Source organism: Aedes albopictus, chromosome 1 (assembly GCF_035046485.1).
Source record: "Aedes albopictus strain Foshan chromosome 1, AalbF5, whole genome shotgun sequence".
In the NCBI taxonomy this organism is placed as follows: domain Eukaryota; kingdom Metazoa; phylum Arthropoda; class Insecta; order Diptera; family Culicidae; genus Aedes; species Aedes albopictus.
In genome coordinates, this window is record NC_085136.1 from 336,096,739 (window position 1) to 336,240,917 (window position 144,179).

Consider the following 144,179-nt stretch of genomic DNA (forward strand, 5'->3'; position numbering starts at 1 on the left):
AAGACTTCGTCGTAGTCAGTGCCATACTTCTGGGTAAAGCCCTGCGCTACGATTCTCGCCTTGTGCCTGACGACGGCTCCTTTCTCGTCGACCTTCGTTTTGAAAAGCCATTTACATCCAATAGCTTTCTTGTTCGGAGGAAGTTGGACCAGCTCCCACGTCTCGTTGTCCATCAACGCGCGAAATTCCTCATCCATGGCGGCCTGCCACCTATTCGCGTCGGGACCTCGCATCGCTTCCGCTGGTGTCCTGGGATCATCAGATCGTCTAGGCGAACGCCTGCTCGCTTGCAGACCTTGCCGCGAGCCACTGGGACCGGGTTGGTCCACTGGATTGGTGGGAACCGATGTATCTGTGGGATGTTGGTACGGAAAGTGTTTGCTCGGAAGGATATAATCTTTGTACTTGCCTGGTATCGCGCGCTCCCGGCCGCTGCGCCTCAATACCTCGCGTGACACGGGTGGATTTGAAGATTGTCGCGGGGGGAGCGCAATGATCGTCACGTCACCTGTCTCGCCAGACGAATCTTGATTGGAATCTTCGCCACCGCTGGTTTCAACTTGCGAAAAATACTCCATATCGGAATCCGATCCGCCTTCAGCTCCGCCTTCGGCTTCGGAATCGACTTCTTCATCATCGACGACTTCTTGGACAGGGACTGCTTCATCCGGATATGGCCGCTCTTCTGCAGCAGCGACCTCCGGATCATACTCCAGGCTTACGTAGGTCTTCACTCGTTGCTGCTTGTGGCTGGTCACTTGCAGCGGTTTCTCGGCTTGCTCGGATACTTCAGAGATAAAAACGACATCACGGCTTTTAAAAATGGTCCTCTTCGCGGGATCGTACAGTCGGTATGCCTTGGTGTTCTCCTCGAAACCGACCAGGATTGCTTCCTTCGACTTGGCGTCCCACTTCTTCCGAGTCTGCTTCGGGACATGGGCCATTGCCTTCGTACCGAAAATCCTCACGTGTTACAAATCTGGTTTGCGGCCGCTCCATGCTTCTTCCGGCGTCAGATTATGTCCTTTGGTAGGGGAACGATTGATGAGGTACGTCGCAGTTGCTACCGCCTCCGCCCACAATGACTTTGGCAGCTTCGCTTCGTGCAGCATACAACGGGCTCGTTCGACCACGGTGCGATTGACCCGTTCGGCCAACCCGTTTTGCTGCGGCGTGTACTCGGTCGACGTCTGATGTTGGATCCCGAGCTCTCTCAAGCGCTTCTGTAACGATTTGTTAATAAATTCCTTACCGTTGTCGCTGCGAATGGTTTTCAGCTTGCGCCCCGTTTGCCTCTCCGCGAGGCTGTGGAACTGCTTGAATGCGTCCAACAGCTCTGTTTCAGACTTCTGCTCGAGAAAGTAGATGGATCCCTCCTCGTCTTGTCATCGGTGAATGACACGTAGTATCTGCTTCCACCTAGTGACGCTTCCTCCATGGGGCCACAGACGTCCGTGTGGACTAGTTCCAGGACCTCGTTCGCTCGCCGACCCGTCTTGGGAAAAGGTAGACGAAACTGCTTTCCTTTAGCACAATTTACGCAGTTTCCCATAGACGACTCCTTGAAGTGCACCCCGGAGACCAGGCCATTCTTCAATTTGCTGAGACTATGCACGTTGAGGTGGCCCATCCGCCTATGCCAGACATCCAGATTTTCGGGTGGGGACGCGAGTGACAGCGCTCTGCAGTCTTTGTGCCCCTGGAACACGAACAATCCGTTCTTCACGTCGTGGCTTCCGGTCGCGATTACCTCTCCTTCCGGGTCTGTTACCGTCACGCCTTGATTGGTGAACTTCACTTCGTGGCCGCGTCGTACAATCTGACTTACCGATAGCAAATTGTGGGATATCGTAGGGATGAGCTTCACGTTGTGGACAGTGATGGGATTTTCAGGCCAACACTTCGGCTTCAAACGCGCGGAACCGGTAGCTACGATGTTCATCGCTCCTTTGTCGGCCGCCATTACCACACCGCTCGCCACCCGATCATCGATCAGTAGGTTCCGATCCTTCGTGAAATGATCCGAAGCGCCCGAATCAAAAATCCAGCTGTCGCCGGTCACACCCCCATCCGTCGCTAGAATGCATCGCTTGCATACCGGTCCCTTCGGCTGTTCAGCTGACCTTTCCTCGGTTACGCCGTTTCTCTGCCTTGGGGGGAACGGTTTCCGTCCTACGAAAGCGGTACTGCCCGCCGTCGATCCGACTTCTTGAAGCGCTTGAGCTTGATATGGGGCTTGATGCTGCTGACCTTTTGGAACTGCTAGACGATCCGCTGATCCATTTTCGGTGGACATCTTCACTCTTCTTTTGAAAAAATCTTGAAAAAAGAACAATTTTTCTTGCTGGGCTCACAACCTTTTAGATGTAGCCGTAAATCAAACTACATACTCTGTTTAACGGTTGTTAGGGAAGTGAAAATTTTATTTACAATAAGAAACCTAAGACTACTACGATTGATAATGCGCCGGACTGAACGCATGGCTCCTACTCATTCCGACAGATTGCTGTAAAGCAGAAGTCAACATGGCCACACCCGAAACACTATATCTGCCAAAGCCGTCTGGGAAAATCTCAAGAAGCAGCATATGAAGAAATCCTAAACATCAAAAGTACATATTCTGAAGCGGATTTGTGATTTGAAGTATCTTGAAGGGGACGATATTGAAGAGCATCTGATTTACCTGATGTAATTTGAAGATTTGTTTGAGAAGCTCTCGAATGCGGGTACGAAGTTGGACGACGATTTGCAAGTGATCCCGGTGTCCACAAGTTTCTTTGACGCTCTTACAACAACGACCTTGGAGAACCGATCTGAAGACGAACTTATTGTGGATTTAGCACCAAATAGGTGTCGGAAGTAACTTCATTGACTTCCGCTGCCTTTCCTATGCGTTAAACATAACGTCGGAAGTAGTGCGCTGTATAGTAAATCTGATGCTCTATACAGCGCACTACTTCCGACGTTATGTTTAACGCATAGGAAAGGCAACGGAAGTCAATGAAGTTTCTTCCGACATCAATTTAGTGCTAAATCCACAATACTTACGCTAAAAATCGTGAAGACAAAAATCAACAACGAGGTTCAGAAGCGAAGTGAATTGACATCGGCGGAATCAACGGTGTTGAAGGCTGACGGGAATCACTATTGCCAAAAAGGTTGGACACTTCAAAAGGAACTGCAAGCTATGGCTGAAGGAAAATGACTCAAGCGATGAAAGTCACAAGCAGAATCTTACCGCAGGATGTGAGAGGAAGATCAAACAACAAAGGCGAAAGTTGTTTCCGGAGAAAGAATCCTGGAAGGCAGCAGTGGAGGACGAACTGCACTGAAGCAAAACGGTGTTTGGGAGCTTTCGACGTTACCCGCTGGAAAGAAAGTCATTGGTTCGCGATGGATCTTCAAGAAGAAAGAGGACCAGTCTGGGAGAGTCATCCGATACAAGGCCCGCTTGGTAGCTCAGAGCTTTACTCATCGATCAGGTTTGGATTATGATGAGGTTTTTGCGCCGGCAGCTTAGCAGGCTACGTTCAGAGTGCTGTTAACCATAGCTGCGAAGAGAAAGATACTGGTAAGACACGTGGACGTAAAGACTGCCTACCTCCATGGAGAACTTGAAGAAACAGTATACATGAAGCTTCCCTCAGGAGATCACGGCAAAGAAGGTTAAGTCTGTATGGATTGAAACAGCCGGCGAGAATGTGGAATCGAAAGCTAAACGAAGTTCTCATGCAGAGTGGTTTCTGTACTGTTCGAACAAGTGATCAGAACCCCGATCTGTGAGATACACACACACTGACGTTTTTATAGCAAAGCCAAATATAATGAGGTGAAACCGAAATAAAGCTGAGACTGGAGCTCTGTCGATTGTAGACTGTTCGCAAGTAAAGACGAATCTTTTAAAGTTTAAAGTGAATCCGAAAATCTTAAATAATTATTCTAAAAACTCCTTGCGTCGCCAGGAAAAGGATTTAAAAAACTATTGTAGCTTCAAAGAGTGTTTTTTTTTTATATTTTATCTCAGCAGCGGTGCAAGGAAGCGTGCAACATTAGTAGCCCTGTGAGAGATCATCCAGAATTTTAGTGCTTGGTGCGATTTGCATAGCGTGGTCACTGAGCTAAGGTCTCCGTTTTATTAAATTGTGCAATTCAATCCGCCATATTACAATCCGCCGATGAAGTTTTAACAAAGCGGCATTATTTCTTTTAAAAGCAACAATTGGCTTTTGTGTGGAGTGAATAGGTTCAACATCGAGAGCAGTTTCAGTAGCGGTTGGGGAGTCAGTGAGCGAAGTGTGAGGAAGGTAGTACAGTGAGGCACCGACGGCACGAGAGTGAGACGTGCGATTCGTTGGGGTGAGCCGCCGAAAAGTAAAAGTGTGACAAGTGAGCGAAGATATCCGAAAGCGAGGATCAGTTAGCGAAAAGAGGAGCATCTGCGAGTTAAGCATCAGTGAGCGAAGATAATCCATCGGTGAGCGATCAGTGGGCATCAGAAGCGGAAAGGTTGTGAGCGAAGAAAGTACAGATCAGTTAACAAAGGTATTGAGCATCAGGAAGCGAAGAGATTGAGTGCCAGTAAGCGGAAAGTGTAACCGTGTAACTGTCAGAGAGCGAAGCTTGGTAAATGAGAGTATATCAGCGAGTGAAGAATATATCCGAAGGTGTGAGTACGGTGAGCGCGGAATAATCGTGTTAGTAACGGCGGTGAATTTCAAGGTCTGTTAGAGGAGAGCGGATGCCGGTAAGCAGGTCTGGAGACGTAGCTGTATTGGAGCTGGCTTATCAACACTAGTGCGTCGCTGGATAAGGCACTGTTAACGCTGTCAGCCGGGGCACGTACCAACACACAGAAAAGCTATAGTGTTGCAATCATGTCGTCTTTGATCGGCACTGTGGACCATTACGTACGTGGCTCCAGTTTTAATGATTATATGGAGCGGATGGAAATCTTATATTCTTTAAACAACATTCCAGAAGCTAGTAAGGAAAACCTTTTTATTACTTTGAGTGGCCCTGTAATTTTCGAAGAAGTGAAGATAATATTTCCGGGTTCTCCCTTTGCATCCATTGAATATCAACAAATGATACTTAAATTGAAAGAACGGTTGGATAAGGTAAAGCCTAACATGCTATACAGACACAAATTCAATGCTCGCACACAAGGTGTTGATGAACCGGCTGAAAACTATGTGTTGGCATTGAAATTGTTAGCGAGTCAGTGTGGTTTTGGTGCATACAAAGATAAGGCGGTTAAGGACAAGATTATTTTCGGTTTACGGGATGAAGAATTGAAGCACACACTGTTAATGAAAGATAATATGAAGCTGGAGGAGGTTGAAGAGCTTGTAGTACGTACTGAATTGGCAAAGCTAAGGGCAAAGGAGTGCAAAGAAAGAGATGATATCGTTAGAAGTGTGAATTCGTTAAAGTATCGGTTGGGCAATAGAAACGAATATGATGATATGAGTAGGGATGGTAGGCCGCTGCGCTCGTTTAGTAATCGGTATCGTAGTCGTAGTAGAAGCAAGAGTAGAGAGCGAGATCAGACAAACAATAACAACAGATATGAACGCAGAAATTATCGTGACGTAGAGCCTAAAAGGTTTCAAGAACGCCGCAGTTACGGAGACGACAATCCACATGCTAATGTCATATGCAACTATTGCAAAAAGCGAGGACACGTGAAACGAAATTGCTTTAAGCTCAAGAATAGAAAAACTGTGAATTTTGTAGGAGAACAACAAATAGAGAGCTATGATTTCAAGAGATTGAGTGTTAGGGATTCGGAAGATGAAGAAATGGAATACCCGTGTATGATGATATCGGCTAAACAAAGATTCAGCGAACCTTGTCTAGTTAGCGCTTTTGTAGAAAAAGTCCACCTAAAGATGGAAATCGATTGTGGTGCGGCAGTATCGGTGATCAGTTTAACGACATACAAAAAGCATTTTGTTCATATCAGGGCACATAATTGCAGCAGTCGTTTAGTCGTCGTGAAGGGGCAACAACTGAGTATATATGGGAAAATTGAAGTTGATGTAACTGCAAATAGCATTCAACACCGTGTCTCCCTAATTATTTTAGACGGTCAAATCAATTTTGTTCCTCTGTTAGGTAGAAACTGGTTAGACATTTTCTATCCTAACTGGAGAGACAATTTTGGAAGTAACCTCAAGGTCAACAATTTGAATGAGAACCAGCAGATACCAGCATTGGGTAATATTGAATCAGATTTAAAAACACGGTTTCCGAAAATTTTTGATGGCGACTTTTCACATCCTATAATAGGGTATGAAGCGGATCTCGTACTTAAAGAGGAAAGACCGGTATTTCGGAAGGCGTATGAGGTGCCCTTCAAACTGAAGGACAAGGTCATTGAACATTTGGATTCATTGGAGAAGCAGAACGTTATAACTCCGATTAAGGTTAGTGAATGGGCATCTCCGGTAATCGTGGTGATGAAAAAGGATAAGGATATTAGAATGGTTATTGATTGTCGTGTGTCCATTAACAAAGCTACCCGGATAAAAACTAACCATAGAATGTATAGTGAAAACCATTCCTGCACCATACAGTGTACCAGCTACAATAAAGTGTATTGTAATGATATGGTTCGCTATACTATACATTTACATTGGATTTTTATGTAACAATATATTATACTGTTTTTCTTACGTTTGAACCATTCGCTTTTCCGAAACATTATTTTTCCGTGAATTTGTAATTATTTCTGGTGTTCGATTTGAATAGGTCGTATGTTTGCTGTGATTCCTATATGCAGATTCGACCTATTCAAATCAAACACCAGATTTATTCAGTTTAAGTTTTTTTCCGTGCTTTGTTTTGTTGATGTTTGTGACTTTTTTGATGCAAAGGAAAGCAAAGAGAAAAAAGTGAATAAGTTGAATCATCAATTTGAAGTCAATAGCATGTTTAAATCAGTGGTAAACCAGATATCCTAAGAACTGCAGGTCCAAGCAGGGGTCCAAGAGATATGGCAGGCTAGGTGTGTAGAGTGCGACGAGAGAAATACGAATGTAGACCAACCCGGAAAGATGCAGGTCAGATTACCGTAAATCAGTGGATGAAGTCAACACTATTCTTGCTGTATTTGCATTTAGGGGAGTTTTCTCCTCTTCTCTCATGTGAACTTGCCTTCGACCACAATCGAATCAAATGCGATTGACAAACTTTATCTTTGACGTAGAGCCATCTTTAACATATGGACTGGACTGAACACTGAAATGACTTTTAATATAGGTTCCTCTGCGGGTTCGCTTTTCAACCTAACTTATATTTGAATCGAACTTGACAGTTATCTCATGAGTTGTTATGTATTTCAAACTTTAGTCAAACTGGTGCCTCAATATTGCAATAACAGTTAAGCACGCTGTAATGATACTTATGTACCTCGTCACCCACTTCATGCAACTACATTAGTGGTCTAATAACACTTAGCGCGCTCGGCATAGTTCCATCATGCCGCTCAAAGTGTTGCCACAAATAATGCTAAGTTTGCAAAACCCGGTTATCTGGCTGGTGGGGCATGGGAGCCTAAGCTTCAACTGTTAATGCAATCAGAGACTACTCAGACTTAGACGTGGGCGATCCTATATATGAAGGGTTATCCAAAACGCTCTGTAGAATTCCCAAAGCGCATTCTAATAAATCTAATAAGCCTAAGATGCCATTAACAGGAGGAAAATGGCAAGATAATATTACAATATATGGTTTATGTAATGTAAAACAATACAACATAACAAAAGAAAACCATTCCAAAACCATTTAATTAAATGTATAACCAGTAGTGAAATTACAATTAAAAACAATTTATTTACGGTACATTTTATTGTTTGAAACCATTCATGTACCATACAATGTACGGTATATTTAAACCCACGTATCAGTATTTTGAACAATTCATTAACAATAAAATGTATGGTTTTGCAAAAAAATATATATGGAGAAAAATATTTTTTTATATTGTTACGATACTTAACAACCTGTATAATACAGGGTGTTAGGTTCCTGAGTGCAAACTTTTTAAAGGGTAATAGAGGACCATAAATGGAGAAAAAAATTGTTCTACGTATATGGTCAAATCTCAACCGTTACGTAGTTATTGAACTTCCCATGTTTATGACTCTTAATGCCTTAACTGGAAATAACTTGAAAATGGTCAAACTTATCGAAGTTTTTTTACCCTTATTAGAAAGATTTTTGAATTTTCTAACAAATGGCATCTTTGAATCGATTGGTTAAGTTAAATAACTAAGTTTTCTAGAGCAAAATAGCTAAAAATAGTGTATTTTTATTGGTTTTTGTCAATTATCTTTGAAACATGCGTAATAAATTAAAATTCTTTCTTGGGCAAAGTTGTGGCCCCTGTTACACTCTACAATTCGTTCTTTGACACCAAACTTCTAGCTCTTATCGTTAACTTGCAATTTTGATTTAAATGTGCGGCACAATGCGCAAAAAAGTGCTTTCCATGACAGTTGCAAATTTATGATCTGAAATGCGATGTTAAAATCAAAATTGCAACAAAACGATAGGAGATAAAAGTTTGGTGTCAAAGAACGGATTGTAGAGTTGAACAGGGGCCACAACTTTGCCCAAGAAAGAATTTTAATTTATTACGCATGTTTCAAAGATAACTGACAAAAACCAATAAAAATACACTATTTTTAGCTATTTTGCTCTAGAAAACTTAGTTATTTAACTAAACCAATCGATTCAAAGATGCGATGTGTTAGAAAATTCAATAATCTTTCGAACAAGGTTAAAAAAACTTCGATAAGTTTGACCATTTTCAAGTTATTGCCAGTTAAGGCAATAAGAGTCATAAACATGGGAAGCTCAATAACTACGTAACGGTTGAGATTTGACCATATGCGTAGAACAATTTTTGTCTCCATTTATGGTCCTCTATCACCCTCTAAAAAGTTTGCACTCAGGAACCTAACACCCTGTATATTGTAAAAATCTTATTTTCAATTCACGGTATGGTGTTTTACATTACATCTAATTGTTTTTGTATTTTTTATTTTTACAGTGTTGTCTATTGTAAAAATATGGTTCTAAATAGTACTGTTACAATACAACGTTTGGTTTTTCTACTGTATTTTTTATTCGGGTATCATTCCCGATACGTATCCCCTCCCAACAGCCCAGGATATTTTTGCCTCTCTGTCTGGTTGCAAATGGTTTTGTTGTCTGGATTTAGCAGGAGCATACACGCAGCTTCAATTGTCGAAAAGATCAAGGAAATTTGTAGTTGTAAACACAGTGAAAGGCCTTTACTCATACAACCGTTTGCCCCAAGGAGCGACTTCCAGTGCTTCTATATTTCAAAAGGTCATGGATCAGGTACTGGTTGGCATAAAACATGTGCGATGTTATTTAGACGACGTACTTATTGCAGGTAAAACAAAAGAGGAGTGTGAGAAAAATCTTTACCTGGTTCTATCTAGACTTCAAAAAGCTAATATCAAGGTGAATTTAAAAAAATGTAAATTTTTCGTTCAATCGCTGATCTATTTGGGCCATTTAGTAACAGAGGATGGACTTCTTCCATCACCAGATAAACTACTAACCATAAAGGAAGCTAAAGTACCAAGAGATGTCACGGAGTTAAAAGCCTTTTTAGGGCTAATTAACTATTATGGGAAGTTTGTTCCAAATTTGTCCTCGAAGTTGAGATGTTTATACAATTTGCTGAGAAAGGATACAAAATTCATTTTGGATGAAAAATGTCACAAAACTTTTGAAGAAAGCAAAACTGCATTGCTCAATGCCAACATTCTTGAATTTTACGACCCAAATAAACCCATCGTAGTTATATCTGATGCTTGCAGCTGCGGACTCGGTGGAGTTTTAGCTCACGTAGTTGATGGCCAAGAGAAACCTGTAAGTTGTGTTTCATTCTCGCTCAACTCCGCACAGAAATCGTACCCAATCTTGCACCTAGAAGCTTTAGCTTTAATATGTACTGTAAAAAAATTCCATAAATATTTATTTGGGCAGAAGTTTACTATATATACGGACCACAAACCACTTTTAGGGATATTTGGAAAGGATGGTAAAAATCAAATATGTGTGACAAGATTACAAAGATATGCTATGGAATTGTCAATTTATGAATTTGACATATGTTATCGACCATCATCTTAAATGGCCAACGCGGATTTTTGTTCCAGATTTCCTTTGGAACAAGAAGTACCAAGGAAATTAGATAGTGGGGGCATTGAAACCATAATTTTTTTGTCTGATTTTCCTTTGGATTATTCATTAATAGCAAAAGAAACGAAATCTGACCCTTTTCTTCAAAAACTTTCAAGTTTCATAATGGATGGATGGCCAAGAAAAATAGAAGAAGCCTGGCAAGCTATATATTCCTTACGTTTCGACTTAGAAATAACAGAAAATTGTATTCAATACAATGATAGAGTTTTTATTCCATTATCGCTTCGTGCAGCAGTTTTGAAATTACTCCATTCAAACCATATTGGCATAGTCAAGATGAAACAGACGGCACGACGTTGTTTATTTTGGCTTGGCTTAAATAACGATATAGAGAACTTTGTAAAACAATGTCAAACTTGCATGAAAACTGCTGTGGTGCCAAAGCCGGTTTGCAATAGTTCATGGATACCAACAACGCGTCCATTCAGTCGTATTCATGCCGATTTGTTTTTCCTGCACTGAGGATACTGTTCGTATGTTTTTCATAGTTCACATCTTATGAATGAGGTATTTTTATTTTTTTCATCATTTCATAGTTCTCGTATGCTTCTCATACTTCGAAAAGCGAAATCCATAAGATTATCGTATGAAAAATCTCATAAGAAGCTTCGTATGAAAATCATAAGATGTGTTATGAAACACCATTGCTAAAAAACAACAAAACCTCTTATTGGCTTTCAACCACTTCAACTTCCGAAGCGTCGATGGGCGGATGAGTAAAGCACGCACTCGCCAACTTTACGTTCCTGGTTCGATTCCAGGTTGCGATTTTTTTATATTTGTGCAAAATATTTCATAAAAATATGTATGATAGTCATAAGACATAGTTTCAATTTTTATACGTTATCGGTATGATTTTCATACGTGAGTGTTATGAAATTTATACAGTATCAGTATGACAATAATAGTTGGCGCTTTGAATCCAAAATCATTGTTCGTAACTATGATTTTCGCAAGAAATTCTTGTGGCAAAAAATCATAGTTGATTCGTATGATTTTCAGAGTTGCAGTATCCTCAGTGTGGAATCCAAAACTTATTTGCTAGTGGTGGATAGTTACATTAAATGGTTAGAAGTAGAGATTATGAAGTACGGAACGGATGCTCATAAAGTGATAAAGAAATTTACGGCGATTTTTGCCAGATTCGGACTTCGAGACGTTTTAGTAACTGATGGGGGGCCGCCATTCAACTCTACGCATTTCTGTTTATTCATGGAACGTCAAGGAATAAAGGTCATGAAAAGCCCGCCATACAATCCCAGTAGTAATGGGCAGGCGGAGAGAATGGTGAGGGTAGTTAAGGAAGTTTTAAAAAAAATTATGTTAGACCCGATGACGAGATCCCTTGATATTGAAGATCGATTAACTTTATTTTTAGCTAATTATAGAAATACTTGTTCCTCTGACGAACGATTCGAATGTTTAGTTTTAAACCTAAAATTTTAATTGATCTTCTGCATCCAAAAAATCAGTATAAGGAACATCTTGAAACTCGTCCTGAAAGGGGAGATGCTTTGGTAGATGATAACAGCATGCCTAACACAGATCCATTTCTCCAGCTGGCTTTAGGGGACAAAGTACTATATAAGAATCATGAGAAACATGCAATTGAGAAATGGATAGAAGCCCAATTTGTCAAAAGAGTATCGCTAAACGTTTTTGAAATCTCTTTTGGCAGGAATACATGCAAAGCTCATCGGAATCAATTACGGATAATTCCACCTCGACCAACAAGTACTACGATACGCATACCTATCCAGAGAGACAAACGACGCCGCAGTGAGAGTGACTCAGAAGAAGAATTTTACGGATTCCCAGACGAACCAGACATCCCGGATGTACCAGTTGTACCACACGATGCTCAGACGGAAAATTTGGGTAAACGAGTCAAGTATACAAGACGCAGTCCTATCGCTACTCGCAGCTCGACCCGATCAAAACGTGACCATGTCTAGACAACGACTAACAGACAGTGTTTTCAGTAGCAGTGCAGTACATTCAGTATGTTCACTGAGTCCTGTAAACCGCCTGAAAAAGAAAAAATGTCTTAAAAGTGTCGAAATGAAAGATAAATTAGAATGATTTGTTAAAGTTAAGGTTGATAAGTAATAAGGTTACAAGTGTTTATGAAGTTCAATTGAATTATCGAAATCAAAGCACAAACTAAAAGTTATTGTTCTTAAAACATTTCTGAATTGTTTCATGTAAAGCATGAGTTCGATTAAACAGTTGTCTTAACTAAGATGTCTGATTTCTGTTATGTATAGTAAATACTTTAGGGGGAAGAATTGTACTGTTCGAACAAGTGATCAGAACCCCGATCTGTGAGATACACACACACTGACGTTTTTATAGCAAAGCCAAATGTAATGAGGTGAAACCGAAATAAAGCTGAGACTGGAGCTCTGTCGATTGTAGACTGTTCGCAAGTAAAGACGAATCTTTTAAAGTTTAAAGTGAATCCGAAAATCTTAAATAATTATTCTAAAAACTCAAAAGTTTCCAACCAGCTGAATCCCTTGCTTGTATATACGAATACAGAAGAATCAAGAAACGTAACTTCTAGTATACGTAGATGCTACTGGTCACAATGATTGAACAAGAATATCGTCACATTATGCGGAAGCTAAGATCGGAGTTTCAACTGACGGAACTAGGCGATGTGAAGCATTCCCTTGGAATACAAGTTATCCGGACTACCCGCGGTTATTGCTTATGCCAACAAGCCTACATAAATAGAGAGATGCTTGTGGGTAGTTTTGGTTTGACGGACGCAAAAGGATCGAAAATACCAATGGATCCCGGAGAAGAGGTCTTTTTTTTAAATCTATGCTGACGACCTACTGACAACTGGACGTAGGTAGTTTGAAATAGACTCTGAAGCTGGAAAAGGAGCGTTCTGCCGTGATCTATTGAGACCAGACTACAACTACCTAACTCGAAATTCAACTTTCTAACAACCACGAGGATGGAACATTCACACTTTCACAAGATGCTCAAGTAATCAAAATTCTACAACAATTTAGTATGGTGAAAATGAAATGCAACTTTTACAAAACTCCAATAGAGAAAGGAGTTCAATACGGTTGAAGAATCCATACATATTTGTTACCCGATGAGCAGCATGGGAAAATACTCAAATGATTTGCCGGCGATTGAGAGGGGATCGCAAAACAGAAAGCGTAATGTCTTTGGAGCTACTGCAACAAATAAGAAGCATCTTATGAAAAAATACATAAATAAACAAACGATTCCTTCAAGAGACTGAAGTACAAAAACCTTGAGAGAAATTTCTATCACTGTAAATTCGGTGTTTGTTACTTTCCGGTAATATGCAATGACAAACTCGGATGTCATGCCTCGAGCATGTGAACCTGTCAACGACGGCTCCAGTTTGATGGGCAGCCGTCTAACCCAAAGGTTGGGCCCATAACCTTCTGGAACCGATGCCAATTTACTATTGAGTGAGGATAGGGTGAGCTTAAAACTTTTCAAGACTACGATCTGCACCTGAACAGAATGTAACTGCTGAAACAGGGCTGTGATATCGATCACAATCCAATCCGAAAGATCCACTTGTTGTAACTTTCAAAGTTCTCAGCAGCAGTTTATATTGTGTTGTAACACACGATTAAACCTAGATTGCTATAGACATTCCTTCGAGGAACCTAACAATAGCGTTGGATTTGTGTAATTTTGTTTGAAGTAGAGATTTTTACCTTACCGGCTAACTTACACTGGCTAAAAACAGAGATGCTTAAACAATCGAAAACAAATTCGGACTAATTTCTCTCTTTCTCTCGTTTGCGCCCTTTCTGGTCGGGGATCAGGCTATCGAGAAATTTTCATCTTTTTCGATTTGGGGGGCAAAAGTTCTAAAACTAAAACCAACTAATCAGAAAAATAAATAATACTTAACTCTGCGTTGTCGAAGTGGGCGGGGAACACGGGAATAGCAGCGGCGTGCGGGAGTCACTCTTAGCTATTGCCGATGCAGCTAAGGCTCCCGCTGAGCTGATTGTAGTGCAACCGGTAGATCCGCCGGCATCCGGTCGAGTAGGCCAACAACAGGTTGTTCGCTGTATTGCTTGAGGATGAGGAGGAGGGGTTGGAAGCCGAGCCCGTCCCAGCGCCTGTGGAACTGCTCGTCTTCTGAGTATGATGATTGGAGGCGGTGGGGCCATTGTTGGTAGCACTGCTGGTCGCTGTGCTGTGCGGACTGCTCATTGAGTTCTGATGATTGGCGGCGGCGGAGGAACCGCTGGAAAATGACGTTGAAGAGGACGACGATGAGAACGTGACCATTTTCACGGCATCCCAGATTCGAATCGTTCCGTCGGAACCGGCCGACACAAAGTGACGACTGTCGGAGCTCCACGTGACGCAGGATACCCCGGAGGTGTGATCCCGCAGTTCGGTCAGCTGGGAACCAGCGGCGAGATCGAAGATCCGGACACGGTTTTCTTCACCTGAAAAGAAAGGGAAGTCAGTATGACTACAAGTTGATTCGGCTACAATCCAGTGAAGGTCTTACCAGCTGCAGCGAGATACTTCCCGTCCGGACTGAAGCTCACCCGGTGGATCGGTTGCCGACAGTCGGTGAATATCCGGAACAGCTTCCCGCTGGTAACGCACCACAGTCGGACGGTCAAATCCGTTGAACCCGTGGCCAGGTAGTTCCCGTTGGGATGGAACGCCACCGTGTCCACGTCCTGAGTGTGTCCAACGTAGATCTGCAGGGGAAACTCCCGGTCCGTGGACCAAAGCCGTGCCGTCGTATCCCGAGATCCGGTTGCCAGGTACAGACCGGTGGGACTTTCCGCCACACTCCAGACGGGGTGATTGTGGCCACGGTAGACTGCTCGGCAGGTGTAATCGGTGGCATGCCAAGCACGCATCGTGAGATCCCGCGAGACGCTCATCAACAGGGGACTGTGCCGGGAGAACAGGAGATCCGTAACGGCGTTTGAGTGACCCCTCAAGGTGACACCACCCGTTTCACTACTGTTGAAAACAAATAAGGTTAATCTTTTGATTCCTAAAGCAAGACATCCTATCATACTTACAACACATTCTCGCTGCACTTCCGGCTCATAAACTGCTTCCATCGTTCCCGTTTGCTCAGTCGCCTGCTGTAGACCGGAAGTAGCTTGTTCAACCGGGACACCTCCGCCTGTGACTTGCACCGGAACAAATTTCTCAACCCGGAACACTCCCCGGGATCATCGTGCTCTCGTCCCCCTCCCCCGCCCTGATCCTGTCCAGCTTCCTCATCCTCTTCTTCCTCCTCCTCTTCACCCTCGCTAAAACTACTATCACAGCAAGTCACGTTCCAGGCGCACCTCCTCTCCCGCAGACCGGTGTACGGTTTCCGTCCGATCTGGGTACTCCGATTGACTGACCAGAGGACCACGGAAGCGTCCTCAAACCCACTGGCCAGATGGCAGCTGTCCTCATCGATGGCCACCGACGTCAGCCGATCGTCCACGTTTTCCACCTGGTAGATGCACAGCGGGGTCTGGAAGCGGTTCAGCTTCTCCGTGCACTCCCGCAGCTTCCGCAGCCGTTCGGCGGAAGTGATCCGCCGGAACATTCCAGATATGTCGTCCTGGAACTGCTGCTGATGCGGATCCGCTCCGTCGGTGAACACTTCCGGCTTGACGCTGGTCACTGCTGGTGGTGGTGGTATCTCTTCCAGGGCGGGGAGGTACGCCGAATCGTCTTCATCGTCATCATCGTCCAGATCCATGGTGGTTCCACTTCCGTCCAAACCTCCTCCATTGAGCTCACGAACCTTGAACTGAATGTACTGGCCGCTGAAGCCGTTCCGCAGCAGGAACTTCGTGTTCTCAGCTTCAGTGTGCTCACCAAAATCATACTCCGGTTCCGGGTGCAGTGCATCCAGCGATTCCACCTCCATCGGGAGACCATTCAGAACATCCAACCCGTTGGAAGCCGCCGAGACCAGTCGAGGCTTTTTAGCCACCTTACCCGACACCATATCCGGGCTGTAATCCGTGAAGTCCTTGTCGTCGCTCGTCTCGAAGTAGAACCAATTCCGGAGGATCTGCAGGATCAACGAATGACCGTGTTTGGACAGATACCGCCGGAGGGCTGCTACCGACGCAGTTCCGAGCCTTACCTCGTACTGACAGGACCGAAACCGGAGCGTTTGCTGCTCATTCTCCAGATCCTGGATACGAGCGATTTGCGACAGCTTGTGGATCAACTGCCGGAACGTTTCCACCTTGGCGCTGGAAGCCGGTTCCGGCGAAAACACTATGACAGAGTTTTGAACTGCCGTGGCGGAGATTCCGGATGCCTGCTGCTCCTCGACGGTGCCGTTGATTTTCTGGTTCATTATCAACGGCGAGCTGCTGGGCGGGGCGGGGCAGGGTTCGATCCGTCCCAGCAATGTGGCATGCTTGCGCAGGAAGAGGATCGCCGGTCGCCAATCGCGGCCCTTCAGCATCTCGATGTACAGGTGGCAGAGCAGCGGGTTCACCAGCTCGGACAGCTCCTCCCGGACCGCTTCCGGTTGGCATTTGATGAAGTTGCATAGTCTAGAGGGGTAGGAAACATCAGTGGGTCAAACAGGAAAGTGATCGCAGACGATATCTGAACCGGTAGTGTTCCGGAAAAAGTTCCGGGTGTCCCGCCGGAAGTGGTCAAATATAAAAGTGAACCAAACCCGCGACATACCAAATCGCATCAAGAAAATAGGCTCATACCACATTAGAAACTACCAGTAGTGTTCCGGAAGCGGTTCCGGGTGTACCGCCGGAAGTGGCCATAAATAAAAATGGACAAACCCATGCATGCGACACATCAAATCGCGACTCTTCAGGTAACCTGACGAACGATTAGCAATAAAATAGTTTTATTAGATCATACTTGGTACAACCCGTAATATTCAGGAACCGGTTCCGGGTGTCCCACCGAGAGTGGTCAAATGTAAAAGGAAACCAAACCCATGAATGCGACACATCCAATGGCTTTTCAGGTAACCTGAGGAATGGTTATTAAGAAAAAAAAATCTCAGATCATATTTGAGAAAACCAGTAGGCCAGTAGTATCCTGAAACCAGTTCCAGGTGTCCCGCCGGAGGGACACAAGGGAACCAAACCCCATGCACGCGGCACTCAAAATAGCGGCTTTTTCGATAACCTTGAGAAAGGTCAGCAAGAAAATAGTCTCAGACCACATCTTAGACTACAGGTAGTGTCCCAGAACCGGTTTAGTGTATCCAGCCGGAAGTGGCCAAATGTAAATGTGAATCAAATCCATACATGCGACACATCAAATAGCGCCTTTTTAGATGACTAGATGAACGGTTTGTTAGAAAATAGCCTCAGATCCGGTAGTGTTCCAGAACCACTTCCGGGTGTCTCGCGACACATCGATTCGCGGCTTTTTAGGAAACCTGATGACCAGTTAGCGAGCAACTAGTCTCAGATCATATTTAGGATAATCGGTACTGTCCCGAAACCGGTTGAGCCACCATTTTGGATTTTATACCACTATCTTGGATATTTTGGTCGTCATTTCTGCACTCAAGACATCTTCCCCATACCAAATGTACCCATTTACATGGTTTTAGGGCCTAAAACACCATTAAACAGCCGCCACCTTGAAGTTGGAGTAGCCATCTTGGATTTTAGATCGTCATCTTGGATATTCTGGTCACCGTTTTTGGACTCCGGACATCTTCCCTATACCAAATACACCCATATTGCATGGTTTTGGAGCCTAAAACACCATTAAACAGCTGCCGTATTGAATTTGGAGCCGCCATCTTGAATATTAGGCTGCCATCTTGAATTTTGGGCCGACATCGTGGAATTTCTGGTCTCCAGTGTTGATTTTCACACAAAGTTCATCAACCATGCTAAAGCCTACAAAAATCTCCGCAGTTTGATGTGTCGGCCATGATAAGGCTTGGTTCAGTTTTATATACGGCCAGCAGGCTTGACATTACTCCTCGAAATCAAAAGAGTCTTGCAATATGCTCTAGAGCGGTGTTTTGCTTCTACCTCGTCGCGAGGGAGCGAACGAACCCCAAACAGAGAGCCAATAAAAACTGAGTGAGGAAGAGGAGAACAAAAAAAGAGCCGATGATTATTTTGGGTTTTTGAGTGCGATTTTGCCTCGAGAGTCTTTATTTGTATGAGAGTGGAACTCCCGAGTGCTTTTTGAGTGTGAGTGGACATGAGAATCACAACAAGCAATTATGAGTGTTGGACGAACTCCTCGCTGAGTTTTATTTTCACTCCTCAGAAAATCGCTGAAATCACTTCCTCATTTTCTCGCAAGGGAGTTTCTGTCAAGCCTGACGGCCAGTACAACCGGTGCTGGTTCGGATCACTGAAATGGCCATAACTCCGGAATGCCTTGATCGATCCGGACCATTTTTAATAGCAAACGATGCGGTAAAATTCCGGTTCGATTCGAGCTATAATCCGAAAAATCGGCCAATGGGAAGTGCCTTAAAAGTAAGTGGACTTATTTTGCGCACAGACATACATACATACACACATACATACAGACATCATCTCAATTCGTCGAACTGAGTTGATTGGTATATGTGACTTGACCCTCCGAGCCTTCTATCACTTTGGTGTACGAGAAAGGCAGAAATACTATAAAACAGCAGTCATCCTGGTTTTGTTCCGCCGTATTGAATTTTGGTCAGCCATTTTGGATTTGGGTTCACCATCTTGCATTTTCTGGTCACCATATCTGGATTCCGGACATCTTCCCCATACAAAATATACATATTGCATGGTTTTAGAGCCAAAAATTTAATAAAACAGCCACCATCTTGGATTTTCTGGTCAATGGTTTTGGACTCCAAACAATATTCTATAAGCAGAGGTAAGGTTACAAAAATCGGTGTAATTTGATGTGTCGCACGATAGCGTTTTGTTCAATTTCATATAATGGCCACTTCTGCCGGTGTAGGTCCGGATCACTAAAATGGCCATAACTCCGGAACGCCCGGACCGATTCAAACTATTTTCAATGGGAAACAATGGAACAATATTCCGCGTCAATTGAAACCAAAAGCGTTGAAATCGGATGATATTTACTATCCAAAAGTGAGATGACATTTTTGTACACATACACACATACACACACAGACATTATCTCAACTCGTCGCGCTGAGTCGATTGGTATATAAGACTTGGCCCTTCGGAGGTTCTATCAATATTTCATGGGCGCATTCGGTAACGCTTCTTATTTGTCTATAGGGTCAGCAATGTTGAGGAGAAAATTCGTTACCTGGGTACATGCCATACTAGCTAATCGAAAAATCTCTTCTGAGCTTAGCGGTTCATCCCTTATCCCTTATCTGTAGAGCCTTTGAAACCACTGCTTCCATTGTGTAGGAATATTGTGTTTGCTTTATAGTGCTTATCAAATATCCTGACACAATTGAGATGCGATGGACATTGGTTGATGTAGCACTTGATCCCAACTAGGCTCAACTCGTTTTATGAAGTCGATTACCCTGTTCGGATTAAATTGCCAAATTTCCAAGGGCTCTAATAACCCTTTCCCTAATATTGACGACCTTAAATTATATAATACTCCACATTTGTATAGAATATGTTCAGCAGTTTCGTTTTCCGTTAGATAAAAACGACATTCAGAAGATTGGATTTTACCAATTATATTTAAGTGATATCTGCTTGGGCAGTGCCCAGTCATCGGACCGGTTAGTACCCTGAGATCTTTTTGTTCAGATTTAATATGGCCTTGGCTTTTGCTGCACTGGGTCTTATAAATCTTTTAGCTTGTCTACAGGTATCCGTGGCATTCCAATTAGATTCGACCATAGACATTTCCCTGGTTTTAAGTTTCATTCTAAGAGTACACTCCGGAATTCCACAAAATGGTTCAGGACCAACAAAACACGATGCTGCACCCTGTCTTGCTAAGTTATCGGCTTTTTCATTTCCTTGAATTCCACAATGACCTGGAACCCAATATAATATAACTTCGTTCTTAATGGCCAATTGCTCCAGAGAAAGAATGCATCCCCACACCAGCTTAGATTGGCACGTGAATGCCTTTAGCGCATTCAGAGCAGCTTGACTATCTGAGAAGATAAAGATTTTGGCAAACCTGTTGTTTCTCTTGGTAGCGTAACGCTTTACTTTAGCGTTCGGAAGAAGGTGTACCTCCCTTTAGTTATACGGGCAAATGGCCGATCGATTAATTGTATGTTAGAAAGGATTCTGAAATAAACCCAGCAGCAGAACTTTCTGTGATCTGGTAACAGCAGCACGTATTCGTTCGTTTCAACTACGTCTAAAACCCCAAGAAAGAAACTTCTTTAAAAAGTACTTTTAAGAAATAGTGAAGAGGTCTTAAAAACTAAAGTGAATACATTACACTCCTGAGGCATGTATAAGCACATTCCGAAATTGCATGAATTTCTGCTTGAAACACAGTGGGACTGTATCCCATTGGTATAGCTTTATTGATGCCAGGGCCCACAATTCCAGCCCCTGCATTTTCACCCATTTTGGAACCGTCACTATAAAATACAATAGAACCTGGACGTAAACTTGGCCCACCAGAATCCCAAACATAGCGGCTTGGTTTCACCACTTTAAAGGGAACATCATAGTTGGTCTTCGTAATCATCCAATCTTCCACTGTTTTTATACTTGAGTTCAGATCGAAGTCTCTAATGATCTTTAGATGACCCACAAGATCCCCGTCCATTATTTTGTTGAAACAAATGAATTGCAGGGCACTTTTTGCCGCTTGCATTTGCACAAATTGATGCAGTGGTACTATATTGAGAAGGGCATCTAAAGCAGCTGATGGTGTAATTTTCATTGCTCCTGTTATTGATATGCAAGCAAGCCTTTGAAGCTTGCTTGATTTCCTTTAAGTGGTTACCTCATTTGTTTTGGGCCACAAGACAAGTGAAGCATATGTTGTTTTCGGCCGGACTATTGCTGAATAAACCCAGTATACCATATTTGGTCGAAGTCCCCAGGTTTTACCTACGGCTTTACTGCAAACCCAAAGAGCATTAGTACCCTTTGTAATAACCTTGTTCAGATGAGAATTCCAGTTCAGTTTCTTGTCCAAAGTAACGCCAAGTTGTTTGACTTCTTTTGAAAAAGTGAATTCGAACTCCGTCTAAATAAGGCTGCATAAGACTCAATTTCTTCCTTCTAGTGAAAGGAATTATAGTAGTTTTTGAGGAGTTTACGTTTAAGCCCTCTTTCCTACACCATTCTAGCGTAATATTGAGCGCAAATTGTACCCGATTAGAGATCGTGTCATCGAATTTCCCACGTACAATAATGGCCACATCATCTGCATATCCAATGATCTCAAAACCTTGATCAGGTAGCTTTTTAAGGAGTTCGTCTACTACCAAAGACTCCGCCTTGAGCCCTTCATAGATCTAACAGGAGGTGCCCAACTCCAAGATCAGCAGAAATCTCCCGATCTTTCAGCATAGCCATTATCCATTCTATTATGCATTTATCCAAGCCTCTAGCTTCCAATGCTGAACGCATTGAGCTGTAGGATGCATTATCGAATGCTCCTTCGATATCGAGAAAGGCTGCCACGGCAATTACCTTGGCTTGAAGCGATCGAGTCTGGATCCCAGGACATACGGGTCTAGAGGGAAACGAGATAGCTGATGAGCTAACCAGGAATGGATCTAATGAAAGGTTCATTGGCCCTGAGCCCTTCTGCGGGATCTCAGACTACTCTGTAAAAATGGAACTGAACAAATATATGGCCAGTCAAACCACATCAAATTGGAATGCATTTCCCCATACGAGCCAATCCAAAAGATGGATGGGATTTAGACGGAAATGTTTTGAGCACTTTATTTAAAAGATACTTCTTATGTTATTATACAAGACAACTTAACTAAGCTATGCTTCTGTAAGGTCGAATGTGAATAGTTGCACTTATTCTACACAAAATCAATGTAACATAAAAAAGACGTTAGGTCTTAAGTTACTGTAGGGATTGAGAGCGATACAGAGAAAGCGAGAAACAGGGCATATAGCTTTAGCAGCGGTGATGCGCCATCGGAAAAACAAAGCAAACGATCATGATGAAATGAAACGTCAGTCTTGTAAAGTATTTTGCACGAGTAGGTTGCATCATTTGCATCCTTCCTCGTAATAAAGAATTTCAGCCGGCAGAATCGGTTGAACTGAATTGCCACCGTGTCCGTCTGGACACGACAGTTACTTATTTGAATAAATAAAATGAAATGAAATGAAAAGGCTCGTAACGATGAACCCCAAGAAAACCCAACATCTATTAGGTCTCAACAAAAGGGATCTCAACATCTACACCGGTCTAATAACTGGACACTGCCCCTGCAGATACCATCTACAATAGATCGGAGCAACCCAACCCCAAACCACAGACAGTCTGTGCCCAAACGTAGGTTCAAAATTCTCAGCAAGCCCTTCTTAGGGCCTGCTGACATATGGATCTTATCCATCAACGACGTGGTTGGCTTTATAAAGCTAGTCTCGCCAGAATGGGGGAATCACATACTGTAACTAAGGATCTCTATCAATTATGGATGGTCTTGAGCTCAGTCGATACTATGGTATCTCAGTGACAAACATGTTACTGAGATAACTTGACTTATGTATCTCACAGCAAAAGGGTATATCACAATAGTTCTAAAATCTGGACGCAGTGATCTTCACCCGACAAACGAGTAAAGCCGCACGTTTGCGAAGGGTGCATGATTCGGCATCTGTTTTCCTCCTGTAGGATCGACATTGTACGTTTCTTATGCCACCCAACAAATGCAGCATCATCGTTCGCTGGGCCTTCAACAGCAGCATCTGTATGACCTCCCGAAGATCTCCGCTGAAACCGGCCACCAGTCGGTGGCTACCTCAAGAACTTCTGATAGAGCTGCTGTCCCCGTTGCCATATAGATGCCGTTGTGGGAAATGCACCACTCGAGTGCATCTTTGGCACGATTGAAATGCGTTTTGAATTCCTCCCAAAAGTTGTGCAGTTTAAAGTTTATTATGACAGGATACCCCGTGTTCATAAAGTACATATATCGGATACTACCTAAATAGCCAACAGGAAAAAACTGATTCGTCTACCCTAAAAACACTCCCCACAACTCACTTGACAAAATGCTGATCCACCTGGGCCGGATTGTTGTTCAGGCAGAAGATGTTCGAGAACAGGAAACTGTTCGCCTTGGAGATCTCGTTCTCGATGGCAGTGTTCATGGCGATTTGCTCCGTGGATTGCGTCAGGATGAGATCCGACTTCCGATACCGATCGTTTACCTGCAAGCGGAAATGGGATTAGCATTAAAGAATACAAACACTAAGAACAAGATTCCCGATGAAAACAAACGATTCAGACTTGAGTTTTTTGTTTCCATTCGACCCTCCTTTGGTTCAACCTCATCCCGGAATTGAAAGCGATCGTGAATTTTATTTAAGAACCCATGTCGCAAACACTCATCCCTTCGTAATCCGCAGTCCCTTTTCCCGAAATCAACCGCACTCACTTTCTAGGTTATCCCCCTACTTACGATATAGTTCCGCTGCTTCAGATAGCTGCCGACGGCGCTGCGAATCAGATCATTTTTCGACTTCCGGCTGGATTTGCTACTGCTGCTGGTTCCGGTGGTGCTTCCGCTGTTGTTCGAGGACGACGTCGTTGTCGATCGTTGCTTCGAATCGGACATTTTTCGCTGCGGTCAGCCCCGTTCGTGCTCCGCGATGCAACCCGATGCGAAAGTAAACTTTACATTACTGCGCTGCTGCTGCTGCCTGTCATTTTTGCTGCTGGTGCTTGCAGTCTGCGATGTCTCACCAACACATCTTTGTCGGTTAATGTACACAAAATTATACCAGTGTGTCAAAGGCTGACTGTCAAGGATGAACAATTCTACATCTGAAAAGGGCCTATCACCAGAACGAGAACATTAGACCGATGCAAATTTTGAAATTTTTACTCCCCTACACGGAGAAACTCAAGTACCTAAATTTTAGAGTGGCTTTAACTTAGAGTGGCGTCAATGTCAAAATTGGAACAGCGGTCATCTGTCAAATCCATACAAATTCCTGTTCCAAACGAGCAGGAGACCTGTCAAAATGGGAACGTGACGCCACTCTCCCTTCCAGTCACTCTACTAAATTTGAGTTTTTTTAAACTCACTTTTGAGTTTTTTTTAAACTCACTTTCGAGCTCGCTTTCGAGTTCTTTATTGTCCGTCGGGACAAGTTCTGAACTGTATGTGCACTATCTCGCAAATTGTTCTCAACAATTCACTACAATAGGAAGCAATCAGTGAAGTACTAGATTGAAAGTAGTGAGCTGGATTTTTGTATGGTGAGATGATCAGTTCTCCATTTCTGCGATGAAATGGTGCAAACAGCGTGGGTTATATGGTTTCCTTGGGGCAAGACACTGTGCTGGAGAGTGCATTTTCCTTCACAGAGTTGCTCAGAATTTCTCCGGATTACTCCCGTTTTTGCTTTGGTGTTGCCTGATTTATCGCAAAATCAAAACAATATTGCCCGATATCTCGCTTTTCTTGCAGTTTTAGGGGTGTTTTTCGACAAATTTCGTCGATCATTGGTGAAAAGAGTTACTCAGAATTCCTCAGAGTTACTCTCGTTTGCACAGTGTCCTGCCCCTAGATGGTTTCTTACCTAATTTGATACTGTTTGAGCCTAGGGGCAGGACACTGTGCAAACGAGAGTAACTCTGAGGAATTCTGAGTAACTCTTTTCACCAATGATCGACGAAATTTGTCGAAAAACACCCCTAAAACTGCAAGAAAAGCGAGATATCGGGCAATATTGTTTTGATTTTGCGATAAATCAGGCAACACCAAAGCAAAAACGGGAGTAATCCGGAGAAATTCTGAGCAACTCTGTGAAGGAAAATGCACTCTCCAGCACAGTGTCTTGCCCCAAGGTTTGAGCAAAGCTTTGGGTAACTGTGTTGTTAAACTTGCTAGAAATAAATAATAGAACAACACAGTTACTCAAACTTTTGCTCAAATAGCATCAAATTAGTCAAAAAATCATATAACCCACGCTGTTTGTACCATTTCATTACAGAAATGGAGAACTGATCATCTCACCATACAAAAATTCAGCTCACTACTTTCAATCTAGTACTTCACTGATTGCTTCCTATTCCTGTACAATATCATATGTAATTCATCATCACATGGCAGTGTGAGCATATTGTTGTAGTAACCCATTTGGCATATTGTAATGGGCCAAATCACAATATGGCGAATAGCGAGGGGCTGACACTCGCGGGGATGAAATTTTCCTGGCTTGGAATGAACGTGTATGACAAAGGATGATGAGAATTATTTGAGAGTGACAAGAATGAGTAGGATGGCAAAGGATCACGAGAATCATGAGAAGATGAAAAAAAATTAGATTGGAATGAAACGGAATGAAATTTTTTACGAGTGATGAGAACTGTCAAAAGTTGTTTTGTTTGGGCTGCGCAGCGCCAAAATTCGGGCCTCCCGCGGATGGAGTCCAATCGTAATTCGGTAGCAGATTTTACCACAAGGAGTAATGGATTGGATTGACGGAGGATTCCTTGCGTCCGGCCGAAGCTCATCGAAGGGCCCCTGTACAATAAGGACACTTTTATATGTAAGACCTTGGATTCTGTCAAACAGACGGTTCCCTTAATGTATCTTCCTCCGCAGATGATAGAACCACAGACAAACAGACGTAACACTCTTCAAAACGGCTTGGCACATGCATTTAACGATCAATTCAAATTTCATTTGATTTGCGCGATCGTTCCACCAGAGGCGCTAGTGTTCGATCGCTTTGACGTTTGCCAGTGTACACGTTGCTGAATGATGCACACAAAAATTACAGGCAATTTGTGTAGTAGTGTGCGTGTCAGCAAAACGTCAAATCGAAATCCATCATGGCCGACAGTGTCGCGCGCGGTTCTAACAGGTGGCAGTGTGCTCATGAAAATGACACCGGGCAAAAGCTTTCGATGAATTTCCTCTAAGAGTTACGTCTGTTTGTCTGTGATAGAACACCAAGGAAGGAATACATGTCGGATCTCCTGGTAAACCAGTGTTGAGCCGAGCCAACTCGATGAAAGACCTCGGCTATGTGGTGCTGGAGTCCTGAGTATCGAACTAGTAACAGGTCGCCTGGGTGAGGTCCACAATATGTGCGACAAATACCTCCCGCCGGAGACTGCACCGTTTTTTCAACCCCACCCAACAGCAGTCAGACGACACCCACAAAATGCCATCCAAACCATTCACCGCGGCATACAGATATCCCGTAAACTGACCCGTCGATTGACGTTCCGGACCCGCTAGAAGCTGACCTCCCTCAAGAAGCAAAGTACCGATGTCGTGTACGTGGTGTTGAACGCTGCTGATCTGATAGCTATCAACCCACGGCTAGCCATGCAGAAGGATGTCCAACTGTGGCAGCGGCGACGAACCAGGAAACCAAGCAAATCAGACGCTCGAACAGTTGGTGATCCTGTTGACGCGAGAGTCCGTACGAAAAATGATTCACTTGATTGACTTCAACGCCGGAGTAGTACCAAGGTGGCCAAGACGATTCGTTTGCAGCCCTGCGAGCTGCTACATGATGTTTGCTACCGATCGACTGAATCCATACCGAACGACAATAACGGATTGGCGGGACGGATTGAGATATTTCTACATGTTTTTTTGTCGATGATTTAACCTTTTCAATATAAATAATATTTAACCTAGGTGAAGAGGATCTGGTGTAGTGATTCAAACACGACAATTACGCCGAGGACCTGGGATTCGAATCCAGCTCCCAACATACTAACAAAAAGTGAGTTCTTTCGGAAGGCAAGTGATACCATGGGTATTGAGATGAACTAGCCTCAGGTTAAATCTCATTAATAAAGACAAACAAATAGCCTACAATGCAGTCGTTGGATGCCAAAAAAGATTTTTTGCTTGAGCCTTGGGGCAAGACACTGTGCTGGAGAGTGCATTTTCCTTCACAGAGTTGCTCAGAATTTCTCCGGATTGCTCCCGTTTTTGCTTGGGTGTTGCCGGTGTTGCCTAATTCATCGCAAAATCAAAACAATATTGCCCGATATCTGGCTTTTCTTGCAGTTTTAGGGGTGTTTTTCGACAAATTTCGTCGATCATTGGTGAAAAGAGTTACTCAGAATTTCTCAGAGTTACTCTCGTTTGCACAGTGTCTTGCCCCTAGCCTCATAGTCGTGCGGTTAGGGTCACCAAGCTCATAATCGCACCATGCTATGAGGTGAGGGTTCGATTCCCGCTCCGGGCGTTGAAACTTTTCGTAAGAATAGTTTCTTCCCCGTTTCCACTGGTGCATATTCGTCCTTTGTCTAGTGTTAAGTTTAAACCTTGGGGCAAGACACTGTGCTGGAGAGTGCATTTTCCGTCACAGAGTTGCTCAGAATTTCTCCGGATTGCTCCCGTTTCTACATAAGTATTGCCTGATTTATCGCAAAATCAAAACAATGTTGCCCGATATCTCGCTTTTCTTGCAGTTTTAGGGGTGTTTTTCGACAAATTTCGTCGATCATTGGTGAAAAGAGTTACTCATAAATTCTCAGAGTTACTCTCGTTTTCACAGTGTCTTGCCCCTAGGTTTAAACCTAGGGGCAAGACACTGTGCAAACGAGAGTAACTCTGAGAAATTCTGAGTAACTCTTTTCACCAATGATCGACGAAATTTGTCGAAAAACACCCCTAAAACTGCAAGAAAAGCGAGATATCGGGCAATATTGTTTTGATTTTGCGATAAATCAGGCAACACCAAAACAAAAACGGGAGCAATCCGGAGAAATTCTGAGCAACTCTGTGAAGGAAAATGTACTCTCCAGCACAGTGTCTTGCCCCAAGGTTTAAACAGTCTGTACAGCCCGAAGCTGAAGACGTTGTCCGCAAGGTTGTCCGTGTCTTTAAAAAAAAAAATAAAAATATGGAAATGAGGAGAATCAGATGATCAGCTGAATCCAGAAGCCAATCTTCCCTCTGGGCTCCCCGGAACCTCTTCTTCACCAGCTCAGAAAGCGGATGTGAAAATACGTCGGTTGGGATCAAGGTTGGGATAGAAAACGAGATGCAAATCGTTTGGAACCGGCTATAGGAAACCTGCAGGAATCGGTTGATATGTTGCTTCCAGGATTACTATTTTGAATCTTTTTTTTTGTAGGTTATGTTGCGTCACACCCAGAATTTATTGTATTTGTAATTTTATTCAATATATTGTATTTTTTACGAATAATCAGACTTTGGCGACGAAATTGAACTCGCCCTAATATGGTACTAACCTAGGGGCAAGACACTGTGCAAACGAGAGTAACTCTGAGAAATTCTGAGTAACTCTTTTCACAAATGATCGACGAAATTTGTCGAAAAACACCCCTAAAACTGCAAGAAAAGCCAGATATCGGGCAATATTGTTTTGATTTTGCGATGAATTAGGCAACACCCAAGCAAAAACGGGAGCAATCCGGAGAAATTCTGAGCAACTCTGTGAAGGAAAATGCACTCTCCAGCACAGTGTCTTGCCCAAGCTATGAGGCTCCACATTTTCATATTTCCGAATCGTATTCGTTCGTCTGTGTTAATACCGCTTCCGCTTGCATCGCACTCATCCGGTTTAACTCGGGTTTAACCGCCTGCTCCAGCCTCTGCTGGGTAAACTGAGATGACCGAGATCGAGTACCCCAAAGCCTAGCCCTAGGGGCAAGACACTGTGCAAACGAGAGTAACTCTGAGAAATTCTGAGTAACTCTTTTCACCAATGATCGACGAAATTTGTTGAAAAACACCCCTAAAACTGCAAGAAAAGCGTGATATCGGGCAACATTGTTTTGATTTTGCGATAAATCAGGCAACACTTATGTAAAAACGGGAGCAATCCGGAGAAATTCTGAGCAACTCTGTGACGGAAAATGTATTGTGCGTTTAGCACTAAATTGATTTCCGAAAAAACTTCATTGACTTCCACTGCCTTTCCTATGCGTTAAACGTAACGTCGGAAGTAGTGCGCTGTACAGTAAATCTGGTTTTCTATACAGCGCACTACTTCCGACGTAATGTTTAACGTATAGGTAAGGCAGCGGAAGTCAATGAAGTTTTTTCGGAAACCAATTTAGTGCTAACGCCACAATACTCCCCAGCACAGTGTCTTGCCCCAAGGCCTAGCCCAAAGCATTATCCAACAATTTCGGCGACACATCTAACTGCTTCTTCCTCCGGACCGCGATTTTCCGCAAGCGCAACCTGAACCGAAGAATATCCAGCAAAACTAGTTCCATGTTTTCGCTACTCGTGGTCACCGTCTGCGATCCCCGGTCCCGCACCAGTGCAAAAACATCACGGAACGGAGTCTAACACGGAAATTTGGCTAACTTGCTAGCGTTGCAGATTTTGTTTACAAAGCACCAGCTTCTCCTGAGAACTCGTGTAACATTAAAAAAGGTCCTATTCTCAAAATTGTGACAATATTTCCATGGCATAAGGCTGACACAAATTTCGATTTTCTCTAATGTCACCCCCCCTCGGAAAATTTTGGTCGGAATTCAACATTTTGAGGGGGGACACAAATAAATTATTCATAAATTTAAAAATTTTGAACTGAAATTAGAGTTGTCGAGAAAATTTCTTAACAAATCCGAAGAGTTTTACGATTTTTCCTAATTGTTTGGGTAATTTTTCATCGAATACATTTATTATTTATTATCCCCCCCCCCCTTGACGAGTCAACGAGCAAAGTGACAAAAGAAGAAAATGAGATTTGTTCCTAGGGGCAAGACCTTGGGGCAAGACACTGTGCTGGAGAGTGCATTTTCCTTCACAGAGTTGCTCAGAATTTCTCCGGATTGCTCCCGTTTTTGCTTGGGTGTTGCCTAATTCATCGCAAAATCAAAACAATATTGCCCGATATCTGGCTTTTCTTGCAGTTTTAGGGGTGTTTTTCGACAAATTTCGTCGATCATTGGTGAAAAGAGTTACTCAGAATTTCTCAGAGTTACTCTCGTTTGCACAGTGTCTTGCCCCTAGATCCGGAATATTGCGTAATCGGATTCTCCGCCTAAAAATTAGGCGAAATCTAGGGGCAAGACACTGTGCAAACGAGAGTAACTCTGAGAAATTCTGAGTAACTCTTTTCACCAATGATCGACGAAATTTGTCGAAAAACACCCCTAAAACTGCAAGAAAAGCGAGATATCGGGCAATATTGTTTTGATTTTGCGATAAATCAGGCAACACCAAAACAAAAACGGGAGCAATCCGGAGAAATTCTGAGCAACTCTGTGAAGGAAAATGTACTCTCCAGCACAGTGTCTTGCCCCAAGGGAAGGTTCAAAAATTACGTCCAACATTTGGGGGAGGGGGGGGGGCTAGAAAAGTGTGACAGTACGTGTATTAGGTATAGGGAAATTGCGTGACAGAGGGGGGAGGGGGGGGTCTAGAAATCTCGAAAAACGATGGACGTAATTTTTGAATCTTCCCCAAGGGCGAAATCCTTGGTGGGGAGGTTGTGGTCTTGGGGCAAGACACTGTGCTGGAGAGTACATTTTCATTCACAGAATTGCTCAGAATTTCTGCGGATTGCTCCCGTTTTTGCTTTGGTGTTGCCCTAGGGGCAAGACACTGTGCAAACGAGAGTAACTCTGAGAAATTCTGAGTAACACTTTTTACCAATGATCGACGAAATTTGTCAAAAAACACCCCTAAAACTGCAAGAAAAGCGGGATATCGGGCAATATTGTTTTGATTTTGCGATAAATCAGGCAACACTTATGTAAAAACGGGAGCAATCCGGAGAAATTCTGAGCAACTCTGAGACGGAAAATGTACTCTCCAGCACAGTGTCTTGCCTCAAGGTGTTGCCTGATTTATCACAAAATCAAAACAATGTTGCCCGATACCCTGCTTTTCTTGCAGTTTTAGGGGTGTTTTTCAACAAATTTCGTCGATCATGGGTGAAAAGAGTTACTCAGAATTTCTCAGAGTTACTCTCGTTTGCACAGTGTCTTGCCCCTAGGTTGTGGTCTAGGAGCACAGTGTCTTGCCTCAAGATAGGGCCTTTTGAAAAATTGAGCGAGAAATAATCCGCAAAAAGTCGATTACGCTCTCGGGTAATCGATTATTGCACAACGAAAGTCGAGCACCCCTACACCGCGTGGAAGAAAAAAAATCGAAAGTGCAAGAAAGCGCACCAACTGTCAAAAAATCTTGACCAAACGCAACTCGCGCAAAGAGAAAAACAGTGTTTTCATTCGCGTTCGGAAAAGGGAAAAATCGTGCACAGCTGGTGAAAAATCCACCCGAAATAGCTTTTCTCCGAGTTCTGTGGGCAGTGCAGTGCGGTCCAGGAGTGTCAATTCCATTGTTCGCGAAAATCCGCGGCCGAGAGTGAGTGCGCGATCGAAGTGAGAGTGATCGGTCATTGTTTCGTTTTGTTACGACGTCGGAGGGAGGAAGATCACTACAACAGGAAAAGGAACAATGCTAAGAAGCGCTACGAACGACGGGGAAATTCCTTTTATGCCGTGAAAAATCTTCAAATTTTGATTGTTGAGTTTGTAAAGGAGCAAGAGTGAAAAGCACTCTGCTGGTTGGTTTGTGGACGTGTGCGGGAAAGGAAGAGCACACACTTGCGTGTGGCGTACGTGAGCGAAGGCGACTATCACCAAAAGAAAAGAGAATGTCAAAAAGTGATTTGGCCTGATAACAGCAAAACAACACACAATCACGTCGGGTCGTCGGAGCGGAGCCTTAGGATTTTTTGAGATTTTCGGCTGTGAAAGCCTAGGAAAGTGAAACCCGCGCAGTTTGTGGCGATGAGTGGTGAAGAAAATTGTATCCCTCCTCCGAGCTATCTTCAAGGAACTCAGCAGACCGTTCAGCAGATGCGTCAGTTCCAGCACCATTGCCGGATCTGCGGCGAGACGGAGGGTCTTCGCCGGTGCAGTCGGTGTCAGGTGGCCTACTACTGCTGCCAGGACCACCAGAGGCTGGATTGGCGTGTGCACAAGCTCGAGTGTCGTTCGATCCACCAGCTGCAGCAGCAGTCGCCATCGTCGTCGTCGTCGTTGTCCGGAGGCCTGCCGGGAGAACCGGGAATGATGATGTTACCGCAAGCGACGGCAGTTCAGCAGCAACAGTATGCCATATCCCAAAATCAGGGAATTTATCGTGATGGTTTGATGGCGATGGGCGCCGATGGTGATACCACTACCAGCGCAATGATGGGCCAGGTGCCGGACGGGGCAGGTCGGGTGGGGATGACGACGGCGACGTCGGTGCTGCCGAATGCGACGATGACTTTGGATCAGCCGACAATCGACCGCCGGGTCTTTGCGAACGCAACTGGCGTACGTGCAGAAATTTTGTCAACAAACGGACTGGATGACACCAATACCAGGATGGCCACCATGAGCACGGTAGGTTTCTCGTCGGTATTTTGTTCCATTAATATAAGGAGGCAACAGGAGTTTTGAATAATCATTTCTGTATCACGTTATCATTTTCAAGGTACACGATACTATATTTTACATTAGTTATATTTATGATCGAATATAGTGATTCTTCTAGCATATTTAGTCAAACTGTCAAGTATATCACGTATAAACTCTACATAAGCGAAGACAGATTCTGTGTGCAAATTGGAAGACTGTAATTTGTAAACTTATTCAGTAGGGAAGCCTGTCAGCATACAAATTTTATATCAGACGAAAGTAAACGTTAAAAAATACTTCTTAAATTTGAAATATAAATAAAACAAACAAAAGTTAAACCATAACAATCATTCATCACTGCAATTTATTGGGACTAAAGAGTAAGAACGTCTACTCGGTTTGGTATGACAGAAGATGATGAATTTATCTAGATAGCTCCTGTCGTAGTCCTCGCCACCAGATAGCTTCTCGTGCTGCTGCCGATACGGCCATGTATTCGACTTCCGTTGCTGACAAGGCCACTGTGGAGTGTGAACTGTCGTCGGTCTGCCTGATTTCATGAAAACGTATCCAGTGATGGAAAGTCGCGTCTCAACATCGTTGCCCCAGCCCGCATAAATGAATCCAACAAAATGTTCATGTGCTTGCTTGCTATAGATGGGCTGCAGATCTCGCGTTCCTTTTCGGCTATCCTATTGGGACTAACCCGACGTCTCAACTAGACAGAAATGTCTTGTCTTTTCTCTGGACAGATGTGTCAGGACAGAAATGTTCGCTCGCTGTTTGCAATATCGTTACTGCGAAGAGTCGCAGGTTGTCGCCTTAGCGATTGATTCGATGATTGCTTGAACGGAGCCTTAGAGATAAATTCGATCTGTTGGTTGGATCAGGCTGTCTGCTTACCTTGAATGAAAGCAACTGAAGCGGCAGAATCGAACTACCGGGTCCAGAATGCTCACCTTACTGTTTGATTCCGCTGGATAGAATCTGATCGGATCTGACAAAAAGATGAACGAATATCGAGAATCTTGCCAGATAGATGTAACATCCCGCATAACCCCGAACTATACTAGTACTGTTTGCTAGACTGTTCCCAACTATTGACTACAATTGCTCAACAGTATCATATAACACCCAAAGTAACAATAAACCAACAGTACCGTGAACGGTTTCAACAGTTTGTCAGATGGTTTTTGAGCAAATTACAATATGTGGGATAGGCGGTTAAGTTATGTTACAATAAAAAAATGCCAATTTTCTCGAACAACTTTTTTCGCTTACAGTTTGTCAGAAGGTCAATATACTATCCATTTTTTGCTTAGTTCACTGTTATGCAAACTGTTCGAGAACAGTTGAACCATAAAATCGAAATAAAATATGCAATGTATGTGTAACTATTGCTTTACAGTCCCATACAGTTGTAACAACAATATGTATTACAGTTCTGTTACATTTGTACTATTGTAGGGGGAATAAAATAAATATTGAGCATTGAATTCACTGCTGGACAATCGCAGAACTACAAAAGTACGAAAACGTTATTAAAACTGCGTGACTGCATCAAGTCAATCCCGAGGTCAATCCGGTGTCTTCAGAGCTTTTTTCTTCCTAAAGCGAAGAAGTGCATTGAAGGCGCCAACTTAATTTGATTCAATCCTGCTTCTTTATTAAAATTTTCGCACTTGAGTTGACTACGCAGTCCAGTAGTAAATTCAATGGGTTTATGAAAAGAGCAACCAACATGTAAGCGTCGAAAAACCATTTAATTGTATATGATCTATTATGAAAATAAACTCTCACTGGGACCAATTACACCTCATAGTTCACATCCTTCACAGTGTGTACTATTCTCTGTCTCATTAGGGGCTGTTCCCATTACGGAGCGTCAGCAGCACCGGAATCAAAGGCCATATCATAGTCCTGCGCTAGGTCGCCTTTCTCGTCGATGTCCTGGACCTGCTCATCAACGATCGATTTCTTGCATGTAGTACGAGGTCGAGTTAACATTTGGCACGGATCGCGTACTACCTAATAGAGAAAAGCAGCGAATTATTGGCATAAAAACGGTGATCCGCTCCCAACTTTGCTCCCAACACTTACGTCTCAAAAAGTACTTGCTGAACTTGACGTTGTCCTCGCGTTGTATTGGAACTACTGCTGACTTGAATTCTGTGGGACTTTCCCCAATAAACCCGTGTGGGTACCGACTTTCCACTGCACAGCATCTTCAAAATTCGAGCCGCTCTGACCATGGAACGTCATCATCTGGCTCGTCAGATTACGGCATATTCCGCAGCGCTTCTATTACCTGCATTATTTCCATGGCTGAGGGGCCTTGTGGGAGCAGCCATCGGTTGGGTATAAATGTGGCCACAAACGTTATCCTGTTGAAAAATGGGGTCCACATCCGGACTTTATCGGGAAAACACATCCAAAATCAAAACACAAAATGACACTTGATTTTGTGGACTCAACCCGATCGGGCTTTCTGAAAGCAAACTAATACTAATGCGTACAACTGTATGTCAAACAGTTAGATAATATTAATTTATTGTAAAATATGCGTGTGTATATGTGAAGCCGAAATATCCAAGCAAACAGTTTGGCATAATGTGACGGTATATTTCAACAGATCATCCCAAGTTTTCAGTCTCACAATACGCAACGTTATTCGAACACTATAATTTATTGTTACAATTTGCTTTAGGTTGCTCGTGCTGTTTTTAATGTTACAAATAGCTTGGATCCATATTGTTCAATTGACATGCAACAATTTGGTAAAATGTAACCTCAACAGTTAGAAGAGTTATACTATTTGGAGTTTAAGACAAACTGTATTTTTCTATGCGTGATGTCTCTCTGCCCGATGGAAATTATGTTCGCTTTAGCGGCAGATTCGATCTGCTAGGTCCGGCGGAAGTTCAATGGTCGCCTTAGAAGGCGCGTTAAGGTAACATCGAAGCTCAAGAACACGGAGGTCCCAAATAAAAAATTGTCTAAGGTATTGAATTTGTCAGGAGTTATGCCATGAAGAAGCGCGAAGAAGTAAGTCTAATTGGTAGACTAGTTGCATTTCCCAGCATCCCTCTCTAACGATTGTTACTAGTGATCAATCAAGGGACCCATCACTCGCAATCGGATTTCAGCTCACTCCAATTTCTGAAATTTCGGTTTTCCATGCCCTCAAGAAACCAATCCTTGGCTCTCCCTGAAAAACAGGCGAATTGCACCTCTAAACAGTTCACGTTCCGAAATGCTCTCCACCCTGCGTTTCATCTTAACCTCTTTCAAAAATTCCGCTAATTAACTACCCCCATCTTTTCCGTCATATTTAATTCTCCATTCGGACATCGGAATCCGTTTGAGCGGTCTTTGGTTTTCCTTCCTATCATTCTGTCTTATTTCTCTTCTATCTCGTCCCTGGACTCGTCGAAGCATGTCTGAGTCTGCAGAGATATCTCTGAAATAAGAAGACCAAGCCCTCTCGCTGGACTCGTCAGAAAACTCTGATGAGACGCTCAGTTAGCGTAATGGATTACGAACTCGTAACTCAAGACCAATTTGAGATTTTTCTCCGGGGGCCGATCAGCAAAACTGCCAGACGGAATTTGAAACTGATCTTCAGAATCGAACTTCAGCAAACCCTGTTTGACTCTGGATCAAGCTCTGGGCTCAAACTTCTTTTTGTCCAATACTTCTAGTTCAATTAATCTTGGTTTCAAGTCTTTTTCCTGCTTGGGAATCACTGCCGGCTCGACTTTGATTTTCTCATTCAATCCGACCAAAAGCTTTTCCAATCTGTTCTTTCTCTAAATGCCATCAGATGCCTGTTTAATTCGCTACGTTTCAAACTCAATCGCCCTTTTCCTCTTCTCTTTTCCCTGCTTCGCTGTAGCTATCACAAAATCCCGGAAATGTTTTACTAAATCCCCCACATTTTCTACCTTTCCTTTCTCATAATCTGGCAATCTTTCCAAAATTTCATTCGACCTCTGAACTGATTTTGCCATAGTCATTCGTTTCGACTCTAAAGTCGGCTTTACTCCACCGTTTGCTTCTCCTTCCGCAAATCTGCGAATCATTTTCGTAAGCGGTTTTGTTCAGCATTTCTAATTCACTACGCGCATCCTAAATTACCAAATTGAAATCTTGCTCGAGCTTCTCTGGTTGTTTGCAGCCATCACCGTCGACAGAAGCGCAATCGGGAAAGTATTTTTCGACTAATTTTGCTACTTTTCTACCTAACTTTGTCAATTCGGTCTGATATCTGCGAGCTTGAGGCGCACGAAAGAGCGAAAAATTCTTACTCTGTAGTGGATTATGCGAGTTCTCAATTTTTCTCTATGTCGTACATCACATTTCGGACTGGCTAATAGTCCTTCGATAATGAAGATCTTCGAGTTGATGATTGTCATTTTCTCACTCGCTTCTCTCCAAGTTACTGAGTGCACAACCGAATCTATTCTCGCATGCGATCTTTCAGCTTTTTCCTCTTCTTACTCTCATGTTCGTCCAAATCAAATATCTTGGATGTAACGTATCAGCAGTTCATGCTCAACCACGTCCACATCTCATGTGACACATCCATGTTCTTGTAAAAATCCATTTTAATTAATGTTGCACCAGTACTCAATTATATACAGGGTGTTAGGATCCTGAGTGCAAACTTTTTAAAGGGTGGTAGAGGACCTTAAATGGAGAAAAAAATTGTTCTGCGCATATGGTCAAATCTCAACCGTTACGTAGTTATTGAACTTTCCATGTTTTTGACTCTTATTGCCTTAACTGGCTATAACTTGAAAATGGTCAAACTTATCGAAGTTTTTTGACCCTTATTCGAAAGATTATTGAATTTTCTATCAAATGGCATCTTTGAATCGATTGGTTTAGTTAAATAAGTAAGTTCTCTAAGCCAAATAGCTCAAAAGTAGTGTGTTTTAATTTATTTTTGTCAATTATCTTTGAAAAATGCGTAGTAATTTAAAATTCTTTCTTAGGCAAAGTTGTCGCCCCTGTTCTACTCTACAATTCGTTCTTTGACATCAAACTTCTATCTCTCATCGTTTTGTTGCAATTTCGAATTTATCATCGCATTTCAGATCATAAATTTGCAACTGTCATGGAAAGCACTTTTTTTGCGCATTGTGCCGCACATTTAAATCAAAATAGCAAGAAAAAGATAAGAGCTAGAAGTTTAGTGTCAAAGAACGAATTGTAGAGTGGAACAGGAAAAATACACTATTTTTAGCTATTTTGCTCTAGAAAACTTAGTTGTTATTTTACTAAACCAATCGATTCAAAGATGCCATTTGATAGAAAATTCAATAATCTTTCGAATAAGGGTAAAAAAACTTCAAAAAGTTTGACCATTTTCAAGTTATTTCCAGTTAAGGCAATAAGAGTCAAAAACCTAGGGGCAAGACACTGTGAAAACGAGAGTAACTCTGAGAAATTCTGAGTAACTCTTTTCACCAATGATCGACGAAATTAGTTGAAAAACACCCCTAAAACTGCAAGAAAAGCGAGATATCGGGCAATATTGTTTTGATTTTGCGATAAATCAGGCACCACCAAAGAAAAAACGGGAGCAATCCAGAGAAATTCTGAGCAACTCTGTGAAGGAAAATGTACTCTCCAGCACAGTGTCTTGCCCCAAGTCAAAAACATGGGAAGTTCAATAACTACGTAACGGTTGAGATTCGACCATATGCGTAGAACAATTTTTTTCTCCATTTATGGTCCTCTATCACCTCTTAAAAAGTTTGCACTCAGGAACCTAACACCCTGTATTTAAAAAAAAAATTGTAGCAGCCAAAATCTAATTAGAAATAGACTTCGATACCATGTAAGAGTCAAGACCCATTAAAAACTAATTAACAACATAATTCAACGAAATGCTTCCGGTATTTGGATGACCATCCACAATAAATCTTCGCTTTTGATAGGGTACGCGCACTAGTAAGCAGTGCTATCATAGACAAACAGACGTAACTCTTAGAGGAAATTCATTAAAAATTTTGCTCGATCTCTTTTTCTTGAACACACTGCCACCTATTGATATAACCGCGCGAGACACTGTCGGCCATGATGGATTGCGATTTAATGTTAGCCTAACACGCACACTACTACGCAAATCGCCTGTAATTTTCATTTGTATCATTCAGCAACGCAAACGTCTAAGCGATCAAACATTAGTGCCTCTGGTGGAACGATCACGGAAATTAAATGAAACTTGAATTCATTGTTAAATGCATGTGCCAAGCCCGTTTGAAAAGTGTTACGTCTGTTTATCTGTGTTTCAACTACGTATAAACGTTCACATAGGACCGACTTCGACCGTGTGTTAGTTCTAACTACCCTAACGGGTGGCCACTAGTGTGGGACACCAAAATACATTTTACTCCTGTACACTTTTTGAGTTTCAATTTGGCCCCATATCAACTGTGCAAAATTTCAGCTCGATCGGAGAAACTATATTTTAGCGCCAGCCGTTTTAAATTTTCATACGATTTACTATGGGGAAAATCAATTTTTTAAAGAAAAATCACCACAGGTTGCCCCTTAAACCCTAAAAATATATCGATGAATGATTTCTGTTGGAAATTTTACGAGGAACAAACCCTCTGAAGACCGCAAAGCGATTGAAGGCATGTGGAAAAAGTTATTGACTGAAAACCGAATGACATGCCCACGCTGTTTAACACGTAAGGAATAACAATAAATAATAAAATCTCGTCATTTTATCGATCGGGTAAGGCTTAATAACTTTTTCCACGAATGTCGCATCGCTTTGCGGTCTTCGGTGGTCTGATTCCTCGTGAAGTTATCTACAGAAATCATTCAACGACTTATTTTTAGGGATCAATGGTTGACCTGAAGCGATTTTTCTTTGAAGAGGTAAATTTTCCCCATAGTAAATCGTATGAAAAACAAAGAATGGCGGGCGCTAAAATATAGTTTCTTCGATCGATCTGAAATTTTGCACAGTTGATATGGGACCAAAATGGAGCTCAAAAAGTATACAGGAGTTGGAGTTTTTCCATTTTTTATATTTTCCCATATAAACCGTGTACCAGGCTAGTGGCCACTAAATAACGGGAATGCTTTTAGCAGCTGATTAAAAACAATAGAAGCGTCCATAGAGTAAACATTTTTTAGACAAAACCATCGTCTATCTATCCACAAAGTCAGCGTATTTTTTATTTTGTGTCAACTTATTCTGTTCTGCAGAAAACGACATTGAAACAGGAAGCACTACCAAAACGCCTTGGACGGCTCTACTGATTGCTCAAAACAACCGTAAAGTTAATAGTAAACCATTATATAACTAGAACCCGCCCGGTTTTAAATGAATTCCACATTTCGGCATCCCAAGAAACAGATCCTGAAGGAAATAGAGGAAAACTAGCAAAACCAATAAGCATGATATCATTTCACATAATAAAATCTTCTTTTGTGACATGGGCTGGATAAATCAATAGAATGCCTTGTTAAATAACAAATATTTACATAAAATCACATTTACACATTGAACAACATGTAAATGGTTCGTTATAAAAAAAATAGCACAAAAAAGTTCAACAATGAACCGCAGTGCACAAATTACATCGACACGTTTTGGTGATACAGAAAAATAACATTTTTTGGAAATTTCTATAAATGTCATTTACGGGAAAAGGCTACAACCAAAGCAAAAAAAAAAACAAGTCAGTATCCCCATTTTTTCTTATTATTGTTTGAGTGTGTAGATGCTAAAGGTAGCTGAGAAACCATTTATTTTGACCAACGATTTCACAGACGCAGAAAATGCGTGAATGTAAACTCTGAAAAGTCGTACAAAGCAGTTGCTCCAACATCACTGCAAAAAAATACTGTACAAATTACTACGTTCAACTTTCTTAAATTTTATATTTTCCATGGACGTACATTGTTAAACCTTTATGATAGTTAAATTCAAATTGCCATTTTTAAAGATCATATATTTTTAAGAGCACATTCAAAGCATTCCCGTTATTTAGTGACCACCCGTTACCTAACTGATTTCCTAACTGATGTCTACGCTCTGTAAATCATACCCAGTCCCGAACAGTCTGGTGAGTTTAGTTAATAGAGTTAAAAAACTATAGAGGACGAATGTCGCTGCTGTTCCCTTTGTTCTCACTCGAAAACATGTCGGGTATCTACCTGTCAAACTGCATACTGTTTCGCTTTGACATTTATAGCCCGGCCTATCTGCGCCAGCAAGAGATGTTTCGGCAGCGACGCCAGCGACATTCGTCCTCTATAGTTTATTACCCCTATTGTTTAATTGGTCTTTTATTCAGCATCCATATCTCGTATCTCCTCACGGTTTGCTGGATGTATCGATTACGTCACCCTACCACAAACGTAAGCGAAGTGATCTGCCTTGTTTAATCCAGGTTCTGGCGATCGATCGATAGGAAGCACAAAGGCACGTGTAAACCAACAGTTTGTTGTTGGGTCGAGGATCAGCATGCATGAGATTGCATGGTGATAGACTAGGGTGGTCCTCACAAAGATGTTTGTGCATTGGTCTCTTTTTTTTCTTTTTTTCTATTTTGTCAAATATTTGACCCTGTGTGATGGCATCTTAAAGTTGGACCCGCACTTGCTGATGCAACCTAAGTTGCTAAATCGGGTGTTATCGATATTTCACTGGTAAATTTTTCCCCGATGACCCTTTTTTACCGTCATCGATTACAGTTAATTCAGATGCCATCGTTTGTGACCGCCGTAGAAGTAACAATACTCAAGACAATGTGTTCACTGGTGCAAAGCCGTCCATTTTCTTACAGAAATGTGTGTAGGTGAAGTCCGTAGATTGATTGGCAATGGATGACCAAAGTGTATTTCGTTTAGTTCCGACTCTAAAGCCGGCATTCGAAAAGTTTTATGTTTCACATCGGTATCCAGAAATCTGATGCAATTCCTTTACTAATCAAATTCAAAGTGACGGTTTAATTACGGTTCCCATCCAGTACGTTTAGCATTGGGCGATTACGTTTTCGTGACGATGTTTTTTAATGAATTTGTTTCTAAATGTTACGTCTGTTTCTCTGTGACGAAACCTTCTCTTACAATGCGAGAGACCTTTAAAATATCTTTAGGATTTTTTTTTTCATTCAAGTCAAACGAAATCATCCCAGTTGCCCCGTCTAAACCCGCGATTCATGTGAGATAAATTCAAGTCATCTGACAAGCGAGATGGGTTCAATTGAGTTTGCTTACGCACTTCACGAGTTGAATAATGTAAACATTTGCTTCAACTTAAATGCATTCAAGAGCATGCAAGTGGACTCAAGCCATTTGCTCAGTCTAAACACGTCATTCCATTGGATTGAACATGTTTGAGATGTCTGCAACTCAGATGCACGTTTCCATCAAACAGTCTAAACCAGGCATAACGAAAGACAATCTGTGTTCGAAGTGTTGTTCACACAGTCGATAACACTCATGCCCAACTTTTCCTCTTGAATTCGTCCCATCGCATCGGGGTGTCTATGCCCGAAACGTCGGTGCTACTGATGCTGACAACCGAGGGCATGTTCTTACCTTGTGCTTTCTTTGACGACTCCGCTAGCTTTAGGCAGTATAGGGATCCAGATCGCTCTCCTACTACTGCCAATGAGTCGGTAAAGCAGCGTAACAAATCTCCCATCCGTCGTCCTTGAAAGCAGTAGTGAAACCGTTCATAGTTTTCTCCAAAGATTCCTTCTACGATCGCTCGAAGAATTACTTCCGGGATGCCCCCAGGAGTTCCGAAAATTTACTTATATTTTTTCCCGAGGGTCCTTCTGAAAATCCTCTAGAAGTTTCTTCAGAAATCCCATTAGGAGTTCCTTCTGGGTTTCCTCAAGGAGTTCCATCTAGAGTTCTTCAAAGCACTCCTTTCAGAATTCCTACATTTTTTATTTGAGGATTCTATCTTTTGAAATTACTCCATGAGCATTTTTTTTGTGATTCCTCCAGATGTTCATTTAAAGATTCTTCATGGAGTTCCTTCTAGAATTACTCTCGGAGTCTTTTCTAGGATTCCTTCCGGAGTACCTTCTTGGATTTCTCCAGGATTCTTTTTAATGAACCAGGAGTTCGATCTGCGATTCCTAAATGAGTTCTTTCTGAAATTCCTCTAGAAGGTTCTTCTGGGACTCCTCAAGAATTTCTTCCTTCTTCAGAGATTCCTTAAGCTCTTTTTGAGATTTCTTCTAAAGTGCTTTCTAGGATTACCAAGAGTTCCTTCATTGGATGCCATTGCTGGAGAAAAACCAACCAAGAATTCCTGGAGGAACAAATTCCTAGAGAAATATTGTAGGATTCCTGAAATTCTCGGAAGAATTGAAGGAGGCATTCTAGGAGAAATTCTGGAAGACATCTCTGGAGAAACCCCTGAAAGTGTTCCTGAAGCAGGATACCTTTTAATGTATCCCAGAAGAAACTCCTGGAAAAATCCCAGAAATATCTCCCTGAGGAATCTTAGAATGAATCGCAAGTATTTCTGGAGGGCCCTGGCCAAGTTCACAGGGTTTGACGGTATTAAAGTGAAGGTTATTGTAATGTAGTATTCTTTAGTGAATCATATCACTTTTTTAACACTTTAATGCGCCTCCAACGGTTCATCACGAACCGGCTGCTGCAGATGGAGTATGGCTGATCATATGTTTTGGCATATTCATCACACATGCTCGATATACACGGAGGGACCGCCGGGGCTCAATAGATTCTATACCCAAGCAATAGTTTCAAGTCGGTTGGATTTGAGAAGGTTTTGATGATCGTTACAAATCCTAGTAGAAATATTATAGGTTTTGTGACAGGTTTTGATACCTTTTTATTGCCAGTAGACTTGAAAATGCTGTTTAGGCTTTCTTTCCCACGTTGTTTGGTTGATTTTGATTAACTATTAAATTTACTATAATTTGAGTGACATACAATTTTATTAAAACAGATTTGCTTCTTTTAAATATTACAATGATATCCAGTAATATTCTCTAAATCTAGTGAAATCAACCGAATAGTAAGAAGGAAAGTTGCAGCTCTTAATAGTGCTGATAGATTCGAAGCTAACGTGCGAACAATAGATTACTGCACGAACATATACTGACCTGCTTGCTCTCACACGGGGTTTGACTTCTGAGCGGTGTCGGAACCCCTCAAACGTCAAATTTTCTTTGGGAGTGGGCAGGCCGGCCTAAGTTTGTGCAGTGGACCATACTTAAACGCTTTATTGACGTCATAATGCGTTCGACGTGACATTTTGGACAAAAACTGATTGTTTCTAATGAGCTTAAGGACGTAACTTGTGTATGATTAGGCTGACATTTCTAGGTTACGGAGGAGAAAATGACATGGTTTATCTAGGTAAGACCGATAGGACAAACGAACGGATTGGCTCTGTTTTAATAGTTAGGTTGTTTTCGTATCTCGTATCATTGTAAGCCCATGACATGTTCAAAACTAGTGTCTATCATTGGGGATGGCGCCAGAGCTGTATGTGGCTACCAACATAGGTGTTATCGCAGTAACGGCTGTTGTCTTCAATTGGTATTTGACCGTAATATTTCTTGGAGATAGCATAGGCACAGACAAACAGACATACTACTCAAATCGCAATCATCGCACGATTTAACGGTCATTTTGAAAATATAGTGTGGTTCGGACTGTGCTCGCATGTGTCATGGTGGCGCTGCTGTGCCTACATCACCTCTCAATTTCGAAGAGAAATGAACGCGACGCCGTTCAATGCTTACATAAAATGACTCAATCATGAACCTTCATGTTTTATGAATGGATGACGAGTTTTTCTGGCAACACGGGCCGGTCTATTTGTGCTTTACGTCGGTCGCTTTTGTAAAGTAAATTACGTCTCGTATATTGTAGAAAAAAATCGTGCGCGGTGGATAGTTTAGTCCATAACGGTGTTCTAAATCACCAAAATGCCTCCGGGGCATCTATGATTCAGATAAGATGTAACTACAATAGTTCCAAAATAACCCAAGCCACTGGACACTCCGTCGATGATGTGAACCCAGACAGTGCAAAACGTCAAAAGAGAAGTCACTCAGATCTCACGCAGATCAATACTGTCAGCGCTATGAATGCTTCATCTAGCAACGCTCGTATGGGTGTCGTACCAAATCAAAACAACATCTTCAACACACTACCAGATGATGTCCCCAATGTTGAAGTGGATATCAACAACTCACATCGATCTAAAGCCTCGAAAACTCGATGTCCTCCGATCACAGTAGCTGGTATAGGCACGAAACATCTACGCCAACTTCTCTCATCGAAAGAAGTCCCACAGGAGAAGTACAACATGAAGTTGATCAAGAATGGGGTTCAACTGATCGTCGCCGATAAAGAACAATTTCAAAAGTCGGTGGATGTGCTGAAACAAGGTCAGATTCAGTTCTTTACGTACCTGCCACCTGAGGATACTCCTGTGAAGATAATTTTGTCAGGCCTAGCCCTGTACGATCTGGAGGAATTGCGAAGTGAACTTAACTGTTATGGTGTTCAACCGGTTGAAATCAAAGTGTTCTCTGTGAAGAAGACTGACGTGGAAGATGATGTACTATACCTGCTGCATTTCCAAAAGGGGCAGGTCAAGCTTAACGAACTGAAAAAGATTAAAGCTCTATTCAGTACCATGGTCAGTTGGAGATATTTCGTTAAAAACAAGTCTGACGTCGTCCAATGCCATCGGTGTCAACGGTATGGACATGGAAAAACAAACTGTAATATGTTGCCTCTGTGTGTCAAGTGCGGAGAAAGGCATGAAACAATTCAATGCAAGCTGCCTGTGAAGGCTAAACTTCAGGACAAGGATCGGTCAGACCGTTCGCGGATTAGGTGCGCAAATTGCAGCGGTAACCACACGGCGAACTTCCACGGATGCCCGGTTAGGCAAGACTACCTGAAGCAACTAGAAGAACGTGCGGCAAGAAGAAGAACCTACAATACGGACAAGCTTCGTCGGCGCGAAACAAACGTATCCGGTGGATACAGGCCACAGTCTACTACAGCTGGTTCGTCGCGAGTAAATAACCAACCTAACAGTTCCGGCTATCATCAAACTCGTCAACTCTACGCAGATGTCGTTCGCAACCAAAGTCAACCAGACCCAGAAATCGACAATGGAGATTCAACATTGTTCTCTCTGTCAGAGTTTCTCAGTCTAGCGCGTGACCTGTTCCAACGCCTACGGGAGTGTAGGAACAAGGAGCAGCAATTTCAAGCCCTAACAGAGCTGATGATCAAGTACGTTTATAATGTCTAATCACATTATCAAAATGCTCAACTGGAACAGTAGATCAATCCTCCCCAAACAACTGGAATACTTCGAGTTCCTGAACCGCAATAATGTCGATGTCGCCGCTGTGACCGAAACCTGGCTGAAACCTACGAACTCTTTCAATCATCCAGATTATTACTGTCTTCGTATGGATAGAAATCGTGAAAATGTAGATAGAGGCGGAGGAGTTATGCTTTCGGTGAGAAAAGGTTTGGTGTTTCAACAAATAAACGTCAACACGAAATTGATCGAATCGGTTGGCATAAACGTGATCAGCAACGATATCCGTATTAAAATCGTTGCGGTGTATTTTCCTGGTACAAAACGAAATAGTGATTGGCAACGTTATCGCAATGATCTACGACTTCTAATGCAAGATGATATTCCAACGTTCTTGGTGGGTGATTTTAACGCACGTAGCCGTCAGTGGAATTGCAGCAAAAGTAACAAGGCCGGTACTCAGCTCATCCAAGTCATCACCGCTAACAATTTCTTCGTCCACGCACCGGCCCTACCAACATTTCATCCTACCGGCAGAGGACAGGCCTCGACCTTGGATCTGGTTCTGTCCAACAACCTTGTAGACATGTCTATACCAAGAGTGTCCAATGATTTATCATCCGATCATCTACCTGTTAGTTTTGAAATCGCTGCAAAACCGAACCATATCGACACTGCTGTCAGCACTATGTACAATTATCATCGAGCAGATTGGCCCAAGTTCCAGAGAGTCATGAATGAAAGCTTAGACCTCTCCGCCCCAATTATTACGGAACTAAACGATTCAGATGCAGTGGACACCGCCATACAATTTTTCTCTGACGTCATCCTTCGAGCGGAAAATCTTGCAGTTCCGAAGATGCCCATTCGAACTTATTCTGTTCCTGAAATTTCCCTTCATACCAAAAACTTGATTACACTTCGAAATCGACGTAGACGACAGTGGATTCGAACGAGAGATCCCTTCTACAAATGTATTGTGGAGTCTCTGAATAATCGTATTCGCCAAGAATCTGCTCAGACTAGATTCCAAAAATTTGGTAGCGCTCTCAGCAGTATGGAGTCCAGTGACAACAATATGTGGAAAATAACGCGAGCACTTCGCAAAACCTGCAAATACAGTCCACCTTTACGTAACGATGGTACTATTGTGTCATCCCCTCAAATGAAAGCGAATCTACTAGCGGAAAGTTTTGCAAAAGCCCACGACAACACGCTAGAATCTGATGCAGCGACTATAGCCGCTGTGGAAAATTCGATAGCGATGATCAACGAGGCGCCGAGCATATCCGAAACGTTTCTGGTCAGACCAAAAGAGATTAAGCTTCTGCTCAAGAATCTCAAGAACAAAAAAGCTCCTGGGGGTGATAAAATCGGAAACCAGCTCCTCAAACATCTGCCACGTAGGTCGATCATAGTCTTAGCTAGGATATTTTCAGCATGCCTACGTCTCTGCTATTTTCCCAAAAATTGGAAACATGCGCTCATCACAGCAATTCCAAAACCAGGAAAAGACATAACAAATCCAGTGAACTATAGGCCTATCAGTTTGCTCCCCACAATGAGTAAATTGCTTGAACGTATCATCCTCGTCCGTCTAGAACAACACCTGCAAACAGCACAGATAATTCCAGACCAACAGTTTGGGTTCAAACAAGGGCACTCGACGAATCATCAGCTTGTTCGACTTGTGAAAGCGATCAAAACAGGATTTGGCATAAAAAAATCGTCCGGTATGGTATCGCTGGATATTGAGAAGGCATATGACTCTGTCTGGCAAGATGCAATTCTCCACAAAATGGTAGTCGCCGATTTCCCAATACGCCTCGTCAAAATAGTGCAATCATTCCTGAAACACCGAAGCTTCCAGGTTACAGTCAATGGGACTTTTTCTGAGAAGAAAACCATCCCATATGGAGTACCTCAAGGATCGGTGCTGAGTCCAACCCTATATAATATTTTCACAGCTGACATTGTGATGATCGATGGGGTGAACTACTTCATATTTGCAGATGACACAGCTTTTGTGGCAACAGACGCCGATCCAGAAGTAGTCGTAACTCACTTGCAAGCTGCTCAGAACGCACTGGAAACATTCCATAACAAGTGGAAAATTAAAATCAACCCGAATAAAACCCAGGCTATTTTCTTCTCAAACCGGAGGAGCCCCAGACACCTCCCGAGACGCAAGGTACTTGCTCGTGATCTTGAAGTAGAGTGGTCTGAAGATGTAAAATATTTGGGTCTTACCATGGACCGCAAACTCAAGTTCGGAACACACGTACAAGTTTCGCTTCAGAAATGTGATAAACTCGTGAAAAGTTTGTACTCAATGATTTGTCGACGATCGCGCTTGAGTATTGCGAATAAGCTTCTGCTGTATAAAGCCATCATACGACCCACCATCACTTATGGATTTCCGGCGTGGTGTAACTGTGCCAGAACACACCGCAACAAGCTGCAAATAAAACAAAATCGAATACTAAAAATGATGATGAACCTCGACCCTTTCTACCCTACAGATGATCTTCACAGAATTGCTGAAGTTGATCTCATCGATGATTGGTTTCAACGTCTGTTACCCAAGTTTCAGAATAGTTGTTTAAGTTCCTGGAATCCCTTGTTGCAAAATATTTTTTAGTTTGTACTGTGATATTTTATTTAACGTATTTATTGTTTTTCTAACTATAAGTAATTGTAAAGGTTTTTTGTTGTGACTTTTCCTTTGATGTTTGTAAGATTGTTCAAGATTCCCAATAGTCTCTACCAATTGAATGTTGTTAAACTACTGCTGAAAGGATCTCCAAACCTCAGTGAATGAAATCAAATTATGTATTAGGCTAAATAAATGAATAAATGAAATAATTAAAAAAAAAAAAAAAAAAAATGAATGGATGACGCCACGGGGGAGTCGTCACCTGCAAAAACTGTTACATCGAGCCGAGGGAAACAACACCTGCAAATGAATGATTCGGATTGAGCATTATAGAGGGTGCTAGTGAGATGTCAAACGATGTTTTTGAAGCAATTTTCTTCTAAGTACTATGTCTGTTTGTCTGTGGCATAGGCACAGTTGTCAACATAGACAGCATTTTGTGTTATGTTATTTCCAAGAAGTAAAAGCAAGTACACAAGCATTCCTGGGGCTTCAGGTTCCGCGGGTTAAGATTTATTGTGATAACTTCATGGACTTCACATGACTGAGGGCGGACATGACTAATACATCTATGGGAGGGAAAATGCAAAGTTTTGATTAAAACTACTATGGCACAATGTAAAAACTAGTGTTAAATTAGGCAACATAGCCTATTCCGTCTAAACATTGGGCTTTGTAGAGATGAAATTTGAATAACGGGTTCAGCCTTGACAAACAAGCTGTCACGTAGCTCCAACTGAAAACGCTGAAAACCCACAAAAAAAAGTATTTCTGGAGGGATCTCGGAACAAATGCCTAGTAACTTTTGGAAAAAAAATCTAAAATTATTCCCAGATCTCTTGGAGAAATCCTTGCATAAATTCGTGTAGAAAGTGCGGAAGGATTCTCAAGAGCAATCTCGGAAGGAGCTCCCAGAGGAATCCTGGAAATAACTCTTGGAGGAATTCCACAGGGAACCGCTTTAGGCACCTCAGGAGAAACTTGTGGAAGAATCCCTGAAGGAGCTTTGAAAGGAACTCTAAATAAACCTCTCGAAGAATCCTGCAAGAAGTTACTGTATAAATAGAGAAAGTAATTCCTAATATGGGAAAAAATCAATCTGCGTAGTTTTAGTAACAAGTTTGAATAATGATATTTGATATGCTAAAGATTGAAATCAGTTTTGTTATGCCATCATCGAAAATTAAAGTTTTGAAAATACCCCTTAAACCGTGGTTTGAACGTCCCATGCTGGAACGTTCTATGCTTTATACCAAAATAAAAACTTTCAATAAATTTTCCAATTAAAATTCACCTTAAACCCACCTTGTAACCTCTCGTCTTCTATTTTCTATATTCCATTCATCACACTGTGCAGCCGCCTCTCGTGCACCACCACCAGCAACGCTCGCAGCCGCAATCGCCCTCCCCCTCATCGCAGCAAGCGTCACCGTCGTCGACATCGTCTTCGCCCATCGCCGGCGGCACCTCCACCATACGCCCCTCCCCCGGTCAAGCGTCGTCATCGTCATCGTCGAACGTCGATCTGGTGGACGTCGAGGACGAACTGCTGCTGAGCGAGAACGCAGTCTCGAAGCTGTTTCCGAACGATTCACTCACCACCGTTGAGGAGCTCGTCGACTTGGACCAGATCGATGTGGATCACATCCTGAACGAGAACAACTTCCTGAACAATATCAACAATTTGAACTTTTTGGACGAAGCCCTTGGGGAAAGTGTTGAAAGCAGTAGGGTTAGCAGTGCTGGGGAAAACCTGGTGATCAGTGGGGACAGTAGTAGCGGAAATAACAGTGGAAACAATAGTGGATACAGTGTCGAGTCAGGAGGACCCGGGGGAAGTCCACAGGACTCGTTGTTGTTACCGGCGGACGATAGTTTAGTGAACGGTAGTGAAATGCAGTTAACACAACAGGCCATGGCTGCCACGCTGCAGCAGCAGCAACAGCAGTTGAGTGGCACCGCATCACCGGTGCCGGTGTCCACGGAAGAAAGTGTCAATGCCTTGCTCAATGCGAAGATAGACAATCTGCTGGGTATCCATCAGCATCAGCAACAGCAGCAGCAGCAGCACCAACAACAACAGCAGAGGTCGCAGGTGCGGCCACCTAGTCAAGAAGATGCCCTGCTGCTGGCCGATTTGGAGCAGGAGAGTTTAGAGGAAGCGTGCAACAGTTTGATTCGGGACATGAATGAGTACGGGGTGTGCGTGCTGGATAATTTTCTGGGGCAGGAACGGGGGTTGAAGGTGCTGCATGAGGTCACCAACATGTACTCGTCCGGAGTGTTTAAGGTGAGTCGTGGTGGGATGGGCAGATCGTTCGGACATGGCCGTAGTTAAGAGTTTGTAGATTTTGCTTATCGTCAGTGGTTCTCAATCGGTATTAGTAAGGTATAGATCGGCTTAGTATAGAGGCTCAGACTAAAGAAACACTATGCCTGCTATTACTAGTGCATATTTAGCAGGAAGATAATATGCCATTTTTTTCCTTTTGAAACAATCATTCGTAAAAGCATTTGCTGGTAAATCAGCAATCGAAATAGGATTGAGTGCTTTACTTTTCAGATCTCACTACGCTTTTTGTGAATATGAATGCTAAAATGTTGGATTGCAGAATTCAGAAGAACAACCACCTGAAAGATTATTTTTCTTATGTTAACGTACTATCTGAGATAAAGCATGCTTCCCAGCTATTAGCAGCTCTTTACTGAGTTATTAACGCAGAGCTCTTTCTGTTAATGGCAGCTTTGCATTGGTATATCGTGTAGCTGGCACGAATATTTTATATGCTCAAAGAAGTCACAAAATTTCCATTACGAACGAACCCGTCATCAATAAAAGTAGCATTTACTACAAAATTTGAAGTAGTTAGCCCCAAAGGTTGCTACTGACGGAGTAGTAGTATTAGAATTCCGATGAAAATGGTACAGAACACTGGGAATTACGATGGAATATTAGCAATTTCGAATTATAACAATCGGTGCCGGTGCCTGAAGACATCCTGCGATCTCAAGAACTCCTTGAATTGGAAATTCCTTCAGAGATTTGTTTAGGAGTTTCATCAGGAGTTTCTCCAAGATTCCATCAAGAAGTTTTTGTTCGGATTCGCTCCTACAAAGTTCCTTCCGAGATTTTTCCGGTTTTCTTTTCGGGATTCCTACCTCAGTTCCTCCCATGGTTTCTGCAGGAGTACTTCCCGGGATTGCTTACCAAGTTTTTTTTTTTTTTTCAAAATGCTTACACAGGGTGTCTACTACCTGGAAAAACCTGGAAAACCGGGAATCCTCAGGGAATTTTATTTAACAGGGAAAAACCTGGAATACTCAGGGAATATCTTGAGTACTCAGGAAAATTTTACTCCGATAAAAAAAACATTGGGTCGTATGAATAAATAAAAAACTGGTAGTAATCCATATAGAAATTTCGCTACAAGGATTTTTTCCTGAAATTCCGTCAGGGTTTCTTCCTGGAACATCTTTAGAATTACCTCCTGGAATGTCTCTCAGGATTTCGTTTAAAATTCCTTCCGCATTTTTGACGCTATTTTTCTTGGTATTCCATTTTGATTTTTTCCGGAAAGGTATACTTCCGGATTCCTTCCAGGATTCCTGAATTCCAACCGATTTCTCCTGGAGTTTTTCACGGGGATGCTATTTCTTTCCGAAGTTCCCCCAGTGTTTTGCTCAAAGAAACCTTCGTAGGATTTCTACCAGAATTTATCCCGAATACTCTATAAGAATTTCTGTCGGGATAAATCGTGGAATTTCTTTCGGCATTCCTCATGGAAATTTTACACGATTTTCTCCGGTGTTCCTCTTGGGACTTCCCAAAAGATCTTCCCAGAATTTCTTTCGGAGTTGCTAAAGGAGTTATTCCTGGGGTTTCTACTAAAGTTCCTCCAAGGGTTTCTGAAAGAGTTTTCACGAATTTACTGCAAGAGTTCCTCAAGAGATTTCTTTCATTTTTTCCTGTGATATCTTCAAACAATTGCTTTGGGCTTTCTTCGAGATGTTCTTCCTGGTCTCCTACATGAATTTCTTAAAAGTTTTCGCGAGGTTTATTTTGATGTTTTACCTGAGATTTTTCTCGGAGTATCTCCTGGAACTTCTCTCAGGAGATTCCTTCCAATGTAAGTCATGAGATGCTTCTCAGAGTTTATCTGAATTTACCCTGGACTTTCTCCTAAGTTTTTTTTTTGTTTCTAGAGTGCCTTCTGGGATTTCCACAGGAGTTATTGCTGATATTTCTCATTGAATTCTTCTCTTGCATTCTTTCCAGATTTCTGACAGTGATCCACCTGAGATTTTTTTACAGATATTCTCTGCATTATTCCCAAATTTCTTCCAGTAATCTTTACCAGAAATTATCCCGAGATTATGGATACTCCTTTAGGGATTTCTCCGAAAATTGTTGCAGGGATTCTTCTACGGGTTTTCCTCAGAATGTCTCCTGGGATAACTTACGAAATACCTTATAGGAAGTTCCTGGAGAAATAGGAGATAAAATGAGACATCTCGAAAAAAGTAATCCCGAGAAGAAATATTAAGGACATCCAAGGAGGAATTCTGAATACCTCATTGAATCCTGAAAGTAGCTGCGGACTAAGTTCCGCGAGAAAACAAGAGAAATATCTGAAAACTATCGGTAAAAATCCCGATATAAACTATTGGATAGCTATCCCGAAAAACCACTAAAAAAGACACGGACATTGGCTTCAGCCGTCGGCTGTATCGATTGAACGATACTTAACACGAAGTGGCTACGGATAAGAAGCTATTCTCGGGAAAAATTTCATCGCTCGGAGTGGGAATCGAACCCTCATCTATCCGGACTCTAATCGCATGGCTACGAGGCTCAACCAATGACATTCTTGAAGAAATTTTGAATAGTTTTGGATGGATCTTCAGGAGGAATCCAGCGAGAATCTCTGGAAGTATATCGGAAAACTTTTGAAAGTAATATCGGGACGTATTCAAACAGATATCTCGTGAAAGAATCTTGTGGAAGCCAGGAAGTTACTTTGTAAGAAGTTCCAGGAATTACGCTCAGAAATCTTGAAAGATTTTTGAAGAGCGGGGAACTTGCGTATTTTCGGCAGTTTTGTTCTCTTTGTCATGGTTTTTTTTTTAATCTAGGTTTCAGCTGTTGAATTCAGAGTTGGCATCAAATCCTTCCCAACCAAGCTGAATATGATCAAGTTTCAGGCAATTTGGCCGACATAAATCCCTCATGATGAAGAGAACCAACCTGCCGATGATACCCTAGGTCACCCTTTATATTATTTTTAGAAAATTTGGGTTATTTTTTGAATTATAAACTTTTAAAATTTCATCTGGAAAAATCTGGAAAACTCTAGGAATTTCATTTTGAGTTATGAGTAGACACCCTGTACAAGGTTTCTCGCTGGATTATTTACAAAATTGATCCAAAGTTCCTTCAGGAATTCCTCTCAGTGGATTTTCGGGATGACTTTTCAACAGTTTCTCCCAGATTTTTCACGAGATTTTAATAAAAGTTTACCATCGATTTAATCCAGAGAGTTCCTCTCGTTACTTCTGGATTTCTATATTATTTTGTTTCTAGTTAGTGCCCAGATCTTTTTCCGAGATGTTTCAGTTTTATTTAGGTTTTCATTTCGTAATTCCTCTCGAGATTTTTTCATTGGTCTTCCTTGAGCTTTTCGCAAGATTTAATTAGAAATATCGAAAAGAATGATATTTCTCCGTGATTTTTTACAAGGAGTCTTGTAGGTTATTCCAGAAGGTATTTCGAGAAAAATTCGTGAGAAAATCACGACAATACCGATAAGAAAAAAGATCTCTGAGCATTGGTGCAAGAAATCCTGGAAACAATCACGAGACAAAGCCTGGAAAAACCTCTGAAGAAATCGCAGGGAGAACTCCATTAAAAATATCAGCCAGAGCTCCTACAGAAATCACTACAAGGAACTATGTAAGAAAACCCGCGAAAAATATAAGGGGGCATCCATTTAGTATGTCACGCGAAATTTGGGAATTTTCGACCGCTCTTCGTACGGGTTTTTCATATACCTAATACATTGTTTGTTACACTTTTCGAAATCCCCCTTCCCCCTATAAGCGTGACGTACTTAATGGATGACCCCTAAAGAGAAAGTGAATAATAAATCCTGAAAACATCCTGCAACATCGAAAAGAATCTTCTAAGAGAAGTCCCACGAGAACCGAGAGAAAGTTCAGATAAAACCTCAAAAGAAATTCCGCGAGAATTTTAAAAAAATATCCCAGGTGAAACGATAAAAGTTCGGAAATTTCTTGAAGATATCACATGAAGAACTTTGGAAGAAACCCCGTGAGATACTCGGGAAGCAATAAAAGGAAAATCTATATAAATCACGGAAGGAACTCATGCTGAAAATTCGTGAACATCTTCTGAAGAAATCCTCGGAGGAAATCTAATAATGATTCTAGGAATAACTCCTGTAGAAACTCTGGGAGAAATTCTGAGAGAAATGCCGGAAGGAATTGGAAAGGTCCCAGAATAAATCCCAGAATTTCTTTGGATGAAACGCAGGAGAAACGAGTGATTCTGTGAGCAACACCGACAAGACCTCTGGAACACATTGTGGAAATAATTTTAAATCCCAGAAAAAATTATACGAATCTTGGAAAAGTGACGATGAGAATCCGAATGAACTTTCCGTAATGAATACTAATAAAAATGCCGTGAAAAAAAAAAAACCGGAAGGAATCTTCTGATTAATTCGGCACCAACATTTCAAAAGGGCGTAACTGCTTTTGCAACCAATGCCTTCTCATAAAGCTGTGGACCGTATCTCATCCCTCCCGAGCAATCCACTAGCACAAATAGAAAGATAAAATCCTCCTCTTTCGTTTAATGGATGTGAATTGCGTAAGATGAATGATATACGATGCACAGCTCTGTGAGAAGTAATTGGTTGTAAAAGCAGTTACGCCCTTTTGAAATGTTGATGCCGAATTCTGGTAGATATTCCAAAAGACAAGTTATAAAAAGAAACCCTGTTAAAATTTCTGGAGAAATTCTTATGAAGGAAGTTTTGGATGAAGTTTAACCTCCAGATTCACCCCCTTCCAGATGGAATTTTGATCCACGAGCCTACCTACAGCACGGCTATCCAGATTGTTACTTGAAACATTTTTTTTAAGGAAAACACACTTGCTGAAGTATCAACGAGTTCACTACCGTTGCCTTCGAATCGCCTTGGGTTGCATGAACTAGATTCACACAATAGGTCCTCTACTAGTACCTCTAGTCCTTGCTGGTGTACTACATCATTTAACAAACCACTTTGTGGAGCTATCGTTTCGGTTTCTTATCCGATGCGAGGTAGTAAATCCATTGGTAATAGAAAACGTCGAAAAGCTGCTCGAACAGAACTTTCAAACTCATTTTAAGGGCCGTTCATAAACCACGTAGACTTTTTGGGGGGAGGGGCGGGGTCTGCCCAAAGTCTACGCTCCATACAAATTTCAAAATTTTTATATAAACAAAAGTCTTCGAAGGGTGATGAGAGGGTCTGAAATGGCTAAATTTTGGTCTACGGGGCTTATGAACAGCCCCTTATGAGTGGGTACTACTGGTACATGACGTTGTGGTAATTAAGCTCCTAAGTCCCTCTTCGGTTAACTAACACCAATCGTGATAACTTCTCAGTTCCTCTGTAGATTTTTATCTGTCCATGAAGGGTGAGGTCCAGGGAATACCAAAATCATTTCGTTCCATGTGTTTTCCTCAATTTTTTGCAACTAAGTTCGGGCATATTATAGCTTTGGCAGATAGTCCGTCACAGATGGTTCAAAGACAAGAAATGATACGACTGGTTTTGGTGTTTACAACGATTTTCATAGCGCCGCCTTCATGCTTCAAAAGCCTTGTTCGGTATATGTTGCTTAGCTAGCGGCCATATATCACACCTTAAAGTACATTAGCAGTCTTCCACCTGACCACTGCTTCATTTTCACCGATATTCTAAGCTGTTCGGTCAATAAAACAAATGAAGCACTTGGTGTATTTTCTGAACGGAAAACCTTGAGTGCTTTGTTCAAACGCTCGTACACCATCACCATAGCTTGGGTCCCTTCACATTGCTCGATTCCGGGAATGAGAAAACGGACTCTCTGGCTAAGGTAGGCGATATGTACGAGCGTCAAATCGTTTTTTTTTGCGACCATAATTTAGTTATAACCCTTTAATAAAGTACAATACGTGCTTTCGATATAAGCGTTTAAAATTGAAAGATTCGTCATTGATAACACCATTATCATTGAATTTTCGAAAGCAGTTTTCTCCTTCAAAACATAGAGGTTTATAATGAAAATATATTCACTGCATTCCTTTCTCCATCTGGGATACAGTGAATACATTTTCATAACGAACATTTGTGTTTTGAACGAGAAAACTGCTTTCGAATTTTCAATGATGACGATGATATCAATGATGAGTTCTTCAACCTTAAGCCTAGTTTCGTGTTCAAAAGGAATGGCTCAAGAAAGTTCATGAGCGATTCCTATCAGAAACTTTCTACAGAGACTGCCATTTGAATTGTCATTTCTTCGCAACTGCGTACTGCGATCGAAGAAACACGTTCTCTTGAGCGATTCAGGCAAGGAATTTCCCATGCATTCCCAAACGCCGAAAAAATCCTTATGAACTGCAAACAGCCCTTTAAGGAATGATCTAGTTAAGGCGAAACTGAATGTGTACGGAAACCGATTTTGAAAATATTGCTTCGTTATTCAATAAAAAATCAAACACCAAAAAGTGAGGAAATGCTTCCAGTTTCGCCTTAAGTCAAAATCTGTTCTCGCCTACTAGTGATTGAGGATAACCTAGTTGAAAGATAAGGAGTAATACTACAAACCACTAAATCATTTCTATTCAATTTTAAAGTTTTGTAATCCTTAATTTCGAAATTACCGCGAGTTCCGACTTCCAACATAACACAGTATTAAAGTAGCAAAAGTGTACTAATTATTTCGGTTCTGTTATGCCCAACACAGTAAAACCGCTCAGCACTAAAATGTGTAAGCCCTACTCATAAGTGCATAATTTCCAGACCACACAAAAATGTGTCACAGTTACACATTCTCAAAAAACAGCTCGTACACTCGTCTAGATGCGAAATGTCATTTTTTTTTGTTTTCCAAGGTCACTAGTAAACCTAGCTAGATTGCTGTCCATTTTTTTTGCGAATTTAACGATTTAGCGGACACAGGAGCTGATTTTGTGAATGTGCAAGGGTTACACATTTTTGGTGTAGTCTGGAAATTATGCACTTTTGTGCTGAGCGGCGTTAGCGTGAATGGTTGATACTCCGCGATTGAACGAAACCAGTAGAATACACATTGGATTAATTGAAAGGATAATTGGGAGTAGTCATAATCTTTCTAACTGTGAACAGCTCAGTGATTCCGCTTATACCTGAAAGATTCATTGGCCGTTCTTACAGTCACAATTTCAGGTTTTCACTTTCTTACAGTCAGGAAAAGGGAAGGAATATTAGTAGGCAACCCTTGCTGATCGGAGACCGTGTTTACTTTGGCGTCTCTGCGAACAGGGAAAGTTCGGGCATCATAGGATTTATGTTATCGTTTATCGCGACTTGAACTTGTTTACGTTGTGCATGATGCAATGTCAAATACGATCGATGATACTACGGTACAGGATACACAGCAAACGATAATGCGATGCTTCTGATATCTTCATGATAAACAAATGCAGCTTTGTTCAACGCTTCCTTTGTAAAAGTGTGCCTCTAAAGTTTGAATGTAAAACTGAAATTGGATTTATTGATGTTTCACCTTAATCACTAAATTTATTACTACTAGGACAAGATGCCCTAACTTTATAAATACAAATCGAATTTCTCTGTATTCTGCTACGACTTTCATATACACTAGTCAGTTCTGATAAAAGATGATAGAAACGTCATAAAGTTTGAAGCCTGGTTCTTGATAAGTAGTGTTCAAAATCTGACCCATCTTGTCCCACCTCATTTTACGGAGGCAAGATGGGTCAGCTAACAGAAAACTCGATTTTGTCTAACAAAACATATTATATATTTCATTGTTCTCTATATATCTAAGCTATATGCGTGAAGATTACATAAAGTCGGTAATGAAACCTAACGGTAATTTATTCTAAGAACTAGAATATTTGTGTTCAGGCAGCCATAATCGGCCTTCACAAACAAATGTTTTTTTTTTTTTTTGCAAGCTATAAATTGAGTTAGGGTGCCTGTACCAGTTATCGCACCACCTAAGAACAACTATTTCTACAAAAATAAGAAGAAGACCAACGAATGTAAACAATAAGTCAAATGATAGATTAGTTTCCATACTTAACAGGAAAAATATAAAACTGGAGCCAAAACTACTTTTAGTATTTATTACGGCGTGTGCCAATGATAGGAACCCTGTACCAGTTATGGACACATTTGTTAATTTGGGTTCCACTTCGCACTATTTACATGCATTCCTTATGGGATTTGCCATAACTGGTACACTATGGCGAAATAGGGTGCAAGGAGGCCGAAAAGTTAAGGAAAATGATTTATTTCTACCATAATTTGACCAAATTGTGAAGTTTGAATGATTGCAATCATATTTTGTGATCGTGATCTATAGCTCACGAAATATTTCTTGTTGATTTATATCTTTAAAGGTTGAAAATCAACTATGGCGAATTTGAGGTACTATAGCCATAACTGGTACACTGAGCCTATATGATTGCAAAATGTGTTGTGTTATTGTTTTTTTCCATTGTGTATGACTGAGTTTAAATTAAAAATAGGAAGAAACTAGCTCACCAATCAGGTTTAAACATTGTCAAACGTTTTACACCAAATCCGGAATCAAATACCATTTCTAGAAATGTGAATTATTCTTCAGAGGAGAGTAAAGCAGATGGATATTGTATACAGATACGTACGTGACATCTTTATTGCCACCGTTTTATGCTGCTTTGGCGTAGTCGCTTCCGCCGTTGCCTTGGATTCCCGTGCCTGTATTCTCCACGCCATTCATGTTCTCATTGTAGTGCTGCTTCCACCTTTCAATCACTTCCACGGCCGTTCCATGCGTTCTAAGATTAGTTAGTCATCTCGTTAATACAGATATGTACGTGACGAATTTGTGAAATATTATATGATCATATTTATTGGCCCCATGAATTTAGTATTTGCTAATCCGCTTCTTCAAGGTTCAAGCATCTGGTGATAGACTTCCAATGAAACGTTTGAGTTATAAGAAGCATCAAGTACCTTTAATAAATGATGCTCGAAAGAACAATTAACAATCGTACAGCTCTTCACGTAGGTTATAATCACAGAGAAACAGACGTTCCACTCTCATTGCTTCCCATCGATCACCTTTTTAACGGTTGATTCAAATATTCATTAGTAGGTCGATTAACCACTCGCGGCGCTGGTATCGTTTTGGCTCCTGTTTGACGTTTGCTCACTACCAAACACAGTACATTTAGCATTGGGTGGTTACGTTTTCATGACGATGTTTTTAATGAAACTTGTTCCAAGTGTTACGTCTGTTTCTATGTGTTATAATGTTTACTTGGATTGAGAACCACTCCCTTCCTCTATCTTATCAGTTTCGGTGCTCACAGGGGATTGGCGATGCACTTTTTTTTTCCTTCCCGCCATCCAACTGGTTCGAACAAGTATATCAGGTTGAGCAACGCAAATTATACGGCTCATCGCATTCAACTTCGAAACGGTTGGTGGTCGCCGCGATGATGATAAGCAACGTTCAGCAAACTTTCGGCTCGGCACTGGAAAACCATTATCCCCCACCCGGCCGGCACCCCTTTGCGCGGGTTATCAGCGAAAGAAAAAGTTTCATTTTGCTAATCTGTTTTATAAATTTTTATTTTTATTTTTATTTTTATTGTTGCGTCGTTGCATACACACAGGATGGGCAGCTTGTTTCCAATCGGGGCGGTAAAAATATGCGACACATCCGGGGCGACAAGATCGTGTGGATCGGTGGAGGCGAACCGGGCTGTAACAACATTGGATACCTGATCAATAGGGTGAGTGATTTTGATTGGGATTACACCCTAAACTAATATCAGATTCATTGAAGAGTGGTGGATGAAATTCAGTTTGAGAACCCCTGGTTGATGATTGATTTTTTTTTATTTTGTCCAAACACAGGTCGATGCCATAATCACAAACTGTAAACGAATGATCAACAACGGCAAGCTAGGGCGGTACAACATTAGAGAACGGACGAAGGTAAGTGCCGATTTTATGTTTTCCTATGACTGATCTAGACTAACATTTGAACAGGGCGAAAAATCAATCAATATGAAAAACTACGAATGAGTGTAATCAGTTTCGTACCTACCTTTTAATTCCGCCTTATTTTGCTTATCCTTTGACAGATACGCGTATTTCGACTACCACTTGTAATCTTCCTTAGTGTCAGTTATCCACTAACTGATAACTGACACTGAGGAAGATTACAAGTGATAGTCGAAATACGCGTATCTGTCAAAGGATAAGCAAAATAGGGCGGAATTAAAAGGCACAAAACTGATTACACTCATTCGTAGAGGGTATTCTGCATAGAGGGTTCGAAAAGATGAATAACTAGAAAAAAATACAAACGCCCTTTTCAAATGCTGCTATAGAAATAACAGAACTGCATCACCGATAAATAGCCACCCGTATATCGACATCCGGTGCAAAAACGACCCTAAAATGCTAAAATCTTATCTTTTCTAACGACGTTCGTGGTTTTCACCACGCATGAGCGATCGCTGCCATTTTTCGCCAAATCCAGCCATCAATCAGCTATATTTATACACACCACGAGCTATTGCTATCAATAATGCAATCAATTGATGGAGCGCATCGATTGAAGACTATGGTTTGTGGTAAAGGTCGTCGTTAACGAGCATTTCGGGACTTTTCTAAACCACAAGTCTTCAGTCCAGTACAAGTGTTTCACATTACTCATCTGCATACATACATGTTGTAGCAAGATGCCTGATTTGAAATGGTCTTTCTCTGTGCATTGCACTACTAAATTGCTGGGGTGGGCTTTTTTGAATGACTCATATTGTTTTGGTGTGGTTTCGCTTCCCTCCGTGGAGTGAATGTCTTTTCCATCGTTTCCAGATTGGTACAGCTGCAACAGCACGTAGTCTAGTGCCATTATTGCTTCGCGGAACACAAAGCTGGTCATCGTTACGAGCAAATCGGAGATGATTTTACTAGATGTGAAATCGACTTCGTTCCAGTTATATGGGAAGTTATGCTGTTTTCTGCAGTTGTATTCTTTTCTTTGCCAGTTGAACTCAAGTTGGCTTCAAAATTTTCCCTACTAAACAGGATTATAATGGCATGAAGAAGAAAACTAAAATACCCAAAGTCATTCTATTAAGATTTTGATGGTCGGTGAATGAAGTTCAAAACCGGATCCTAATCATCCAACAAATCAGCCGATGATTCGTCCTTTATTGTTTCTTCGCATTCTGCGACCTACTAACAGCAATCCCCTCTGCACATATTAGTTGACTTTCTACAACCCATATTGTACACCTGCCCATAACCCTCCTGTCCTTAAACAGGCAACTGACTGGAACATCAGCTGAGCATTTTTTTTATTGGACAGATAATTTTCAATTATCTACCTTTTAGATGCCATTCCTAGATGCTTGTATTTCCATCTTGAGCACAGTTTCTCTTGTCCAACCGTATTCCTGCCATGAGGTCACATGATTTGATTTTGCTCACTTGCATCTCATTTCATCTCATCATGTAGCAATGGCCTCACGACTTCAGGTCTTCTTTGTAGATTGTCCACATTGCTCGACTTACTAAACGCATATCGGATGATTCCTCTCAGCGAAGGCACTCTCCCAGGGCCCATACAACGTGAAACAGGCTTTTTTGATCACACCGATCAAAACCCTTAGTATTGACCAAAGGAATAACAACGCAAGAGTTAAAAGGTTTCTCGTATCGCTAAGTCAAGCTAGTCTAGTCTACACATACAAAGCCATTCATTGAAAGAACCCTGGAAAACGATAGCATACTTGAATGCTTGCAGTACATCGGAGATGTACTACAAGTATCATAGCAGCCAGATCTACTGTGTAGCGTTATTGATTACATAATAATACAAATAAGAATTTGTGCCAAAAAGACGCAGAATCTTCGTCTCGGATACCTTCATTCTTAGTTCCATCAAGATGTTTGTTAAAGTGTTGCTTCCACCTTACGAAGTGGTTTTCCAGTAAAACCCTGCACATGTGTGCTTTTGCCAGTAGAAGCTGTACTGGCGAGTTCCATGCTGCTGCTGGACCAGGTGTGTGGAGATAATGCCTGTGTTTTGAGTCATCATTCAAGTTACCTGTGAAAATCTAAACTTGAGCAGCGATCTTTTTTTTCTCATTTAACCTTCGTATAGCATGTGCCCTTACCATCTGGTTCTAAAATATCTGCTGAGTAGTCGTCGTCGATGTCCTAAACCTAAAATCTGCACATGCTGCAGCTCTGGTATTGTTTAATTAAGAGCACTTAAGACGGTTACCATTTGGGTCGGAGGACCTATTTTGGGAACATCCTAGACAACGAATTTTTTGGTGAATATGATCTTGTTATACTTATACTTTACCAAGAAATAACACCGCAAAAGTTATTTCCATCTTATTAATCTTTTCATTCAAACCCATACAGCTCCATACCAAAACCAGGGTGTAAAACATTCGAATATCCAAAGTGAAGATTGACAGTCTTATTTTTTCATTCGTGTTTCGCCGTAACCATTGTCATTCAATTCGCTGTGATGAATATCGTCTTAAACATCGTAAAATGTCCAAAAAATATTCATCTAGTCTAGTTAAGTCTTCACATACACTGCCATTCATTGAAATGAATCCTGAAAACCCTAATTAATCCACCTAGCGGGGATTGAACAATTTCAATAAAAATCAACTAAAATGTTAATGAATAACGTACTTTCTTCCGTTTAATAAAAATCAACTTCATGGCACCAGAAATCATATAGTTTTTTTTTTTAATTTTGAGCCGCCATATTTGATTTTAGACCGCCATCTCGTATTTTCTGATCGCCGTTTTAGGACTCCAGATATCTTCCCCATACCAAAAATACTCATTACATGGATTTAAAGACTAAAACTCCATTTAACAGGCGCCATTTTGGATTTTAGACCGCCATCTTGGATATTCTGATCGCCATTTTTTTACTCCGGACATCTTCCCCACACCAAATATGCCCACATTGCATGGTTTGAGCCTGAATTTTCATTAAACAGCCGCCATATTTAATTTCGGAACGCCATCTTAGATTTTAGACCGTCAGCTTGGATATTGTAGTCAACATTTTTGGACTTCAGACATCTTCTCCATACTAAATTGGGTTTAAAGCCTAAGACTCCATTAGGATTTTAGACTGTCATCTCGGATGTTCTGGTCATCATTTTTGGACTCCGGACATCTTCCCCATACCTAATATACACATTGCATGGTTTATAGCCTAAAACTCCAATCAACAGGCGCCATCTTGAATTTGGAGCCACCATCTTGTATTTAAGACCGCCATCTTGGATTTCCTGGTCGTCATTTTGAAACTCCGGACCGGAATTCCCAAATATACCCATATTGAATGGTTTCAGAGCCCAAAGCTTCATTAACCCTTAAGGTATCCCCTCTTCATAGCCTCAGTTTCGTCACCTCGCTGAGTGTGTTCCATCAAAGACGAGCTCTGAAAGGCGCCTGGGGTCCAATGGACCCAGGTATCCCTTTTAGGGTTAAAAAACCACCGTTTTGAATTTTAAGACCGCCATCTTGGATATTCTGGTCGCCATTGCCATTTTTGGACTCCAGATATCTTCACCATACCAACCCACATTGCATGGTTTTAGAGCCTAAAAGTCCGTTAAACAGTCGCTATATTCAATTTGGAGCCGCCATCTTGGATTTTAGACCGTTATCTTGGGTATTCTGGTCGCCATTTTTGAACTTCAGACGTCTCACCCATATCAAATATACCAGTATTGCGTGGTAGTGCCCTAAATTCCAATCAACAGCTGTCACGTTGACTTTTGAGCCGCCATCTTGTATATTCTGGTCGCCGTTTTATTACTCCAGACATTTCCCCCATACCAAATATACCCATTTTACATGGTTTCAGGTGTCGTATGATGGGGCTTGGTTAAGTTTTATATACGATCGGTTCTACCGGTGCTGGTTCGGATCAATGAAATGGTCATAACTCCGGGACGCCTAGACCGATTCGGACCATTTTCAATAGTAAACAATGCTGTAAAATTCCGCTTCAATTCGAGCTATATTCCGAAAATCGACCAATAAGTCTCAAAAGTGAGTGACCTTTTTGACGTAGGACTACGTCTCTGTTTTCTATACCCGGTGTCATTTCAAAATTTACGAAACCAAGAGCGTTACGTTTGAGTGAAAGATTTTAAACGCTCACAGTATCTTTCCCACTGTACGAAATGATAAACAAATCCCGTTTTTTGAGAGATGAAACTCCCGCGTTTAATTTGTAATATTCGGTGAACCTAATAATCATTGATAAATAGTTGAAAAGTTGTTTTAAAGTCAGACATTGAAATCGCTGAAATCTATAAATATGGGTAGCGGACAAATTTTCTCGTTCAGTCTACCAACGCTCTCTGATTGGTGCGCATCGTGAGGGCAACTACGATGCAGGAAGGAATGCGAACATGCGAGAGCTGTTCGTCAGTTCCATTTCGACCACCGTCGAGGTGACACCTCGAGCTGGGCAGCGGCACATCGACTCAGCGACGACACTCGGCTATCGTACTGATAGCACCAGGAATCTCATTCACGGCAGCAAGCGGCGGGCCAGTTTTCGATGGCGTCTAGCGTTGAGCGCGGAGAAAACCAACACGAATTGCGTGGCATTGTAAATTCATCAAAATCGTCCATTATTCAAACGGTCCTTTTCAGGACCATCGAAAATGATTTCTCAAGAGTTAATTGGATGGATTTCCACCCTCGATCGAGAAAGGTGTAGTGCAAAGCAAGGACAGAGCGTCGTTTCTCAGCAAGAGTGAAGCTGGTCATTAATCGCATCCACGGCTACAAGCGGGGGGGGGGGGGGGGGGGCAGTTTTCGACGGCGTTCAGCATTTAGTGCGGAAAAAACAAACACGCGCAGTGGCATAGTGAATTCATTTGATTTTCTTCCTAAAATTATTCATTATCCAAACGGTCCGTTTAAGGACCATCGAAAATGATTTTTCAAGAGCTGTGAATCGGATAATTTCATTCCAACGAACGGGAAAAGTGTAGTACAACCGAAAAGTGAATGATTGAATGCTTGATGACTCATCCAGCAACAATTATGATGCCTAATTGTTCCACCCGGACTTTGGCAACGCATTATCATAACCGGACCATTTTGCGTGAAAATTTTTTCAATTTTAACATCATTTTAATCTAAATCATCTAATATTTTGGTTACATTATCCGTTCAATGAAAATTTTCTCATTTCTCGGTTGATTAATCGTTTGATGCGTCTGGAGTATGAGGGGCGGGTCATGCAAACGAAATTAACTGAAAATCCTGCCGAATGGGAGGAGCTTCATATGCTAATCTAGGGGTATAAAAGCAGTGTTTTCTGTTTTCTTTCGTCATTTTCGTTGGATTAGTCAAGCGGGTTGGAGCAAGGCAGCAGCACAACAACCCAGCGACTGCTCTCGGCTATCGTGCTGATGATAGCATCTGGAATCGCATCCATGGCAGCGGAGCGGTGGGTCAATTTTCGACGGCGTCCAGCACTCTCCGCACTCCGCAGAGAAAACCAACACGCATTGCATGGCATGGTGAATGCATCAAAATCGTCAATTGTTCCAACGGTTCTTTTCAGGACCATCGAAAATGATTCCTCAAGAGTTAATTGGATAATTCCCAACATCGATCGAGATGTAGTAGTGCAACCAAAATGCAAAAGACAGAGCATCGTGAAACTGGACTTTATTCTAATCCACGGCAGCAAGCGGCGGTCCAGTTTTCGGTGGCGTTTATCATTCAGCACGGAGAAAACCAACACGCATTGCGTGACATGGTGAATTCATGCCATTTCGTTCCTAAAATCGTCAATTAATCAAACGGTTTAGGACCACCGTAAATTATTCCTTAAGAGTTTGTGAATCAGCTAATTTTATTCCATTGAACGAGAAAAGTGTGGTGAAACTGAAAAGTGAAAGATTGAATACTTGGTGGCCCAGCAATAATGAAGCCGGTCACTAATGGCCTAATGGTTCCACCCGGAATTTAACATCGTATTATTCTATCCGGACTATTTTGCGTGAAACATTGTTTAATAATAATTAAGTTGAAACATTTTCCGAATCAAACTGATCGAAATTATCCAATATTTTGGTTACTCTATCCGTTCAATGAAAATTTTCTCATTTCTCGGTTGATTAGTTGCTTGATGCGTCTGGAGCATTCGGGGCGGGTAATGCAAACGAAATAACCTGGAAAGCCAGCCAAATGGGAGGAGCCTAATCTGCTAATCTAGGGGAATAAAAGCAGTGACTTCTGTTTTCTTCCGTCATTTTCGTTGGATCAGTCAAGGAGGGTGGAGGTGGATGTCACCTTCAAAGCTGGTAGTACATCAACTGCGACGATTCTCGGCCGATTACACAAGGAATTCCATCCACGGACCACGGCAGCAAGCGGCAGGCCAGTTTTCGACGGCGTCAAGCATTGAGTGCGGAGAAAACCAACACGCATTTCGTGGCATCAAAATCGTCCATTATTCATACGGGCCTTTTCAGGACCACCGAAAATGTTTCCTAAAGAGTTATAAATTGGATTGGATTCCTCCATCAATCGAGAAATGTTTAGTGTGGAGCGGACCTGGTGTGATGGTTAGAACACTTGACTATCACGCCGAGGACCTGGGATCGAATCCCACTCCCGACAGACTCACAAAATGTGAGTTCTTCCTTCGGAAGGGAAGTAAAGCGTGGGTCCCGAGATGAACTAGCCTAGGGTTAAAAATCTCGTTAATAAAGAAAAAAAAAATGTTTAGTGCAACTCAAAAGTGAAAAATTGAGAGATTCGTTGCTCAGCAAAAGTGAAGCAAGATATTAATCTCATCCATGGCTGCAAGCTGCGGGTCAATATTCGATGGTGTCCAGCATTCAGCACTGAGAAAACCAACTCGCATTGCGTGGCATGATGAATTCATGTCATTTTCATTCTAAAATTGTCAATTGTTCCAACGGTTCTTCTCAGGGCCATCGAAAATGATTCCTCAAGAGTTGTGAATCGGATGTTATTCCATCGATCGGGAAAAGTGTGATGTAATCGAAAAGTGAAAGATTGAATACTTGGTGGCTAAGCAACAGCGGTGAAGCCGGCCACTAATGGTTCCAACCGGATTTTAGCAACGCAATATCCATTTTTCGGGCAATTTTGCGTAAAACACAAAATTTAATTTTAATATTTTTCAAATTAAAATGAACTAAACCATTAAATATTTTGGTTACTTTATCCGTTCAATGAAAATTTACTACTACTTTTAGGGGCATAAAAGCTGTTCCCTCTGTTTCCTTTCGTCATTTTCCATGGATCAGTCAAGGAGAGTGGATATCACTTCCCAGCTAGGCAGCTGCACATCAACTCAGCAACGACTCTCGACTATGGTGCTGATAGCACCAGGAATCTCATCCACGGCAGCAAGCGACGTCAGTTTTCGATGGCTTTCAACATTCAGTGCGGATAAAATAAACTCGCATTGCGTGTTGAATTCATGCAATTGTCTTGCCAAAATCTTCTGTTATTTAAACGATTCTTTTCAGGATCAGTGAAAATGATTCCTCAAGAGGTATCGGATAATTAAAAGCGACCGACAGAAACCACTAATTGTTCTTTTCAGATGTAAACAACGTTTGTCGTATCCAGATTATTTTACTTTACGTGAAACTCCAATCAAAATGGTCTTTCTAGCGCCATTTAATATTCTAATAATTTTATCCGTTCAATGAAAATACTTTCGAAGAACGGTTGATTGATCATTTACCTTCAAAATAAATTAACTAGTCAATGAATGTGAACGAAGGGGATCATACATAACAATTTTACAACACAACGCATCACTCCACCCATTTGAATTTTGACAGCGTGTCTTGGTTTTGACCGTTCCAGCCTTTGTCCTACGTCAACATTGCGGTTATATCTCGGACATTACCCACCCCTAGTTTTTTTTTGTACACAGATATACATAAACACATCATCTCAGTTCGTTGAACTGAGTTGATTGGTATATGTGACTTGACCCTCTGAGCCTTCTATCGAACATTCGTTTTTTGAGTGAACACATAGCCTTTCAGTACAGTTTGGTGTACGAGAAAGGCAAAAATGATATAATTGACTACTTCCATCGGTTGTCTTAGCATTACAAATGCTTGTAGTACTTCAGAGATGCTCTATAAGTCTTAAAGCGGCCAGGCCTACTGTGAAACGTTATCCACTTTGCTATAAAACCAATGCGTGAGGACATCTCGTACCAACAGATAAGCTCATGCTAAGAAAGCTAATTTTACTCCTTGGTCCTTCTCTTCCTAGGATGGAATACATATATTTCCTTGCTCTTCTACCTTAAGATTGCAGCTCGGCGCTATTTATACACAAAACGGACCGAAGTTTCTTCTGCATATGGTAGTAGACAAGTTAAGCCTCTATATTTCACAAGTATTTGATAGCGAAGCAATCTCGTAAGAATATTTAGATCACAGTAACCTGCAATTATATCGTACTGAATAAAACTTAGTTCTGTGTCTGTGCTTGTACTAGTCGGTTGTTTCTGCAACACACACTACCAACAGGTTGTGGGCCCAACCGTAACCAAGAGCAATCAATAAACAAGCCGATCTTTTTTTTTCACCCTGCAAGCGAAAATGGATCGTTTGGGCGGGCAGCTTGCCAAGCTGAATGGAAGCAATTATAGTATTTGGAAGTAAACGGTAGAGTTTCTGCTAGTTCTTGAAGAATTGTGGCAGTTCGTGACCGAGAACCGACCAGAACTAGGTGCTGGACCTGAAGCAGCTGATCTGGAACAAGAGTTCGAACGTAGGATGACAATAGGAACCAGAAGGCACGAGCGGCAATTGGCCTTTTGCTTGAGGACAGCCAACCAAACCTCATCCAAGGCATAAAAACGGCTCGGGACACCTGGGAAAGCCTCCGCCGTCGTTACGAAAAAGCAAACTTAACTCCAAAGGTATCCTTCCTGAAGCAAATGTGCGAAAGGCGGTGCAGCGATGGTGAGGATTGAGAACGACATGAGCTGGAGGTGCTCTTCGAGCTTCGCCATCAACTACCGGATTAGATGTCACAGATTTATTCGCGTACACGTTTGCAAGAGATGTTCAAAGGGGCCCTGATTCTCCTGAAACGCTTCTGATACTACTTGAAACGCTCTTTAAATCCCATTAAACGGTACACAAATCTTTCTTCAATCCACTGATACTCTTTTTAAGACACCTTCGGATCTGTTCTGAAACGTTCCTGAAACAATCTTGCGTAGATTCAATCACAGAGACAGTGTTCACGGCAGAGCTATCTTCCGAGGTCCAGAGCACACCAAAAAGTGGGCAACGCACAATCGGTTGCACGGGAACCAAATTTGGGGTTCCGCAACCCGTAAAATGCCCTATTCATAGCTGCAATACGCATTTCCAATTCACGGAAAACTTTCGTCTGTAACAGTCTAGGTAACAGTAGACGTGCAGAATTTGAATTTAAATGTGTAACCCACAGCGATGCCTAAACCGCATCACAGTAGGCGTAGTATAGAATAAAATTGTCATTCCTAGTTCAACCATCAACCGAAGTGTGTTTTTTTTCCCAACGGCTTTCCTAAAACGTTATGAATTCGGTGAAAAAGTAGGAAAAATCAAAGTCCGCAGAATCGGTGACCCACACGGAAACCCAAAGTCAGTTCAAATTTCGTCAACTCTGCCGTGCATCGAACCCGGCGTGTAAAACTCCTCAGGAAGCTCATCACCAATACGTTGGCTGCGTGTGACTCCATCGACACGTACGTAACGCAAATCGTGTCAACTACCCACCTGCTCCGGGGTGTTGAATTTGACATATCGGAAGAATGGGTAGGAACGTTGCTGCTAGCCGGATTGTCGGAGAAAGACAGACCGATGATTATGGCCCTGGAAAACTCTGGAACGGCGATCACTGGCGAGAGCATAAAACCAAATGATTCCAAGAAGTACCTACGTCAAAAACGTCATTGTCATATGTCACAAGTGTTCCAAGATACATAAATTCTTCAACAACTTCAAACACTCCCTATCAATCCGCAGCAAATCACTAAATTCTTTCTCTTTTCTTTTCGCTGCTTTAAAATCAATAAACAGTGCAAGTTATGCTGCCGAAATTTATCCGCAGGCTAAACATTTGATCCGTCGTTGATTGGCCTCCTTGAAACCCAGCCTGGTATTTTGCCGCCGCAGGACTTCAAGGGTTCCGCGTCACTTGGTCGAATGCCGTTTGGAGAGATGCACTACAAGTCTTAAAGCAGCCAGGCTTACTGTGAAACGTTATCCATTTCGCTAAAAAACCAATGCGTGAGGACATCTCGTATCAACAGATAAGCTCATGCTAAGAAAACTAATTTCACTCCTTGGTCCTTCTCTTCCTAGGATGGAACAAATATTTCCTTGCTCTTCTACCTTAAGATTGAAGCTCGGCGCTATTTTTACACAAAACGAAGTTTCTTCTGCATATCATAGTAGACAAGTTAAGTCTCTATATTTCACAAGTATTTGATAGCAAAGCAATCTCGGAAGAATATTCAGATCACAGTAACCTGCAATTATATCGTACTGAATAAAACGCAGTTCTATGTCTTTGCTTGTACTAGTCGGTTGTGGGCCCAACCGTAACCAAGAGCAATCAGTAAACAAGCCGATCTTTTTTTTTTCACTCTGCAAGCGAAAATGGATCGTTTGGGAAGCTGCCAAGCTGAATGGAAGCAATTATAGTATTTAGAAGTAAACGGTAGAGTTTCTGCTAGTTCGTGAAGAATTGTGGCAGTTCGTGATCGAGAACCGACCAGAACTAGGTGCTGGATCTGAAGCAGCTGATCTGAAGCAAGAGGCACGAGCAGCAATCGGCCTTTTGCTTGAGGACAGCCAACCGAACCTCATCAAAGGCGGGACACCTGGGAAAGCCTTCGCCGTCGCTACGGAAAAAGTAACCTTGACTCCAAAGGTATCCTTCCTGAAGCAAATGTGCGAGAAGCGGTGCAGCGATGGTGAGGATTCAGAACGACATGAGGTGGAGGCTCGCTTCGAGCGATTGACAAGAGGGTTCATCACCGAGGAGCCTTCAATAATTTTCAGCTTCGCCATCAGCTTCCGGATTAGATGTCACAGATTCGGTCGCGTACACGTTTGCAAGAGATGTTCAAAGGGGTCTCAGGGTGTTTTAGGGCGTTGCAAAGAGTGATTCTAAAACGTATCTTGAGAAACGCCCTAATTCTTCAAAAACGCTTCTGCTTCTACCTGAAACGCTCTTTAAATCCCATTAAACGCCACAGAAATCTAACCCGTAAAATGCCCTATTCATAGCTGCAATATGCATTTCCAATTCACGGGAAACTGTCGTCTGTAACAGTAGGCGTGCAGAATTTGAATTTAAATGTGTAACCCTCAGCTGATGCCGTTTAGGCAGTAGGCGTAGTATAGAATAAAATTGTCATTCCTAGTTTAACCGTCAACCGAAGTGTTTTTTTTTCAACGGCTTTTGAAAAAGTGAAAATGATATCGCCGGAAAATGCAGCAAGAGTCCGCGGAATCGGTAACCCACAAGGAAACCCGAATGCAGTTCAAATTTCGTCAATGCTGCCGTGTATCGAACCCGACGCGTGTAGGACTCCTCAGGAAGCTCATCACCACTACGTTGGCGGCGTGTGACTCCATCGACACGTACGTAACGTAAATCGTGTTAACTGCCCAGCAGCTCCGGGGGGTTGAATTTGACATATCGCAAGAATGGGTTTGAATGTTGTTGCTGCTAGCCGGATTGTCGGAGGAGGACAGACCGATGATTATGGCCCTGGAAAACACCGGAACAGCGCTCACCGGTGGCAGCATAAAAACCAAATTACTCCAGGACGACAAAAACGTCATTTTCACATGTCACAAGTGTTCCAAGATACATACATTCTTCAACAACTTCAAACACTTCCCTATCAACAATCCGCAGGAAGTCACTAAAATCAATCGCTGCTTTAAAATCAATAAACAGTGCAAGTTATGCTGCCGAAATTTATCCGCAGGCTAAACATTTGAGCCGTCGTTGATCGGCCTCCTTGAAACCCTGCCTGGTATTTTGCCGGCGAAAGACTTCAAGGGTTTCGTGTCACTTGGGCGAATGCCGTTTGGCCGAAAAATGAATGATGAACCTAAATGATCATATCACTGTTTCCCGTTTCACTCGAAAGAACAGCCTATGATTTAAAGAAGGAAAACTCTTTGATGAAATATTGGCAGTTTCAACGCCAACTCATCCTAAAAAATCAAAACTAGAAAGAATAGCCTATGGTTAAAAGAAGACAATACTTCTGATGATCATATTGACAGTTAGAATCTCAAAAACTTCCTCTGAATTCTTTTGATAATGATTCGTCCAAACGGCATTCGTCCAAACGACCCTTTCGGCCAGATGTCATTCGGCCAAACGGCGTTCGGCCAAATGGTCGGACACCCTTCTCAAGAGGCCTCAGTTGAACAGGTCATACGACAGTACTTGTAAGCTAAATTTGAAAAAGTTATTCCCTCTGCAAATAACACACTTTCGGTTGTACTTTTTCTTGTAGACTGGGAATATGAGATCATCTAACCGGCTAATGGGCATTTATTCACCGTGCCATATTTTCATTAGAATCTGGTGGATTGAATGATATTCTGTCCTTCTGCTCCTTCCGCCTGACTGACACCATTGATTTTTTTTTCTGTCAGCAAATTTTCTTCTCGGTCATTGTATTTAGATAGCTGAAACTGGAACAATCTTGTGTCACGCGCTATTGACAGATGCATAAAACCTCCGCATATCGTTTCGATCCATGTTCTCCTGCGCTTCAGTATTCACACTCTCCTACAGATGCAGAGGACGCGGAGGATATCGCTACATCAATCGATACGTATATCGAAAACTACATATTTTCTGCTCTTATAATGTGATTTTTAAGAAGCATGAAACTGTTCCAGCATCATCAAGCCTTTAAACTACTTCATACTCACACGTAATCCTCCCACTTCTCACTTCAAACGTTTGAGCATCAGCCACGGATGTCGTAAGCAATCACCGAAAAGCGATTCCGGAGATAACAATTTCCAGTGGTGATGATGAATAATGAGGAAATCTGTGAGCGCGCGTGCGTGCGTCAGTCCATCCCAGCAGTCGCAGTGCACGTGGACTACGTGACCATGCCCACCAACAACGATGCATCGAGGCAACACGGACGCAAATTTGAAGATAAAAGTACAGACAGACATAATAAACTATCTACCGGTCCGATCAAAGTATGCTTTTACTTGGCATGTAGGTGCTGAGCTCTTGTCTAGTCATACTTTGAGGCGGCTTCTTCTGCACGTTTGCGCTCTGGCGGCGTGGAATGATGGAAATCTCAGAACGCCAGATTGTCTGCCTGCCAGCGTCGTACGCCCAACATGCAACATATGGCCTCCGGCTCCGGTTGACGTGACTGGAGCAACATAATGCACAGTGCACACCTTCCTACGATAACGTGCGCATTTCACGGTACGAAGGAAAGAGCAAAGCATAGGACACGCAGAGATTAACCGAAATGGTTAATGTCGGTTATAACGATTGGTTGAGGGTGGCTGTCATTGCGGAAGGTCATTGACTGACTGTATGGGTAATGGTTAAATGATTACTGTTGAGTCATGGTCTGGTGGAAAGTGACTGCAGTAGAAATAATGAGCTAGAAGCTTAGCTTTTATGGTGTCCCAGAATCATGTTTTGGTTTTACCATGGTTTTGTAACTGCTTCAACACCAATGGTAGGCTATATAATAGTCATAATAAAGCTTAAATCCAGTAGGCTGCATCTCCAAAGAACAAGTTAAAGAAACCTAAGTTCAACGTACGAATGCGAACTCGTTTCGAAACGCTAGTTCATGTTTTCGCACAAAAAGCAACGCTTGCTGATTTTCTTACCTGAAATTGGCTCGGGTCGGTGCACACAGTAGGCGGGGTTCTGCTATTCCTCTCGTCTTGCCTGCCTTGAGGAAGGTCAAAGCAAAACAAAACATCCCCCTGCTACAAGAGTATAGCACTCAGCAGCATGCCATGACGCATGGCGTACGTGAGAAAATACGCGCGCGTACCGAACCGAACCTCCCTAAAATGACATAAATTTCGGTTTTATGACCTCTCCCTGCCTAACTGTCTGCGAGGTTCTCCACACACACCGCCTGCTGCACGATGGAATTATCATTGTTCAATTTATCGGAGGACAATCAAATTACGATTTCGTTCGAATCGGTGTGTGAATTGCCCGAATTGCCATACCGAGATACGATCGTATTCGTGTGTAAACAATAATAAAGAATCTTGTCTTGTCGAATTAAGGTGAAGCGAAAAAATCGCGATGAATTGAAAAAAATCTTAACAGTAAAAAACCTGATATCATCAGGATACACGTGTAGCCTACTGTGAAAGTCGAATAGAAGCAAGAATCCGAAAAACGCCGTTGAACTTCGGGAAGGTCATTTCGCGAGCGGGCGCGTAGCGGAAAAAAGGCCTGGCTTGACCATCTGCCTGTCTACCACGCACCAACATCAACTGCTCTAGCAAAATCCGGTTCAATCCGGTCGAACGAAATCGAGAATCAAGCGGGTGAATGAGTGCGTGCATGCGTATAGCGAGAACACCGCAGTAGGCGAGAATCGTTTGCGGATAACGAGCTGCTACGCCTACTTCTGATGGCGGGTGCGTGAGGAACACGTGCGGTCGTTTATACCGGCGCGCAGGGTTGCCACTACATTTTTGAACTTATCTGGCAAGTCTGTAATTAAAAATCTGGCAAAATCTGGCACTACACATAGTTTTGAAAATCCTCAACATTGATCAAAATTTAACTGAATTTTTTTTTTTTTTTTTGCATTGAATATACAAAACAAATAATACATTGTCTTTTCCCCTCTTCACCGACTCAGTTATTGTAGTCAATAAACGAAGTCAATCAAGAATTATTCACAATTTCAACCAAAACAACACTAATCAAATGGTATACAAGCTGCAGCGTAACACATCTTTCGATTAATGTATCGAAAATGCAAATGTAATTTTGACTAAGATAACATAATTACTAAATCTTATTCATCTGAAAAATCAGTAATGGTACCTAATCGAATTGAATGTGCAAGAAAGTTAACGAGTTTCCAACGAACAGATTCAAATGAAAGACGCAGAATTTTGAGTTGTCTTAATATTGCTAGATTAATAAGATACATTTTCAAACAGGCTTGAAATAAAAAATCTGGCGAAATCGATGGTTTCTCTTTTTATCTTTTTGCCACCTGAAAATCTGGCAGTGCCAGATAAATCTGGCATAATGGCAACCCTGCCGGCGCGGTCGGCAGGCGTCTAGCCTAGCCTACTCTGATTTGCTTGCTGTCAGTCGACCTCGCGTCGCGAGTACTCATTCTTATCGGACCTTGAACGCGGGCAGTACCTTCCTTCACATGCTCATAGTTCTGAAGTGGACGCCGTCGGTCGGTCGGATGATACCACCCGGCTTAAGCCTACCTGACCGCCTGTCAATGAGTTTTGGCCTCGGAATTGAGTCAGCGGAAGAAACGGTGGAAAATGCCTGACACGCTCTAACTGACGACTGACTCGGCTGATAGCGAGCGGAGCGGTACTCATCAGTCTCAGAACAACGCACCGCCGGTCACGTAGCTAGTAGGTACGTCTTGTATGCTCTCTTTCTCGGTGCGAGATTCCTAAATTAGCACAAAGCTTATACATACGGGAAGAATGGCAAAGATATCGCATCGCCTCGCCACCCCCTCCGTCATCTTTCTGTGTCTCAGGTTTCGGTCGGTCGAAGCAGGCGGTGGTGCGTCGTCCAAGTCCTAGCCAGCGCATTTGTTTGTATGCTTTTTATCGCTCGTCGGTTCGATTTTTGTGTGCATTCTCTATTTGAGCGCGCAATCCGCAGTGTGTAATGGTAATGAATGATGTTTGTAGGATTATATACACGGGCACCAGCACCACCGGCGAGGAAACTTTCCAGGAAGTAGGATTATTTGAGGGCAGGCAGGCGACCGTGGTGGTGTGCCCTTGACAGAGGACACGGGACTACTTTGATGAGAAATTGATCGTTTTGATTTATTTTCGCTTATTTAGTTTTTCCTTGAGCACTCAATTTTTATTATTTCCTTTTAAATTCTAAAATTGTGTTTCTTAAATAAACTTCATACTTTAAGTATGTTCAAAATCTCTGTTTCAATCAAGACGAGCTTCGTGTTCTAGTGGCTAACGCTTCTGAGTCATATGCAGAAGGTCCTGGGTACAATTCCTAGCTCGTCCATTTCCTCCAACATTTATGTATCTCTCTACTGTCTCTATACTCTCTTCTTTACATATAAATCTCATGTATAAAGTATATTCATAGCCATCGATAGAACTAGAAGCGGATTAAAAAATCCGTTTCCTTTCCTTCGAACTTTCACAGCGCGGTGTAAGTCTATCATAGAACGCCTACAAGCTATGCAACCAAGCGAACTGTGCCGCTTCACAGTAATCTCCACACAATCTATCACTTCACGCCGCCTGGCATCCACGCACCATTGCGTGAACCCTTATGCCAAAATAAACATTTCCCAACAACACTCCGACATCCGCATGAACTTGTTCAGGTGCAGAGGACTCAACGCCTCCAGTCGGCAACTACCATAACTTTTAACGGTTCAATGACCCCAAGTTCCACCGACAAATAGTTACGTATTCTGGTCTATGGGTTCTTGTTCGTCGCCAATATGGTACTTATTGACTCAACACCTTCAGGAATAATCTCGATGCCTTATTTGCATGACCTACTCAGATCTCCACTAAAGTTCCACAGGTCCTTCTAGCACCATGTTGAAGCAAATCACCATCGTTCTTAGTGCAGCCTAAATCCAGGTGTACCGGGTAGCCTCACGAATATCATGAGCACAAACATATCTCTGTCGCTGTACTCAGTCAATGACATCTCAGTGTCGCTGTACTGAACAACGTTCTTCCACCGATCGGTCTAGAACTGTGTAACGTCTCCAATCTCCAGAAGGAACTCGCCAAAAACACGCTTGTCGTTTCGTCGGATGTGGTTATAGAACTTCCTTTCGTTTATGGTGAACATCCGTTTGTTTCCTTCCGCTTTGAACATTCTCTCTAACGCCGCAATCGTTGTGCAAGAATACTCATCAACTGCTGTACATGCACATGACTGCAACATAACGACCTAGCCCCGTTGATCGACTTCTTTGCTGGTACTGTGTTAATCGACCAGTCTTGGTTTGCAATGTGGTGATCCGGTTCCCCAAACGTTTCAGTGTACCGAACACAGCCACTGCTGTTGAATACTCAGTAACCTGTTCTAGAGCCTCGAGGTTCTGTACGGTCTTCAAGTGCTGTGGCTATGTGGAGTGCTAGTTCGTCTCATAGTTGGTGTCGTTGCATATTTACTGTTGGTCCTGGAGCAACAGGTGCAGTCGAATCACGACCCTACAGAACTCCTTTTAGACGTATCGCTCAATACATAGGTGTTTGCTCGTTGCCGATTGTTCAGCTAGTTATAGCAGCAGCATCTAATAATAGTTAAACCGACCAAGAGTAAGCTGCATAGCTCCATTTGGAAACTGTTGAAGATCGGAAGTACGTCAACGATACAATTGAAGCTAGATGTGGAACTTAGTCTACGATACGACTGGTTGGACGAGCTGTGGAGTGATCTTGGAGGATATGAACGCAGCACAGATAAGTAGGCTGTAACAGACCAACTATGTCTGTATTCGAGGTTAGCTTCCATCAACGAACATCATGACACGCCCTTTTAGGAGACCATTGCAGTACATTGAACGCAATGCCAGCTTCCCCGGTGGCCTTACCAATCCCTTTGTCCGCGGAAGGCGGGCAGGGTCGACACCACCCCTGCTTCCAACTGCTTTGCAAGTGTCAAGAACTGATACCGCGTACACCGCGATTTGACCTTCTAAAGATTAAGGTTCTATTATGGCTAGCACACAGAAAGACTTGCTAAACCCAACCAACCCAGTACACTGACGCCTCCAGGATGTTCTTCACACGACCTCTTGGTCGTTGAGTTCGACCGCAGGGCAACGGTATGACCTGTGTAGTCGGCTCCGAATCCTTGAACCACCTCTTGATTTGCACCAGAACTAGCCACTTCTCGAGTCGATGCGCGACCTCCTCTTTTGCTCCAAGAGAATTTAAGCGCTAGCCAAGCTCGTCTTTATACATCCTCTGGGCAAAGCTGTCTGGAGTCTACGAGATCAATGGTTACATCCCTTTCCATCCTCGGAATCAATCCAGTACATACACCGACGCTATGACAGCGACGCTGCCAGGATGTTCTACACGCGGCCACTTGTTCAATAGAATGGTAGAGATCGACCGCAGGGCACTGGTGTGACCGACTCCGAATTCTTGGACCACCGCTGGATTTGCACCTGAACTATCCACTTCTCGAGTCCATGCGCGACCTCCTCTGTAGCTCCGAGTCGATTTAGGCGACAGTCGCTGAAACGGATTTTCAGCCAGACTTGTCTTTACACATCCTCTGGACTTTTTTGTCCGGATTGTCATGTTTCTCCGCACACACCGGAAACTCGGGAGAATCCGTATGACAGAATCTGCGTTAATACTGTCTAAAGCAACCATGGCTCTAAACAACCCGAGCTAGGTTAGCCTATACGCATTTTCCAGTGTCGATACGTAGAGTGCAGTCAATTCCATTTCTTCGGTCGATTCACCGTAGATTTCCAGCGTAGTAACGTCAGCGAAGGCGCCGATTGCCACGCCCACCGGGAGCTTTAACTTCAACACCTCTTTGCACATGACAATTCATAATACTGGATCCAGGATGGAACCTTGCGGAGCTCTAGAGCTCCAGAGGTCATGTGAAAGCATTCCCCACCTACCTCTGTGTCGTATACTAGTACTGGATCCTGGAAGTTACTTCCTAGAATCTTGTATATGTAGCCGGGTATCCCAAGACGCAGGAGCGCATCGGCTATAGACACTCAACTGGTACTATTGTACGCATTCCTACTACTACTGTCAGTAGCGAATTCCTCTCTTCTTACGCTGGAGAGAGCTATGTATCTCAGTGGTCTTTGTAGATAGCGCCTACCGTCGACCTATACCCTTCCGGAAGCCGAACTGGTAACACAAGAGATCATCCAGACACGAATGCCACATAAGTGGTAAAGTGTCTTTAATAAATATTAATAATAATAATAATAATAATAATAATAATAATAAGAGATCATTTACACTCTCGGTATATCTCGACAGTTTGTTGAGAATGATCCTCTTGAGCACCATTCCGCCGTTTCGAGAATAGCAATACGGTGATATGTATGATTTCCCCTCCTTAGGCAACAGAACCAGGCTTAGCCGCTTTCAAACCTCTTGGAATGGTTGTCCGTTTCTCCGCTCGCTGTTCTACTGCCAGCACAGCGTCACCAACGTTATCAGATGACATGGCCGCTTCCTGTCCAACTTTCTGTTCGAAGAACTCAACATCTCGGCTGAACGTTATCCTGTTCGCCTTCATGTCTAACACACGGTAGGCCTTTTAACTCTTCGTTGTATCCGACGAAAACAAACTTCTGGCGGCTCTTGTTCGGGATACGGACAGATACGGACGTAACCGGTTCTGCGCCTCTCCCCAGTACCGCTTCGGAAGCTTCGTAACGATTTGCATACATGTAGCCATCTCTTGCAGCGTGCGGTTCTTGCGCTCCGCGACATCATTCTGTTGTGGCAAATAGGCCTTTGTGCCTATACCTATGCCTTCTTGTTCGCAGAAGCTCTGCAACTCTTTGTTTACATACTCGCCGCCACCATTCGATCCGATCTGATGACGCAAGGAGTTCTCCCAAACAACGCTTTGACGTGAGCAATATACTGCTTGATATATCCGACGACTTCCGACTTCTCCTTCAGCAAACAAACAACGCTGTATCGGTTAAAGTCATCATTGAGCGTCAGTGTGCACTAGGTCAAGTACACGGCTAGATCTGTTCTGGGGTACTTTCGGGAACGGACAACGGGGTACCTTACCTTCCAGACAGATTTCGCAAATCTGCCTCAATCCGCAATCCTGCATCCGGAGTACTTCTGCCAAGCCACCGGTTTTCAGGCGATCAAGTACTGCAGGATCTCGGTGTCCGAAGCGTCTGTGCCAAATATGTTGGCAATTCTTCGGATCGGATGACGAACCTCCTTACTCCAGCTTCGCAAATTCGACTGTCTTCAGCATGAACACACTCCCGTATACTTCGCCTACTGTTGCAACAGTCTCTCTCTCTTGTCACTCTTTATCTCACAGTCCGATTCGACTCCGAAGTCTTTCTGCATCAGCTTCTGCACCGCAATCATTCCACTGACTGTCCAAAGTCGGTATGTGCAGCACTTCGTCAGCCGTATTTCGACGATCTTTCCTGCTGCGCCCTGCCAGCTTCATGGCTGTTTCACCGCTGTTCGCCGCTGAAATTCGTCCAACGCTGTGCTAATCACACTCCACAGTTCGTCATACAGTCCAGGGTCTTCATGAACACTCTATCGATCACCGAGCAGGTGTATAAACAGATACAGGAGAAGACCCCGTTTACCTTGGTGACCACGAAGCCCTCGATGGTAGTAGACACCAACTCCTGAACGGGGTCACCATTTTTTCGGATCCATCCGCGATCCAGTTGCCGGTACCGGAGAGTACTCGGTATGGATCCACTATGATTGCGGTATTCGTCTTCCACTCAGCGACAGCCTGACACAGCAGTTGCTGGGCTGTTTTCCAGTGGTTCCTAATGCCTCTTCTGAAAGCTTGACACCTTGGCCCTCTCGTGGCTGGGTGCTTGCTGTTCGAGGATTTCCCGGAATAAATCAAACACGGAGAATTCGTGTAGTCTCGTGCCTTAAGACGTTCACTTTCACTTCGCTTGCACAGCTTACTTCTGCCTTTACAGTCCCATGCCTTCCAGACACCTGAAGACGGCTCCGGTGGCTTCGCATACTGACCAGCTAGCCCACCTTGAGCTTCCCTACTTTAACGGACTTGTTAGCGTCCACCACAGGTAGCAACCAGCGTCCCTGCCGAGTCATTTTGTAGCCGAACGACTACCTGCATCTCGCACTGTTGCCGCAATACCCGCACGAGCTCTTCCGCGTTAGTGATCTCGTCTCTTCCGTCAGACTCTTGTAAGCGGTTCCGTTGCGCTCTTTGACGAGCTTGAGATCGAGGATCATTTCGCCTATCCCACGAGCTTGTCGTCGCTCCTCATCGCCTTCAAGATTTGCTATGAACGCGTCACTCTACTCTTCTTTAGTCTGGTGTCCCTACGCTACTGTAGGTCATGGAGACATCCTTCCCCAACCCGCCGTAATTTGTGGTGGCTGAGGACCTATCAATGGTCGCAACCTCCTGTTATCTTGATCTGAAACGGGCCGATCCTTTCAGGCCCTATTTTCTTCGCTTTCTGGGACGCTTGACTGGGGTCTGACTTACCGGCATTACTGCTGACTTTCGAAGTTAACAACCTCCTAATCTTGCGAGCGCCGCCTGGTAGCTTCTCACCTGACAACTGTCTCATACACTTCTTCGATTTCTTGCAATAAGCAATCGCATCTACTACGCATTGTGGACTAACCGTGAATGCGAAGGCCTCCGTTTGTGTAGACTTCGGCATCTTCGACTTCACGGGCTCTGCCGTAGCCACAGTTTCCATGAACTTCTTATGATCCTGCTTGGCCGCGAAGTCTCTGCTTGGACCTACCTGAGGCCCTTACTGATGTTACTGAGCCCATCTCTGTTTTCATTGATTGGACCTCATCAACCACGTTCCGTCCATGATCTCTCCCGAGAAGCCAGTCGGGGATGAAATGAGGTTACCTACCTACCTACGCTGGCACTACTTGCGCAGCTGCCTGCTCATCCCACTTCTTGCGAAAAGCTTAACCTTGTCACTATCGCGACTACCGCATGACGAATGTTATTGTCACATGGATTTCAGACTGCTTGGATCGACCAAAAGAGCAACAGCTACAAACATATTTTAAAAACTTTAGAACACTAATAAGTTGATGTATTGAGTTTGGGATCAACAAGTGAAGTAAACCTAGTGTCATGAACACGCCTACTAAGCTGGCACCTACAGAGTTCTGGCTATCTGCGTAAATAATACACAAATGTTTGCTAGGTGCAGATAAGCCTTGTTGATTCACATGCCACTATGCAATCTCAGGTGGTCTTCCCCGAAACGCCGCTTTAGAGTTGCTAATTAGGGTGTCGTTCATGAATTACGACAGACAGATCCGAATTACAAAACACTTCAAAACATATTGAATTGTTTTTGGAAATTTTCAACAATGTGTGGAAAAATGTCCACCTTTTTCATAGCCTTTCGCGTCATCTTTGGATACCCCAATCCAAATCTCGCAAAAATTTCACCAAACGACATGTGTAAAATATGGCATCATCATGAACACCATCACCTCGCGGTTCTTATCGACGGTTTGAGTTGTGGCGCTTCCCTGCCTGCAGTAAGTAGAATAAAACTGCGCAGCAAAGCCAACGCTCACTTGGATGATTGCCACCACCGGTTGACTTCGATCGAATGTTTGTCTTTCTCTTCATCCAACCGCAACCACCGCCAACCGTCGGAGCTTCTTCTGCATGCAGGCACCTACCTACCCGGTCATCGCAGTAGCCTTTTTCCGCTCTTCAAGCTTTCCTCCGGCTCGAGTTTGCTTTTGATTGCAGCAGCAGCTGGGTTGATGTGGCAAAGTCACGTACGCCAAAACGACGATGACGGCTGATTGTTTGCGTATCCCGGTCATTTATGAGCTAAATATTAGCTTTTTCGGTCGTTCGCGGCTTTTAGTGTCATGTGGTGCGGGAAGAGGGGCGGGGAACAAGGTCACTTTGCACCACTCTTGGTTGCCATCTGGTGATGAATAGTTCAAACAGCAACGTGTTTGCCGCGCCCGACAAAAGATGTCGCTAATTTCTTTGTTGTTTTTTTACGATTCCAGGCAATGGTGGCATGTTATCCGGGTCACGGATCGCACTACGTCAAACACGTGGACAACCCCAACAAAGATGGCCGCTGTATTACCGCCATCTACTATCTCAATCTCAACTGGGACGTGCGGACGAGTGGCGGTCTCTTGCGGTAAGTTTCGTAAACTACTGGTAGCTTCAACCTGAAACACGGAAAAATAGATGAGTCGAAATTTGAAAAATAATCTTTCCCTTCTGCTTCCTCGGACACAGAATCTTCCCGGAAGGGTGCAACGACCGGGTGGCCGACATCGAGCCCGTCTTCGACCGGATTCTGTTCTTCTGGTCGGACCGGCGGAATCCGCACGAGGTGCAGCCATCGCACCGGACGCGCTACGCCATCACCCTGTGGTATCTGGACGCCGAGGAGCGGGAATCGGCCCGGTTGCGATACCAACGGGACTGCGAAAACACACGGTTCAGTGCGTGAGCGTGAGCGTGTGAGCATCGCTCCGTGCCGCAACGCGGTAAGTTACACACACACATATTGTTTAAATAGTCTCTTAGCTTTAGGTTTGGATTGTTGACTTTTGTGTCAATGTAAAACAGTATAGTAAGTAGCTTAGGATAGTCTGTTTTTTAAGGAATTAACTTTTACAAAACAAATTCTACCACAGCACCGATGTGAACGAAGGCATGAGACAAAGTCGAATAATTTATTTAGCTGAAACTTATATACATATACTATCAAATACTGATAAATGAGAATGTGATATTGTATTAACGATTAAGAGAATACCGCAAAGTAACTGTTATATTACCTGCAATTATTATATTTTTCAACTAGTTCTTTTTGTTCAGTGTACAGTTCTCCTTATATAGGAAAAAAAAAAACTCGGACATACAACAAACTAAAGAAAAGAGAACATCAAACACGCAAAGTTAGTCAAATGTTAGCTTTAGAGCATCCGCAGTAGTGCCGGAACTGTTGCAAACAGTTACGCACAGAGAGCGTGCCATTGCATTGGGGCGGCTCCTAGTACCAAATTAACAGCGGTCGTTGAATTTCGACGATAGCGACATCTGACGGAGCACGTTGTTCGAATACATAGTGAAAAAGGCCAATGACATAAAAGTTGACTCCAGAAACAAAAAGTCTAGGAATACGTACGTAGTAGCTAGGGTACACCAGTTTGGATAGGCTGTCTTTCCGATGATCATAGATCTTGGTGCACGGTACTGAGATGCTGTGCATGAGTATTTTTTGAGAGATGAAAAGATAGACAAAAGTGAAGGGAGACTAAATTCAAGTGCTAATATTTTTTCTTCGTAATTTTCTCCCTATTTGGAAAGTACATTGGAACGGGTATTTAGCAGGGAAGCGCAGGACAGTAACAGAAAGGTTATAAAAAATGAATAAAAACACGTTTAGTTCTGAAAAATGTCAAATTTGATAGATAATTTTATCCGAAAGCATTGCTCGCTTATATTAGAAACTGCACACTTAATTTTGATTACCGAGTTCGGTATTTTTTGACGAGATTAAAACTGCTGAGCACCGAACTCGTTCAGCAAAAATGCATTGTTTACCTTTTCCATACGATTTTGACAGTTGTTTTACTGAACCTCAGTAAAATCGATTACCGAAACTACCGAGATCGTACTGCTGTTATAATCTCGTCAAAAAAGTACTGAACAGGCAATAGGCTCCTAAAGTCCTATCGGGATTCTTGTTTTAAACCACAATATATGGTTCAAGAGTACATATTTACTCAATTTTTGACGTTTTTATTAACCGTAGTTGAAAATATAAAATTTTTATTTTGTTGGCCTTTTGTCTCGTCCCTAGCTTATAACACATACTTTGAGTGATTTTTTTTCACCGTGTATGTCAGATAGGAACATTTTTGAAATCCCAGTGCGAAAAATGTCGAGCTCAGTCACACAAGGTTGACCTCAAATGTCAAAGTAGAACTATTTACCATTTTACTTATTTCGAATTTTCTCAATATTCCTTTGTTTTTCAAGTTCGAGTAAAGTACAATTCCGATTAGAATGCCATGCTTGATCGTATTATTCAATATAAGCGAGATTTCGTCTTTAATTTTAGGACCCTATTCAGAAATAAGTGTGTGGTGATGGTCAAACTACGCCGAAAACTCTTCGTTATTAACAATGTCCGGTACTGACGGTCGCCTCGGTACGATCTACAGCGACTGAAGCAACCGGATGTCGCTACTGCATACGTACAGATTCTCGAGATAGCGTTGCCGGCGATTTTAGAGGAGAAGAACGCAGCGTGGGCGGCAATGCTGCAGTAACGAACCCGGCAGAACGTGGAACGTTACAAGCAGATCCGCCTCTTTCGGGAAAAAACTGCTGCGTCAGTGTTGCAGAGGATAGATATGAACCCCCGTTAAGGAAAGCTAAGGATGCCATCCAACAGCTCAAAATCTAACAACCCCTATGAGGGCATTCAACAATCCTTACGGACAGACCTACAGAAGTTTCTTCAGAGATTCTTCCAGATAGATTCAGTGATGCTGATGCCTCCAAGAGATCCACCTGGGATTCCTCCAGGAAATTCTTCAGGGATGCCTCCAGGATGATTTTTTTTCAGAAGATCTCTCAGGAAGATCTCGATTATAGTACCTTCAGAAATTCTTTCAGGAGAATTCAGGGATGCCTCCTAGAGATACATCAAAGATTCATCCAGAATATCCTTTAAGGATTCTTATAGGGAGTCCTTCAGAGATTAGTATGAAAGTTCCTTCATGGATTCCTTGAGAAGTTCCATAAGGAATTACTACAGGAGTTTTTTTAGGAACTAGTCCAGGAGTTTTCTTAGAAATTCCAGGAGATCTTTCAGAAATTTTTGGAATTTGTTCAAGATACCCTCTAGAAATTCCTTCGGGGTTTCCTCTTGGAATACCTTGGAGATGCCTCAAGAAAATTTTCCAGAGATTCTTTCAGGAGCAATTCTTGAAAAACAGTCCTGAAAGAATCTCTGGAAAATTTTCTTGAGGCATCCCCAAGGTATTCTAAGAGGAAACCCCGAAGGAATTTCTAGAGGGTATTCTGCTATAGCAGAATAGCAGAATACCCTCTAGAAATTCCTTCGGGGTTTCCTCTTGGAATACCTTGGGGATGCCTCAAGAAAATTTTCCAGAGATTATTTCAGGACTGTTTTTCAAGAATTGCTCCAGAAGTTCCTTCAGTGATCTCTCCAGGAGTTCGTTCAGGGATTTCCCTAATAGCTCCAGGAGGATTCAGGAATGCCTCCACGTGTTCATTGGGAATACCTTCAGAAGTTCCCTAAGCTTCTTCAACGGGAGTTTCAGGTATCCTTCCAGAAGTCCCTTTAAAGATTCTTGCAGGAGGATTCATAAATGCCACCTGAAGAATTTTCAAAAATCCCGTGAGTAGTTTCTTCAGGAATTCCTGCAAGAGGTCTTTAGAAATGAGTTCCTGCAGAGTTCTTGCAGAGATCCTTTCTGAAGTACCTTTAACAATTCCTACAGGGGATCTTTCCAGGAATTTTATCAGAGATTCTTCCAGGAGTTTCAGGAATTCTTGCAGATGTATCTTCAGAGATTCCTCCAGAATTTTTTTTAGGGATTCCTACAGAATTTGTTTCAGAAACCTCTGCAGAAGTTCTACAGAGAAACTTATACGAAGATCCACGAATACCTTCAGGAGAATTTAGGGATTACCCCAGAAGTTTATAGAGGGATTCCCATACAAGAGTTCTTTCCAAGATTCCTTCAGAATATTTTTAGGAGATTGCTCGAGAAGTTCCTTCGGAAATTCTTCCAGAAGTTCTTCCAGAGATCTCTCCTGGGGTTCTTTCAGATTGTAGATTGAAATTGGGGTTTTTTTCCAGGAAGACTCACGGATGCCTCCAGGAGTTACATCAGAGATTTTTCCAGGAGCTCATTCAAGAAGTCCTACAGGAGTTGCTTCAAGGTTTCTTGTAGGAGCTTCTTCAAGTATTCCCTAAGGATTATAATCAGGTATATCTTCAGGATATTCTTGGGGGATCTTTCGTGGAGTTTCTCCAATAATTCCTCAAGAATTTCCTTCTGGAGTTATTCCAGGAATTCTTTAGAGAATACCTCCTGCAAATTCTGCCTACCGGAATTCCTTCAAGCATTCCCAAGAGACGAATCAGCCAAGGGCTGAAAGTCTCTATAATAAAGACAAATCAATCAATCAATTGATCATTTCCCTGGAATCCCTGCAGGGATTTCTCCTGTAATTTCTTTGGGGATTCTTCCTAGATTTTTTTCAGAGGTTCCCCTGGACTTCCTTCGTGGATTTCTCCTGGCTTTATCCTGGAATTCTTTCAGGAATTCCTCCGGAGATTCTTCTTAGATTTTCTTTCGAGGTTTCCTCCTAGACTTCCTTCTAGGATTCCTCCTGAAATTGTTTCGGAGATTCCTACTGATATTCCGTCGAATTTATTTGGTAATTCATCTAAGAATTTTTCAGAAATTCCACCTATATTCTTCATGGAATTCCTCTAGGGATTTCTCCTGCACTTCATTTAGGGATTCCTCTTGGACTCTCTTTGGGGATTCCTTCTAGAATTCATTCTGGAATGTTTGCTGGAATTTCTCTGGGAATTCCTCTGGAATTCCTTCGGGTATTCCTCTTGAACATCCTTCATAAATTCCTCCTGATATTATTTCGGGGCTTTCTTATGGTATTTTAACGTGGATTTCTCTTGAAATTTCTTCGGGTTTCCTCCTGGAATTTCTTTGACGATATTCGGGTATTCCTCTTGAACATCCTTCATAAATGCCTCCTGATATTATTTCGGGGCTTTCTCATGGTATTTCAACGTGGATTTCTCTTGAAATTTCTTCGGGTTTCCTCCTGGAATTTCTTTGATGATTTCTCTTAGAAATTGCTTGATGAATTCCTCATGGAATTCTTTCAAGAATCCTTCTGGAATTCCTTTGGGGTTTCCTTCTGGAAGTGCTTCATAGATTTCTCCTAGAATTTCTTCGGGGATTCCTCCTGAAATTTGTTCGGGGATTTCTCTCTAAATTCTTTCGGGAATCCCTCCTAAAATTCCCTCGGAGATTTTTCCTGGACTTCCTATGGGGATTCGTCTTGAAAATCCTTCGAGTATTACGCTTGGAAATCTTTCGGAGATTACACCCAGAATCCCTTCAGGGGTCCCCTCTGGGATTCCTGCAGGTATTTCTCCTGTAAGTGTTTCGGGGATTTCTCCTGGAATTCCTCAAGGAATTCTTCCAGGAATTCCGTCGGGTATACCTGTTGGACTTCTTTCGGGGATTCCTCCTGAACTTTCTTCGAGAATTCCTCTTGTAATTTCATCGGCGATTCCTTCTAATATTCCTTCGGGGATTCCTCCTGAAATTTCTACGGGAATTACTCTCCGAATTTCTTCAAGGATTCCCTCTTGGAATTATTTCGGATTTTGCTCTTGGAATTTCTGCGGGAAATCCTCCTAGAATTATGTCAGGGGTTTCTCATGGAATTCCTACGAGGATTTCTCCTGGATATTCTTCGTTGGTCCCTTCTAGAAACACTTTGATGATTTCTTCTTGCATTTCTTTAAAAAAAAATCTGGATTTTTTTGGGGATTCCTCCTGAACTCCCTTTATTAAATCCTCCTGGGATTTTTCCGAGGGTTCCTCTTGATATTCCGTCGTGAATTCCTCTTAGAACACCTTCGGGGCTTCCTCCTGGGATTCTTTTGGTTATTCCTCTTAGATGTTCTGTGGATTTTATTCATGAAATTCCTTCAAAAATACCTCATGGAATTACTCCAGGATTCCTCCTGGAATTCCTTCGGGATTTCCTTCTTGAATGTTCTCGGGGATTTCTCCTAGAATTCCTTCGAAAATTTCTCCTGATATTCGAAGATTCTTCCTAGTGTTCCTTCGAGGAATCCATCTTTCTGGGGATTCCTCTCAGAATTCCATCTGGGTTTCCTCTTTGAGGAATCCGCTTGTTATTCCTTCGGAGATTCCTTCCGCAATTCCTTCGGAGGTGCCCTCTGGGATTTCTCCTGTAATTTCTTCGAGGACTCTTTCTAGACTTCCTTCGAAGATTCCTTCTAAAATTCAATCGGAGATTCCTCCTGATATTTTGTCGGGGTTACCGGGATTTCTTCATAAAATTCCATTAATGATTTCTCTTCGATTTTCTCCGGAGTTTCCTCCTGGAATTCTTTTAAGAGTTCTCCTTGAATTTCTGCAGGGTTTCCTCCTGGAATTCCTTAGGTGATTTCTCCTCTAATTATATCGGGGATATCTCTTGGAATTTCTTTGAGGATTCCTGCTAGAGTAATTTCGGAGATTCCTTTTATTGCTTTTCGGGGTTTTCTCTTGAGGAGGTCTCTTTTCACTTGCATTCAATTCAAACAAACGTCATGCTAAGAGCTAAATACCTGGAATTTCTTTACGATTTTTTTCGAGAACACCTTCAGAAATTCCTTGACGCATTTATTCAAGAACATCTCCAGGGATTGTTTCAAAAAATCCTCAAGGGACTTCTCCAGGATTTATTCATTCGTGAATTCTTCCATGAACATTTTGCAGGGATCCGACAGTGATTGTTTCAGGGTTTGTTCCAAGAAATGCTTCAGGAATTTCTCCCACGATTCCTTCAGCATTTTTTACAGATACTTCTGCAAGGATGCATCGACGAATTTCTCCAGGATTATTTCCATAGCTTTCTTCGGTGATTCCTTCATAGATTGCTCCAGAGAATTTTTCAAGAATTCTTCTATGAGTTTCACCAGTCATTCCTCCGGGAATTTCTCATGGGATATTATTAGAGCTTCCTCCAGTGATTGTACTAGTGCTTTTTTCAAGTATTCCTCCAAGAATTTCTTTAGGGATTTCCAAAGGAATTTCAATAGAAATTCTTTTAGGTATTTCTGCAAGTGTTCTTTCAGAGATTTCTGCGGTTTCTTCTCCATATATTCCTTTATGAATTCCACTAGAGATTGCTCCAATAATTCAATCTGGAATAATTCGAAGTATTTCAGCAGCAATATCTTCCAGAAACCCTTACAGGAAAATCCAGGAGTTCCTCCAAAAATTATTGTAGACATGGATTCTTTCATATTTTTTTCCTACAGAAATTCTTCCAGGAATTTGTTGAGAAAGTTTTCCTGAGATTTCCCAAGGAATTCCTCATTGGATTGCTTCCGTGATTTAGGAACTCCTGCAGAGATTCCTCAAGGAGTTCCTCCACGAACTCTTCGTAGAATAGCTTCAGGATCTCTCTAAGGATTCCATCTGCAACTTCTTCAGGAATTCTTACTGGAATTCCTCCAGAAATTTCTCAAGGGATTCTTCAACGAATTTCTTCAGAGTTTTCTCCAGGCATTATTCCAGGGATTCCTCTGGGAATTACTACAGGGATTCCCCTTCAGAATTCCTTCAGGGATTCCTTCAGAAATGCCTCTAGAGATTCCTCCAGGAGTGTTTCTATAGAGTCCTCCGGTAATCCCTACAGGCATTCCTCTAAAAGGATATCCTTTAGGGATTCCTCCAAGAATTACAGGGTTTAACTCGGGAATTGCTTCTGTGATTCTTCCTGGAACAACTTATTTTAAAAATTCATCCAAAGATTCTCCCAGGAACTCTTCTTAGGATTTCTTCAGGAATTCCTCCTTGTATTCTGTAAGGATTTTCTCCAGGAATTGATTCAGTACTTCCAGAACTGATAAGAGATTCCCTTAGGCATTGCTCTTGAAATTGCTTCCGGGGTTCCATCTGGAGTTTCAAAGGATTCCTCCAAAATTTCTCCATAAAATTTCATCTGCGATTTCTTCAGGAATTATTCTTGGTATTCCTCTACAAAGTCCTTGAAAGATTTATCCACGATTTTTTTTCTGGAATTCCTCCAGGATTTTTTCCAGGGAATTCTAGGAATTCTTGCTGGGATTTCTCTAAAAATTCCTACAGGAATTCATTTAGAGATTCTACCAGAAAAGATTTCTCTAGGAGTTCCTCTGGAGATTCCTTCAGAAATTCCTCTAGGATATCTTTCATGGATCCCTCCAAGAATTCCATTCCAATTCCATTTTTTTTCAGAGACTCCTCCAAGAAATCGTCCAGGGTTTCCTCCATGTATTCCTTCATGAATTCCTCCAGACATTCTCCCAGAGATTCCTTCAGTAATTGCTTCCGGGATTTTTTTTTCCAAGAATTTCACCAGGAATTTCTATAGAAATTGATCCAGGAATTCTTCAAGAGATTCCTCCATAGATATTTTTTAGGGATTCCTACAGGAATTCCTCTCAAGATTTCTCCAGGAATTACTTCAGGGAATCCTCCAATAATTCCATCATAAATTCTCCAAGGCATTCTTCCAATAAATTTTCCAGGGATTCCTCCATGGATTCTTGCAGAGATTTGTCTAGGTTTTTCAGCGATTCCTCCAGGAATTCTACCAGACATTCCACTAGGAATAGCTTCAGGGACTCCTGGGATTGCTGCAGGAATTCTTCCTGGGATTCCTCCCGAAATTCATGCAGGCATTCCTCGAGGATTTCATCCAGAAGTTTCTCCAGGATCTCCGCGAGGAATTCCTCCAGAAATTGCTACAGGAATTCCTTCAGGGATTCTTCCCGGAATTAATCGAGGACTTCCGTTATAAATTATGTCAGCAATTCGTCCAGGATTTTCTCCAGGAAAGCCGTCAGGGATTCCTTCAGAAATTATTTCCAGGATTTTCTCTAGGAATACTTTCTGAAACTTTTCCCGAAATTCCGCCAAGAATTTTTCCAGATCTTCCTCCAGGAATTGCTGCAAGGATTCCTCCAGGAATTTCACTGAAAATTCCTTCAGGAACTTCTTCAGGGGTTTTTCCAGGGATTTCTCCCCGAATTTCTCCAATGATTCGCCAGGGTTTCCTTCAGAAATTCCTTCAAGGATTTCTCCGGGAATTCCTACAGAAATTTCTCTAGAAATTCTTCCAGGAATTTCTCAGGGGTTTTTCTTTCAGATATTTCTCCCAGGGTTTCTCTAACCCTTAGATCTAAGATTTCCCCAGAAATTTATCCAGTAATTGTTGTAAGAATTCCTCCAGAGATTCCTTCAGGAATTCCTTCAAGGATTCCTCCAGCAATTCCCAAAGGAAAACCGTCAGGATTCCAGCGATGACCATGGGACTCAATCCCGCTAGTGCGCTTGTTGACGAATCCAGCATAGACGAGAACTGGTCTATCGGTTACCTGGGAGGGGCATCACAACTGCAGTAACTGCATCATGTCGATCTTCGCTATTGCGAAGGCTTCGTGCGACGTTGTACAGATCGCTGCTAGCTTGGCCTTATCCGCTACTCAGTTCCCGTTATCGGGAGGGATGCGGCATGGGTCCGATAGTAGGGCGATGTCTGTACTTCGAGACAGACTGCCACAGCAACTGTTGTGCAGCTTCACAGTGGTTCAGGTTTGGTTGCGTAACCTGTATTATCATCGGTTGGTTTGGAGGTCCATTCAGGCCCGACCGTCATGTGACCCTTGTTCGCCGTGTAAATCAGACATTTTGGTGCCGAGTTACACTCCCTGGTGATGTGGCCTTCCACTCCTCACTTCCTGCAGAGTTTACTCCTGTCGGGGCTTTGCACGCCCACGACTTGAGTCCTTGCTCGAAGCACTTGAAACACGCCACTGGCGGCTTGTACATGCTGAGCGGACACACTGACCAGCCTTCTTTGATCTTGCCGACTGCAGTCGATTTGTTCGATCTGCGTGCCTGCCGGATCTTTTCTTTTTTTTCCAACCGTAATCCACGTGTTCTCCTTCTCTTGGTCCGGTTGGACCCCGTTTTTCTTAGGGCTGGCCTTCTGCGGCTTGGTTTCCCTGGTCCCTTTCTTCCTCTTCGGCTTTCCGCCTGCCTCTGCCGGATGCTTCTTGGACCGCGTCTCCTCGGCAGGTTTCGACCATGCAGCTCGAGCCGTACTGCGGTTTTACCTCTTCGCTACGGCTTCAGCGAGCTGCATGCCAGTAAAGAGGAAGCTGTCCGTTTGTGTAGACTGCTCCTCCCTGCTCGTATCAGCCGCATTCCGCTCTTCGACCAAGAGGTCATGCTCCCTCTTGGCCAGAGCCAGCAATTTGCGGAGTTTCAGCAGGCCCTGTTTCAGATCCTTGCTGAAGGTAGTCCGTCCGTTCGTGTATCCGATCGTCCAGCTGTTCCGCAACTACCAACATCTTTGGTGGTCCGCTCCTGCATAGTTACCTAAGCGTGTACCATCTCAATTACCAATTACAAAGCATGACTAGTATACCATAATTAAGAGCCTACTGGCGTCGTTCCTGATGTGCCCGAGGCACTCCTGGCTGGGCTATGGCACTTTGGAAGCGGTGCCATGTCGCTTGAACAGTTGCTTCCGGATGTGTGAAACTTCTGTAGAGGTCCTGCAGAGCCCACTGCTGGGCTTCCGTCCACTTGAACAATCCGTATGCCCCGGTGCTCGATCACCTCCCGATGCCAAAAAGGTGGTAACTCCACACTGTTCATACTCTGGAACGAGCTCCATGTCGTATACTACTATATGGAGGAATTTGGGCGCCTTCCATCAGCACTCAATGCCTTCCGGAGAATGAAAAGGTGGAGCCAACTTTGATTCGCTGATGAGAAGTTGTACGCTGAGCTATCATCGGCAGAGACCTCGAAAGTAGACACAACTCTAAGACTTGGTGCTGCCGCTGTCGTAGGACGATATCTCGCGTAACGTAGCTAACGATTCCTCCCAAACTCGCCCTCTGCTTTTGAACCGAGTGTGTCCGATTCTCAGCCGAGTCAGAGCTTTCTGATCTCGAGCATTTTCCACATCTCTTCACTTTTGTACGTCATTCTTTATCCTACGTAGAAGGACTTCCCGGTTGTTGTGACAGGTTGAACTCCTCGCATACCACGAGTTCTGCATGATCCAGCGGCTTGCGTTACAAAGAGGAACCGAAGTTACCTCCTGCGGAGCGCGACATCCTTGATTTGCCAGAGTATCGGCAGCCTCATTGCCTGGGATGCCTATTTGCGAAGTCATCAGGAGCTAGCCTACGAAGGGCTCGTAGGGGCTTGCGCCCAAGGTTGATAACCCGATAGACCTTGGTATTCTATCATGAAACTCATACTAGCCTCACGAATTAACGTATCCCACTCAGGTGGAGTCAGTACGCCGTGATCGTTAGGGAGTTGGCGACGGATATCTCAAGGGAAGCCGTCCCAGTCTGCCTTCGCAATACTCGACTTAAGGCTTGATGCAGTAGACGGAGGACTACGGCCTACCTGCGACAAGAGAATAAGGAAGTGGTCACTACCATGATGATCGTCGTCTACTTGCCATGGTTTGTTGGATAACCATGACACAAGGGTTATACCTATTCGTGAGGCGAGTTGGATCTTGGCTCAGCTTGATCTCAACCCGTGTGCGTTCCAATGCAGTGCAACAAACGAGTGTCCATTCCCAGATAGCGGTGAAATAGCTAGGTGCTAGAATGCTAGTTATCGTAATTGTGATATTGTGCAAATAAATATATGTATCTCTCTATGAAAGACCTCCATTGCCAGCACTTCAAACAGAAAAAAGGATTCTTTCAACTCATTACCTATTGTTATGTACTTTATTATTATAACGCAGAGCGATTCCTGTGTCCAACAATCGCCTCCCTTTCCTACAATTCCGGAATCTGCGAATCCTCCACGACCCGCGTCGACGGTATGTACACCTTGAAGCCAAACTTGGACTTGGGAAAGGATCCGGTGTTCAGCACCGTACAGCCCTGTTCGGTCGTTTGGAAACCCTGGCAGGCATCGCCGATGACGATCAGATCCGGCAGGGGGTACAGGGACAGCGCCGCATCGTAGTTCCAGTGCACTGGGCATGCTATGGGGGTGAGCGGTGCGAGCGTTCCCTGGCTGATGAGAGTCCGAGCGAACTGAGGGAGACGAAATGGAGGTTAAATCATTGTAGAAGCGTTACATACGAAGTGGGAACTTACGTGATCCGCCAGTTGACCGCTCTTGGGAAAGTGTATGGTGTTACGACAGAGTTTCGTCACCAGATCCGACCGGCAGACTACGATCTGCTGGGTACAGTACTGTAGCCTGCATGGATTGGTTGCCAGGATCAGCCGTGGGTAGTATTTCTTTAGGTCAGCCGTTAGATGATCTGGCAGTGGTGGCCGCGGTAGGATATTGGCAATAGTGGGATCTTCGGAGGACGGCACTAGGACCACATCGGTTTCTCTCTTGAGTGACTCGTAGGAGGCTAGAATCTCGCCCAAAGCCTGAAATCGTTGCTTCAAGGTGTAGGGATTCTCACTGGACTTGCTGAACGGTCCCATCAACACTATGGCCCGGGGTGGAAATTGATCATAACCGGCCAACAGTTGCGTCAGTTTCTCGAACACTATCGGGTTATCCAACCAGCAGTCAGCCAAGAACACAATGCTGTCCTCACCGGAATTCGCCTCCAATTCGGCTAAATTTCTAGAATACTTGAGCAGATTCTTGGACCGACCTCCCCAGGTGTTGACCGTACCGAAGAAGGCTCGACTGCTGGATGCCAGTTCCGTTACGGGGAAACCCAGCTCGTCTATTTTGAGCGTTCCATCGTTATAGGTCCCGCTAACCAGGACAAAACATCCCTCACAGAACAATCCGGATGAGAAGACCGTTTCGCTAAGGTCGATCGGGACTACGCCAGTGGGATCCTCCAGGTAGAACTTGCCTTCGGTCAGCTGAGTTAGCAGACCGAGTACTACCACCTGAAACAAATCAATTTCGTTAACGGCATTCACAGCCTCATACCTCACGATCGAATCTTACCTCCTTCATCTTGGAAGTCGACAGCAGCAGTTCGATCTTCCTCAGGACCAGTTTCCTAACATCACCGATCGTGGAAACCTTGCTGGTGTTGAACATCTCGTGTCGGCACGTTTTCTGCCACAGCATCAGGTATCGCTCGCGAATGTACTCCGCTTTGACGTTCGGTCCCGGCAGATAGCCCCTCCGGCCCGCGTCCACCAGGAACTGCTTCTTTTCTTCGTTGTAACGGAACCGAGGCACGTCAAATGCATTGATAACGCTGAAGATGGTTTCGTGGTCCTCCAGGCCGGTGTTGTTCGCTTCCTTGATGGCCAGTTCGATGTGCTTTTTCTCTACGGCCGGTATGTCCAGATTTTGGCCTTGCACGTGACTGGCGATGTCCTGCAGCCATCGTTTGCGGGCCGCTTCTCCGAGAGGGGCGATCTGTTCGGCGAGGTAGTTGCTGGCTTCACTGTGAGGATAAAATAGGTGAAAGCATACTGAACCAACCATAGCCTAATTGATTAATTAATCATTCATTATTCATTAGTTATTTGCTTTCATTAACTGATCATTTGCATCATCATGAGCAAGACTCAAGCTAGGATGGTAGCTACCTACATACGGTACATTTAAATTATTGCATCATCATATGTGACATGCGCGAAAGCGAAATAAACAAATCATACGCGGTAGTTGGTCAGCGGGTGACCTAGTTTGCTTCAGCAGGTCTATACCTGTTCTAGTTGGCATACGTTAAGCCAAAAAGAATGCATAACTACCGGAGTATAACATAATAAAACATGTGACTCATATAAGGAAGCATTCTAGCCGCTTCCAATTAGATACTAAGTAAGAGACGCGAGCTTTCTCTCTCGCGCTTTTCGAAGTACTAGAATGTTGGTACTTTAGTAAAGAGAGCGAGAGCGGAGAATGTGACGCTAAGCGCTTAAGTTAAGTTAAGTGGGGGGAGAAAAAATAACCAAAAAATTGTAATTATATATAAGGTTTAAAATTTGAATAAAATGAGGAGTAGTAGTTTTAACAGGGAAGGTTTTAGTCGTCTTTTTAGTGGGATGACAAATTCGCCTTGACCACTCGGGTCAACATGTGCAATACTATTAACTTCAAATGGAGTGTTCATACCGTTCATACATTTGATAACTTTCCACACAAACTACAAGATGAGTATAGTACCGTCCAAATGTTACCCTAATGCTCGACTTGGAATCTTTTGAACCATTATAAGATTCTTCAGGGGTATTCTAGATCAACCTAACTACCCAAAAGTTCAGAACCTCAGATCTACAGGTTATGACAGTTGAGATGCAAGTCTAGTATTATCTCCTAAGCGAACCTTATACACACACCAGTGTGGACTTAACACATTTGGAGCTTCTCTGGGAGCCGACCGAGCTCTTGTACCAAGGTATCCAAAGCGGAGAAAGCCTAAGCGTGACGTAAGCTCAACAGTAGACCCTACTGAGCCGCTATAAAACCCCGCAGATCCGGAAGCAACTCTGCACAAGTGACCTGGCACCGCTTTGAGCTAGAACACAAGGACAAACACGGACCATGCAACGGCATAGCTGCCCAGGTCCCAGGTACACGTGGAGATCGCAACAGTCTACCATAGTGCAGGTCACATATCACTGTAAATCACTGTAAGGCCGCACTACAGTTGATATGACGAAGTCTTGAAGTAAAGTTCAGATATATCCTTTTGCTGACGAACCCGTATCCACCGACAATGGAAATTGGGATGAGGATAAGGCAAACTTAGCAACGATCTGTACATCTGGTCGGCCTCCAGTTCAGCAGTGTCCCGTAATCATTGGTGAAGATTTCAACGCCTGGGCGATCGTATGGGTCAACCTCTCGATCATCACTAGAGGCTGGACGTCGGCGGCAATACCTACAGTAGAAACGGTACAGAGTCCATCATCGATGTGACCTTTTGGAGTCCGGATTTAACCCTCTCTTTCCCATGGTAGCACAGGTAATCCACTACTTTGCACTGTTCATACAAATACAGGATAAGTTAGATCATTCCCATTTTTTCGTCAGATGTTTGTATATGTTTAATGAACTATTATGCCAGATTTGGTCAAAAATTCTCTGCTCGTTTTTGTTTTAGAGTTAAATGAACAGTGCAAAGTAGTGGATCACCTGTGCTACCATGGGAAAGAGAGGGTTAAACCCGAACTCAAACTGGAGGTTTTACGATGAGTTCACGCATAGTGACCATCTGGCGATTCGGAACAGTGTTGAATACGGAATAGCTATCGCGGATGGCTGGCCTCACGCTTTGGAGTGATTGCTCGGTGAGAAAAACATCGATGACCTGTCTAGCGCTCCAAAAGAAGCGAAGGAAAATCAGCTATCGCGCGGTTATCACGCTATACGTTAAGACCGCGTTCAACAGTGTCAGCCATCAAGAGCGCCATACACGACCTGGGAGTCCCGGATAGCCTATGCCAGATACTGGATAGATCGTAGAGCGTAAGCCAAGCTGGTAACCTGCCATATCTTCCTTGTCGAGCTGGTTCTGGCGGATCAATACTGGTGGGAACTTCGTATGGAACCTTGAGCTCATCATTCGTCATCGTGTCCTGATTTGCATCGTCTTCATCAGCAGGAGTTGTCGCAGCGTCGGGAATCAGTTCATCTAGCAGATTTTCCGGAACCACTGGTGTTGAAATTTGCATTTGAAATTCGTCGATGAGAAGTTCAAAAGGGAGTCCATAGTGTAGTCCATTGAGTCCTTGCGCTCAATAACCTGTCCTGCTACCCATTCGGTTTTGTATCGAAGATGTACTTGCGCGTACACCAGGCCGTCCGGAGCGAAAGCTCTTTCGACCGTTCCGTGCCTTCGATGGTTGATCTGCTTTTCGTTGATCAGGGTTGGACGTGAAGAAACCGGCTTCAAAAGATGTAGGGATGTCCGCATCGCCCGTCCTAGGAATAGTTTGCAGGAGATTTACCATCCGAAGTGTTTGATGTTGGTTGACCGGTAAACGAATAGGAACGTCTAAAAGCCTCTTCAGCAAATTTCTTCAGTCCTCTTTTAAGGGTGTAAACGAAACGTTCTGCTTGACCGTTCGATTGCGGGTGATACGGCGCATCACAGAAAAGCTTGAAACGGTCACTGACGAACTGGATACCATTGTCGAACGCAAGACGTGGCAAGACTATGTGGGTTGCCGTATCATGCGAAAGTTTTTTGCAGAAGCTCTAGCGTCGCTGTAGTAGTGGTGCTACGAGTTCTCAAAATTTCTAGGTATTTTGAGTAGAAGCAAGCCACTGATCATTGACTTCGAATCCTATTTCACTCAAATCGTTCGCCGTCGTCACAAGCTGATCCACGTCATCTTCCAACGTTTCGGATTCTTCAAGTTTGATGGATGTCAACTTGTCCAGGAGTCCAAACCTTCTGATAGCAGAGTAAACTCGACTGGTCGGTTAGAGGAGCGAACAAAGAATGATTTATTTCTACACATAAAAAGCAAGGCTTATTTACTATGCTAACATCCCCCCTTAAGCCTAAATTTGTAAACCCCAAGTTTCGTCTTATCTTCAATATGCTTCGGACCCGCTAATGGTTTTGTAAGGATGTCCGCCGCCTGAAGATCTGACGCCACGTATTCCAACTTGATGGTTTTAGCTTCGACCTGTTCCCGGACATGGTGGTGCCTGATGTCGATGTGCTTGCTACGTGCTGAGTAGCCAATTTCACGCTCCGCCAAGTTGATAGCGCTCTTGTTGTCACAATGAATCACCAAAGCATCGTTCGTTCCTGGGAGATCGAACAAGAAACCTTTCCACCACATGGCCTCTTGCGTTGCAGTTGACAGAGCCATGTATTCTGCCTCGGTGGTCGAGGCAGGTAGGTACCGCAGTATCCGCTTAGCCGCCGTCCAGTGTGCAGAACCAGGATTACTGCAATAACTGCTGACCAAACTTACCGCATGGCTAATGTCCGGTCTTGAACACTGCACAACGAATTGAAGTCCACCAACTAGCTCTCGGTGGTTCACATCCAGAGGAGTAGGAGCATTATTACAGTCGATCATGTTGAACTTCTTCAACAGCTGGTCGATATAGTGTTCCTGGTCGATTGCCACGGCGCCGTCCAATCTGGTCACCCGCAGCCCTAACACCTGTTTAACTGGTCCCAAGTCCTTTATCTCAAATTCGGCGCTTAGCTGCTGCTTGATACTGACCACCAACCGCTGATCGTTCGAAAGAATGAGGAAATCGTCCACGTATATTGCTATAATGACGAGCTTTCCTGCAACGATCCCATGGTAAACGCAGCTATCGAACTTCGACCGCTTGAACCGCATCTGCTTGAGTTTCGTGTCCAACTTCCGGTTCCATACTCTGCTGGCTTGCTTCAGGCCGTACAGAGCTTTCTGCAGCTTGCAGACTTTCATTGGTGCCCTGTCATCACGGAACCCTTCTGGCTGCTCCATCTTAGTCGCCCTGCAGGAATGCAGTCACCGCGTCCATTTGGTGCACTTCGAGGTCCAGCTTCGTCGCCAATGCAAGGAGGTAACGCAATGTTGCATAACGGACGACGGGAGAGTATGTGTCCTGGTAGTCCACGCCCTTGACTTGCGAATAGCCCTTGATCACCAGTCGCGCCTTATATCGTTCGATGGAGCCATCTGCGTTCGTCTTGATTTTGAAGACGCACTTGTTCTTCAACGCCTTCCGTCCTGGAGGTAGATTGACCAGACGCCATGTATCGTTGTCGATCAACGCACGGATCTCGCTCTCCATCACGTTAACCCATCGACCACCGTCAGGTCGGTCCAACGCTTCTTCAACGGTTTCTGGCTCATCTCGACTCTGTGGACTCTGTGAACATGCCTCTGTCGACTCTGTGGACATGCCTCGGAAAGTTTTCTGTTTGTTACGGATGCGAAAGGATACTTGCCTGTGACTAAGCGCTCCCAGTCACTGTGCTCAGAAATTTGTTGCAGACCAACATCTTCTTCTTTGGGATGTGACGGGAGCGCGATGCTTCTTGAAAGCCGCTGGCATCGTCCCGCTTGGCTGCCACAATCCTGTGAAGAGACAAGTTTCTAGGGCAGGACACTGTATGTGACCTTATAATCAGAATACTTGCCTGGTCGATGGCGATCCCTCTCGCTGCGCCTCGGAGTAGGATGAACACTGTCTCGAGTTGGATGCGGACGGAGCGCAGACGGTTGAACGGCTTCTTCCCCCAAACAACTTGCTTCCGAATCTTCAACTGCTTCCGTATCCGTGTCTTCGACGACCTCAGCTGGTTCGGTCTGAACCGAGTCGTTCGCTCAATCACTCTGGAGGATCACACCGGTATCTTCACAATAGGGTGCCACTTCCGCTTCAGCGTGGCCGGCTTGGCAGGCCTCCGATAGTATAATGATGTCCCGGCTAACGAAAACTTGTTCTGTCACCGGATTAAACACTCTGTACACCCTGGTATATTCCGCGTAACCAACCAGAACGCAGGGAATGGATTTTGCGTCCCAATTCTTCCTCTTCTCCTTGGGTACATATCCAATGGTGTTGCCGGGCTGCCCTTGGTCGGAGATCGATTGGCAAGGTACACTGCCGTGGATGCAGCCTCTGCCCAAAAACGTTTATCGAGCCCCGAGTCCGCCAGCAAACGTCGTGCCTTCTCCTCAATCGTACGATTCATCCGCTCTGACGAACTATTTTGCTGCGGGTTGTACGGTACTGTCCGCTCGTGGCGTATCCCGTTCTTCTTCAGGAAATCTTGGAACTGCTGGACTAGATATGTACTCCAATCCATTATCAGTTCTCAAGCATTTGATTTTCTTTCCAGATTGATTTTCGACGTAGGCCATACATTCTTGAAACGCACTGAACGCATCGGCCTTTGATTTCAGAAAGTACGCAAACGTCATCTTGGTAGCATCGTCAATGAATGTGATCCAGTACTTGCTGCCGCCGTGCGACGACTTCTCCATCAGTCCACACAGGTCTGAGTGGATTAACTCCAGTACATCCTTCGCCCGAGCTCCACTCGATATTAACGGTTGCTTTCGATGCTTCCCTTCGACACATGGTACACAGCTCGGCATTGTGGATCCGTGGATTTCGATACCACTGGCCATCGTGGTCAACCGCTTGACCCTGTCGATGTTGAGATGCGCCAATCGCCTATGCCACAGTTCCAGGTTGCCACACGGTTGTGCAACAAACGATTCATTCCGCTCAACAAGATCCAGCTTGTACAGACCATCCATCTGTTTCGCTGTGGCAATGACGTCGCCTGTTGACTCGTGTTTAACTTCACACGCTTTGAAGGTAAACGTGACTCGATACCCTTTCTTGCAAATCTCGCTCACCGACAAGAGGTTCAGTGCGAGATGTGGAACACATAAAACGTTAGCGATATCGAGATCGGTGTACGTACCTTCTACACTGGCGGTAAGCTTCACGCTTCCAACTGCCGCCACTGGGATCTCCGCTGCATTGGCCACGTAAATGGATTCGGAATCTAGGATCCAGCTCTCCGTCTGCTGCACCGGCTTATACAGTGCCAGTAACGCCGCCTGCTTGTGACGACCAGAGACGGCCTTCGACTTCTGTGGACAATCGGATGCGAAATGACCTACCTTCTCGCACTTGAAGCAGCGTAAGTTGATTTCTCCTTCTTGTTGCGTGCCAGCAACGCTCCGGCAGAATGTCCTGATCTTTCGTCTCTTTCACACATCACGTCTTGCAGGATTTTCGACTTGACTACATCCGCCGTTAATTGGACTAAAGACGCGTCAAGCCCCATGATCATGGGTTCATACCGCCTCGGTAAACTTATCAGTAGGATTAGCGAAAGCCACTCGTCGTGCAACTTGAACCCGATTTCTTCGAGCTTGTGGCTTGTGGACATTATCTCGTTCACGTACTCTTCCACCGACGAACAATCTTCCAGTTCCAAACGTGTCAGTTTGCGTAGCAGCCCGCATAAACGATAACCATAAGATGTGCTTAACCACCCATTCGGGATACAATTCGAACAGTATGCGGTATTTTCGAACCGTCTATGTTACGGTCCGTGTATGGTATTGGCACAAACAGACATACTACCACAGAGAACAGACGTTTAAGCTCGAACAAAAATACGTCGAAATCGTGTGTAAAGGATTTAAGTGCACCTCAACGCCACCAACGGAGGCTGCCCCACATATAAAGTCGATTTGACCCCACGATGGCAGTGTTCATCGTTAAAATACACTAGCCCACAGAGTGACACGAGCGCCATACGGCCAAAAACGGCGAGCACTGGAAACAAAAATGACAACACAACAATGTAAGTGATGGGACGCTAGCGCCACGCAACGGGAGCATAACCACATACTCTGATATGACCGTTACAAAGTTTTACACAAGGCAGAAAGCAAAGATAGATGTCTGCGAGGATGTCTGTTCTCTGTGATACTACTTAGAAGAAAATTGCTTCAAAAACATCGTTTGGCATCTCACTAGCACCCTCTATAATGCTCAATCCGAAGCATTCATTTGCAGGTGTTGTTTCCCTCGGCTCGATGTGAAAATTTAGCAGGTGACCACTCCCTCGTGGCGTCTTCCATTCATAAAATATGAATGAAGGTTCATGATCGAGTCATTTTATGTAAACATTGATCGGCGTCGCGTTCATTTCTCTCCAAAATTGAGAGGTGATGTAGGCACAGCAGCGCCACCATGACACATGCGAGCACAGTCCGAACCACACTATATTTTCAAAATGACCGTTAAATTGTGCGATGATTGCGATTTGAGTAGTATGTCTGTTTGTCTGTGCTAGTGGGTTGAAATAAAGCCACTTTTGGGTAAACGGCAAAAAACCCAAATTTGACTTCTCGCACGGAAATTATCGGCTAGGTAGCTGCTTCTCGCTTTGTTTTTGACAATATTGCGAAGGGGAGAGCGAGGAAACAACCCACTGCTGGGTAAAAAGTTCGAGCGGTTTACTTATTTTTGCGTTCATTTAACGTATTTTTTAGGTAGTCTGTTTTTCCGTGTACACAAACCGCCTGTAATTTTCGTTTGCATCATGCAGCAACGTGTACACTGGCAAACGTCGAAGCTATCAAACACTAGCGCCTCTGGTAAAAGGATCGCGGAAATCAAATGAAATTTGAATTTATCGTTAAATGCATGTGCCAAACTGGTTTGAAGAGTGTTACGTCTGTTTGTGCTTCTACGATTTGCTCCGGATTACTTTTGGGAGTTGGTTGAGCTAGCTTCTGTAGGAGTTCTGCCATATTGTTTACTGAAGGTTTGCCATTGATTCGGGTTCTTGAAATCTCGTCTCCAAATTGATATATTATATACAACTACTATTTACAAAATTTGGTATTCTAGGGATTGGGAACGAGGTCTCGGATGACCTGTTGGTCAGAGTTGCGGCAACGTGCTCTATATCTATTGATTGACTCACCAGATCGCTCATCGAGGGTCTTTATTTCAGCCATACGATGCGGATCTCAGAGTTTCGCATCCTCCGTGGAGCGTTCACAATCATCCGGAGAAACTTATTCTGAACTCCTCCTCTTCTTGGCGTAACGTCCTCACTGGGACAAAGCCTGCTTCTCAGCTTAGTGTTCTATGAGCACTTCCACAGTTATTAACTGAGAGCTTCCTCTGCCAATGACCATTTTGCATGTGTATATCGTGTGGCAGGCACGAAGATACTCTATGCCCAAGGAAGTCAAGGAAATTTCCTTTACGAAAAGATCCTGGACCGACCGGGAATCGAACCCGTCACCCTCAGCATGGTCATGCTGAATACCCGTGCGTTTACCGCCTCGGCTATATGGGCCCTTATTCTGAACTGTTGCCTGAAAATAAGCTTATTGTCTAGGGTCACGCCAAGTAAAACAGCCCCTTATGGACCATTCCACCGTTTTGCCGTTCGGGGTGATTTTACAATCCTTAGGCGGGTCAAATCTGGGCAATTCTGCGTGGGGGAAAAGGATGACCTGGGTATTTGCTGCGTTGATGCAGATCTTCCAGCTGCTGAGATATCCTGCGAGGATTTCCGGGCCTCGTAGGAGCTTCGCCGCAAGCGCTCTCACGGCCCAGACGACTGCCTGACGTATCATCCGCGAATAACGACAAAGATCTGTTTTCAGGGAACTAGGTAATAATCGAAGTGAACAGGTTGTACAAAAGTGGACCTAGTATACTTGCCTGGAGGACACCGGCGGAGATTCCTTACGCGTTGGTGGTTTCCCCACTAAGTGAGACCCGGGAGATCCTACCAGACAGTTTATGACGATTTTTATCAGATGGCTGGGAATTTCGTATCGGTCTTCACGCTATGTCTGAACCAGCAGATTATAAAAACTGAATGTACATCGGGTTTCTTTCCACCAAACATCACCCGCATAGAAAATTACAGTTTGTAATAAACTCCAAACAGTATGTCTGCTCTATCTGTTATAATTAATGTACCACAAACAGGCGATTTTCTGTTGAAAAATATGAAACTAGAAGCATTTAATCATAAAGAACGGTCTGAGTCACTCATACCAAGTTGTAACAATATGATATACTGTGCAGAAATTGTGAAATAATATAGCGATGGAAAATCATGAGTCATGGTTGCAATATTGAATGACCTTTTCTCAAACGGTTTGAGATTATATTTTCACAACACACTTACACATGTGCACAATACTGTATGCAACTTATATTCAACAGTTTGACAAACAGTTGCGTACATTGGTATCTGTACCGACCGGTACAACTTTGCATTTGCAGTTTGACAGTTTTGTAGAAAAAGAAAAACAAAATCTTTCGTGTGATCGCGACTTGAATACGTCGAATAATTTAGTTTTCCAACTTCAGAATCTAAAAATTGTGTTATTACTTACAAATCGGTGGAAGCTCCGTAGAATCTGCTAAGTTGGCTGCTGCACGAAGGTTTCTTAGGTAAGTTCGACACCGCGATTATTTGAGTTATTACGACTGTTTTTTTTTTATTTTCAGTTCCAGCTTTCCCATTGGCGTATTTCAACGAGAGTTTCCAGGAGCCGTAGAAGTATGATCTTCCGGCAAATACCCGGATGCTGTTGGATATTGTTTCCCGTTCGATGTATTACAACGCAACGGGAGAGTTTTCATCCGGGATTTGATTGTGGTTGGCGCTATGGAGGAGTTGTGGTTCACGTTTCGAACGGAACAAAACAGATCGGGTGCTGTAGTACGCATCATTGGAACCAGTAAACAGATCCGGGTGCTCGCTCAATATACCGAATCGAAACGTCGAAGGGAATTGTTAACACCGGTAGATCTAAGACAAAGCAAAAATTGTATATATTTTCCTAAAACTTGGTATATGTATATAAGATCTATCATGAAATATGTAGTACCGTTACAGCATTTTTTTTTTGTTAACATAAATAAACATTTTATTTTTGAATATTTTATTTTTTGTTCATTTTTTAACAATTAAAATCCGAAAACTCGTTTCAAATATATGGGTACAATATAACAGCACAGTTTCATATAGGGTTAAAATACACTAAAGAACCATACGTTAATAGCTACACATACGTTATTTATTATTACTTCAACATTATGGTTAAACTGTTCATTAACAGTTTGTCTTACAGTGGATTGTGCGAGAAAATGGATAGTATACCGACCGTTTGGCATACTATTTACGAAAAATTTTGTTCGAGAAAATCGCCGATTTTTTATGGTAACTGAACTTAACCGCCTATTCCACATATTGTGATTTGCTCGATAACCATCTACCACACTGTCAAAACCGTTTGTGGTAGAGTAGACTTATTGTCGGTTCGGATGTTATGTCGAACTACCCGCATAGAGAATTACAATTTGTCTTGAACTCCATACAATAAATTTCTTCTTTCTGATAGGGTAAGTCTATGACAAATGGTTGTTTTAGTTTCAAATGACATGAAACTCAAAGCATTGGATTATATAGAACGCTTCATGTGATCCATGATAAGTGGTAACAATGTAATGTAATGTACACTCATTGTTGAAGGGTAGAAAGATGAAATCTTGTAAGCAATGGTAGCAATATAATTCCACATTATGCCAAATTGTTAGTGCTTGTTTTGGATTACACACTTACATACGTGAATTTCACTATATGCTACTGATGTTCAACAATTTGGCAAGTAGTTGCATGCATCAGTATGTGTGAACGAATGGGATCCGATGAAGTGCTTGCTCTCATGAAAATTTTCACAAAAAAAAAAACAAATCGAGTAGCGTCGGACGCGGACAGGCCGGATCCAATCCACAATTTTGTAAGTGCCCGGTTGCAAAAATATATATTTCCTTCACCGGACCGAGATCTGCCTATTCTTATCGTACCATTAGCGGTAAGTATTTTGATCAGCGTGGCTTACGCAGATTCAATTCAAACAAAAATAAATTGTTCTTCCTTTCAGTCGAAAACGTCGTCGGCTTCGGCCACATCGGCAGCCAGTAGTCGACCACGGTAGGCGACAGTGCGTCGGAGGCAAACAGCACGCTTATTACCATGCTGAGGTAGTCCCCTTTCCCTACCGAATGTGCTCAACTTCTGTCAGCTATCGATGTGGAATCCCGTGCCGGATGTGACGGTAAAAGATGGTGCTGACCAAGTTGGAGGAGTTACTCAGGAAACCGTTCTCCGTGAATGCACGGGGTGGCGTACCTTTTGCTGTATATGAAAGCTCGTATGAAAGTTGAGCCGACGTGAAAATCTGACTGCTGACCATGGCCAGTCCGGGAGTGTGCGACGACCAGAAGGCCAACAAGCACTGTTGGAAGGAGCTCATCACGAGAAATGCTTTTGAGTTGGACAAGGTTAGCTTTTCTGGTGTTTCTTGCCGGACCAGGGAGCTGATTCAAACTTAATTGCTGATTTGATGGTAATTCCGGGAGGACATTGAAATTCGGTGCTTGGAAAGAGGGGACCCGTTTATGCTGAAAATCCTGGAATTGTGGAATTTTCAAGGACGTGTTGGTGTTAATAATTGCGGAGAAAAAAAAATTGAATATGAATTTGATCCTAGTTATTTTATATAAATTAAAAGTTTTAGGTATATAATTCATGCTTTTCTTTTAATGGATTACCTGCATCGGTTTCCGACACATTCCACCGCGAGAGGCGCTTCAAGTTTTCATTAGCTCTATCGGAAACTAATGGAAGCTATGGGAAGTTCCATCAAATTCCAACAGATGGTGACTCTATAGAGTATACAATTTTACAGTGATTGCTCCAAATTTAGGAATGCAGTATTTTATATATTTTTGTTTCTGGCTACGCGATAAATGATATATTTGAAATGCTCTCAAGCGCATTTTTTTTATTTCTATTGTGTTTTTCATAAAACAAATCACATGCAAGCGTTTTCATTAAAATTTAATGAAATATGAGTAATTCATATGTATAAATATTTTATGTTGTGCCAAAATTTGGTTCACTACGGTAAAGCTGCAACAGGATCGTTTTGACAGCTGATTTGTGTGAAACGTTGCGAGCATGACAACAAAAACAAACAAAAAATCAAAACGTTTGGATGTTGATTGAATTCGCGGAATGGTATAAAGGAATAATTCCTTATTGTGTGTACATTTAAACGAAAAAATTAATGCGAATAAGTAATTGTGTAACGCGTGTGAAAACGGTGAAAACTACGGAGTGACAAGAACGCTTCCCGTGTAAATTTAAAGGGAGGACCAAACGAAACAGGAAAGCTTCTGGCAGGATTTGCGTTTCAAGTTGTCCATTGGATAAACATTCAGAAGGGACGGAGAGGTACTGGAGTGATTGGCTGAGAAGCGAAAGGTGTTGGTCCAAGGCTTGGACTCCCCGGGGACAACATCAGGCAGAAGCATATCCCACCACGAAGGAACAACCACCACTTCGAAGAAAAATATTTTAATAATGCCTAAATCGCCAGCTTCAATCAGAATGGCATCGCGACACGTCGAGGAACGGAATGACCCCCGGAGATTGAGGTGCTGGGTCAGCAGTGTTCGAGGCGCGAAAGAACGATGACGAATCGAGAGCCGGCTCCGATCAAGGAATGCTACGGGTGTGGAGCGAAAGAATTATAAGAGCGGTAGTGGTGTATCATACAAGAAGAAATACTAAGCGGATGAAGAGAAATTGTACGTGTTTTTAAATAAATATTTTAAGCAAAATTGTTAGCTTTCGTTGGATTTCAATATATCACCCTCATTTAAGGAGAAACTTCAGAGAATACAAATATGGCTGCCACAATGGCCGACTTGGACCCCTACTCACGTTTTCAAGAGCACCAATCTTAAAAATTCGTAAACAAATGCGCTCGATTTGGAAAAGCTGCCTCTTTTTGCAAGTGAGGAAAGCTAGGATAAACAAGTGTGGCTTGGTTCGATGCTTCGTTCGTCAGATTTGTGCCTCTAAAGTTTGTATGCAAGATTGCAAAGGGATTTCTTGATGTTTCACCTTAAGTTTACGAACATCTTCACTTTCGGACGGGACGGGCAATGGGAAGGACTGAGAAAATACAGCAAATATGGATCTATCTTATCGACTTGTTCCAACGATTTTTCTACATTCGCTTCTCATTTTTTTAGGATTGGATTTTCATACCTACCAATAGAAATCAACATTCATCAAATTAAATTAGCGTTTTGAGGGCAAAGGCCAGAAGCCATTACATACATTTCCTGTATAATTTAAACGTGCGCAATCGCTGACAATTTGCAAATCGAAAGTATGGTAATAAATTCTGCAGTTAGAAAGCCCTTCTTCTTGGCGTAACGTGCCAACTGGGACAAAGCTTACTCTTCTAAGAACACTTCCACAGTTATTCAATGACACCTTCCTCAACCAAGGCATCGTGCACAAATAACGTAACGCTACAAAGGGAGTATGGGTAAAGCTTGGTAAACCTGTTTTAAATTAGGGGAAATTGCCTATTCTCGGCCGTTTTGTTCTCTTCGTCTTTGGGGGTTTTTTGAAACCTATGGATCTCAGAGTTGATCTCAAATCCTTCCCAACTAAACTGAATTATGTGGCCAAGTTTCAGGCAATTTGGCTGACAAAAACCCCCCATGACGAAGAGAACAAACCTGCCGATAATACCCATTGTCACCCTAGATATTAAAAACAAAATATACTGAAAAAGGATTTCTAAGTTTAGGGAGAAAGAATATGGTTAAACAAGATCTGTAATGCGTCACCTCGCACCTCGGGAGAACTTGGTGAACCAGTTTTAAATTTGAGATTATATACAGAAATCACTGAAATACAAGTTCAAAGTTCAGGGACAAGGAATTTGGTTAAACACGACCTGTAGTGCGTTACCTCCCACCTTGGGAGAACTTGGTGAACCAGTTTTAAATTTGAAATTAAATACAGAAATCACTGAAATACAAGTTCAAAGTTTAGGGACAAGGAATTTGGTTAAACAAGACCTGTAATGCGTCACCTCGCACCTTGGGAGAACTTGGTGAACCAGTTTTAAATTTGAGATTAAATACAAAATATACTGAAAAATTTTAAAGCGTAGGGAGAAAGAATAAGGTTTAACAAGATCTGTAATGCGTCACCTCGCACCTTGGGAGAACTTGATGAACCAGTTTTAAATTTGAGATTATATACAGAAATCACTGAAATACAAGTTCAAAGTTCAGGGACAAGGAATTTGGTTAAACACGACCTGTAGTGCGTCACCTCCCACCTTGGGAGAACTTGGTGAACCAGTTTTAAATTTGAGATTATATACAGAAATCACTGAAATACAAGTTCAAAGTTCAGGGACAAGGAATTTGGTTAAACAAGACCTGTAGTGCGTCACCTCGCACCTTGGGAGAACTTGGTGAACCAATTTTAAATTTGAGATTAAATACAAAATATACTGAAAAAGGATTTTAAAGCGTAGGGAGAAAGAATAAGGTTTAACAAGATCTGTAATGCGTCACCTCGCACCTTGGGAGAACTTGGTGAACCAGTTTTAAATTTGAAATTAAATACAGAAATCACTGAAATACAAGTTCAAAGATTAGGGACAAGGAATTTGGTTAAACAAGACCTGTAATGCGTCACCTCGCACCTTGGGAGAACTTGGTGAACCAGTTTTAAATTTGAAATTAAATACAGAAATCACTGAAATACAAGTTCAAAGTTCAAGGACAAGGAATTTGGTTAAACAAGACCTGTAGTGCGTCACCTTGCACCTTGGGAGAACTTGGTGAACCAGTTTTAAATTTGACATTAAATACAGAAATCACTGAAATACAAGTTCAAAGTTTAGGGACAAGGAATTTGGTTAAACAAGACCTGTAATGCGTCACCTCGCACCTTGGGAGAACTTGGTGAACCAGTTTTAAATTTGAAATTAAATACAGAAATCACTGAAATACAAGTTCAAAGTTCAAGGACAAGGAATTTGGTTAAACAAGACCTGTAGTGCGTCACCTCGCACCTTGGGAGAACTTGGTGAACCAGTTTTAAATTTGAGATTATATAGGGAATCGCACCACTTGGGCGGTGGCTTCTATTTTCGTCTGTTTTCCGCTATAACTCAGTCAAATTTGAACCAATTGACACAATTTTTGGAATGCAGTGAGATAGGTATAGTATCTACCCGTGTACAACATTTCAAGTCAATTGGTTCAAAATTGACTGAGTTATAGTGGAAAACAGACGAATATAGAAGCCACCGCCCAAGTGGCGCGATACCCTACAGAAATCACTGAAATACAAGTTCAAAGTTCAAGGACAAGGAATTTGGTTAAACAAGACCTGTAATGCGTCACCTCGCACCTTGGGAGAACTTGGTGAACCAGTTTTAAATTTGAGATCAAATACAAAATATACTGAAAAAGGATTTTAAAGCGTAGGGAGAAAGAATAAGGTTTAACAAGATCTTATAACCCCCTCGGCTATGCTCAGTGGAAAGGGTGATCTACAGGGTCGGAAGGAGGGGAATCGATACAGCTCAACACACGTCACTCAATGTTTCAATTTCCAGCAGGAACTCAAACTAAGAGCATATCCACCAGCATAACTTAGTTTGGTTAAACTCACTAGCCACGTCTTATGAGAAGAGAAAGCTCAAAGGCCAAACTGCGAAAACAATTCCGTTTAGACCACGAAGAGAGTGAGGCATGAAGACCCCTTTGTGGGTCCGGAGAAAAACAAACAAAAAGGAACTATAGTGACACTTTTAACATCCTGAAATGACTTTTAAACCATGGAATTCACATGCACAATTATATTGAATACTGTTACATAAACTTTGGATTTTGGCTTAATTCTAATTTTTGTGACGTCACAATTTCTACTTGCGGTTACGGTCTAGTTTTGGTGGCACGGGCTAGCTGAACTGGGCGGTTCTGGACGCATTCCCTTGACGGCGGGACGCTACCTGACCTGAAGGGCAACTCTGATCTGGTAGGGTAACTTCACCAATTGTCACCCGAGATTGGTCGACACGTTTTGGAACCCGACGTAGTTGATATCTGCTTACTGTCCGTCTTGTAGCTGGTCTGGCGAGACACCGTAGGAACCTGAACGCATTGAGACTGTTCCTAAGTCCAAAATGGCGTCCTTCGAGTGCGGCTATGGCTGGCCTGTTCAGTCCTGCTTGGGGACTCTCCTCGGTTCCATTGTTATCCGGGGTACAATGGTGACTTGGACAAAAGCTGGACCAAGAAACAAAAGAAAAAGGCCCTGGTATGGACCTGCCCTTCTTATTAAAATAATGCCACTTTTTGCTATTGTTTGCCGTTTTAAAACCACCATTTAGCGAGTAGAAAACTAGCATGTACATTTTTCTAACGATTGTGCATAACTAATTACCTTTTTCTTTCTAGTTTACACAGACTTAATGTTCACTTTTGTGGTGTAGACCATTATCGGTGACACTACCCTAGTTTTAAGTAGACAATGAATTTTAGGAAATTTGCATGTATGGCTTCACATATTAACATTACTAACCACTTGTGTAAAAGTTCTAACCACCACTAATCTTACTAACTTTTATTTTAGCTTTTTGACACTAGACCTATGAAAAGTACAGAACAAAAATGTTAAAAAAATCACTATATGTTCACCGTTGCACTTTTTGCAAACCTTGAGCAAATTAACCACGTCGCGCACTGGCTGCTCTCTAGCGCGTTCGGAACGGTATTAGTTTTGGCAGCGTTAACATGCCGAGCACGGACCGACCCAAAGATCTCATAATCATCCGAACTAACCCGAGTTGTTCGGATTTTTCTATCGTGCTTTATGAGTTACGCCGCTCCTTGCCCTGCCTTTGGATGCTGCTACGGATCTCGGCTCAATATGTTTTGCCGTGTTCAAACCGCTGTCAACAAATTCATAGAGGTGAGCGTGAGTGATGCTGTCGAAATGTTATTGGAAGTGGGAGAGGGAGAGATCGCCTTGCTTTCCGTGAGCATGCTTTACAGGGTCGCATTCAGGTAAATTTAAATAGTGCTTGTGATGGAGTCGCAAGTCCCAATTTTGGAACCATCGGTTACAATCTGTAGATTATATACAGAAATCACTGAAATACAAGTTCAAAGTTTAGGGACAAGGAATTTGGTTAAACAAGACCTGTAATGCGTCACCCCGCACCTTGGGAGAACTTGGTGAACCAGTTTTAAATTTGAAATTAAATACAGAAATCACTGAAATACAAGTTCAAAGTTTAGGGACAAGGAATTTGGTTAAACAAGACCTGTAGTGCGTCACATCGCACCTTGGGAGAACTTGGTGAACCAGTTTTAAATTTGAAATTAAATACAGAAATCACTGAAATACAAGTTCAAAGTTTAGGGACAAGAAATTTGGTTAAACAAGACCTGTAGTGCGTCACCCCGCACCTTGGGAGAACTTGGTGAACCAGTTTTAAATTTGAAATTAAATACAGAAATCACTGAAATGCAAGTTCAAAGTTTAGGGACAAGGAATTTGGTTAAACAAGACCTGTAGTGCGTCACCTTGGGAGAACTTGGTGAACCAGTTTTAAATTTGAAATTAAATACAGAAATCACTGAAATACAAGTTCAAAGTTCAGGGACAAGGAATTTGGTTAAACAAGACCTGTAGTGCGTCACCTTGGGAGAACTTGGTGAACCAGTTTTAAATTTGAAATTAAATACAGAAATCACTGAAATACAAGTTCAAAGTTTAGGGACAAGGAATTTGGTTAAACAAGACCTGTAGTGCGTCACCTTGGGAGAACTTGGTGAACCAGTTTTAAATTTGAAATTAAATACAGAAATCACTGAAATACAAGTTCAAAGTTTAGGGACAAGGAATTTGGTTAAACAAGACCTGTAGTGCGTCACCTTGGGAGAACTTGGTGAACCAGTTTTAAATTTGAGATTATATACAGAAATCACTGAAATACAAGTTCAAAGTTTGGGGACAAGGAATATGGTTTAACAAGATCTGTAATGCGTCATCTCGCACCTTGGGAGAACTTGGTGAACCAGTTTTAAATTTGAAATTAAATACAGAAATCACTGAAATACAAGTTCAAAGATTAGGGACAAGGAATTTGGTTAAACAAGACCTGTAATGCGTCACCTCGCACCTTGGGAGAACTTGGTGAACCAGTTTTAAATTTGAAATTAAATACAGAAATCACTGAAATGCAAGTTCAAAGTTTAGGGACAAGGAATTTGGTTAAACAAGACCTGTAGTGCGTCACATCGCACCTTGGGAGAACTTGGTGAACCAGTTTTAAATTTGAAATTAAATACAGAAATCACTGAAATGCAAGTTCAAAGTTTAGGGACAAGGAATTTGGTTAAACAAGACCTGTGGTGCGTCACCCCGCACCTTGGGAGAACTTGGTGAACCAGTTTTAAATTTGAGATTATATACAGAAATCACTGAAATACAAGTTCAAAGTTTGAGGACAAGGAATATGGTTTAACAAGATCTGTAATGCGTCACCTCGCACCTTGGGAGAACTTGGTGAACCAGTTTTAAATTTGAAATTAAATACAGAAATCACTGAAATACAAGTTCAAAGTTCAGGGACAAGGAATTTGGTTAAACAAGACCTGTAGTGCGTCACCTTGGGAGAACTTGGTGAACCAGTTTTAAATTTGAGATTAAATACAAAATATACTGAAAAAGAATTTTAAAGCGTATGGAGAAAGAATAAGGTTTAACAAGATCTGTTATGCGTCACCTCGCACCTTGGGAGAACTTGGTGAACCAGTTTTAAATTTGAGATTATATACAGAAATTACTGAAATATAAGTTCAAAGTTTAGGGACAAGGAATTTGGTTAAGACATGTAATGCGTTACCTCGCACCTTGGGAGAACTTGGTGAACCAGTTTTTAATTTGGGATTATATACAGAAATCACTGAAATACAAGTTCAAAGTTTAAGAACAAGGGATTTGGTTGAACAAGACCTGTAGTGCGTCACATTGCACCTTGGGAGAACTTGGTGAACCAGTTTTGAATTAGAGATTGTATACAAAAATCACTGAAAAACAGTTTCAACGTTTAAGGAGAAGAAATATGGTTAACTAATACATGTAATGCGTCACCTCGTAATTATATCTATGGTAGATTAGTGAATGATAGAACCAGTTTTGTTTGTCATGAACGCAAGATTCACTAATTCGCTTTTTCAAAGTTTAGGGAGAAAGAATATGTTTGAATAAAAAATAGACATGTGTCACCTCGCAATTTTTTACCTAAAATTAATTGCAAGCATGTCTTATAAATCAGTGAAAATTTTGATCCTTGGAAATGTTTGTGAACCTACCCTGTGGATTTTCGGAAATTTTAATAGAGCCCACCAGAACACACCCCCCCCCAAGGTTCTTTTTATTACTTATTAACATATCAATTATAGCACCAAAATATGGATCCTGTCGAACTTGTCCAATCCTCTAGGTTGCCAGGAAGGGGTTGTCCATGATAATGTTCGCCATGTGGGTGGATTAGTATTGATTGTCATAAGAAACTGCAAGAATTTTAAAAAAATAATAAGTTAATCAAGAACGTATCCCCAACATTTCACCGGTTCTTTAGTAAAATATGGCTATACATTTTTATTTATATTATTGAGATTTGCCAGGGTACCTGTTAGCATAGTAAGGGGGGCAAGATGGGTCACCGAAGAAAAAGATCCATATAACTTGCTAAATATATATCGCATTTCTCTGTTTTCTATTACGACTTTCAGATACACTAGTCAGCTATGATATAAGATGATAGAAAGATCATGAAGTTTAAGAACTGGTTCTCGACAAGCAATTTTCTAAACATGATCCATCTTGCCCCACCTTATTTTTACGGGGGCAAGATGGGTCAGTTAACAGAAAATTATAATGTTTTTGCAAGAAAATATTAATTTTAAATAAATACACAAATTTTCAGTTCTCTAATCGCTTCGATAATGTAGGTCACGGAATAGGCTTTCGGTGAAAAATAAAACATTTTCATAAACTATGCAAACATGCCGAAAATTAAGGGTGACCCATCTGGCCCCGCCTACACATTACACGTTGTTATATGGATGTATAGCATAAGGAGTATATTTATTTTTTTTTCTGTTCAAGGATCGTAGAGAATTTTCAAATAAATATAACACTTTTCCTTGGATCCACGTCGTTGATCTGGGAAGGCACTGACCCATCTTGCCCCCATACACCATACTATGTAAACGCAATGTGCAATACTGAAAACAGTAGCACAGACCATTGGATGTCTCAGCGAGCACCTCAGCAAACACTCTCCATCACTTGCCCAAGCAGCACACTAGTCATATAAGAGTTACGGCAGCGCAGATTTTGGTTGTATAGTTGTACATTTGAATACAACCAAAATTTACGTTGCCGTAACCCCCATGTAACATGCGTGTTACTTGGGTGCTATTTTAGTGGCTAATTAAATTACTCTGCCGTTCATAAACCACGAAGCTCCTGTTTTAAGTTTGCTGATTACCGCTGCCTAGTAAAAGTTCAAAAAGAATCCGTGATGGAATATCTAGGGAAATTTTTGGATAAAATATCTGAAAACATAGTTGAAACCTTGTAGGAGCTCCAGGAGGCATCTCTGATGGAACTCTCGGAGAAATCGTTGAAGGAATTTCTGAAGGTATCCTTAAAAGAACTCCTGAAAAAAATCTCGCAATGAACTTAGAAATGTCTGAAGGGATTCCAAGAGGCATCTATAAAGAAAAATCTGGAGGAATTTCTGAAGGAATTCCTTAATCCTTCCTGGATAAAACCCTGATGAAATTTCTTGACGAATCCCTGTAGGAACTCCTGAAAGAATTTCAGATTGGACTCATGGATAAGTCGTTGAAGGAACTCTTTGAAGAACTCTCTTTGAACCCTGAAAAATCTCTGGATAGATTCCTGGAGAAATCCCTGAAACAATTTTAGAATCAATTTATGGAGGAATCCTTGAGAAAACTCCTGAAGATACCCCTGAAAGAATTTTAGAATCAATTTATGAAGGAATCCTTGAGAAAACTCCTGAAGATACCCCTGAAAGAATCCCTGAAGGGTTCCCTTAAGGCGAAACTGGAAGCATTTCCTCATTTTTTTGGTTTTTGATTTTTGATTAAATAACGAAGCAATATTTTTAAAATCGGTTTTCGTACACATGTAGAGTATGGATCAGGGTATCTTCTGATTTTTTTACGCGGTAGAAACCATTTTTTAGTGAAATTTTGTTCAAAAATTGTTTCTGCAAAAACGAAAAACATTTTCTACCGCGTAAAAAAATCAGAAGATACCCTGATTCATACTCTACATGTGCACGAAAACCGATTTTGAAAATATTGCTTCGTTATTTAATAAAAAATCAAAAACCAAAAAGTGAGGATTTGCTTCCAGTTTCGCCTTAAGCAACTACTGGAGGAATCCCTAAAAAAAGTTTTGCGTTACGTAATATTTGAACGAACCCTTGGAACTCCTGGAGAAATCCCCGAACTAACTTCAGGAGAAACCTTTGAAGAAGTTCCAGTAAAAATACCCACAGGAATTCTTCAAGGAATCCCTACAACAACTTCTAGAGGAAACCTTGAAGTAACTTCTGGACGAATCCCGTAGAGTACTTTTGGATAAATCTATGATGGAACTCCTGGTAGCAATCCTGAAAAAAATCCTGATAGAATGTCTGCAAAAATCCCTGAATTAACTCATGAAGAAACCCTTCAATGGAATGTTTAAAGAAATTCCTGCAGGCAATCCTAAATGAACTCCTGGGAGGAATCCCTGAAGGAACTCTTTGAAGGATCTTTGAAACATCACTGAAAAAATACCTGGAGAAATCCCTGAAAATATTTCAAGAAATAATTCCTAGAGAAACACTAGAAAGAACCCCAGAAAGTAATCAAGATAAAAAATTAAAGAATACTCCGGGAGAAATATTATGTTTTCACTTCAAAACGAATAAGCAACATTTTTTCTTTTACTTGTCTTGCGTACTGTCGTTCCATTATAATTCCTGTATGAGTTTTCTCAGAGATTCCTTCAGAAGTTCCTTCATTTCTTCTGAAGTTATTTCAGGGTTTTTTTTCTGGAGTTCAGGGATTTTTTTTTCAGAGATTTGATTTCCTTCAATACTACCAAACCGAATGAGCGACTTTTTTTTTTACTTCCGCTGCTTTTGCCTTGCGTTATGCCTTGCCCAATGTCAGAAGTGGCGCGCTGTATAGAGTATCAGGTGTACAATACAGCGCCCCACTTCCAACATTGTGTTTAACGCAAGGCAAAAGCAGCGGAAGTAAAAGAAAAAATGTCGCTCATTCGGTTTGGTAGTATTGAAGGAAATCCAATCTCTGAAAAAAAAACCTGAAATAACTTCAAAAAAAGAAGGATCTTCTGAAGGAGTCTCTGAAAAAATTCATACAGGAATTATGCTGCCGTGAATCGCATATCAGTCCCATCTTTGCTGGATTTCCTATGCAAATGGGACAGATATGCGATTCACGGCAGTATGGAACTTCCATAAAAAATCTTATATAGGAACTCTTAGAAAGAATCCGTGAAGGAACTTCTTAGAGGGTTTCTGAAAGATCTCTGGAAGTATGCCTGTAGAAATCCCCAAAGGAATTTCAAAACGGAATTCCTGGAGGAATCCTTGGAAGACCTGGATATATCGCTGAAGAACTCCAGAAAAAAGTTTAAAAAAAGTTCAGGTGAAAATACCCAAAGGAAATCTTGAAGGAACCCCTGAAGTAACTCCTAGCAAGATTCCTGAAACTCCTACAGAAATTCCTGAATAAACTCCTGGAGGATCACTTCAATGATTCTTTAGAGAAATCCCTAAACGAATTCCTACAGGAAACCATAATGGAGCTATTGGAATGATCCCTAGAAGATTTCTGGAAGGATACCTGGAGAAGTTCCTGAAAGAATTTCAAAAGGGATTCCTAAAGAAACCCTTGGAAAAACTCCTGAGTATATTCCTGAAACATCTTGCAGGGTTCTTCTAAGAAGCTTCGGAAGAAATTCTTGTGGGATTACTTCACCTCATGAAACTACAGAAAAAAAACCTGAAGAAACTCCAGAAGGAATCCTAAGAGCAACTTCTGAAGGAATCCCTGATAAAAGTCATGAAGAAATTGCTGAATTAGCCCCTGAAGGAATCTCTGAAGGAACTCCTACAAATTCCCTGAAGAGGTTTCTGAAGGAATCCCTGGAGCAACTGTCGAAGAATTCCTTGAAGGAACTCATGGATATATCTCTGAAGGGATACCTGAAAACTCATGGAAGAATCCCTGTAGGAATTCCTGAGGGGATCTCTGAAGAAGCTACGGTAGGAAACCCTGAAGGAATACCAGCAGGTACTCCTGACAGAATCCCACGACCACCTCCTCAGGAGGCAAAATTTAATAAAACGTTATTTTTTACCATTTTGGGTGTTCAGTGCTAACGCCCTGACCATACCAGATCGAGTGTAAATGGGTATTGGCAAAAGTCGGTACCCACGACCACCCTCTCAGGAGGCAAAATTTAATAAAACGTTATTTTTGACCATTTTGGGTGTTCAGTGTTAACGCTTTGACCATACCAGATTGAGTGTAAATGGGTTTTGGCAAAAGTCGGTACCCACGACCACCCTCTCAGGAGGCAAAATTTAATAAAACGTTAGGGGCTGTCCATTAATTACGTAAGGGTTTATGGAGGGAGGGGGGGTTTGAGAAATCTTACGCGCCATACAAAAGTTTCAGGGTTCTCATACAAAAAATCTTACAAGGGGGGGAGGGGGTGTCAGAAAATCGCTAAAATTCCCTTACGTAATTAACGGACAGCCCCTTATTTTTTACCATTTTGGGTGTTCAGTGTTAACGCTTTGACCATACCAGATTGAGTGTAAATGGGTTTTGGCAAAAGTCGGTACCCACGACCACCCTCTCAGGAAGCAAAATTTAATAAAACGTTATTTTTTACCATTTTGGGTGTTCAGTGTTAACGCCCTGATCATACCAGATTGAGTGTAAATGGGTTTTGGCAAAAGTCGGTACCCACGACCACCCTCTCAGGAGGCAAAATTTAATAAAACGTTAGGGGCTGTCCATTAATTACGTAAGGGTTTATGGAGGGAGGGGGGGTTTGAGAAATCTTACGCGCCATACAAAAGTTTCAGGGTTCTCATACAAAAAATCTTACAAGGGGGGGAGGGGGTGTCAGAAAATCGCTAAAATTCCCTTACGTAATTAACGGACAGCCCCTTATTTTTTACCATTTTGGGTGTTCAGTGTTAACGCTTTGACCATACCAGATTGAGTGTAAATGGGTTTTGGCAAAAGTCGGTACCCACGACCACCCTCTCAGGAAGCAAAATTTAATAAAACGTTATTTTTTACCATTTTGGGTGTTCAGTGTTAACGCCCTGATCATACCAGATTGAGTGTAAATGGGTTTTGGCAAAAGTCGGTACCCACGACCACCCTCTCAGGAAGCAAAATTTAATAAAACGTTATTTGAGAGCATTTTGGGCAATTCAAATTGACAAAAAATTTTGGACGAATGCCTGGAGAAACAGGTATCAAACTGTATGACCATTGTATTAGCGAAGTGTATTAAACAGTTGTGGAAGGGAAAATAGTAATTTGATCGGGTAGAGCAATTATATTGGGATTATCTACTTTTAACCCATCTTGAAAGAAAACAAACACCCGCCCCCTCTCATCTTTACGTAGGTTTTCCTACCTTGTTGTGTTTGAGCAGATTGTTTTCTCGAATTAGCACGAAGGTGCGCAACACCTGGGCAATCTTTGTCCGCACATCGCCGTGGGAAGTTTGTAACGTCCCGTCTCGTCGGTCCCGTCGGTCACCACAACGGCAATGCGATCCAAACTAAGTCAGCAAGGACGACAGGAATTCATTGATTAACGACGATAGGCTCGCTGTCGTGCGGGTGATTTTCTCGGAACATTCAGCCTTCATTAGCGGCCCAAGGAATACGCCCGGATCGACCAAACATAAGCCATCTGTTTACAGAAGCTCCTTCTTTGCTTTATTCTACAAAAAAAAGAAACATATTGACAATCCATCCAAACTTAGCAAAGGTTAGGTAATAAATACAAACCTGATGGAGAGCTCCGGCAAGAGCCATTTCCCCGTGGACGACAAATATTCTGCGGCCCGGCGTTCCGGGGCGCACCGTTTGTATAGTTTTCGCTCCATTTAAAGCAAATTTCTACTTTTTTCCTCGATTTTTCCGTTGCCAACTGGCGTAGCCGTTCCAAAGTTTGCTTTCGATTTTTGTTTTGTGTTTATTTGACAGATGGGTTGGTAAACATGGCTCCATGTATGCTCATGATTCCATGTATAGGAAAAGGAAGAGCAACCAATATCGAGGCAAAAGAGGCAGAAGTTTTCGGTTGAAACAATGTATGGAGATTTGAACATTTTTTCAAATATTTCAAATATTTCGAAATTATGGCAAAAAATATTTGGTAACGCAGATTACTAATATTATAACCTACAACCTGTACCAAATATTTTTTCCGAAAAAAATTTAAATTAATGAGAAAACTAATTTTTATTATTTTCTCCATACATTTTCAAAGCTGAAAACTCCTGCTCACTAGCGCCATCTGTTGCAATTTCCGACAAAGCTGGTAGTCCATTAAGGTAATAAGAGCTGTAATGCAAGATTATATACTGTGTATACAAAGTAAGCATTAGTCTATTTACAATAGTATGCGATTTTTAAATCAGTCAACTCAAAGAATCACATTCAAGTAATAAATCTAAGATGTTAATAAAATTTAGAGCAATGCTTACTTTGTGTACTCAGTATATATACTTGCATTATTGCTTGATCTGCTTGATTATTTATTACAAAAAAGATACATAAACAATACAATATGCTTTCGAATCAAACATACAGCACAATAAACAAACATTATCGTTAAATGTTACAATTTTCCTTCACATGCGGTTCAACAGTTTTGCAACAATATGGCTTAAAATTGTCGTTGCAAAAAATGCACAATATGGCTACAACTAGGCTTATTGTATTGTGAAAATTTTGTTCGGGAAAAAAGCCGATTTTTTATGGTAACCTAACTTAACAGCCTATTCGCCATATTGTGAAATGACCCATTACAATTTGCCAAGTGGTATACTACAATATACAGACACTACCATTTGAAGTGATGGTGGATATCATGTCATATTGTTCAGGAGTGGTCGCAAGTAGTTGTGGACAGCATGCGATATAGTACGCTTTTTGTTCACAACTATGCGGGTATTCAGATATTGTTAGAAATGGTTTTGGATAGTATAGGAAACAGTGTTGATACAGTTCACGTTTATGCGGGCAGTATTCAAGCTATATTTTCATTTGCAGAAGGTTTTAAAATATTTCATCGGGGAAATTTTGATTTTTTATCTTTTTTAGCTGTTTTTCATACAAGTTTACATGAAATTCTCATTTTCGGCCAATTTCTCTCCCATACAAAATGTATGGAAAATTTTTCACCGATAGAATATTTTGAAACCTTCTGCAAATGAAAATAGAGCTTGAATACTGATGTTTGGTGGAAAGAAACCCGATGTACATTCAATTTTTATAATCTGCTGGTTCAGACATAGCGTGGTCTTGGAATCGGCGCAGCTTGTACACCAGGCCATCGTACCACACATTGTCGAAAGCTTTTTCGACGTCGAGCAATACCATGGCAGAGGTTTTAGAGACAGACTTGTTCCGCCTGAGGATGTTGACTCGGGACAGTTGTTTAACAGTGGATCGTCCACGTCGAAAGCAAGACTGTTCCTCGAAGAAGATGCTTGGTGCTTGAGCTCCAAGTTCAAGATGTTATCAAAACCTGGGGCCTTCATGTTCTACAGAAACGTTTCTCGAAGGGTTACATAAATATTTAACATATAATGTGCAGATCGTTGAGAACCCATGCGTCTATGCTTGAGCTGAACGATTTGAAATGCATCGAAATATCAACGATACAAATGTTTCCAAAGTAATGTACCACTTACCTCCGTATCTGGAAACCACTAATATTGAACCACGACACTATTTGTGCCTTCAATTTTGCTATTTCACTCATTTTTACGCTTTATTTCCCATAAAAACTGGTCCTAAAATTTACGCGATTCGCTTGTTGATCATTTACACTTTTCGGACCGAACCCAAACGTCAAAATTTGCGCGCGTTCTTCTACGATGTCGAGTTGTTCACCGCTAAATATGCTCTCGTCGGGCACAAGTTCGCTCCGCGAACTCAAAATAGGGATGACGATTCCGCATCGCCTCACTGCAAATCACAACAAATGGCGCCCAGCTCTATCTGCAAGAAGGCGCGAAAATCGTCCCGCAGTCACTGTCGATTCACGAAAAAACACTCCTGAATGGATGGTGATTCGTGCGTTGTGTTGTGTTTCGTGTGAATAAAAATTGTGGAATTCGATGGCTAATTTCGTGCAAAATACCGGAAAATATATCGCGGAGAAAGCGGAAGGGTGAGTGCATTTGGGGTGGGTGCGGTTTCGAGAAATGGTGTGCTAATTTTCCTGTGTGCATTGCTTGTAGGGATGATACCAACGAGATCGGCTATCGGCAGTCCAAGGAGAATGACAAGATCGATCTCAAGTATGGGTACGAGCGGGTCAAGGACACCCAGGAGCGGACCGGGTACCTGGTCAATATGCACTCGGTAAGTCGCTTTTGAAGTTGGAGTCGGGGAACGCTAACTGAACGATCTCACTTTTAGACGGAGATTCTGAACCAAGATCGGCGGCTGGTGGCCGCTCTGGATCTGTACTTCCTCCAGATGGACGGCACCCGGTATAAGATGTCCGTGATCTACGCGCCGTATTTGCTCCTCATCACCAAGGAGGGTCACGCGCTGGAAGTGGCGAAGTTTCTCTCGCGTAAGTACGAAGGCCAACTGCAGAAGGTCGAGCACATCCAGAAGGAGGATCTGGATCTGCCGAACCATCTGAGTGGCCTGAAGCAGAACCTGCTGAAGCTGACCTTTGCCAACACCAGTCACATGAGCAAGGTCAAGAAGGATCTGTCGGCGGCGGTGCGGAAGAACAAGGAACGCGACAAGTCCAACACGATCTACATGCAGATGTTGAGCAGCGCGTTGGCCGTTTCGTCGGAAGCCGAGGGGAAGTCGTCCGCCGTTGTTCAAAGCTCGGATTTTTACGAGAGCATCATGGACATGCGGGAGCATGACGTCCCCTATCACGTTCGGGTGTCGATCGATCTGAACATATTCTGCGGGTTGTGGTATACGATGCGGGGTCGGGGAGAGGACGAACCGCCGATCATCACTCCGCGGCCGGACATTCTGGATCGACCGGAACCGGTGGTGTTGGCGTTTGATATCGAAACGACCAAGCTGCCGTTGAAGTTCCCGGACGCCCAGACGGATCAGATCATGATGATCTCGTACATGATCGACGGGCAGGGCTATTTGATCACGAACCGGGAGATCATCAGTGCCGAAGTGGAGGACTTCGAGTACACGCCGAAGCCGGAGTTCGAAGGGCAGTTCATCGTGTTCAACGAGCCGAGCGAGATGGCAGTCCTGCAGAAGTTCTTCGATCACATTCTGGACGTGAAGCCGCACATTTTTGTGACGTACAACGGAGATTTCTTCGATTGGCCGTTCGTGGAAGCCCGGGCGGCTGTCTACGATCTGGACATGAAGCGGGAGATCGGGTTTTCCAAGGTCAACCAGAGGGATGGGAATTATCTGTGTCGTCCGGCCATGCACATGGATTGTCTGTGCTGGGTCAAACGAGATTCTTATCTTCCGGTAGGATCACAGGGTTTGAAGGCCGTTGCGAAGAGTAAGCTGCGGTACGATCCCGTTGAACTGGATCCGGAGGAGATGTGCAAGATGGCGGTTGAACAGCCGCAAGTCCTGTCCAACTACTCAGTGTCTGACGCCGTGGCCACATACTATCTCTACATGAAGTACGTGCATCCGTTCATTTTCGCCTTGGCCACGATCATTCCCATGGAACCGGACGAGATCCTGCGCAAAGGTTCCGGAACGCTCTGCGAATCGCTCCTGATGAAGGAGGCATTCCACGCGCGGATCGTGTATCCCAACAAGCAAGTCTCGGAGCTGAACAAACTGACCCCGGATGGACACGTTCTGGACATGGAAACTTACGTCGGAGGTCACGTGGAAGCCCTGGAGTCCGGTGTCTTCCGAGCGGACATTTCCACTCGCTTCCGTCTGGATCAGGACATGCTGATGCAGCTGCACGACAACGTGGACAAGGTTCTGGAGCACGCGATCGTCACCGAGGAAGGCGTCCCGCTCGATCAGGTCACCAACCTGGAAGATGTGGCCGAGCAAATCCGAGCCGCGCTCCAACAACTGCACGACGCCCCGACCCGTATCGAGCAGCCTGTGATCTACCATCTGGACGTCGGCGCCATGTACCCGAACATCATTCTGACCAACCGGTTGCAGCCGTCGTCCATGATCTCCGAAACGGACTGCGCCGCGTGCGACTTCAACAAACCGGATGCCCGCTGCAAACGCAACATGGAGTGGATGTGGCGAGGCGAGATGCTTCCGGCAAGCCGGAACGAGTTCCAACGGATCCAACAGCAGCTGGAAACCGAGAAATTCCCACCCCTCTTCCCCGGAGGTCCCATGCGAGCCTTCCACGAACTCTCCAAGGAAGATCAAGCCAACTACGAGAAGAAACGGCTGGCCGACTACTGCCGGAAGGCGTACAAGAAGACCAAGATCACCAAGCTGGAAACCCGAACTTCCACGATCTGCCAGAAGGAGAACAGTTTCTACGTGGACACGGTCCGGGCGTTCCGCGATCGCCGCTACGAGTACAAAGCCCTCACCAAAGTGGCCAAGGCCGCCGTAGCCTCCGCCCTGAAAAGCGGCGACGCAGGCGAGATCAAGGCGGCCAAGGGCCGAGAAGTCCTCTACGACTCGCTCCAGCTGGCCCACAAGTGTATCCTGAACTCCTTCTACGGGTACGTAATGCGGAAGGGCGCCCGCTGGCACAGCATGTCCATGGCGGGAATCGTGTGCCTCACCGGAGCGAACATCATCACCAAGGCTCGGGAGATCATCGAACGAGTCGGACGGCCTCTGGAACTGGACACTGACGGTATTTGGTGTATCCTACCAGCGTCTTTCCCTCAGGAGTTCACCGTCCTGACCAACCACGCCAAAAAGAAAAAGATCAACGTGTCCTACCCGAACGCCGTCCTGAACACCATGGTGAAAGATCACTTCACAAACGATCAGTACCACGTGCTGGAGAAGCCCCACGAGCCTGGAAGCCCTGCCGTCTACTCGATCAAGCCGGAGAACTCGATCTTCTTCGAGGTGGACGGCCCGTACCTAGCCATGGTCCTCCCAGCAGCCAAGGAAGAAGGCAAGAAGCTGAAAAAGCGTTACGCCGTGTTCAACTTTGACGGATCGCTTGCCGAGTTGAAGGGCTTCGAGGTGAAACGGCGAGGCGAGCTGCAGCTGATCAAGATCTTCCAGAGTTCGGTGTTTGAAGCGTTCCTGCAGGGATCAACGCTGGAGCAGTGCTACGCCTCGGTGGCCAAGATCGCCGACTACTGGCTGGACGTGCTGTACAGCAAGGGCCACAACATGCCGGACAGCGAACTGTTCGAGTTGATCTCGGAGAACCGATCGATGTCCAGGAAGCTGGAGGACTACGGCGAGCAGAAGTCTACGTCGATCTCGACGGCGAAGCGCTTGGCGGAGTTCCTGGGCGATCAGATGGTGAAGGACGCCGGGTTGGCGTGCAAGTTTGTCATCTCGAAGAAACCCGATGGAGCGCCGGTTACGGAGCGCGCGATCCCGTTGGCGATCTTCCAATCGGAGCCGAGCATTCGACGGCACTATCTGCGCAAGTGGCTGAAGGACAGTACCATGGGAGATGCGGACATCCGCGACGTGTTGGATTGGCAGTACTACATCGAGCGATTGGGAGGAACCATCCAGAAGATCATCACGATCCCCGCGGCGTTGCAAGGACTGAACAATCCCGTGCCGCGGGTGCAACATCCGGAGTGGCTGCATAAGAAGATGCTGGAGAAGAACGATACGCTGAAGCAGAGGAGGATCAGCGAGATGTTCACGGTGAAGGAGAAACCGGCGATCAAGGACATTGAAGACCTGGACAGGGCGCGATCACCCAGCGTGGGTCCTAATGTTCCGATCGCGAACTCCAAGCGTAGGAGGACGCCATCCGTGGAAGAGCCGGCAGCTACACCGGAAGCGAAGACCTGGCGGGAAGCTTTGGGACCACCACCGCCGCTAGGGGACACCAAACAGCAACTGCAGGCTTGGCTTGCGTTTCACAAGAAGAAATGGAAGTGGCAACTGGCGCAAAGGGCCAAGTATCGCAACATCGGGAACAAACGGGCGCGAGTAGATGATCGCGAGGCACCTGCGAGTTCGATCGTACCCAATCGTCCGGCGGCCACCATTGGTGGCTTCCTTCGCAAGACGCAGCGATCGCTGATCGAGCAAACCTGGCACGTACTGCAGGTCGCCGCATCGGATGAAATGGGTAACTTCGTCGTGTGGGCCATGGTCGGTGAGGAACTGCACAAGATCAAGCTGGTCATTCCGCGGATCTTCTACGTCAATCAACGGATGCCGGCGCCCCCGGAGGAAGGAGCCCTATGGAAGAAGGTACACCGTGTTCTGCCGCGAGCGCGTCCCGCGTATCAACTGTATCAGTACGTGGTTCCGGAGCAGATCTTCCGGGACAACAGCCTGGGACTGCTGGCAGATTTGGCCACTCCGGATATTGAAGGGATCTACGAGACTCAGGTATCTCTGGAGTTCCGCGCGATCATGGAAATGGGCTGCATGTGCGCGGTTCAGCGATCGGAGGCCAGAATTTTGGCCAACCTGTCCATCAAAGAGATGGATACGTTCAATATCCAGCAGTTGGAGATGAGAAGCAGCGATCCGACATCCTATTTGATAAAGAACGAGGCTAGCCTCAAGAAGATCTTCCTCTATCAGCACAGCATCCTTTCCGGGAAGCGAGAGATCTGGGGCCTCTTCATGGGTCCCAGCAAGAAGGCCGTCATCATCATCTTCGACAGCGTCCGGTCCAATCAACTTCCGACGCTGGCAAGTCTCTACTCATCGGAACGATCGGCCCGGCTGTCCGAAGGATTAGTCACAGAGGAGAACCTCCCACCGGAGGACATGAACTTCGAAAGTTGCAGCGAAGTCGACATCAAACAGGTGTACAAACGACTCGCATCGTGTCTGGCCAGCTACAAGCAGGAGAAACGCGGTCCAACGATCCTGTGTGCCCAAACCGCGTTCAGCCTCCAGAAGCTCAACCAGCTGATCCCGGCCTGCTCTGACTTCCCGGAGGCCCAGATCCACATCGCGGATGATGCCGCGCTGCTGTTCGGCTTGGACTGGCAGCGAAACGGAGCTAAAATCATGATCCGGCACTACATGAACCTGAATCCGGTGGTCAGCATGATGCTGGAACAGTGTCGGTACTTCCAGATCCCGCTGGGAAACATGCCCTACGATACGGTCCTGTTCGGGTCGGATCTTTTCTTCGCGCGACACCTGCAGAAGCACAACTTTGTCCTCTGGTGTTCGCCGAGCTCGCGGCCGGATTTGGGCGGTCGCGAAGCCGATGACAGTCGGCTGCTGGCGGAGTTCGAGGACAACATCTCCGTAGTCCAGAACCGGCAGGGTTTCTACGGGAGCGTCTGCGTGGAGTTGAACATCGATAGCTTGGCCGTGTCGGCGCTTCTGCAGGCTAGCCGAATTCAGGAGATGGAAGGCGCCGCCTCGGCGATCACGTTTGACGTAGTTCCGCAGGCTTCGCTGGACGACATGATCGCCAATCAGGGCCAGACGCTTCCGAGCTATGACGAGACGGCGTTGTGCTCGCAGGCCTTCCGAGTGATGCGATCGATGGTGAACCTATGGTTAAGGGACGTTTCTCTCCACAAAAGTGCCTTCGCGGACTTCCAGATCATCCACTTCTACCGGTGGGTGCGATCGTCTCGGGCTCTTCTGTACGATCCTGCCATCCGGCGTGCGCTGAACACCCTGATGCGCAAGTTGTTCCTCCAGATGATCTCCGAGTTCCAGCGGATGAAGGCCGAGATCATCTACGCCGACTTCAATCGAATCGTGATCAACACCGGCAAGAAGACGATATCGGACGCGATCGGGTACACCGACTACGTGGTCCAAAGCATCCGCAATAAGGAACTGTTCCACAGCATTTCGATCTCGTACAAACATGCGTGGGAGTTCCTGCTGTGGATCGACGCTGCCAATCACAGTGGCATCAGCGTTTCCAGGCGGTTGAATGCGGACGGCACCCAGAGTACGGCAGCAACGTCGTCGGCGGAACAGGAAACCCAGATGTTGGTGAGCTGGAACATTGCGGAACATCTACCGGACGAGGAGAACTGCAAGGATCGTTTCGAGAGCTTCATGATCGCGTTCATGGAGAAATTGGTGCGTGGCGTAGCGCCGGCCAAGGCCATCAAGGCACTGTCGCACATGGCCTTCTCGATGGTACAGAAGATGCACAAGAACTACGGACGGGGCATGGAAGGACCGGCGCTGGAGTTCATCAAGGCCGTTTGCAAGGTGCTGGCTGTTAACAAGGATATCGATGAGGAGGTAAGGTATAAAATTGAGGTCATTAAGCCCAATATTGAGGTATTTCTCCTTTTCAGCTGACGAGTCTTCGTCGGAACATGCTCCACCTGGTGGGAATCGGCGACTTCAGTGACAAAGCCGTCTGGAAGGAACCGCAAAAGTCCTACGTGCTGAGCGAAGTGATCTGTACGTCCTGTAACCAGTGTCGGGATCTGGATCTCCGCAAGGATTCCCACCGAGCCATTAGAGATGGCGCGATGATCTGGACCTGTGCCCAGTGTAACCAAGCGTACAACACGGTCGACATCGAGATGCGTCTGCTGGAGGTGGTCGAGCGCAAGATGATGTCCTACACGTTGCAGGATTTGCGCTGCGGCCGCTGTAAGCAGATCAAGCGGGAGAATCTGGCGGAGTTTTGCCAGTGCGCGGGGAACTTTGAGAATTTGATTTCCGCCGGGGAGTTAAGGCGACTGCTGGCGGGCTTCCAGACCGTGGCCGAAGACTGCCGGATGCCACTGCTGAAGGAGACGGTCGAGCACCTGTTGAACACCCATTAGCGCGACGGTCAACGCCGGAATAAGGTAATTTTTAGATACATATTTGTCTTTGGTAATACAAAAAAGTTCTGTAAAATTGTAGTGAAGCTACTAAATCGATTGAGAAAGCCAAAATGGAACGATCTCACCACGGCGTTGGTGTATCATAACACAAAATCAACGTTCCAAGTAAAATTACACTTCATTTGTCTAGATTTGTTCATACAACACTTCACTTCATTGAATTATGTGATAATGTTTGATAATTATACTGATATGATACAGGTTAACATTAGTATGATATACGTTATCATACTATGTATAATATGCTTCTGATGACATCAGAATGTTGTTCAACAACATTATGAATCTCTATCAGTCAAAAAAATCAAAACCGTGTGGTACTGTAACTATTTACTGAATCATAACCTTATCATTTTAACCATTCCACGTACAGTTGTTCGTTCGGATTTCGTCAACAAAACACGCACCGTTTTAGGGACTAACTTTCAGAGATATTATTTATTCCACGAATTTCGATTTTTTTACACGACCAGAAAGAAAGCAACGGCCCCTACTTAGGCGCTGCTGGAATTAATCGGGCCCATCTTCGGTTCTTCGAACTTGAAGGTGGGGAAGGCGGTCATGTCGACGCCGCTGGCGCCACCGTACTGCTTGGCCAGCTTCTCCAGCTCCTGCTTCAGTTCGCGTTCGATCTCGGGCGTGGGGTCGACCAGCTTGCCGCCGCTGGAATGGAAGAGAGAAAAGAGAGGGAAATCGGGGGATTAGTTTTGTAGTCAGTATTTCGGAACAAACTATTATTGGAATGGTCTTTAACTTCAGTTTGATTCATCACAACAATCATCATTGAGATATGAATGTTAACCTTTGAAAGGTTGTTGTTATATTTTTGACATTGGATCACTAGTAATAAACCATCCCTCTAGAACTAGTAAAGTAGTTAACTCGAAATGTTGATACAAGTTTGACGAACTCATTCAGCAATTATGTTAGAAGCTTTTCTTAGAATTCTTAAATGAATCCTGAAATAGCAAACCACTAAGGTTTCCGGAATACATTGGTGAAGCAGGGCCCATATAGCAAAGGGGATTCTGCCTTAAGTCTGTACGATAGAGAGATGCTGTATATTAGAACCACAGATAAACAGACGTCACACTCTCATCGCTTCCCATCGATCACCTTTTTAACGGTTGATTCAAATATTCAGTAGTAGGTCGATTGGCCACTCGCGGCGCTGGTATCGTTTTTACTCCTGTTTGACGTTTGCTCACCACCGCCATCTAGTGGCGGCCCGGCCATGCACAGTACATTCAGCATTGCGTGATTACGTTTTCGTGACGATGTTTTTAATAAAATTTGTTCTAAGTGTTACGTCTGTTTCTCTGTGTTAGAACAGAGCTGGTAAATACTTGTGACGTTACATGACAATGAGGAAATTAGTCGTTTCAATCATTTTTTTAAGAAGAGATCCATTTACATGAGGAGTTCCAGGAGCTTCAGAATGTACTGATCTTGATTCAGTTGGAATCCGTTACCATCCCAATCGTTCTCGATTCCCAGGAAGTACTTCGCATATCCTAATGCCGTCACGTTGAAGTGCTGTTGCAAAGCCTGGCGTTGAAGCCTTGAACTTCTCTGTCCTACAAACATGTCGTCCACATAGAGTAGTATGTAGTATGTAGGTGAACGTGTTGCCTTTCTTTCGTACGTACAGGCATGGGTCTACTGATGTTTCGTAGAACCAAAGTCCCAATTAAGTCGTATGACTCCTTGATAATACCTCATTATTTTGGGGATCATGAAGTACTAGAATAGAAAACATTATACCGTGTTTTATATTTGCCTTGAAAAGTTACAATCGAATTGATCTCGTTACCTGTGCAATGCAATACCCACGTTGCTATCTGTTGCTATGTGGAAAATAACAAACGGTGATCTGTGTTGTGTACTGTTGATTAGGTTGGCTCGCCATGGGAAAAGTATGCTGCATCGAAAGATGCAGGAACCAATCGAAATCATCCATCCCACCACAGACTGTGGTCTCCCTGTACCGTTTCCCTCAGGATGATTACTGGTAAGTACATGTATTACTGTATAAAAGCGAGTATTATTTTCATTTTAATTTTAGCTCGAATATGTGGAGAAATTTTTGCCGTGAAAACGGCACTACAATAACCGGAAATATGGAGCATCGCCGTATTTGCTCTCGGCATTTTGATGACGAGGTACTCAAGGATCCATCAGATGTTTCGAAAGGGTATGTAACAGTAAACATTGTTGTCTAAAAGAGTCCACCAATAAGTTGTTCTGCTTACTCGGAATTAACGTTATACCGTAAACCGGGATCTAACCTGAAGTACCCAATATCGCTTTGCGCTGAAAAGATGATCGATTGATTACTCATTGTTGATGATCAATAGATCTGCTTTTCAGCGTAACTAGTTATTTGAATCTTCAGATTCTTCTTTTGTGCTCTTAAAAATTCTAGGAAAAACGGCTGATCAATTTCGACCGGAGATCGATTTGTGTGGTAACTAAAGCATCTGAGAAGTAATTATGTATCTCAAACAATTTCAGGTTGAAAAGACATGCTGTTCCTACGCTATTTGAGATTGAGCTGTTACAGGACGTACAATATTTGGAAATTCATAGAGAACAAGTGAAGCAGAGTCTACGGATAGAAAAGTCCAAAACTGAAGGTAAACCTAATTAAAAGCACAAATACACCGTGAGGTTGCCATTCACCGCTCGTTTCATACGATTTTAATATAAATTGTATGAAACGAGCGGTAAGTGGCGACCTCACGGTATATATTTTACCCAAATCCATCATTGGATAAAACCATTTTTTTGAATAACAACTTACCAATCAATATAATTTCCACAAGAACCCCAGTATATACTTAAATACATAATTTTTGTAGCTGAAAATGAAATAAACTACCGGTTTATGTACGAAGCAGAATTGAACAAGGTTCAGGAGTTAAATCGACAATTACACGATGAGAGAACAAGTAAGAGAAATCTACTCCGCCTTTGCAAGAAACGAAAAGAAATTCTGATTCGCAAAAACCAACAAATACACATTTTAAAAAACGTCGTTAAGAAAAAAACAACACTGCGTAAGGATGACAAGCTAATATTGGAAACAGTAAAAAACAACCCTATTTGGATGGAGTCTATAAAAAACATGAACAAAAAAAAGCATGGTCGACGATATAAATTTGCAAGAAAGTTTGTAACCAGACAGAGATTAGTTTCAACTGCTGGTTATAAAAAGCTGAGATCAGCAAAAATGTTATGTATGCCGCACCCCAAGACAATCAATAAATGGCATCAAGACATAGATATAAGTGCAGGCTTCAACGAAGAAATATTAAAGCGCATGAAAAGGGCAGGAGAAACTATGGGTGAAAAGGAAAAGGTTGTTTCTATTATGATAGACGGTATGGCACTGAAACCCATGATTGACTATCACGCACGTTCAGATAAGTTTCATGGACTACCAACTGTGGACACTTCACGAGACCAATTGCGGGAAAATAACGATCCACTGGCTTTAGCCACAGAAAGCGTTACTGTGATGATCAGGAGCCTCAGTACAAACTACAAACAGGTATTTTACGCTATTAAAATATTATGTGTAATGTTTTATCTCCTTGTTTTTGTTTTCTATGCAGGTGATTGGCTATTTTTTTGCTAACGCAACTTTGGGCAGCGATTTTCAAAAAAAAAATTGTGCGTGAGGCAGTCACAAAACTTATTTCAATTGGGTTTCACCCTGTATTACTCATAATGGATCAGCATCCTACCAATATCAAAATGGCAGAGAGCCTGGGAGCAACGACTGAAAATCCTATTTTCGAAGTTGATGGGACGCCGATTGTCGTTATGTATGACAACCCCCATCTGATCAAATCAGCACGGAACAATTTACATGCTAAGAATATGCTTATAAACGATAAAATAGTATCGTTCAAATATATAAATGATCTGCATAACATGGATGTAAAAAATGTTGCCCGTTTGGCACCTCGACTAACGAAAAAAGCAATACTTTTACCTGGATTTTCGAAAATGAACGTCAGTTTGGCCATTCGTACGTTAAGCCGAACCGTTTCTAAAGCTCTCCAAGCGTACGTAGATATGGGTAGAATGAGCAGTGAAGCCATTCCCACGATAGGGTTTTTGGACCTGATGGATAGCCTATTTGATTCTTTTAACTCTCGGTTTGAGCAAGATAAATTAAAGGTAAATATTTAACAGTGAGGAAGTGGGGTTTGTTCAAAACAAATTTGTCTCACAAGACTTTTAACAAGCAAACATCATAAATATGCATAGTTAATCCGAATTATTCATTGTATCAAAATCCATTTAATTTCATTTGATTTCTTTGTTCACAGCCATTACGCTCTGCAATATGCGATAATAGTGAACACTGGAAATTTCTAGACAATGCGAAAGAAGTGCTTGCAAATGCGATTTTTATTCCGAATACATGCTTCAATTCGTCAACGGTTGGTGTCAAAAAACTTTTCGTTCCTTCAATAAATTTTATTATTTCAGGCTTTGCGGGATGCTCAAGAAAAACTGACTGCAAAACAGAGATTTCCTCCTTTCATGAAAGGATTCATCCAAAATATTACCGCAATCCGGAAATTATGGGATATTTTGAGAACGAAGTTTAATTTTACTCATCTTTGCACAAATTATACCTGCCAAGACCCATTAGAAAATGAATTCGCAACAGTGCGGCGTTCATGTGGCTGCAATGATACGCCAAATGTATTGCAGTTTGGTGCTGCAATCAAGTATAACGCGGTGGAAAGAACTTTGGATCATCTAGAAAACACAAACTGTAGACCCGACGAAACAGTTTCTTTAATAGATAGCGATGACCAAGAAGCCATCTCGGTTGACCCTTTGAAGCTTGATCAAAAAAATTGCCTAATAGATATACATCAAAATGATTTGGACTTTGATAAAATTGATGTTCCTGACAAACCCGAAATGAACGCGTTGGTCTATGTTGTTGGATACGTCATATCAAAACTACCTCATGAAAAATGCAGAAGAAACTTTCGATCACCATCTTCTGGGAAACACTTGGATGATGAATGTTTCACATTCACTAGATTGAAAAAATTTCTGGATTCGGTTAATTTCAATTTTCCCAATGAAGTGGCATTAGAGCTTGGGCTCACTTTATTGCTTGCATTCAAGCAAAAGTTTTATATTTTCTTCCAAGAACATCATTGCGGTGTCAAGAGTCGCTTGCGGCAATATGTGGACCATTGTGATTATCAAGATACGGCATGCCTACAATGTTTTAATAGATTTAGTGATTGTTTGCTGAGCACATTTATAAATTCTGAAGTAAAGAAAATGCAGGAAAAATACAAGAGGAAGAATCGAAGGAACGGAAAGGCGCGGCGTTTAAACATTGAGCTGAATTCAGAAGGAGACTGTCACGACCATGAAGAAAAAGAAATAAGAGGCTTAGTTGGAGTAGATAAAAAAAGAAAATTCGAGGTTGGAAGAACTGCAAAACCGGAGTCTGAGGGCCCCAAAAGAAGAAAAGTCATGGTATTCATGACAATGACGATTTTAATATAAATTTCTTTCAAAAGGATTTGTATATTTGCAGAAAAGGAAGTCCTAAAGAAGGGAACCCAGTTGAAAGATCAATCCATAAGTTGATAAACTCAATCCATAAGTTGATATACTTTTTTTCCTATACCGTATTGTAATTACTATTAGGGCTCACTATTTCTTCATATTTGTTGCAATAATAGATTTTAAGGATTTTTTTAATCAGTTTTTAATATATGTTTGTTTAATGATTAATAAAAAAAATACATATTACACCGCTAAGAAGCTCATGGTTGCTTTTCAATAAAATAAATCACAAAGGGAAACTCCTGGGAAGCGAAACATTCCCACTTGCTTGTTGAAATCAAGTAAAATGAATCAAACTCAGATGAATTCCGATGTCGGAACTAGTTTCAACTATGGCAAGCAAACTGACTTTCCATGCTTAAGTTCTATTAATATTTTCGATTGCCGTTTTTCTATCATTAGACGAGTATTTTTTGCTAAATCCTGTTATTTTCTATTCACTTTGTTTGCTGCTCATAGCTAAGAATCAGGCTCTGTTCTTATTGCAATGCGATTGCAAGAAAAAGGATAAAAATACCGATGATTGCAAATGAAACCCAAAAATTTTCTCCCGATAGCGTCACGAGTCAAGCGTCACAAAACAATTTTCATGCTGAGGTTGTTGCCATAGACTACTGCCTAGCAAAGTTGATATAAAATGAGGTATTCCGGCAAATGTCAAATTTGGGTACCGGGGACCGAATGCAGTACTAGAAGTGGTACCCAATAAAAGGCTGACTGCTACGACTTTATTTGGACTTTGGTAGAACTGCATCGATGCTGTGTCATGTAGATGATTTCATCCAACTTCCCATGCAGGTATGCTGCTTTAGCGTCCATGTGATTCACGAACATCAGGAGACCTCGTCGAAGTCTACGCTGTACTTCTGGTCGAAGCCTTGAGTGACCTGTCTTGACTTGTGTCGCACAATGGTCCCCTTTTCATTCTGTTGGGAGGACCACCCTACGATCCAACATTGCACCATCTTATTCACAGTGGACTCATCATCTGACACACTCTGTCAGAGTGACTGACGTCTACCAACACAGCGAGCGAGAGGGAGCGACAGATCGTCCATACAGTAACAGTAACAATAGCGATCAGAACAGAATGTATTTTACCACCGCAGTGAAAACCACGCCGCGTTTTAATGTGTTATATTAATCAGTATTTTAAATAAAGTTTTAATATGTTTGTTGTGTAAATCATCGGCCCCATTTATCACAACACATTCTCCTTAGATTTTGAAATCCACTTGCAGCCGATGGCTTTTCGGTCCGCTGGAAGTTCTATCAACTCCCAAGTGTTATTCTCTATCTCCGCCTCGTATTCGTTGCCCATCGCTTGCATTGTTGGTGGTTGACGTTTCGCTCCTAGTCCCTGCAGACCTAGGCATGTCAATTACACATTATTATGAATATCCAGTTGAAGGATTTTTCCCGGTTCTGCAAACTGCATGCTGTTAAAAGATGATCTTTTTCGATGTCGGGTGCCATGAACGATATGCTTTTGTATCCTCGTCGCATCCGGTGAGAATGCACTCGAACGCTTTAGCACAGAGACCAGACGTCTATCTTCGCTTTCTATCTTGTGTTAAACTTTGTAACGGTCATATCAGAGTGTGTCGTTATGCTCCCGTTGCGTGGCGCTAGCGTCCCATCACTTACATTGTAGTCACAGACAAACAGACGTAACACTTGCAAAATTTCCATCGACCACGCTTTTAACGATCATTTTAAATTTTCATAGTTGTGGCTTTCACAACTAGAGGCGCGCGTATCAATTTTCTATGCGTTTGACGTTTCACACTAGCGCCTTCTGTTGACGATATTGCACAACACAGTGAGTCGTGCAACTTTCTTACCAGGTGATGTTAGTGTGAACTGGGCGATGGATTTCCATGAAAATCGTTCAAGGTGTTACGTCTGTTTGTCTGTGTTGTAGTGTTGTCATTTTTGTTTCCAGTGCTCGCCGTTTTTGGCCGTTTGGCGCTCGTGTCGCTTTGTGGGCTAGTGTATTTCAACGATGAACACTGCCATCGTGTGGTCAAATCGACTTTATGTGTGGGACAGTCTCCGTTGGTGGCGTTGAGGTACACTTAAGTCGTTTACACACGATTTCGACGTATTTTTGTTCGAGCTTAAACGTCTGTTCTCTGTGGCTTTAGTATCTCATTTTTTGCGCTTCGGTTTGGCTTCTTATCGCTCTAAATTTCCTCTGGCGTCGCTGAATGCCTCTTGGTTTGTTACCAGTTATATTTTCCTGATGCATGTTCGATTTTAACTTGTGCATATTTTCCTAAAGTTAATTCGCATTTATAGGGTTCTTCTATCGTTTAGGAGGAATACAGTCCTAGCAATCGAAGTGATTGCATACTATTAGGTAATTTCTGGCGATACATAACTGCAAGAAAGACGAACCGGTCCCTAGCATGCGGCTGGGCGCCAAGCGAAAAATAAAATAGAACATTTCTAGGGTTCCATATTATTCACGTAAACGGTTGACGACCGAGGTAAACGATCGTTGCTGTTGCTTCAGCAGCCCCTCTTCGAAAAGCATACACCGCGCTCGGTCGACGATGGTCCTGTTGTCTCGTTCCGCCAGATCATTCTGCTTAGGTGTATAGTCCGTCGTGGATTGATGACGGATTCCCAGACGCTTCGAATGGTCTTCCAGCTTTCGGTTCGTAAATTTCTTGCCATTGTATGTTGGGAATAAAAGACAGGCTGAATAAATCCAATGATCACTTCTTAACAGTAATCTAAAAGTGTCTTTAATTTCGTAACGAAGAAACTCCTTAAGTAGTTATAGTTCTTAGAATTGAACAATTACATGTTCAAGCTTCAACCAAATCAGTCGTTCTTTTATTAACTCACAAGTGGTTATGGGCCCAGAACATGGCCAAAGCTTGAAGTAATCGTTGTTCCTGTTCATCAAACCGAGTTTGTCCGTTGACGAAAGCAGCCATGATTCCAAGGGACGTAGAAAGAAAGAGTTCAAGCGGAAGCGATCCAGGCAGCACTAGAACGAATACAACTAGAAGCGGTGTAAACGGATCCGGAGGCGGTGTAGTTCGTGCCTTCGGGAATGCAGTGAATCTTCCGGTAATTGAAACGCTCGCCAAAACTACTCCTCATGGGCGTTTTTAATGAAGGTGATTCTCCTCGGAGAAGGTCCAGATGGAGAGGTGGAGAGCTGGTCCAGATGTATTTTGCTGCTAAGCCAATAATCTAGCAGTCTCGGCATGGATTTGTGAAGAATCGATCTACAACCTCGAACTTTATAGTTTACATGGTACGTGGTGGTGGTAAGCTCAACTCCAGTCTAGGAAAACATCGTCAAGTGGACAACATTTGCGTGGATTTATCCAAAGCGTTTGATAAAGGACCACACGTTTTGGCTCTAAGTAAACTCGAGCGATTGGGATTTCCTAATTGTCTTATCAAATGGTTACGTTCGTACCTACGAGAAGCTGAACTCAGTCACGTCAAGTCTCTTCGCAACGCCTTCTGGGTTGCCACAAGGCAGCCATCTCGGACCCCTTATATTTATACTTTTCGTCAATGATTTGCGCCACAGGTTGAAATCTCTCCTGGTAATGTATGTCGACGACCTACAACGTATCTCCAGTCAACATATGGTTGACTAGTGCGCCTCGAATGGAATGACGATGGACGCAACGAAGTGCAAAGTGATCAGCTTCTGCAAAGGACTGCACCGCTGGACAGCAAACTAAACTTCGCGGAACACATTACTAGGACCACTGCTGAAGCTTTTGCCGTGTTGGGCTTCATACGCCGAAACGCATACGAATTCCGTGATGTATACGCTTTGAAGGTACTCTGATGTTCGCTGGTTCTCAATTGCCAGAATTGAGAGAGTGCAGCGCTGCTTTGTCCAGGTCGCTCTCCGAGGATTGCCATGGAACAACCGGCTGAGATTGCCGCCATATGAACTTCGTTGTCAATCAATTCATCTTGAAACTCTGCTACAGCGACGAGAGCGATCTCCGAAGGATGCTTGCGTTCGATTTACTCAGTGGCCGAATCGACTGTCCGGCCCTGGTTGGAACAGGTAAGCTTTTCAGTTCCGGTACGACGTTTACGATATCGAACGCTGTTTTGGTCCGCTTTTTATCGCACTGAGTACTATCAGAACCATCCTCTTGAAAGGTGTTTTAATCTGTTGAATGAGCTCGATTTTATGTTTGACTTCCATCCGAGTAGAAATAGTTTTAGAAATAGTTTTAGGCAATTAAATTAAGATTATTCAGCATAGCTGAAGACGGTGAAATAAATAACTAAAACTTCGGAAGGAAGGGGCATTAGATTGTAGTGTGACCTGCGCATTACGTTGAGCACATAGTGGGTAAGGTGCGATGCAAAGAGATAAGAGATCGGATAAGCGTCGAAGCACACTCTGTGGAAACTATATGCAGAACGCATGAACCGCACATAGTAGATAAGTTGCGATGAGTGCGGAGATGCGATGGAGCTGCTTCGACGCATGTGAACGCAAGAGAACGCAAGAGAATGCTTGTCGGGTATGGATTTTATGATTGCGCTTGTTGTGTATGTAAAGCAATGCGGATTTAATGTTTTGGGAATGCTAGTAGGTAATATAAAATGCGTTAATATGTTGTTGTTTTTCAATATAACCCAATGCTTTTTCACATGACTTGTATTTTGATGAACCAGACGTAATAAAAATTTATCATACTGTCTATCGATCGCCATGTAAAATAACATATTTCATTGCATATAAAATAGTATTCCATCAAATCGTTTAAGTTTTTTACAGCATATTTTTGCTATTATATGTGTATAAAAAACATTTTATTTTGTATGTTCGGGATTTAAATGAAGTGATCAATGTTTGATATGGTCGTTTGTTCAGTGCATGCTATTCATGTGCAAGTTAGAAAGTTTAAGGGTTTTATGGTATTCAACTCAATTGCGATCAGAATCGCGCTACAATATTCGTTGGTCAGTCGGTTTTCTCGGTAGAGCCATGCAAGCGATAGTGTGGAATGCGGAATCAGATTAGCTTGAGAATTTTCGAATGGCTGACAATTTTCAGGTAAGAGTGATGGAAGTGCGAGTGAAAAATCCGGGATCAGAATCGCGCTACAATATTCGTTGGTCAGTCGGTTTTCTCGGTAAGGGAAGATTCAAATATTACGTCCATCGTTTTTCGGGATTTCTAGACCCCCCCTCCCCCCTCTGTCACACAATTTTCCTATACTCAATACACGTGCTGTCACACTTTTCTGGACCCCCCCCCCCCTCCCCCAAATGTTGGACGTAATTTTTGAACGTTCCCTAAGGCGATGGAAGTGCGAGTGAAAAATCCGGGTTCAGAATCGCGCTACAATATTCGTTGGTCAGTCGGTTTTCTCGATAGAGCGATGGAAGTGCGAGTGAAAAATCCGGGATCAGAATCGCGCTATACAATATTCGTTGGTCAGTCGGTTTTCTCGGTAAGGCGATGGAAGTGCGAGTGAAAAATCCGGGTTCAGAATCGCGCTACAATAATCGTAGATCAGTCGGTTTCCACGGTAGGGCGATGGAAACGCGAGCACGAAATCCGGGATCAGTGGTCATCGTGATCAAATAAATCATAATCGTGATGAAGACCGCGACGTGTATTTCCATATAACTAGTGGATCATATCACCTAACAGAGGTGGCTCCTAGATCCACACCTTACCCTACCCTACTAACCACCATTCCTTCCCGTGACAACTGTGGGGATGCTGTGGATTCCACGGTTTCTAGTAGCAACGGTTGTCGAACTAACATTCCTTCCCTTTCCTGATGACCGTAAGGACGTGGCCAGCGCCGGTATTGACTTTAAATAGCTGAACTCTCGAATTGTGCACATTGAGAATGGTTAGCTAGTCCCAAGCTTTCACATTCATTGGCTCTCTGTGCAACTTCGATTGTTCTGGTCAATCACGGAGTAGCAACTACGATGTGTACGGTTATCTTTGCTTTGCTTGCTTTGCTTTATGGTATTCAACTCAATTGCTAAAAGGATTCTGATTGAAAGGTTCTGTTTTTTCTTTGTCAGGCAAAACTAGAAAAGAGTGTGACATCGATTTCGATTGATACTCTTTTACCTAATATATGATGAATATTGTGTACTTGGGTGTCTACTCATAACTCAAAATAAAATTCCCTGAGTTTTCCAGGTTTTTCCAGATGAAATTTTGAAAGTTTATAATTAAAAAAATAACCCAAATTTTCTAAAAATTATAAAGGGTTACTTAGGGTATCATCACCAGGTTTGTTCACTTCGTCATGAGGGATTTATGCCGGTCAAATTACCTGAAACTTGATCATATTCAATTTGGTTGGGAAGGATTTGATGCCAACTCTGAGTTCAACAGGTTTCAAAAAACCCCCCATGACGAAGAGAACAAAACTGCCAAAAATACGCAAGTTCCCCTACTCTTCAAAAAATTTTTCAATATTCCTGGAATCTCTTCCAAAGTATCTTCCTGGCTTTCCGCAAGATTCTTTCACACGAGATATCTGTTTGAGTACGTCCCGATATTTCTTGCAAAGGTTTTCCGATATACTAGAGATTCTCGCTGGATTCTTCCTGAAGATCCATCCAAAACTATTCAAAGTTTCTTCAAGAATGTCGTGGCCATGCGGTTAGAGTCCGGGTGGATGAGGGTTCGATTCCCGCTCCGACCGATGAAAATTTTCACGAGAATAGCTTCTAATCCGTAGCCACTCCGTGTTAAGTTTCGTTCAATCGGTACAGCCGCCGGATGAAGCCAGTGTCCATGCCTTTTTTAACGGTTTTCCGGGACAGCTATCCATAAACTATTGGATTTTTACCGATAGTTTTCCGATATTCCTCTTGTTTTCTTCGCGGAACTTCGTCCGCAGCTGCTTTCAAGATTCCATATGGTTTTCAGAATTCCTCCTTGGCTGTCCTTGATATTTTTTCTCGGGATTACTATTATCTCGAACTTTTTTCGAGATGT

The 144,179-nt window shown here is 42.9% G+C and overlaps 5 protein-coding genes, 1 long non-coding RNA gene and 1 pseudogene across 6 annotated transcripts in view; 3 read left to right on the forward strand and 4 right to left on the reverse strand.

Moving 5' to 3' along the window:
* Nucleotides 1-13,824: 13,824 nt before the first annotated feature.
* On the reverse strand, nucleotides 13,825-24,064 carry LOC109403852 (uncharacterized). Its single transcript, XM_019676751.3, has 5 exons — nucleotides 23,819-24,064; nucleotides 23,401-23,567; nucleotides 15,315-16,811; nucleotides 14,783-15,252; nucleotides 13,825-14,717 (listed from the first exon to the last, which is right to left on the reverse strand). The coding sequence occupies exons 1-5, from the start codon at nucleotides 23,972-23,974 to the stop codon at nucleotides 14,227-14,229; spliced, it is 2,781 nt and encodes a 926-aa protein (XP_019532296.3). The 5' UTR covers nucleotides 23,975-24,064; the 3' UTR covers nucleotides 13,825-14,226.
* Nucleotides 24,065-26,337: 2,273 nt separating this feature from the next.
* LOC115259563 (lipid storage droplets surface-binding protein 1-like) lies at nucleotides 26,338-27,214 on the forward strand (annotated as a pseudogene).
* A 4,271-nt stretch (nucleotides 27,215-31,485) lies between these two features.
* On the forward strand, nucleotides 31,486-85,491 carry LOC115268552 (prolyl hydroxylase EGLN2). The gene is made up of 6 exons (XM_029876642.2): nucleotides 31,486-32,721; nucleotides 50,065-50,997; nucleotides 60,652-60,771; nucleotides 60,896-60,976; nucleotides 84,082-84,221; nucleotides 84,323-85,491. The coding sequence occupies exons 1-6, from the start codon at nucleotides 32,119-32,121 to the stop codon at nucleotides 84,537-84,539; spliced, it is 2,094 nt and encodes a 697-aa protein (XP_029732502.2). The 5' UTR covers nucleotides 31,486-32,118; the 3' UTR covers nucleotides 84,540-85,491.
* A 10,158-nt stretch (nucleotides 85,492-95,649) lies between these two features.
* Nucleotides 95,650-124,465, reverse strand: LOC115264227 (DNA polymerase epsilon subunit 2). Its single transcript, XM_029867757.2, has 4 exons — nucleotides 124,331-124,465; nucleotides 96,871-97,321; nucleotides 96,042-96,809; nucleotides 95,650-95,978 (listed from the first exon to the last, which is right to left on the reverse strand). Exons 1-4 carry the CDS (start codon nucleotides 124,399-124,401, stop codon nucleotides 95,715-95,717), a joined length of 1,554 nt encoding a protein of 517 aa, XP_029723617.2. The 5' UTR covers nucleotides 124,402-124,465; the 3' UTR covers nucleotides 95,650-95,714.
* LOC134287928 (uncharacterized) lies at nucleotides 113,216-114,374 on the reverse strand. The gene is made up of 2 exons (XR_009997642.1): nucleotides 113,966-114,374; nucleotides 113,216-113,897 (listed from the first exon to the last, which is right to left on the reverse strand). It is a non-coding gene; the product is annotated as an uncharacterized LOC134287928 (long non-coding RNA).
* A 211-nt stretch (nucleotides 124,466-124,676) lies between the features above and the next one.
* Nucleotides 124,677-131,602, forward strand: LOC109403850 (DNA polymerase epsilon catalytic subunit 1). Its single transcript, XM_029876643.2, has 4 exons — nucleotides 124,677-124,812; nucleotides 124,883-125,006; nucleotides 125,064-130,985; nucleotides 131,042-131,602. The coding sequence occupies exons 1-4, from the start codon at nucleotides 124,760-124,762 to the stop codon at nucleotides 131,519-131,521; spliced, it is 6,579 nt and encodes a 2,192-aa protein (XP_029732503.2). The 5' UTR covers nucleotides 124,677-124,759; the 3' UTR covers nucleotides 131,522-131,602.
* Nucleotides 131,603-132,077: 475 nt separating this feature from the next.
* Nucleotides 132,078-144,179, reverse strand: part of LOC109403857 (ATP synthase-coupling factor 6, mitochondrial) — a 27,434-nt gene continuing 15,332 nt past the window's right edge. Inside the window, exon 3 of the mRNA XM_029876644.2 lies at nucleotides 132,078-132,247. Within this exon, the coding sequence (XP_029732504.2) occupies nucleotides 132,079-132,247 (169 nt within the window). The 3' untranslated portion in view covers nucleotide 132,078. The remainder of the gene's footprint in view (nucleotides 132,248-144,179) is intronic.

Excerpts from the sequence above, each read along its gene's own strand:
- LOC109403852 (XM_019676751.3), bottom strand. The coding sequence starts at position 23,974 with ATGTCCGATTCGAAGCAACGATCGACAACGACGTCGTCCTCGAACAAC. Across the intron at positions 15,253-15,314 it reads AAGTGCAGCGAGAATGTGTT|TAGTGAAACGGGTGGTGTCA; the intron begins GTAAGTATGATA and ends TGTTTTCAACAG. Across the intron at positions 14,718-14,782 it reads GAAGTATCTCGCTGCAGCTG|GTGAAGAAAACCGTGTCCGG; the intron begins GTAAGACCTTCA and ends CTTTCTTTTCAG.
- LOC115268552 (XM_029876642.2), top strand. The coding sequence starts at position 32,119 with ATGAGTGGTGAAGAAAATTGTATCCCTCCTCCGAGCTATCTTCAAGGA. Across the intron at positions 60,772-60,895 it reads TTGGATACCTGATCAATAGG|GTCGATGCCATAATCACAAA; the intron begins GTGAGTGATTTT and ends GTCCAAACACAG. Across the intron at positions 84,222-84,322 it reads ACGAGTGGCGGTCTCTTGCG|AATCTTCCCGGAAGGGTGCA; the intron begins GTAAGTTTCGTA and ends CCTCGGACACAG.
- LOC115264227 (XM_029867757.2), bottom strand. The coding sequence starts at position 124,401 with ATGAGTGAAATAGCAAAATTGAAGGCACAAATAGTGTCGTGGTTCAAT. Across the intron at positions 97,322-124,330 it reads AGTGGTTTCCAGATACGGAG|TGAAGCCAGCAACTACCTCG; the intron begins GTAAGTGGTACA and ends TTATCCTCACAG. Across the intron at positions 95,979-96,041 it reads GCGGTCAACTGGCGGATCAC|TTCGCTCGGACTCTCATCAG; the intron begins GTAAGTTCCCAC and ends CGTCTCCCTCAG.
- LOC109403850 (XM_029876643.2), top strand. The coding sequence starts at position 124,760 with ATGGCTAATTTCGTGCAAAATACCGGAAAATATATCGCGGAGAAAGCG. Across the intron at positions 124,813-124,882 it reads ATCGCGGAGAAAGCGGAAGG|GGATGATACCAACGAGATCG; the intron begins GTGAGTGCATTT and ends CATTGCTTGTAG. Across the intron at positions 130,986-131,041 it reads ACAAGGATATCGATGAGGAG|CTGACGAGTCTTCGTCGGAA; the intron begins GTAAGGTATAAA and ends TCTCCTTTTCAG.